The 144,179-nt window shown below is 42.7% G+C and overlaps 1 protein-coding gene across 1 annotated transcript; it reads left to right on the top strand.

Moving 5' to 3' along the window:
• Positions 1 to 83,972: 83,972 nt before the first annotated feature.
• On the top strand, positions 83,973 to 128,892 carry LOC132824533 (low choriolytic enzyme-like). Its single transcript, XM_060839166.1, has 7 exons — positions 83,973 to 84,270; positions 92,556 to 92,708; positions 99,557 to 99,674; positions 102,543 to 102,721; positions 106,618 to 106,699; positions 115,026 to 115,153; positions 128,852 to 128,892. The coding sequence occupies exons 1-7, from the start codon at positions 83,973 to 83,975 to the stop codon at positions 128,890 to 128,892; spliced, it is 999 nt and encodes a 332-aa protein (XP_060695149.1).
• The last annotated feature ends 15,287 nt before the right edge of the window (positions 128,893 to 144,179 follow it).

The raw sequence follows: 144,179 nt of genomic DNA, 5'->3' as shown, positions 1-144,179 counted from the left end.
CATCCAGGAGGATTTTGTAGAACAATATGTAAGTAGTCCAACTTGGGAAGGGGCCATATTGGACCTGCTGTTAGGAAATGAGCCCAGTTAGGTGCTTGATGTTTTAGTAGGGAATTACTTTGGGAATAGTGATCACAATTCCATAAGTTTTAGAATATTCATGGATAAAAACAAGAGTGATCCTAAACAAAAGTGTTAAATTGGGAGAATGCCAATCATACCAAAATTCAGCAGCAGCTGGGGAATGTAGATTGGGAGCAGCTGTTTGAAGGGAAATGCACATCCGATATGAGGAAGGCTTTTAAAGAGAGGTTGATTAGAGTTTGGGAGAGATATGTTCCTGTGAAAATGAGGGATAGAGATGTCAAGATTTGGGAACCATGGATGACAGGTAAAATTGTGAGACTAGCTAAGAGGAAAAAGGATGCGTACATAGGTCTAGCCGACTGAAGACAGATGAAGTTTTGGAAGAATATTAGGAATGTAGGACCAACTTGAAATGAGGAATTAAGAGGGGTAAAAGTGGTCATGAGATATCCTTAGTGAGAGGGGTTAAGGAAAACCCCAAAGTCTTTTATTCATATATAAGGAGCAAGAGGGTAACTGGGAAAGGGTTGGCCTACTGAGGGACAAAGGAGGAAAGATATGAATGGAGTCTGAGAAAATGGGTGAGATTCTTAATAAGTACTTTGCATCGGTATTCACCAAGGAGAGGACATGCAGTTGCTGCGGTTAGAGTTAGGTCTTTGATTACTCTAGGTCAAGTCGGCATAAAGAGGGAGGAAGTGTTGTGTATTCTAAAAGGCAATAAGCTGGACAAATCCCCAGGACCGGATGAGATCTATGTCTGGTTGCTGAGGGGAGCAAGAGAGGAAATAGCTAGGGCTTTAGCAGATATCTTTGCAGCATCCTTGAAAATGGGGGAGGTCCCAAAGGACTGGAGAATTGCTAATGTTGTCCCATTGCTTAAGAAGGATAGTAGGGATAATCCAGGTTTTTACAGATTTACAGACTTGTGAGTCTGACATCAGTGGTAGGGAAGCTACTGGAGAAGATACTAAGGGATAGGATATATACCCGCTTGGAAGAAAATGGGCTTATCAGTAATAGGCAGCATGGTTTTGTGCAGGGAAGGTCATGTCTTACAAACGTAATAGAATTATTTGAAGAGGTAACAAAGTTGATTGATGAGAGAAAATATGTAGATGTCATATACATGGACTTTAGTCAGACGTTTGATAAGGTTCCCCATAGTGGGCTAATGAAGAAGGTGAAGTCGCATGGGGTCCAGGGTGTTCTAGCTAGATAGATAGAGAACTGGATGGGCAACAGGAGACAGAGAATAGTAGTGGAAGGGTGCTTCTCAAAATGGAGACCTGTGACCAATGTTGTCCCACAGGGGTCCATGTTGGACCACTGTTGTTTGTAATATACATAATAATTTGGAGGAAGGTGTAATTTGCTTCAGTAGCAAGTTTGCAGATGACACTAAAATTGGTGGAGTAGCAGATAGTGAAGGGTACTATCAGAAAATACAGCAGAATATAGACAGATTGGAGTATTGGGCAGAGAAATGGCAGATGGAGTTCATTCCGGACAAATGCGAGGTGATGCATTTTGGAAGATGCAATTCCAGAATGAACTATACGGTAAATAGAAAAGTCCTATAGAAAATTGATCTGTGTGTTCAGGCCCATTGTTCCCTGAAGGTAGCAACACAGGTCAGTAGAGTGGTCAAGAAGGCATACACATGCCTTCCTTCATCAGACGTGGTATTGAGTACAGGAGTTGGTAGGTCATGTTACAGTTGTACAAGACTTTGGTTCGGCCACATTTGGAATATTGTGAACAGTTCTGGTTGCCACATTACCAAAAGGATGTGGTTGCTTTGGAGAGGGTACAGAGAAGGTTCACCAGGGTGTTGCCTGGTATGGAGGGTGCTAGCTATGAGGAGAGGTTGAGTAGATTAGGATTAGTTTCATTGGGGGTGGCCTAATTGAGGCCTAAATGAGAGATATAGACAGGGTGGATAGCAATAAATGTTTTCCCAGAGTGGAGGACTCAATTACTAGGGGTCATGAGTTCAAAGTGAGAGGGGAAAAGGTCAGGGGAGATATACATGGAAAGTTCTTCATACAGAGGCTGGTGGTTGCCTGGAATATGTTGCCAGTGGAGGTGGTAGGGACGGGAATGATAGCGCTCATTTAAGACGTATCTAGACAGATACATGAGTGGGCAGAGAACAAAAGCATACAGATCCTTAGAACATAGGTGCCAGATTTAGATAGAGGATATAGATCGGCGCAGGCTTGGAGGGCTGAAGGGCCTGTAGCTGTGCTGTAACGTTTTTGTTCTAAATAAACTTAATGACCAGGCCTCCGCAGCCTTCTGTGGCAATGAATTCCATAGATTCACCAATCTTTGGCTGAAGAGGTTTCTCCTTAGCTATCTTCTAAAAAATCTTCCCTTTACCCTCAGGTCCTAGTCTCTCCGACCAATGGAAACATCTTCCCAACATACATTCTGTTCAAGGCATTCAATATTCTGTAAGCTTCAATTACATGCCTCCTTATCCTTCTGAACTCCATTTAGTATAGACCCAGAGTCGTCAAACGCTCCTCATACATTAAGCTTTCCATTCCTCGAACCAGCCTTGAGAACCTCATCTGAACCCGCACCAGGATCAGTACATCCTTCCTAAGATATAGGGCCCAAAACTGTGCACACACTCCAAATGTGGTCTGATCAAAGCCAAATGTGGTCTGATCAGAGCCTCAAAAATACATCCCTGCTTTTATATTCAAGTACTCTCAAAAATAAATGTCAACATTGCATTTGTCTTCCTAACTACTGACAAAATCTGCAAATTTACTTGGAGAGAATCCTGGACTAGAACTCCCAAGTCTCTTTGCACTTCAGACTTCTGACATTTCTCCCCATTTAGAAAGTAATCCACATTTCTATTCTTCTTATCAAAGCATATGACCTCACACTTTCCCACGTTGTACTCTATCTGCCACTTCTTTGCCCACTCTCCAAATCCTTCTGCCTCCTCCCTGCCTGTATTTTATAGGCTTTATTAATTGGGGCATAGCATACAAAACAAGACAGAATATGCTAAACTTCCTAGAGATACTGGACTGCATAGTTCTAGATGTATTCTAGGAAGGAAGGGAGGACATAGAAAGAATGCAGAAGAGGTTTATGAGAATGATTCTAGGGATGAAAACCTTAAATTTTGAAGACTGACTGGAAAAGTTGGGAATGTTTTCCTTAGAGAGAAGATCTTGATAGAAATTTTCAAAATCATGAGAGATTAGAATAGAGTAGATAAGGAGAAACTGTTCCTGTTGATAAAAGGAACAAGAATTAGAAGGCACAAATTTAACGTGATTTGCAAAAAAGTGGATGTAAAGTGAGAAAAATATTTTTACATTGCTTGGGTAGAGTCTGGAATACAGTGTTTGGAAGTGTGGTGGAGGCAGGTTCAATTGAGGCATTCAAGAGGGCGTATTTAAATCAAAATAATGTGTAATGTTATGGGGAAAGGGTATAAGTATAGCTCTAAGTCATAATGTTCATTTGGAGAGCGAGTGCAGACATGATGGGCTGAATGGTCTCCTTCTGAACCATAATAATCTGTCATTGTTCAATGCAAATTAATATATATTAAAGTAATAGATTGGTGTAACATCCATGCCACCCATGTACCTTCAGTATGTCTTTTCATTCATTTGCTTCCGACTATGTCTCAATGCAGCCTGATCCTGCAGATAGGATGGAAGAAGCTCTATGATTGACTTGGAAGATTAGGACTGTAATTCCTTGGTACACAGACTTCCATAACTACCTGGTCTACATCTCCTCCCACCCAGTATCCTATAAGAACTCCATCCCATTGTCCCAATTCGTCTGCCTCTGCTGCATCTGCTCAGATGAGGAGACATCCACTCGTGAGCATCTCAGATGTCCACCTAGTTCGAACAATGTGCTTCTCCCCCGATCGGAAAAGAGGCAAAACCTGCTGGCACACCACCCCCACCACCTCTATCCAGGGCCCCAAACAGTCCTTCCAGGTAAGAGACAAGTTCACCTGCCTCTTTTCCAACCTAGTTTACTATATCAGGTGAACTCAGGGAGACCAAAAGTAAATGTAGGGAATGGTTCGCTGAGCATCACAGCCGGGCCTGCAGGGGCCGACTAGACCTCCTATTCACCACCCATTTTAATTCACTCCCTTACTGACATCCTTGTCCTCCTCCATTGCCACAATAAATCACAAATTGGAGGTACAATGCTTCATCTTCCACCTGGGCAGCCTACAGTCCGGAGGACTCAACATTGAGTTCTCCAATTCCAAATAAGCTCCCTTCCCATCTCCTGACTCCCTTCCCAGCCCATCCCTCTCCCTTCCACTCCTCCCTACCACCAACCAGATTCATTCCTTCCATGTCGTACTCTCTGCTTGTCTTCACTGATCTCCACTTCAATACCCTACCCATCCCCTTTATCTGCAGCTCCCTCTACACTCACCCCAAGTCCTAAAGCAAGTCGAAACATTGATTTCTTCACCTCCTGATGCTGCCTGGTTTGCTGTGTTCTTCCAGCCTTCTGTCTATTCCTTGGTGCCTTTGCATCTACAGGGCTAAATGTAGAACTCTGACTTCATAGTTAAAGGTTGAAGTGTATACTCATGACTGAGGAACCTAGTGTCTGCTAATACTCTGTTGCTTTACCTTTCAATCTGGTTGTGGGCCAGTTTCTCTTGCAATTAGAAAAAATGGTAGAATTGAGTATGATGGAAGTGGATGCAAGAGCAGTTAGTGATCATTCATGAGCAGGAGAGGTGGTGAGGTGCTTGTAGTGAGTGAATAGGAAGGGCAGAGGCAGGTAGTGTTAGTAGTTTGGGAGGATGAGATGGATGAGAGCCTTTTAATGGACATGATGCATGCATTACTAAGGTTTGTGGTCTATGAGTCTTGGTGAAATGAATGTGCAGTGTCAGAGTTCATGAGTTCTATCCTTGTGAGTCAGAGGTAGCAGAGAGAAGATAGAAAACCTTCACAATCATTAATGACCCGAACAATGGCTAAACAAAATTCATTGTCAGCAGTTGAATTAGTACCAGACAGATATTTGATGATCTAAACTTTCTTTGGAGATTTTGATAATCCAAAGCAAATGTTCAAATAGTTTTCTCTGATTGAGGCTCAGCAAGCTGATCCAGAGTTAAGCAAAGTAGCCCAATGAGCTCACACTGAAGTTGAAGCCAAGGGAGTTCCAGAAATGCTATTGTATTTGAAATGGCACTTGGATGAAGTAATGGAGGCCTTCACACATCAGAAAGGAAGATATTGAGAGTAGAGGTGAAAATTAAAGTTCTAAGTGGTTCTATTGTAATAAAGTAAGATACTTTTGTTCATAATGCTGGAAGATGTGAGGGACATCCATGGGGTTTGTAAGACTAAATCTAAAAAGTGATCTCAAATGGAAAATAACATGCATCTAATTCTAGTGTTGATGTAAACATTGTTGTAAATATAGGAATGATGAACAAGAAAATAGCAGTTCTAAAATATTTTGTCACAAAGGAAGATAAACCGTTTTTCTTCAAATAAAGCAACTAAATCGGATTCTCTTAAGATTCATTTGGCAGTTAGGAAGGCAAATGCAATGTTAGCATTCACTTCAAGAGGGCTAGAATTCAAGAGCAGAGATGTATAAGGCTCTGGTTAGACCACATTTGGAACATTGTGAGCAGTTTTGGGCTCCATATGTAAGGAAGGATGTGCTAGCATTGGAGGGGGTCCAGCAAAAGCTTACAGGAATGATCCTGGAGATGAAGGGCTTGTGATATCAGGAGCTATTGAGGACTTGGGGTCTGTACTTGAAACTTATAGAATACTGAGAGGCTTAGAAAGAATGGGCATGAAGATGTATTCACTAGTAGGAAGGACTAGCACCTGGGGGCACAACCTCAGAGTGAAGGGACGATCCTTTAGGAGTGAAATGAGGAGGAATTTCTTCAGCCAGAGAGTGGTGAATCTGTGGAATGCGTTGCCACAGAAGACTGTGGATGCCAAGTCATTGAATGTATTTAAGGCAGTGATGGATAAGTTATTGTTTAGAAATGAAGATCTGGACCCCCAACGGGGTCCCTTGGTTTCGCGATCGATTAATAAACACTCGCAATCGGTCTGGCAGTTAAGACTTCACTCTTTATTTTTCATACGGCCGGATACAGAGCATCCAGAAACACAGAAGTTGTGCACTTCCTCGAAGGAATTGCACACATGGCTTAAAACAAAGACATTTTTATTCTTTTCTTAAAGAAGGGTACAAGCCGTGATCACATTGTACATTCAAACAATTACTGATCAATATACAATATTGCTTTATTTGACAGTCACTTGGTCCAATGATTATTTCCTGGGAACCAACTTTACTTTCCAATGCTTAGGCCACTCTTATCTCACGAACCAAGCCACTGCACCTGCACTCGACGGTCAGTCAGGATGGCTAGTAATGTCTTATCTAGTTGAATTATTTCTATGCTTCAAAGGGCACATTGTCCGTTAATCTCTATTGAAGCAGACTGTGGTTAGTCACTTATGCAGCTATAGCAAAATTAGCAGTTAGTAACTTTAAAGCATTTTATGCAGCTTTAGCAGAACTGTCAGTTTGCAGCTTAGAAGCAATTTTGTTATGATATTACATTGAGAAGCCATCTTGTTACCACCTAGGGTATTCAGAGCATCTGGTAAGTGGTTGCCTCTGACAAGAACTAGTCACCTCAGCCTGTATTCAGGTTTCAGATCCTCAGAAAGGGATCATAGGTTATGGCATAAAGGCAAGAGAATGGTGTTAAGAAATATATCAGCCATGATCAAAATATGGGGCAGACTTAATGGGCCAAAGACCTAATTCTGCTCCTATATCTTATGATCCACATCTCATGTTTTGTTGTCTGTGTATCATATACCTTATGATGAAGGACATTCTTGAAATCGTGTTTCAATTCTCTTAAGGATGGAGATATGTAAATATCATTTGTGATTTGTGCTCTGAACTTAAAATGAGTTTTATCCCAAGGAAATGTTGCAAGAAGGTGGCTGCAGTTTTAAGCAAAACTATTGGAGTACATTGTTAGTTGGATATACAACATTGCCTTATTTGAACAGTGAGGGAGAGGTCCAGACAATTCACCACTGTCTGGGTTTTCAGGCAATTCTGCCCAGAGACACAGGTTTGATTGGCTTTTCAATTGGCATCATCATTGCAGGTTCAAGATGTCTCAGCATATTAACAGGCTCTTGATTGGTTCTTAGGCAAGTGGCTGCAGCCTTGTGTGTTGACAAAATAGTGGAAACATCAGGCCTGCAAAGAGAAAGCATTCATCTCACATTCTCTTCCTTTTATGTAAAACAAAATCCTGAGTAGCAAAGAATTCACCCCCACCTTTCCTCTGTATTCTGCTCTTCCACAAATCCATTGTTGAAAGAGGAAAGGGAAAGCGACCTTCAAAGACACTGGTGGGGGTGGGTAAATTGTCAATCAGTGAATGAAAAACTGGGAATGTTTGTACTCATGACCTCATCTCATCAGCACACAGTCAGAAAGAATCGAGAGTAATAGAAAGGAATCAAAAGAAAACAATTCACCAATGTCGGTGGTCAGAACTGATGCTGTCAAACTGTATTTAATTTTGTCCACTGATAATAGATTAGATTAGATTCACTACAGTGCGGAAACAGGCTCTTCTGCCCAACATGTCCACGCCGTCCCTCCGAAGAATAATCCACCCAGACCCATTTCTCTGACTAATGCACCTAATACTATGGGCAATTTAGAATGGCCAGTTCACCTGATCTGCACATCCTTGGACTGTGGAAGGAGCACCCGAAGGAAACCCACTCAGACACGGGGAGAACATGCAAACTCCACACAGACAGTCGCCCAATGCCGGTATCGAACTGGGATTCGAACCTGGCCCCAAATGTTTTTGTCTTGTCTGTCTTTATGCAGCAGTCTGTATGTGTAAATGGGAATTTTTAAAATGGGTGAAGTTTAAGTTATACAGTTATAGATTAACAATTCATCCTGTTTATCTTTGGTTAAAAACAGTTTGACTACAGTAGATATTTTCCTGTTATTGGAAAAATATCAGGTATGCAGTTCAGTAGAATAGACACTTTGGTGGTTTCATCAAATGTTCATATTTGTGATGAAATAACACACAAGAAATCTGTCCTTTCCTTTCATCCTTTACCAATTATCTATCCCATTTTAAATATTGTCTATGTTGGATGTCCTGGACAAGCATTAAGATGGGAAGAGAGCACTATCACTCTAGTCTCACTGCTCCACGAGTTGCAACATAAAATAAAAAGACTGTCCAAGTCCTGAAAAAGCCATTCACACGCTTTTCTACATTAGTCTTAGAATACTGCAGGAAGTGTACTGACAACTGAACAATCAGGAACACAACAGGCCGATCCAATCAAAGAACACAACCATGACTAAACAGATTGATCAAGACTTTTCATCCAGTCCTTCAGAGTATCCTATGCACTCTCATCCCACATACTTCTCACGTAGGGGACTTCTGCTGGCTTCCGAAGATACATAAAGCTAACACACCTGGATGTCCTATTGTTTCAGGCAACGGGACCCTGTCTGAAAATCCCTTTTGCTATGTTAAGGGCGTCTTGAAAACCATTGTACAGAGGACCCCCTAGCTTCTGTCATGACATTACAGATTTTTGACAGAAACTACGGACTAGTTGAATCAGGAACATTCCTTGTCAAAGTGGACATTTTGGATTCTACACCAGCATCCCCCACAACGATGGCATCGCTGCAACAGCCTCAGTACTCAATACTAACAACTGCCACTCTCCAGGCACCATCCTACAACTTATCCGCTTCATCCTCGACCATAACATCTTCATCTTTGACAGCTAGTCACATGGAGCAGCCATGGGGACCAAAGTTGCACCTCAATATGTCAACATTTTCATCCACAACTTCAAACAAGACTTCTTTGCTGCAAAGGATGTCCAACCAACACTATACACCAGATACATTGATGACATTTTTTTCATCTCGACTTGTGGTGAGGAGTCTCTGAAACAATTAAACAGTGATATCCACACTTTGCATCACGCCATCAGACTTACTCTTTAGAATCAGTCTCATTCCTGGGCACACGCACCTCTAAGAATTGACACCTCAGTACCTACCACGAGCCTACGGATAACCTCTAGCTTCCACCCTAAGCATATTAAAATAGCCATCCCCTTTGGACAAACCCTACGCATACACAGGATCTGTTCACATGAAGAGGAAAGTGATGGACACCTAGAGGTGCTGAAGGACACCCTCATAAAAACAGGACATGATGCTCAACTCATCGATCACCAGTTTCAAGTGCCACAGCAAGAAACCATAATGAACTCCTTAGGGTACAGACATGGGATACAACTAATGGGGTACCCTTAGTGGGCGGCACGGTGGCACAGTGGTTAGCACTGCTGCCTCACAGCGCCTGTAGATCCGGGTTCAATTCCCAACTCAGGCGACTGACTGTGTGGAGTTTGCACGTTCTCCCCGTGTCTGCGTGGGTTTCCTCCGGGTGCTCCAGTTTCCTCCCACAGTCACAAAGATGTGCGGGTCAGGTGAATTGGTCAAGCTAAATTGCCCGTAGTGTTAGGTAGATGTAGGGGTATGGGTGGGTTGCGCTTCGGCGGGTCGGTGTGGACTTGTTGGGCCGAAGGGCCTGTTTCCACACTGTAAGTCTAATCTAATCTTTGTCATCCAGTATTTCCCGGAAACGGAGAAACTATGTCATATTCTTTGCAGCCTGCAACACATTGTTGATGAGGATGAGCACCTTGCCAAGATTTTCCCTACTCCTCTACTTCTTGCCTTTAAACAACTGCCAAACCTTAAACAGACCATTTTTTCCAGTAAACCATCCAGCCTTCAGGACAAGTGGTGTGGCCCTGAAGGACCACAACACCACACAACCCTGTCATGGCAACCATTACAAGACATGTCAGAGTGTCAACATAGACACCACCCACCACATGCATGGCAGGTAATCATGTGACTCAGCCAATGTTCTCTATCTTATATGTTGCAGGTAAGGATGCCCTGATGCCTGGTGTATTAGTGAAACTAAGCAGACGCTGTGACAATGATGAATGGACACTGCGCAACAATTGCCGGACAGGAATGTTCCCTCCCGGTGGAGGAACATTGTAGTGGTCAAGGACATTCAACCTCAGATCTTAGGATGACCGTCTTCCAAGGTGGACTTCAGGATACGCAACAACGTAGAATTGCTGAGCAGAGGCTGATAGCAATGTTCAATACCCGTGAGGACAGCCTCAACCGGGACCTTCGGTTCTTGTCACACTATAGGTGACCCATTGCACTAAACACTCTCACAAAAACTTACATACAAGCACACGTAGACACACATACAAATACACTCTCAGACATGATCACACTCACACATGCAGACTCTCTCTCATCCTACAGCATGGAGACAGGCCCTTTGACCCAAACAGGTCCGTGCCGAACAAAATGTCCATCCTTGCTAACCCCATTTCCCTGCACTTGGCTCATGTTCTTCTAAACTTTTCCTATTCATATATTTGTCCAAATGCCTTTTAAATGTTGTTAATGTACCTGCCTCAACCACTTCTGCTGTCAGCTCACTCCATGTACGTACCGTCCTCTGTGTAAAAATGTTGCCCCTCAGGTTCACTTTTATTCTTTCTCCTCTAACCTTAAACTGATGCCCTCTAGTCCCTGGGAAAAAGAGTGCATTCACCCTATCCATGCTGCTTGAGATCTTGTACACTTCTATAAGATCCTCCCTTATTCTCCTACACTCTAAAGAAAAAGGTCCTAGCTAGTTCAATCTCTCCCTATAACTCAGACCATTGAGTCCTGGCACCATCCTTGTAAATTTCATCTGCACTTTTTCCAGTTTAATAACATCTTTCTATATCAAAGTGACCAAAATTGAACACAAGTGCTGCCTCAGCAACATCCAGTATAATTGCAACATAACTTCCCAACTTCTATGTTCAATACCCTGACTAATGAAGGCCAGTGTGCCAAAGCCTTCTTCACAGTCCTATCTACCTGTGACTCTACTTTCAGAGAACCATGCACCTGAACTCCAAGGTCCCTCTGTTCCAATACACTCCTCAAGGCTTTACCATTCACCATGAAACTCCTACCTTGATATGACTTTCCAAAATGCAAGACCTCACATTCATCTATATCAAACATTTCTTGGCCCATTTCCTCAGCTGATCAAAGTCCTGTTGCAATTCCTGCTAACCTTCCTTGCTGTCCATGATATTGCCTATTTTAGTGTCATCCGCAAACTTAGTAGTCATGCCTTGTACATTCTCATCCAAATCATTGATACGGATAACAAACAGCAATGAGCCCAGCATTAATTCGAAGCACTCCAGTAGCCACGGGCCTCCAGTCCAACAAGCATCCTTCTACTATTACCCTCTGCTTCCTACTATCAAGCCAATTGCCAACTCCCCCTGGATTCCATGTGATCTAACCTTCCAGAGCAGCCTACCATGTGGAAACTTACCAAAGGCCTTACTGAAATCAATAGAGACTATACTGCCCTGTTCCTGATCTATGTTATAATGTTGAAGGCTAATATAATTTACAGGCAAGCTTTTGAAATAAATTTCAGAAGTGTAGGGTAACGTCTAGCCTTCATTATTTCTCTTTCTTCACGACTGAATTTTATCATGGTCCCCATAATACAGTGGGCAAATGGTGCTGAAATAGCAACCTGCCTGCCAATTTGAAAAAATCATGAACAAACATTTGAGCTTGTTCATAAGGAGACCTGACAGGTAGATGTGGAAAGGTTGCTCCCCCTTATGGAAATCAGAGGGCATAATCTCAGAATAAAGCGTTACCCTTTAAGACAGAGATGAGAAGGTTGTCTTCTCTCAGAGCATAGCGAATCTGGAATGTGTTTGTCACAGTGGGCTATAGATCCTGGGTCATTAAATTTATTCAAGTTTGAAATAGATTGTTAGTCAGTAAGGGAATCAAGGGTTATCGGGAAAAGGCAGGAAAGTGGAGTTGAGGATGATCATATCAGCTATGATCTCATTGAATGACAGGACAGATCCAATGGGCTAAATGGTCTTCTTCTTCTACATCTTATGGTTACAATTGATCCAATATCTGTCCGTTCCACAATTCAGTTGGCTTGGGCTGGCAAGTAAGACTATAAATCTGAAACAGTAAGATGAAAGAGGGTTAAATAATTTGTGCGTCCTCGCATGTATTGCCGGAACTGCTCCCCTTCAAGAAGTTATCTCTCCATTTGTACCTCCCTAACTGGTCTTCAGAACATATTCTCCCCTCCTCAGTTTCCGATTCTCTCTTTGTCTGGAACTTCAGACTTACCATTCTCCTGTGACAGTGTCCCTTCATTCAAGGGATTCCTTTCAGTGGCCAAAACTGGGTTCTGTTGTTGTGGGACTGCAAGAGCAGTTACCAGTCAGATTGGCCAATAGCTCTTGAGAATGGGATTTCCTCTCACTGTGAGGCAGAAACACCATTTTCTGCTTATTTAACATGCTAGTTGTTCATTCCTAGTTGGTCAATTTGCAAAAAAAAAATGGCCCAAAGTACTTCCTTGTTACCATTTCTATAGGTGTTCCTGTTCCCTATACGATGAATGTATCAACCGTACATGGTGTTCAAAAATTTTTTATGAACATTTGTATAACCATGAACTGATCTCATTCATTTGTTTTCCTATCTATTATCTTTGGCTGAGTGTAGGGACTTTTTATGTAAGTTTTCCAAATCTATGTTCAAATTTGAATTTTGAATCTAATTCAGTTTTGTTTCTGGCCTTTGAAGTCCAAATTTATGATGTTTGCTTCATTAACAAAGTTCATGCTTATACAAATAAATATGAAACTTGAGTATTGTTGAAAAAAGATACGCATTGTTGAAGTTTTTCACCTTACACTCATCAGGACAATTATCAAGAACTACCAAAGTTGTGAACCAATCAACAATCCTCATTCATGCAGCATATAAGCAGTTTTCCCCTTAGGTACCTTTTTCAACAAAGTGTCTTCTTCCAGAAATACTCAAACTCTGTACGACCAAACAACCAAAAAAATAAGTATGCATTAAATTCAATTAAAATAGCATTCTTGTCTCATATATTGTACAAGACTCTGTTAAGTTCTAAATATGCTAGTGTATTTAATAATTGATCCCTATAGACATAGCTGACTTTACTTACATGATTTCATTAATTTTTCTATAGATTCTCTTGGAATTTACTTTCTTTAGGATACGAGAATTTGCAGGGTGCATTGCAGACCAGTTAACAATTTATGATGGTTCCAACTATCATGCACAAATCCTTGATGGACCAAATTGTGGTGCAGAGAATCCAGCTGTGATATCATCACGAAATGAATTATTCTTGACATTCACCACCAACCGGAAATTACAAGCACCTGGGTTTGCTGCCAATTATAGATTCAGTAATGTTCTTAAAATAAACAGTCTTACATTCTCTTTTATAGATATATTTGTGTGCTTGCACATGTTTTGTCATAACACTTCTTTATATGCCTTATTTTTTAGTTAGATGTGGGTTTATGCTGAAGACCAGAGTGGGACGATTTGAGGCTAGATCTTTCCCAGACATGGACATACACTGTTTTTGGGTCCTGCTGGTGAAAAGAAAGTATCAGGTTTGAAAGTTATTTACTGAAAATTTGATGATAAAGAACTTTATTTCCTTCTTAAATAAAATAAAAGAAGACATTTCAGCATGGATCAGGTTTCTGTTAGTAAGTTATTAACAAATTGGTTTTCCACTTGCCGATGATACCAGAACAGATTTGGCTATTTTAACCACCTGACTTAATTTAAATTTGACAGTCCAAAACAAAGTTACCAGATCCAGCTTTCAGTTAAGTGAAAGGGTTTTAGGAGGGGTTTGCAGGACAAATGGAATGCAACACCTAAAGTGTCATAGAGACTTCAAGCAGACTGGACTGATCTCTTGCAACTACAAGGGAATGAATGGTTGATGACCTTCTACTCAAAAGAAAGTTGTTCTTTATGGATTGTGTCCCAAACTGCAGTCACATTGCGTGTTTTTCCCTTAGAAAAATGCACAAGGCAGGGTATTTTAAATTGTTTCAACTCTACTAGAGTGGACTACTGGGGCTGAATGCTTTCATGTGTACAAAGCTGGATTTGACCGTTGGTGTGCTACAAAGGTGCCTGTTGAAGAACTATCCCTGCATTGCAAGTAAGGATCCTTTCAAACTCCAAGTACTGCAAACAGATTTTTAAAAAATTCTCTCATGGGACTTAGGCATTACTGGCTCACCAGAATTTATTGCTAATCCCTAGTTGCCCTTGAGTAGTGGTGATGAGCTGTCTCCTTGAACCACTGCATTCCATATGTTGTAGGTAGTCTCACTGCCAACCCCTGCTGTTTTGGAGGGAATTTGAAGATTTTAACCCAGCAACAGTGGAAGAAAAGTATTATATTTCAAGGTTAGGATGGTCAGTGGCTTGGAAGGGAACTTGCCATAGGTGTGTATGATCCTATGTATCTGTTGCCCTTGCCCTTCCAAATAGAAGCGATCATTGGCTTGGAAAGTGATTTCTGTGGATTTTGAGCAAATTTCTACAGTGCATCGTGGTGCTACTGAGTGTTGGTGGTGGAAGGAGTAGATGTTTGTGGATGTAGTGCCAATCAAGTAGGCTGCTTTTCCTAGGTGGTGTCAAGCTTCTTGAGTGTTGTGGGAGCAGCACTTATCCAGGCAAGTGGGGAACGTTCCATTACGCTCCTGATCTGTTCATTATAGATTTTGGACATGCTTTGGGGAGTCAGGAGGTGAGTTATTTGCCACAGTATTCATAGTGTCTGACCTGCTATTGTAGCCGCTGTATTTATATGATGAGTCCTGTTGAGTTTAAAAATAAACAACATAATAGCTCTCACTCATTCTGAATGCTGAAATTCAATCATGGACAAAAGGCATCAGAATTATAGAATCTCAACCAATCGCATACTAAGAATTATGAAATTCACTGTACACCTATCAACTTCAACACAACCAGTAACTTCTACTGCAATGACATCAATGTTCAACTACCTGCTCTTCATGAACAATTCAGAGATTGGTCTATGTATCTTTTTAAAAAAGCTTTAACTCCATTGGACTCACATCCTATCCCTAATCTGTGTGTAAGTGTTGAGTTACTAAGTCTTCTTACATTAACTAATTAATTAACTTACTCTTATTGTTAATTGAAGAAAGCCTAATTAAGTTTTAACAACCTTTCAAAGCCCAAGTTCATTTGAGTCTGGAAGAAAGGTTGTTGCAACTAAAATGGGCACGCTGTTCATTCCTCCTCACCTCGGAGCTTAACAATTTGATGCATTACATCTGGACTTGTGACAAATTGGTTGAATTTGCATCTCAGGACTTGCGGCACAGTTAATGAATTGTTTTAGAGAGCCAATTCAGAGATTGTAACCTGAATGATCTTGTTATAAACTGTAAGAAGTCTGTGATTCTGAGCAAAAGGATGCCTTCCTATTAAGTGCCTTCTAACATACAAACACGATTCAGGAGTAGGCTACTCAGCCCTTAGAGTCTGCTCTGCCATTCAGTAAGATCATGGCTGATCTAATTTTAACCTCAATTCTGCACTCCTGCACATCCCCAATAATCTTTCATCCCCTTGTTAATCAAGAATCTGTCTATTTCTGCCTTAAAAATATTGCATGATCCTGCATAATTATCTTTTGAGAAAAGGAAATTCTAAAGGCTCACAACTCTGAGAGAAAAAAAATTTCCTCATCTCTGTCTTAAATGGATGACCTGTTATTTTTAAACTATGACCTCTGGTTCTAGATTCTCCCACAAGCAGAAGCATCCCTTCCACATCTAGCCAGTCAATGTCTCTTGGTATTTTACATACTTCGATTAAGTTACCTCTGGCTCTTCTAAACTCTAGAAAATACAGGCCTAGGATGTCTATCTTTCATTATAAGGCAATCCACTCATTCCAGGCAGTAATCTAGTAAACCCTCCCTGAACAGCTTCTAATGCACTAACATTCAGTGACCAGTACAGTGGGTTTGGCTAAAACACACATTTCTTCAATGAGAATCGACTATAACGCGATTGAAGAATTTAGACCATTATTTATAGAATGCAAACTGTATTGTACAGTTTGCATTCTACCTGTATTGACTAAAACGCGATCCCAATCCTATTGGTTTAAATGGTGCTGCCATCGCACACAAATGGGACTATCACGTTACATCAGAACAGCCTGTACTGTACACTACACTCGAATGCGATCTCATCAATGCCATGTATAACTGAAGCATAATCTCTCTACTCTTGCATTAAGTTCTCCTTGCAAGAAAACATAATATTCCAATGGCTTTCCTGATTACTTGGTGTACTGCATATTATAAAGTGATTCAAGCACAAAGTCACCCAGACCTTTCTGCGTCTCAGACTTCTGCAATCTTTCACCATTTAGATAATAAGATTCTTTCATCTTTCTGCCAAAATAGCAAATTTCACATTTTCCAGTTATTTGCCCACTCACTTAAAGTCATAGACTCCTACAGCATGGAGACATGCCCTTTGGCCCAAACTGGTTCATGCCGACCAGAATGACAATCCACACTAACCCCATTTCCTACACTTGACCCTATCCTTCTAAACTTTTCCTATCCATGTGTTTGTCCAAATGTCTTTTAAATGCTATTAATGTACCCACCTCAAAAACTTCCACTGGCAGCTCATTCCATATGTGTACAACTCTCTGTATAAAAATGTTGCCCCTCAGGTTCATTTTTATACTTTCCTCTCTAACTTTAAACTGATGCTTTCTGGTCCTCAATTCCCCAACTCTGGGAAAAAGACTGAGTGCATTCCCCCTATCCATGCCCCTCATGATTTAATACACTTCTATAAGATTCCCCCCTTAGTCTCCTACATTCTAAAGAAAATGTCCTAGCTTGTCGAACCTTTCCCTATAACTCAGGCCATTGGGTACTGGCACATCCTTGTAAACTCATCTGCATCCTTTCCAGTTTAATAACATCCTTCCTATAACAAGGTGACCAAAACTGAACACAATACTCCAAGTACTGTTCAACTGCAACATAACTTCCCAACTTCTTTGCTCAGTGCCCTGATTGATTAGATTAGATTAGATTAGATACTTACAGTGTAGAAACAGACCCTTCGGCCCAACAAGTCCACACCAACCCTCCGAAGAGCAACCCACCCAGACCCATTCCACCTTCATTTAACCTTTCACCTAACCCTACGGGCAATTTAGCATGGCCAATTCACCTAACCTGCACATTTTTGGACTGTGGGAGGAAACTGGAGCACCCAGAGGAAACCCACACAGACACAGGGAGACTGTGCAAGCTCCACACAGACAGTTACCCAAGGCGGGAATTGAAACCGGGTCCCTGAGGCAGCAGTAAATGGGGACAGAGTCTGGCTCTCGCTAAATTCCCATCCAATTGCAATGCACCCTGGACAATACATCCTACTAGCTCTGAACTCTAGCTGCACGGAGAGAATGTGCAAACTCCAACATAGTTGCCTCAGGCGGGAATTGAACCCGGGTCTCTGATGCTGTGAGGCAGCAGTGCTAACCACTGTGCCACCATGCTGTGATGAAGGCCAGTGTGCCAAAAGCCTTCTTCACTAGCCTGTCAACCAATAGCTGAACCTTCACCGAATAGTGCTCCTGAATTCCAAGATCCCTCTGCTCCACTACGCTCTTCAAGGCCCTACCATTCACCATGAAACTCCTACCCTGATTGACTTTCCAAAATGCAAGACCTCACTCTTATCTATATTAAACTCCATTTGCCATTTCTTGGCTCACTTCCCCAGCTGATCAAGGTACTGCTGCAATTTCTGATCAGCATCCTCACTGTCCACGATGCTGCCTATTTTAGTGCCATCGGCAACTTGTTATGACACAGCAGTGTCACAAAAAACCACAAAAAACCAGAAAAGCTCACCTTGCGTCATAATTTGTTAAAATATGAATGGTAGAGAACTCCCAAATTCAATGTTTAAAGAAAATAACAACTTTTTTTTACTCTAAGAATGAACACTAAACAACAACTATTCACAACTCTCAGACCCCTTTTCTTCTAACTGCTTATTCCCTGCTTCCAACTCATTAACAATATGCTATTTCAATAAGACACTTATAAAAATTACATCAACTTAATTTCAAAACTACACAACCGCTGTTGTCTTCTGTGACATCACTCTTCTACCTGCTGAATTCTCCAAGTTGTCTTCTTTCTTTTTACTGCGAGTATGTTTCATGTGAAAAGGTACCTTTGATAGAGAGTGTTTCCTAATTTCTTGGATGGATCTCGATGGCAGTTGGTCTCTCTCTCTAATTTTCAAAATGTCCACATTTTTATATCCGCAACGTCAGATCATCTCATTGGTTCAATGTCGACAAAACAATAAATTCAAATGCAATTGGGTTTTAGTATCATGGGGCATAGTTTAACCTGATTGGTTAAATTCAAGTTGTTGTTAAAACAGCAACCAAAACTCAGGTATCCATTTCACAGCCAAATGTTACATATTTTCAATTTTCCAGTACACTCTGGACTGCCAACTAGTCATAAACATAGGTATAATCTCTCAGTTCACAACAGCATTCACTCTTTCTTAAAAGTATAGTACATGCCTTCAACTTCATAACACTTACTAATCATGCCTTGTACATTCTCATCCAAATCACTGATATAGATAAAAAATAGTAATGGGCCTAGCTCTATCTACATCCTTTTGTATGCTTGAGGCCCTGGCATCAACTCCTGTGGCACCCATACGTGCCATTCTGCCACCTGAAAAAGATCTATTTATTTCTCTTCTCTCTTAGTCAACTGATCTTCTATCCATGAGCTTCTAATCCAACCACGTAATTGTAGGGTTACAGAGCTGGGCTGCCAGTGCTGCAACATAGAAAGTAGGACATTCAACAAGTCCATCTCAAATTAAACTCCTATCAAAGAAGATTTAACCTAATCCAGGAAATGCCTGCATGTTGGCAGCTAGTCATTTTGAGCGCTGACATCACTGAGACAGTAACAAGAACAAGTAGATAAATTACATTTAATAGTAAATGCATCGCACTGGACATGTGTTTCTATGTATTTTTATTAAAAATGTGATAGCATTAAATGTGTACTTGCAAATATTCTTCTTTGGGGTATTTAAAATTACTTACATTGTATGAGTTGTTTGTGTATAGTTTTAAGAAGATAGCATCCTTCCAGAGGGGAAGTTCAAATGTAAAGTCATATTTCATTACGAGTGATATGCTCTTCTTGTTGGATGTGAGAGTTTATGTGTTACTGAGGATTATATTTGCAACAAATGCCATTGATTGTGAATTCTATCGGAATGAATGGATCGGTTAGAGGCAATGAGGAATTTACAAGAGTAAGAGGGTGTGACGGAAGATAGTTATAGGAAGGGAGAAAAGTCACAGATACAGTCACAAAGAGGGGTTAACTCTAGGAAAGGTAATAGAGATAGGCAGGTAGTGCAGGAGTCTTCTGTGGCTAACCCCATTTCAAACAAATGGGCTCCTCGGATGCTGCCTGAACTGCTGTGCTTTTCAAGCACCACTCTAATCTAGACTCTGGTTTCCCCATTTCAAACAAGTATGTTGCTTTGAAAAATGTAGTGAATGATGGCTTCTCAGGGGAATGTATCATGAACAGCTAAGTTTCTGGTACCGAGACAGGCTCTAATGTAATGAGGGATACATCAGTTCCAAGCAATTGATTATGTAAGGGGACTCTCCAGTCAGAGGTACAGACAGATGTTTCTATGGCCAGCAGCAAAAAATCAGAATGGTGTTTTGCCTCCCTGGAGCCAGGATCAAGGATGTCTCAGAGAGGGTGCAGAATGTTTTCAAAGGGGAGAGAGACCAACAGGAGGTCATTGCACACATTGAAACCAATGGCATAGGAAGGGAAAAAGATGCAATTCTGAAGGGGGAGTACGGAATGTTAGGCAGGAATTTAAAATGGAGGTCCTTGAAGGTAGTAATATCTGGATTACTCCTGGTGCTACGAGCTAATGAGGGTAGGGATAGGAGGATAGAGCAGATGAATGCGTGGCTGTGGAGCTGGAGTATGGGAGAAGGATTCACATTTTTGGGTTATTGGAATCTCTTCTGGGGTATAAGCGACCAGTACCAGAAGGAAAGTATTGCACCTGACTTGGAAGGAGACTAATATACTGACATGGAGATTTGCTAGTAGTAAGGTGGGGGAAGTGGGAGGGAGATAATGAGGAAAGAGATCAATCTAAGACTGGTACAGTTGAGAAAAGAAGTGAGTCAAACAATCAGGGCAGGCAGGAACAAAGCAGAAAACAAGGTATGACTGATAAATTAAACTGCATTTATTTCAATGCAAGAGGCCTAACAGGGAACACAGATTAACTCAGGGCATGGTCAGGAACATGGAACTGGGATATCATAGAAATTACGGAAATGTGGCTTGGGGTGGACAGGACTGTCAGCTTAATGTTCTAGGATACAAATGCTACAGGAGGACAGAAAGGCTGGGGGGAGGTAAGAGAGAAGGGGGAGTGGTGTTTTTGATCATGTTTGGCATTTCAGTTGTACTGAGGGAGGATATTCCCGGAAATGCATCCAAGGAAGGTATTTGGGTGGAACTGAGAAATAAGAAAGGGATGCTCATCTTATTGGGATTGCATTATAGATCCCCTAATAGTCAGCAGGAAATTGAGAAACAAATTGAGAGATTTCAGCTATCTGTAAGAATAATAGGATGGTTATGGTAGGGGATTTTAACTTTCCAAATTTAGACTGGAACTGCCATAGTGTTAAGGGTTTAGATGTAGAGGAATTTGCTAAATGTGGCCAAGAAAATTTTCTGATTCAGTATGTGAATGTATCTAGAGAAGGTGCAAAACTTGACTACTCTTGGGAAATAAAGCAGGGCAGGTGACTGAGGTGTCAGTGGGGGAGTGGGGCCAGTGACCATAATTGAATTAGTTTTAAAATAGTGATGGAAAAAGATAGATCAAATCTAAAAGTTGAAGTTCAAAATTGGAGGAAGTCTAGTTTTCATGGAATTAGGCAAGAACTTTCAAAGGCTGATGGGGACTGATGTTCGCAGGTAAAGGGACAGCTGGAAAATGGAAAGCCTTTAGAAATGAGATAACGAGAGTCCAGAAATAGTATATTCCTGTAAAGGGTGAAAGGAAAGGCTGGTAGATGTAGGGAATGCTGGATGACGAAAGAAATTGAGGGTTTGGTTAAGAAAAAGAAGGAAACATGTCAGGTATAGACAGGATAGATTGAGTGAGTACTAAGAACAGTATAAAGGCAGTAAGAGTACACTTAAGAAGGAAATCTAGAGGGCAAAAAGGGGACATGAGATAGCTTTGGCAAATAGGGTAAAGAGAATCCAAAGGGTTTTTCCATGTACATCAGGACAAACGGGTAACTAGGGAGAGAACAGGGTCCCTCAAAGATCAGCAAGGTGGCCTTTGTGTGGAGCCACAGGAGATGGGGGAGATACCAAATGAATATTTTGCATAAGTGTTACTTGGAGAAGGACATGGAACATATAGAAAGTCAGAAAATAGATGGTTACATCTTGAAAAATGCCAGTATTACAGAGGAAGAAGTGCTGGATGCCTTGAAACACATAAAGGTGGATAAATCACCAGGACCTGATCAGGTGTACCCTAGAACTCTGTGGGAAGCAAGGGAAGTGATTGCTGGGCCCCTCGCTGACATATATGTATCATTGCTAGTCACAGGTGAGGTGCCAGAAGATTGGAGGTTGGCTAATGTGGTGCCACTATTTAAGAAAGGTGGTAAGAACAAGCCAGATTGGTGAGCCTGCTGTCGGTGGTCAGCAAGTTGTTGGAGGGAATTCTGAGGGACAAGATTTACACGTATTTGGAAAGGCAAGAACTAATTAGGGATTGTCAACATGGCTTTCTGCATGGAAAATCATGTCTCACGAACTTGATTGAGGTGTTTGAAGAAGGAACAAAGAGGATTGATGAGGGCAGAGCAGTAGATGTGATCTATATGGACTTCAGTATGGCATTAGACAAGGTTCTCCATGGGAGACTGGTTAGCAAGGTTAGATCTCATGGAATGTAGGGAGAACTAGCCATTTGGATACAGAACTGGCTCAAAGGTAGAAGACAGAGGGTGATGGTGAAGGGTTGTTTTTCAGACTGGAGGCTTGTGACCAGTGGAGTGCCACAAGGATCGGTGTTGGGTCCATTACTTTTTGTCATTTATATAAATCACTTGGATGTGAACTTAGGAGTTAGAGTTGGTAAGTTTGCAGGTGACATCAAAATTGGAGAAGTAGTGGACAACGAAGAAGGTTACCTCACATTACAACTGGATCTTGATCAGATGATCCAACGGGCTGAGGAGTGGTAGATGGATTTTAATTTAGATAAATGTGAGATACTGCATTTTGAGAAAGCAAATATTAGCAGGACTTATACACTTAATGGTAAGGTCCTAGGGAGTGTTGCTGAACAAAGAGACCTTGGAGTGTAGGTTCATAGCTCCTTGAAAGTAGTGTCGCAGGTAGATAGAATAGTGAAGAAAGCGTTTGGTGTGCTTTCCTTTATTGGTCAGAGTATTGAGTACAGGAGTTGGATGGGTCATATTGCAGCTGTACAGGACATTGGTTAGGCCACTTTTGTAATATTGCGTACAATTCTGGTTTCCTTCCTATCGGAACAATGTTGTGAAACTTGAAAGGGTTCAGAAAAGATTTTCAAGGATGTTGTCAGGTATGGAGAATTTGAGCTATAGGGAGAGGCTGGACAGGCTGAGGATGTTTTCCCTGGACCGTCGGAGGCTGAGGGGTGACCTTATAGAGGTTTATAAAATGATGCAGGGCATAGATAGGGTCAATAAGCAAGGCCCTTCCCTGGGTTGAGGGAATCCAGAACTAGAGGGCATAGGATTAGGGTGAGAGGGGAAAGATATAAATGAGAACTCAGGGGCAACTTTTTCACGCAGAGAGTGGTGAATGGAATGAGCTGACAGTGGTGGAGGCTATTACAATTGCAACATTTAAAAGGCATCTGGATTGGTATATGAATAGGAAGGGTATGGAGGGATATGGGCTGGGTGCTGGCAAATGGGATTAGATTCGGCTGGGATATCTGGTCGGCAAGGATCTGTTTCCATGCTATATATGTCTATGACTCTATGACACTGTGTTACAGTTTGGACCAGATGCACTCTCATTTCAGGATAAAGTATGTTTTGTGTTGGCAATGCAAACAAATGCATAAGAAACATACTGGGAGCTGTTGTGTGAAGTACTAGAAATAAAGGCTATTCAATGCATCAATAACTATGCAGAGTCTCTGCAAGAATAGGTTAACTTGTCCCACTGCTCTACCTGTTCTCTGTAGACCTGCAGTTTTTTTTTCTCCAGCTGTTGAGTCAATAAATCCAGTAGGTCCTAGAAACACATCATGACCAAGAAGTGATCTCTGTGCTTCCACACTTGAAAGCAGCCAGCAGCATTCTGGATATTCCAAAGGCACAGATCCAGAGGCTGACTTGAAGCATGACAGTGGCAGTGATGTAACAGTCGACAAGGTGAAGCAGTAATGATGAGTGATCATCATCTAAAAAGAAATCAAAAATGTCCAACTTTCCCACAGAAAAGGAAAATCAATTCCTGTTCACAACTGTAAAAGATGAGAGTGTTTGCCTAATGTGTTAGCAAATTCAGAACAGGAATTTAGAACAATACCACACAATGATGTACCATAAATTCAAGGATAATTTTTCCATGAACAGTATACCTCAGACAAAGAAAGTTGACAAGCTGAAGTTTGCTTTAAAACTCACCAATCATTTTATTCTGAACCAGCAGCAAATGGTAGGGTCTGCGCTGAAGCCTCATTTCACATTTATAATCATCTGGCAAAACATAAGTCACAAACGGTCTTGTAATTAAAGAAGTAATGACTGTGGCTGTTGACTCTTAATGCAAAGATTTTAAAAGCAAAGAAGAAAAAGTAACGATCAGAGCATGTCACATGGTGCTTCAACTGTGGCAGCCACTTGTAATCTTTTCCAAGATTTTTTTGGTAACTACAACCGATCTTGAAGACTGTGAATATTTCCCATTGCAGTTCAATGAATTCATCGACATGGCACACACAGCCCATGTGATTGTTTTTGTGATGTATAGTTTTTAAGGACATAACTTTTGTCTCTTAAGGAGAGAATGAGGGTAAGGATACATGCAACAAATTCAACATTGATCTTGCCCAGCGCACATTCTGTACAATGTTACCTGTTTGCCTCTAAGTCTTTTTGATCTGTACATCCTGGCTTACGAAGTTCTGTGTGTACTGCTCATGAATAAAACTTTTCACTGTACTTCAGTATATGTGACAATAAATCAAACAATTGAAAGACAGGTGCTTGAAAAAATCATTCCAATCAAGAAACTGATTTCCATCAGAACTGCTAATGCACTAGCCATTCCTGGTACGAATGTAGGCTTTTATCACTGTATAATCCTCCACCAAACATGATCAAATGAATTTATGTGCTTTTTTCATGTTTTAAAATTTGTTGTTAAGACTATAAACTTAATTTTGGCAAGAACCCCTCAGAATCATTTGTTTAAATCCTTACTCTCAGTGTTTCTGTGGTGAGCTAATCCTTCACGTTGATATGAGGTGGTGAAGTCAAAAAAGATCCTACAAAGATTTGATGCCTGAATTGTTACTTTTCTTAAATCAAGGAATGAAGTGAGCTGTCAAATAACGTGTGGTTGATTGACTTCGAATGACATCAAAGCTGAAGAACTGAACTATGAACTGTAAGGAAAGGACTAAGATTTAGCACATATGATCAGCACTGTGGATGCATTCAAATTGAAACTGGATCTGTTGTCCCTCCCATTAAAAATAAAATGCTGCAGCAGTCCGGGAAGTGTGGAGAAAATATCAGAAAGAAATCAATGACAGAGAAAAATGGGTTTCCGGAGAAAATCTGTGCATGCATGAAGAATTTATCAGAGCAATTCAACAGTTGTTTTCAGGAATTAAATGTAATGGACAAATTACGTTTTTTCTCAAATCCATTCCTTCAAGCAGACATTGGTGGTTTGGCTGTCAGATCCCATCAGACGTTTGATTTATAAAACAGTGGAGTTGATGTGGATCTAATGATTATATAGAATGGTATTGAGCTGCAAGTCATGTCAAGGGACAACAATTTTTAGAGGCTCATGAGCTCCAATCATCTTGTATTTTACAAGTTTATTTTAACTCCACATGTGACACAGTGTTCTCCCAAATGAAGATAATGAAGTCCAAATAGCACATTGACCTCACAGATATTCAGTTAATAGATTGTAAATGATTGCTAGTCCCAAACTACAATCTGGACATCAAGGCCATGAGAATAATGTGCACTCATATGTATCACACTGAAATTTGGTGAGTGAAGGACAAAATGAATATACACTCAGTTTTAGATTTATATAGCTCAAAGAGTAAACTACATATTCTATTTTTTTTCAGGGTAGATCCTGAATTGCACTTAAATTCAAAAATAGGTCTCTACAGACATAAATTTGTAAAAATAATGGACAACAAACCCCTGTTAAGTCTACATAAAGATGACAAGGCAGTGCCGTCCATAGTTTCAGGCTGAATTCAGTGGTGGGCTCTAATACTGAGTGCAAATAATTACAAGTTGGAACACTATCTGGGAGGCCAAGTAGTAAACATTGATGCATTGAGTCCTCCCCACTGTCAGGCCCGTAGTTTTGCTGTATTCAGTCCCTGTAGCTGTTTCTTAATATCACGTGGAGTGAATTCAGTTGTCTGGAGATTAACATTTTTAATACAGGGAATTTTAGGAGGAAATTGTGATGAATTATCCACTTTGCACTTCTGGCTAAAGTTGATTGCACACTTCAGCCTTGTCTTTTACACTAATGTGTTGAGCTCTCCACAATTGAGGATGGAGATTTTTGGTGCCTCCTCTTCTGGTTCTTTGTTTAATTGCCCACCAGCATTCATGGTATTTCGTGATAGGCATTGGTATCATGGTAATCACCACCACTTCTCAAGAGCAACTGGGGACGGGCAATTAATGCTAAGTCCGTGAGTGAATAAAAATAAATGCGTCACTAGTCTAGAGACCCAGACTAATTTTACAGGTGTCATGTGTTTAAGTCCTGAGGCAGCTGATGGAACTTCAATTACTTATTTCAAATTGAATTGAAAGTTAGCCACCATAATCGTATCATGAAACTATCATCTCATCCCTCTCTCCCTCCATTACAGACATTTACAACACATGCTGCATCCGAAAGGGTAAAAGCGTTGTGGAGAACCCACACACCCCTCACTCAAACTCTTCTCCCTCTTGCCATCTGGCAGAAGACATTGCAACATTCGGTCTCCCCAAGCCGTCAGCCTCCTGATTGGACTCTTTCACATCTGAAATTCTTTACACGACTTTGAATTGCTGCTAGAACAATGTCTATTATTTATCATTCTTCTATTACACTGTAACTTTCGTGTTGTGCACTTCTTATGCATTTTATGCTTTGTGGTTTGTGCTGTCCATGTAGCATCCTCAGTCCTTGGAGGAACGCTGTCTCGTTTTTACCGTATCAGTTGTATACGGTAGAAATTACAATAAACAGCTACTCTCTCTCTTTCTTGCTCTCTCGCTCTCTCTCTCTCTCTCTCTCACACACACACATTAATTGTGATTAAAATAATACACTTTGGCAAGTCCAAAATGTGACTTCAGACCAATAGCAACTTGTTTGACCTCTGAAATTGGCTAACAAATCAATCAGTTATACCAAATTATTGTTGAAAAATTAAGTTGGGCAGAGCCCAGAATTGACCACGGCATCAGAAATGATATATATATAAATCAATGTCCCAAAATCTAGTCAAACACCAGCCAGGCATAGTCATTCAAGCCAAATCGCACCATAGAGCCACATTGCCTGACATCACCACAGGGGAAAGACTTTATCTATTTATCCTATCCATGCCCTTCATAATTTTATAAACCTCTATAAGGTCACCCCTCAGCCTCCGATGCTCCAGGGAAACAGCTACAGTCTGTTCAGCCTCTCCCTATAGCTCAAATCCTCCAACCCTGGCAACATCCTTGTAAATCTTTTCTGAACCCTTTCAAGTTTCACAACATCTTTCCGATAGGAAGGAGACCAGTCCGGCCCTTTGGTCATTCCTGTCAGGCCCGCATGAGGTCAATCTTAAATTAGAACATAAATGAAAAAGTATGCACGCAATACAACTGTGTTGCTTTTGTTTTGAAAATGATTTTTTAAAATTTACTTATGTACGCACATGCGTGTGTATGCCCGTGCGTGTGTGCATGAACAGCTAAAAGTGATGCTTGCTGGCTAGCTCTCAAAATGTAAGCTGACGCCAAAAAAAAGGAAGGTCTATATGGAATGCTGCGTTTTTAACAAGAAATGGACTGCTATATATTTATTTACAGAAATCAGAGGTAAAAACGTGTGCTTGGTTTGTCGTGCACAGGTCGCTGTGTCCAAGAATTATAATTTGAATCGCCACTACATGACCAAACACGCCGAGAAGTACAACAACTTGTCTGATCAAGAGCGGGCAAGGGAGTCGGATGCTTTGCTAGCTAAGCTGCATAACCAGCAAAGACCTTTTACTAAACTTCACATATCCAGAGATGCAGCTGCACAGACAAGTTATATCATATCCCACAAAATCGCCAGAAACAGTAAACCATTTTCTGATGGAGAGTTTATTAAGGAGTGCTTGTTGGACTCTGCAGAACTAATATGACCAGAGAAGAAGGAGGCATTTGAGAATGTGCCCCTCTCCCGATGCACTGCAATGAGAAAGATTGGGGACATCGTGAGAAATCTGGAGCTTCAGCTGCAGCACAGAACGGTCAACTTTGACTTTTTTTCCTTGGCTTTGGATGAGAGCTGTGACATACATGACCCAGCCCACCTACTCATCTTCGTACCTGAGATAACTAAGGACTTTAAAATCATGGAGGAGCTGGCAGCCATGCAGTCAATGAAAGGAACAACAACTGGTAATAGTTTGTTGATGGAGGTAAATGCATGTTTGGACATGTTGGGACTAAAATGGGAAAAGCTGGCAGGTGTGACAACGGATGGTTATCCAAATCTAACTGGAATAAATATTGGACTCTTAAAGAAAATGCCGGATAAAGTGACAGAAATTGACCCTGAACAAAAATTGGTACTTTGCATTGTATTATACATCAGGAAGTGTCGTGTAAGTCAGTGTTAAAAATTAACCATGTGGTTGACGTTACTTCATCAGGGCAAGAGCTTTGAATCACAGGCAGTTTATTGCACTTTTGGAGGAAAATGAGTTGTCAGGTGGCTCAGCCTGGGCAAAATGTTGAAAAGTGTATGGGACCTGAAAGAAGAGATTCAAGATTTCTGTGAAGAAAGGGAATGGCATTCCAGAGCTTTCAGATGCAGACTGGATTGCAGGCCTTGGTTTTGCTGTTAATGTGACTGCACTTATGAATGAACTAAATGTGAAACTGCAGTGCAAGGGCCTTTTTGTGCATGAAATGTACAACTTGGTGAAGGCTTTTATGAGAAAGTTGCAGCTTCTCTCAAGCCAAATGGAGGACAACATTCTCCCACTTGCCAACACTGAAGGAAGCTGCACCTTCAGCTGATTACTTCCACAGGTACTGATCTATGTTAGAAGCACTGCATGGTGAATTTTCAAGGTGATTCCAAGACTTTAAAACTGTTGAGAATGAAATGCACATGATTTTTTTCCCCATTTACATGCAATGTGGAGAATGCACCTAGTGATGTTCAGCTTGAATTCATTGACCTGCAGTCTGACACACTTCTGGCAGAGTACTTTAGGTCAGTCTTACTGCTTGATTTTTACTCTTCCCTCAAAGAGGAGAACTTTCCACACATGAGGAGGCATGCTCAGAAGATTCTAGTCCTCTTTGGATCAACCTATATATGTGAACAGACATTCTCAGTGATGAAGTTCAACATATCCAACTACAGATCCTCTATCACTGATGATCATCTCTCAGCTGTCCTTCCACCTCAGACATTCAACTCAGATTACAGTGCACTTGTTCAAGCCCAAAACAGACTGGATTTTTTCTCACTAAACAAGTAAAATGAACTGAAAAACATCAAAAGCACTTATTGCTTTTTGTATACAGTTGTTTGTTGTTTGTAATACTGAACAATAATGAAACAACTTTTCATTATTGGTTTGTGAGATTAACATTAAAAATAAAATGAAATACTGAAATTATTGATTTTATTTTTTATTTCTTCTATATTTGACCTACTCCACAATTTCATATCTTTATTGTAACAGAATATCTTTATTCTTTTGATTATAATTTTCAGTGCAAAACTATATAATTGTACTTTTTACAATGGGAGAAAATTAATACTGAGCAGAATTATGTTCAACTTATTGTTGGTTCGGCCCTCCAACACAACTCAGGTTTCTCATGTGGCCTTTTGGAAGAATTAATTGCCCACCCCTGATCTAGATTGTTAGAGATTGAACATGTTTGGAGATGAGCATCAAAACAAACACATATATACTTTAATTGCCTTCAAAATGTAACTTCCTTGTGGGCAAATTTCCATTCCCTGGGACCCCTCTGTGAAGAAGCTGAGTTTCACTCCAGAGTTAATGCTTCCTGTTATTTTCCCTTCTTGCTAATTCTCTCACTGCCTACAGGGAAGCTAGCATTTCATGCAGAAACCTGGTCCAGAAATAGGGAACTTACCTTGATGCTTGCTCAGGAAAGATCATTCTTGTTAGTACCTGTTCTAAGTTGGTGATAACTGTGCTGAGCACTACAACTGATCATGACAGTCACCCCCATACCCAATATAACACTATCTCCTCCCAATCTGACCACACCCCAATCATTTGATTTTCCCCATGACAAACGTTTCAACCACCCAATTAATCACCATACCTCCAGCCACCTATTTACCAACTTGAGCCGATTACCCACTCACTCACCTAGTCATCCAATTTCCCACCTATTGGATGGCGGGTCTTTAATGTAGTGTAATGCCAACAGCATGTGTTCAATTTCTGGCAGTGGTAAACATGAAGGACTTCTTCTCCACCTCTGCCCTACTCACCTGAGAAGTGGTGTGTCCATCAGGGTAAGCCACCACAACTCATCTCTCTATAATAATAGAGCAGTCCTTTGTTCCAGTAAGACTAGGGTGACTTTACCTTCTACATCTAGTCACCACTGACTCACTCATTCATTCATTCACCTACTTATTGAACAAAAGATTTGAAATCTTCAAAAAACCAATTGGAATATGGCAGGTACTGTCACTTAAAGGGAATGAACTATTTTTCTCTGCTTTTTCTTGCATTTATGATCCTCTCCATGCATTAATCTATCAGTGCTTCAGACAGGATCAAAAGATACTGCTGAAAAATTGGATAATGGTCTTGTTGCAGAGAGCTTTGCAGTCACTATCTATACACACAGCATCAACATTGACTGGACCATCTGGGCCAATATGTTTTATAAAAGTCTTTAACATTCAGAGCAGATTTTGAATTGGTTCAAATGCAAATGGTTCAGAAAGAAACTCAAAATTTTAGCACTAACTGCAGCCAAAGCTTATTATGGATAAATAATTCCAAATTACATCATATTTGAAGTTCTTTATGTTCTTGTTTTATAGATAATCTTGAAAATTGAAAAACTTGATATTGAAAACAGTGCAAACTGCACAGAGAATTACTTGGTGATTCGTGATGCTGCTCGTTCTCCTCCTGTTAATGCCGGAATATATTGTGATCAAGTATTGCCTTTCAACTTTACCTCATTTGGACGTTCAATTATTTTAGAATTTCGACATAAGCACACACAATTCGCCTATGGATTTAAAATTTCGTATTCCACTGTTCTGAGTAAGTGTTGAAAACAAAGAAATTAATAGAATCAATGCATCCGCTGTGTTGTTGTAACAGATATCAATCTCTTTATATTTTTTCTAATAATTCTCTCCACTAAATTTTCTCCTCTCTTGAAAGTGTTCCACTTTTATACGGGTGCTGTTTCACAAATATCAGAAGTCTTTTGATACCGAGTAGCTATTCTCAAATATGAGTGTCAACAAATTAACTCAATTCCATGAGAAATTGTCAAGCATCCACCATTTCCAGAAGGGCCACAGAAAGAAGAGCAAACCCTTCCCCATTTGCATTCCTAAACCAGAAACACAGAGACCATAATGCTCCCAGCTGAAATGTATTGGCCATGAACAAAACAACAAAAAAGCTTCTGTTTATATGTCTTCAGTATAATAAAACATTGCAAGGCATTTCACAGGAACATTTCACACAAAATGTTACACCAAGCTACATAAAGGCATACTACAGCAGCAGACATAATTTTAAGGAGCATCTTAAACAAAGAAAGAATGGTGGAAATTTTACAGTTGAAATTCCAGAGCCCAGCATGGCTGCCAGTGATGTAGCAATTGAACTCAAGGATGCTGAAAAGTCCAGAAATGGAGGAGTGTAGGTATATCAAAGGTTTTTAGGTATGAGAACATAAGCAGAGAAGAGCCATGGAGAGATTTCACAACAAATTTAAAATGTATGTGCTCCTTATCTAGAAGCTCATGGAACATATGAAGCTCAAGAAACTGACAATTTATTTTAAAGTAGCATGGAAAATTCGTACACACTTGTTTCAAGCAAATATTTTATGAGGTCAAAGGTATAGCCAACTTATCATAAGTGATTTGAAGGCCAGAAGATCATTCAAAGTTACAGACAGTGAAAGTTCTGTCATGCCAGAGATATGTCTGAACAGCGAAGAGGGTTACCTCAGATTACAAAAGGGTCTGGACCAGATGGGCCAATGGGCTCAGAAGTGGCAGATGGAGTTTAACTCAGATAAATGCGAAGTGCTGCATTTTGGGAATGCAAATTTTAGCAGGACTTATTCACTTAATGGAAGGGCTTTTGCCTGAAACGTTGATTTTACTGCTCCTTGGATGCTGCCTGAACTTCCAGCACCTTTAATCCAGAATTATACACTTAATGGTAAAGTCCTAGGGAGTGTTGCTGAACAAAGAGACCTTGCAGTGCAGGTTCATAGCTCCTTGAAAGTGGAGTCGCAGGTGGATAGGATAGTGAAGAAGGCTTTTGGTATGCTTTCCTTTATTGGTCAGAGTGTTGAGTACAGGAATTGGGAGGTCATGTTGCAGCTGTACAGGACATTGGTTAGGCCACTATTGGAATATTGCTTGCAATTCTGGTCTCCTTCCTATTGGAAAGATGTTGGGAAACTTGAAAGGGTTCAGAAAAAAATTACAAGAATGTTGCCAGGGTTGGAGGATCTGAGCTAAAGGGAGAGGCTGTACAGGCTGGGGCTGTTTTCCCTGGAGCGTCAGAGGCTGAGGGGTGACCTTATAGAGGTTTACAAAATTATGAAGGGCATGGGTAGAGTAAATAGGCAAAGTCTTTTCCCTGGGATTGGGGAGTCCAGAACTAGAGGGCATAGGTTTAGGGTGAGAGGGGAAAGATATAAAAGAGACCTAAGGGGCAACCTTTTTCACGCAGAGGGTGGTACGGGTATGGAATGAGCTGCCAGAGGAAGTGGTGGAGGCTGGTACAATTGCAACATTTTAGACGCATTTGGATAGGTATATGAATAGAAATGGTTTGGAAAGATACAGGCCGGGTGTTGGCAGGTGGGACTAGATTGGGTTGGGATATCTGGTTGGCATGGATAGGTTGGACCGAAAGGTCTGTTTCCATGCTGTACATCTCTATGACTCTATGACTCTAAACAAAAAGTCTTAATGTTCTTTTAAGATAAACAAATGTATGTGTGTCATGCAAACATTGCTGAAAATATATGGTGGACAGTCAGTGCCTGATAGAGAAGATGATTCAGTGCCTGATAGGGAAGATGGGTAAATGCTCCCTTCCTGATGGTGACAAAACCAATAAATGCGTGCAATATTTCTGTTTTAGATTTTGGGCATTCTCTGTTAACCATCTTTTACAATGTTAACTATATTCAGATCTTGAAAATCTTAAAAAATAATTCTCAAGTTTTCTTTCTTCTTTTGTAGATAAAAATCCTCCTTCGGTTTCTGGAAGTTCTCGTGAGGGGAGTTACAACAATAATTTTTCATTTGTGCTGTTCATTTTACTGATATTTTTGGAGAAAATAATTTTTGTTACATAGCCAGAATTGTATTTAGTTTTGCATTCTTATTTGCTTCTATATTGTAGAAAACATATATCCATAGGCTTGGGCAATACTTGAAATTCATGTATTCCTCATGTCTAAAAATACAATAGGTATTCATGCATAGAATTTAGAAGGTACATTGAGATTAAAAATATAACTTAGTTACCTGAAATTTGTAAAAATCTGAACATTCAGTGTTTGTAAGAAAACAATTTATTGTTTGATATTCAATGAGCTAAATGCTAAAATTTGCCAGGAGTTAAATATCACATAATAAATCCACAGGTTATAAAGGATAACATATAAAAGCATTTTATCAAAATCTGTACTCTCTATCCCGTGGCAGGATTGGTTGCTCAGCTATGCTATTAGAAAATAATATAAAATTAGGTGTTGTAGTTTACCACTGCCCAATTGCAACTACATTCCACCTTGGTCACTTCTTCTACGCAATTGCAAGTATGTGCTGAGGTGAGTACGATATTCACCCCAATTTTTCAACCAATTCCATCTTGTCTGCCTGCTTCTTTAGTTCCCCTTGTCAAACCGTGGTGGGTGGATCAGAGAAATAGTTGGAATGGATGCACATAACACAAATGGAGTGTGTGCTAAAAGTATCTATTCACTATGTTGAGGAACTTAGATGTTGGTTGAGACTTCTTATTTGCTCCGGGCAAATCTTCGAAGCCTCTTTAATGCTAACTTCACTTTCTCACTGTTCCGTGTAGGGGCTATTATTGCACTACCTTTGATTTTCTTTTGAAAGGAACCCTTTGGTTGGCTCTCAATTGCTCAAGAAAGACTAAGCTCAAGTGTTCTGTGACCATCTAATCATACGTGATTCAAGAAACTGAGCCAGGGATGAAAATAAATTATATTGGGTTGATTTATGATTGTAAGCCCCATCCTAGTCTTTTAGGAATAAAATTATTAAAAATTTAGGTAGAAAATTACAGTTTCTTCAAGGTGAGCTGACAGAATTCTCAACCTCAATCCTATTCTAACATGCCCATGAGAATGTAGTCAGTTGAGAAGCCTCATCTAATTTAATATTCCATCACCTTCAATGGAGACTAAAGAAATGTAAAATGGGTCTCTGATTAATATTAACCCTGTTCCCACTGGGTGTGCTAAATTAAAATTAGGAATGTTAATATATTACTGTAACAATTATTGTTGTAAATCTTTGTTAGAACCATTGACAATAACTTCCAACAATATATCCAAAAATTATATGTACTGTAACTTTTGGACTTTTGAGATTTGGCGTTTCTAAAACACTTGCCTTTCCTGTAATTGCAGTAATTGAAATCTATATTTCCTGGTTAATTATTTGTTATTATATTATTTTTACATTATCTGTCTCAAAAAGGAAGGAAAAGTCAAAGACCCACATGTTTTCTTTGAGTGTTTTTTGACCCCAAATTCAAAAAGATGTTTGGCTTCAAGGACTTTACTTTTGGAGTCATATCAGAAATACTCAGCTGTAGGAGTGAAAACTTATTTCACATTGCACAGAAACTAATTCAATTGTCTTGACCTAATAGCACTACTGTGCTCACTTGATTCTCTACAGTTAAGCAGTTTGTAATATCTTACTTATCAAATAATTTGAAAATGAAATGTCATATTAAACAAACTTACTTTTCTTATGTTTTAGAAATTTCAAAGCACACTAAAATGTGAGAAAGTATGGAATAGACATGAATAAAATCCTGTTCACAAGCTGTGTACTATTTGCTTTCCAATGAACCTTACCCAAACTATTCAGCTTCATACAGGGAAAGATCTAAGAATGTAAAGCTTTCGAAACTACTTCCATGACTTCTGAAAGAAAACTTAGGAATATGCATCTGCTACATGAACACATGAAGGAGGAATAGACATTCAGGCACTTGAGCCATTCAGTAAGATCCTAGCACATCTGTTCGTGTTTTGATTTCTAAACTCCCATCAAACCCTAATAACTCTTGATTTCTCAGTCTAACAATAATCTATCCACGTCTACCTTGAAAATATTCAATGAACTAGTCTCCACTGTCAACTGAGGCAGAGTGTTTGAAAGTTGCATAACTTCTGGAGGGAAAAGAAATTTTCTTAAGTTTTGTTTTAAAGGGAAACCCCTAATTTTAAAGCAGTGTCCCCTAGTTCTGGACGGACCCATATATCCACCTTGTCAAGACCATTCTTGATCACATCATCCCTCACTCTTCTAAACACCAGTGGAAACAAACTCAGCCTGTCCAATGAATCCTCATATGACAACTCACTCATTCCAGGTATCAATCTAATAAACCTCTTCTGAACCACCTACAATGTTTTTAAGTTAGGACACCAAAACTACACACACAATTTGAGATGTGGTTACACCAATGCCAAGAATGACTAAGCAAAACATCCTTTTATAAACAAAAACAGAAATTGCTGGAAAAAACTCAGCAGGTCCGGCAGCATCTGAGGACAGAAAGCAACTCTGTTTTCTCTCCACAGATGCTTGTTGCCTGTGCTTAGAACAACTCAACCAGTTTATGTCTTAAAAAGTATTCTTGTTGGTGATGCAGACAAATGGACACAGAATTCCATTTGTGGTTTAATTTGATTATGCTAACAAAATATTCATTATTAAAAACACCATTTCCCAAATAGACTGTACTTGCTGTCTATCAAGCTCTATATCTCTGAGAAAAGGTATTACCCACACTGATCTATGTGTTTGAGCTAGGCCTTTGGAATCTCCTTCCTCTCTGACAAAGGGCTGGCTCTCTTCCACGAAGATGGGTCCCACAGGTCGGAGTGGCTCTCCTCCTGAATCTTCTTAGGTTCCCATATGGTCTTCTGCCGCAAGTCTTGCTGTGAGTCTTCTCTAAGAGGGGAACTTCTCGAAGTGTATTTTTATCCCCCTCACTTCAGATCTTCTTGAGTTACCTGTGGCCTTTGACCAATGGGGTCATGAGTGTGATGTAAAGCATCCAATGGGGTCACACCAACACCCTTCACTGTTGCCATGCCAGGGAGGTGTAAAGTGTATGCCATCAGGCTGGAAGTTAAGGTGCCAGGAGGTCTGTCGATACTTCTTCAATGCACAAGGGTTGATAACTGGTTCACCCTGAAACTTTGTGATCGTTTTGACTTTGGTTTCCATGGTTCCTGTAGCTGAAATGGAACAAAGGGACCTCAGACTGCTTGTCCATAGACCTCTGAAGGTGAGACGGCATGTTAGCAGGATGGTGAAAAAGGTATATGGGATCTTTATCTTCTGGTCACCACATTACAGATTGTTCTCTTCTGCACTGTATGATTCAATGATAGCTGCTGTTTAATTTAGCTTGGTCAATTTTCTATCAGGCCTTATTTCTCCAGCTGTGGGTCAATTTAGAATGTCCAATTTTGGGCCAATAGGCACTTGACCATATCCAACCTGCTGAATGTTTGAAGTGTCTAGTGAAAATGGAATCACAGGTTCAGACCACACTCTCATTCAGGCATGTATCAAGTCTCAAGACAGATAATCTAACTCACTGAGTATCTGGGTTCCCCACTGTACATAGAAAACAATATCCTGTACACTATCTTCCTTATGCACATCAATAAGCTTAACAATACTAGATGCAAATAACATAATATGTACATTAAGAATTAGTGACTATTTACATACACTGGCTTGCACTCAAACCTCTTCTGCCATTAGCAGCACACGATAGTGGAACATTTATTCCACACAACAATTTACATAGTTCTTGCACATGTTTATGTTTTTTCATATTCCTGGCCACCAGCACAATCACTTAATCTTGTCAGTCATGGCTTGAGTCACAAAGATCTACAGGCCCTTCAGTCCAACTGATCCATGCTGACTTATGTCCCTTGAAGACCCTGGACATTGTGTCATTGATAAATCACTAGATTTCGATCCTGGATTGGTATCACATACCATCCATCTTTGAGAACAATTTCATCCTTACTTCTAATTTGTCCTCCACTCATATGTGGCTAGGTCATTCCCTCCTGTATTTGCTTTAATTTGAAATTGTTACCTTGAGCCTGTATCAGATCTTTGACTTGGTTTGGCTTACAGTGACAGTGTCTATTTGTTCCAGAGTGGAGGTGGGGGTGGGGGTTGGGCTGCCATTGTTCTCCTTCATGGGTACTCTTCATAGCCAATTCATCAATCCTTATGTTCCCAGTTGGGGAAGTTCAGTGGACCTTCATGATGACGTATTCACAGTCTTGGGCAGTTTTGAGAATAAATCTGAGCAGGAGTATAGATAGTAATGGTTTCCCATCTGCTGACAGGGCCTCACTGGATGATCCTTTGGTTATTTCATCTTTGATTACTGCTGTGATACTCACCTTAATCAAAAATGCAACTCCTGCTCCTCTCCTTCCTGTCTAAAGCACCTGTATCATGGCACATTAAGCTGCCAGTCTTGTCCCTCCTTTAGCCATGTTTCTGTAATGGCTATAATATCCCAGTCCTACGTATCTATCCACACCCTGACTTGATTGGCCTTACTTGTCATAGAGTCATAATATGGAAACCCTTCAGGGAGGAGAAAGTGAGGACTGCAGATGCTGGAGATCAGACCTTAAATACGTGTTGCTGGAAAAGCGCAGCAGGTCAGGCAGCATCAAAGAAACAGGAGAATCGACGTTTCAGGCATTAGTCCTTCTTCAGGAATCTGAAGAAGGGCTTATGCCCGAAACTTCGATTCTCCTGTTCCTTTGATGCTGTCAGACCTGCTCCGCTTTTCCAGCAACATATCTTTAAGAACAGACCCTTCAGTCCAACCTGTCCATGCCAACCAGATATCCCAACCCAATCTAGTCCCACCTGCCAGCACCCGGCCCATATCCCTCCAAATACTTCCTATTCATATACCCATCCAAATGCCTCTTAAATGTTGCAATTGTACCAGCCTCCACCACTTCCTCTGGCAGCTCATTCCATACACGTACCACCCTCTGTGTGAAAACATTTCTCCGTAGGTTTCTTTCATATCTTTCCCGTCTCATCCTAAATGTATACCCTCTAGTTCTGGACTCCCCAACCCAAGGGAACAGACTTTGTCTATTTACCCTATCCATGCCCCTCATAATTTTGTAAACCTCTACAAGGTCACCCCTCAGCCTCCGACGCTCCAGGGAAAACAGCCCCTGCCTATTCAGCCTCTCCCTATAGATCAGATCCTCCAACCCTGGCAACATCCTTGTAAATCTTCCCTGAACCCTTTCAAGTTTCACAACATCTTCCCGATATGAAGGAGACCAGAATTGCGTGCAATATTCCAACAGTGGCCTAACCAATGTCCTGTACAGCCACAACATAACCTCCCAACACCTGTACTCAATAACTCTGACCAATAAAAGAAAGCATACCATACGCCTTCTTCACTATCCTATCTACCTGCAACTCCATTTCAAGGAGCTATGAACCTACACTCCAAGGTCTCTTTGGTCAGCAACACTCCCTAGGACCTTACTATTAAGTGTATAAGTCCTGCTCAGATTTACTTTCCCAAAAGGCAGCACCTCGCATTTATCTGAATTAAACTCCATCTGCCACTTCTCTGCCCATTGGCTCATTTGGTCAAGATCCTGTTGTAATCTGAGGTAACCCTCTTTGCTGTTCACTACACCTCCTATACCTCTTCTGCTCACATCCAAATCAGTTATGTAAATGACAAAAAGTAGAGGACCCAGCGCTGATCCTTGTGGCACTCCACTGGTCACAGGTCTCCAGTCTGAAAAACAACCGTCCACCACCACCCTCTGTCTTCTACCTTTGAGCCAGTTCTGTATCCAAATGGCTAGTTTAGATTAGATTCCTTACAATGTGAAAACAGGTGAGATCTAACATTGCTAATCAGTCTCTCTTGAGGAACCTTGTTGAACACCTTACTGAAGTCCATATAGATCACATCTACCACTCTGCCCTCATCAATCCTCTTTATTACTTCTTCAAAAAACTCAAATTTGTGAGACATGTTTTCCCACGCACAAAGCCATGTTAACTATACCTAATCAGTCCTTGCCTTTCCAAATACATCCTATTCCTCAGGATTCCCTCCAACAACATGCCCACCACCAACATCAGATCCACTGGTATATAGTTCCCTGGCTTGTCCTTACCACCCTTCTTAAACAGTGGTACCACGTTTGCCAACCTCCAGTCTTCCAGCACCTCACCTGTGACTATCAATGATATAAATATCTCAGCAAGAGGCCCAGCAACCATTTCTCTAGCTTCCCACAGAGTTCTAAGGTACACCTGATCAGGTCCTGGGGATTTATCCACCTTTATGTATTTTCAAGACATCCAGCACTTCCTCCTCTGTAGTATGGACATTTTGCAAGGTGTTATCATCTGCCCTCTTGCATTGAAATGGATGCAATTTAATCCAACAGTCATTCCTTGCTCCCTGTCGTGTTCTAGCCTGACCAGATTCTTCAACTTACTATTTCTGATTATTATATCTCCTTCCAGATTCACACTTGCCTTCCTGAGGATCCCAATCCCATGCCAAACCAGTTTAAACCCTCCCTTTTAGCACTAGCAAACCTGCCATCGAGATATTGGTCCTCCTCCGGTTCAGGTGCAACCTGTCCCTCTTGAATAAGTCACTTCTACCCCAGAAATGATCTAAAAATCTGAATCCCGGTCCCATGTACCAGTTCTTTAGCCACAAATTTATCTGCAACATCCTCCTGTTTTACCCTCACTAGCACTTGGCACTGGAAGTAATCCGAAGTAACAAAGTCCTGGTTTTTAACTTTTTTCCCAATTACAATTACTCTGCAGGACCTCATCCTTATTTCTACCTGTGTCATTTGTGCCAACGTGCACAATGATTTCTGGCTGCCCACCCTCCCCCTTGAGAAAGTTCAGCAGCTGCTCTGAGATGTCCTGGACCCTGGCGCCCGGAAGGCAACACACAATTCTGGATTCCTGTTTGTGGCCACAGAATATCCTGCTGGTCCCCCAACTATCAAATCTCCTATTCTTAAGGCCCTGTTTACCTTTACCCTTTCCCACTGTGCCCCAGTCATAGTGGCACTGACCTGGCTACTGCTGCTTTCCCCTGAATGGTCAGCCCGTGACCCCCAACAGTATCCAAAATGGTACACTCATTTTCAAGGGGAAATGACCACAGGGGATTCCTGGACTCTTTGCCTACTCCCTTTGCCTTTCCTGGTGGTCACCCAGCTACTCTCTGCCTGCACCTTAGGTGTGATCACCTCTTATATCTGAAGCATTCAGCATCTTGAATAATCCTGAGTGATTCCAGTTCCAGCCCCAGCTCAGCTCCAGCTATCTAACATGGTCTCTCAGGAGCTGCAGCTGGGTGCTCTTCCCACACGTGTAGTCATCAGGGATGATGGATGTCTCCGTGAGCTCCTATACCCTGCAGGAGGAACATGCGACTGCCCTAACTCCCATCTCAACTGCTGTGAGACTAAAGAGGAAACTTTAAAAGACTTTGCCTGAGCTTACCTATACTTTTTGCTGAGCCATAGTTCTTCGAAGCCTCTTGAGCCAAAATCTTATGACTTACTCTGCTACTAACACATTTTACAATGATACGTCTCTCAACCACCCACTCCCCCCACCTTTTCCCATTTTTCTAGTTAGAGGAGGAGGGAAAAACTACAGTTAAGCAGTCCTTGACACCAGGCCCAAGATGGTCCACTGAAGTGATGCCACTCCCTTGCAGTCGCCTTCTGCTGGATGCTCTTCATGCTGATCACCAGAAATGTTGCCAGATGATCTGCTCTTCAGTGTAGGTGACTGCTTCCAGGCTTTAATGCATGTGCCGAAGTGATGCTATTCCCTCTCGGTCACATGTAGCTTTGATGTCAAGAGCTTCTCACTCTCACCTCACCTCTTTAATCTCAGTTTGAACCAAGGTTGCAATGAGGTCAGGAACTGGGTAGCCCTGGCAGAACCCAAACTGGGAGTCACTGAGCAGGTTATTGCTGAGCAGGTGATGGGTGATAGCACTGTTGATGACACCACCCATCACTTTATTGATGATCGAAAGTAGGCTGATGGAGCAGTAATTGGCAGGGTTGGATTTGTCCTGTTTTTTATGTACAGAACATACCTGGGCAATTTTCGATTTATCAGGTAGATGTCAGTGGAACAGCTTGACTGTTGTCAGGGCCCATTGCCATTGTGGCGTCCAGTGCCTCCAATCATTTCTTGAAATTTTGAGGAATGAATCAAGTTGGCTGACAACTGGTATCTATATTGCTGAGGACCACTGGAAGAGGCCGAGATGGATCAATCATTCAGTACTTCTGGCTGAAGATTGCTGTGAATGAATGAATTAGCCTTAGTGTCACATTCACTCAAATGAGGGCAATGAAAATTTTGCAGTGTCGCTGTTTATGGTGCCATCTAAGGTACAAGACACATAGTACAGTTACTTAAGTATTTGGTAGAAGATTAAAAGAAGAATAAACATAAGTCCAGCATAGGAACAAAAAAAAAGTGCTCAAATTACAGCCCTCTTCACCCAACTCAGTGCCATCATCGAGCTACCAGACCGCACCAGACCAAGTTTCCAAATTGTGCCGGGCTTCGAAACTTAAGGCCTCGCCGGCAATCACAAGGGCCTCGCCTCCCCATTGCAGCCTTCAGACTGGAATGTGCCTCCTCACTACAGCCTCCAGGCTGGAATTCGTGTCCACACTGCAGTCTCCAGGCCAGACTTTAACTCCTCATTGCAGCCTTCAGGCTGGAATTGGTCTCCACATTGCAGCCTCCAGGCCGGAATTCACCTCCTCACTGCAGCCTCCAGGCCGGAATGCATGTCTGCACTACAGTCTCCAGACCAGAATTCGTCTCCTCACTGCAGTCTCCAGGCCGGAATTCTCCTCTTCACTGCAGTCTCCAGGGCGGAATTCTCCTCTTCACTGCAGTCTCCAGGGCAGAATTTGTGTCCACACTGCAGTCTCCAGGCCGGACTTTGCCTCCTCACTGCAGTCTCTACGATGGAATTTTCCTCCTCACTGCAGTCTCCAGGGCGGAATTCGCCTCCTCACTGCAACCTCCAGGCCGGAAGTCTCCTCCTCACTGCAGCCTCCAGGCCGGAAGTCTCCTCCTCACTGCAACTTCCAGGCCAGAATTCGCCTCCTCACTGCAGCCTCCAGGCTGGAATTCGCCTCCCCAAGCCACCTCAGAGAACCATCTCCTGCGCCAACCTAATCTGGGAGTCATCTAGAAAGATCTCCAGCCTGGGAGTCACCTCCTGCATTCCCCTCCAAGTAAGTTTAAAGTTAAAAGTTTGAAAGCAAAGAGAAAAAAAGGAAAAGAACGGGCATAGCAGAGGAGCTCTGGCTGGAGAGAATTACTCTGTCACCATCTCAACCAGAAATGCTTCAGCCTTTTCACTTGCACTGATGCGCTGCCATGTTCCATTATTGGGGATGGGGATACTTGTGGAGTCTCCTCATCTAGTGAGTTGTTTTATTGTCCAACTGGCTGCAGTATCATTCAGAGCTTAAATCTGATCCACTTGTTGTGAGCTTAGCTCTGTCCATCACTTGTTTCTTACACTGTTTAGCATGCAAATAGTCCTGTTTGATAGCTTCATCAGGTTGAGACATTATTTTAGAGATACCTGGTGCTGCTCTTGACATGCCCTCCTGCATTCTCCATTGAACCAGGATTCATCCCCTGTCTAGATGGTAATGGTTGAGTGGGGGATATGGCAGGCCATGAGGTTACAGATTGTGTTTGAATACAGGCCTGCTGCTGCAGCTGCAGTTGTTGATGGAGCACAGCACCTCATGGATGCCCAAAGTTGATTTTCCACATCTGCTTGAAGTCTGTCCCATTCAGCGGAGCGATGATGCCACACAACATGATGGGGGTTATTCTCAATGTGAAGGCAGGACTTTGTCTCCAACAGGACTGTACAGTGGTCACTCTGACTGATACTGTCATGGACAGATGAATCTGCAGCTGGCAGATTGGTAAAGGTGAGGTCAAGTGTATTTTCCCTCTTGTTGGGTCCCTCACCACCTGCCTCAGATCCAGTCTAGCAGCTATGTCCTTTAGGACCTGACCAGCTTGATCAGTAATACTGCTACTGAGCCACTCTTGGTGATGGACATTGAAATTCTCCATCCTGAGTATATTTTATGCCTTTGCCACGCTCAGTGCTTCTTCAAAGTGGCCCCACCTGGGCCACCTCTTATTTAAAATCTCCTCCCACACTGGGTACAGTGCCAATATTCTAATTGTTTCTTTCAACTTATTGCTTTCTCTCTCATGGGTCCTCTGACCCGATATGCAGCTTTGATGCCTCTGTTTTCTGTGCGTATAAATTTTGTACTAGCCTATGCTAAGTTTCCTTTTCTGTGGGTTCCCAATCCTGTACTAACTCTGGCCACCTCTGCTCTATCTATTTCGCACTTTGGTTCATCCCAGACACAGGATTAGATTTTTTAGATTAGATTCCATTCAGTGTGGAAACAATCCCTTCGGCCCAACAAGTCCACACCGACCCTCCGAAGAGCAACCCACCCAGACCCATTCCCCTACACCTAACACTACGGGCAATTTAGCATGGCCAATTCACCTAACCTGCACATCTTTGGATTGTGGGAGGAAACCGGAGCACCCGGAGGAAACCCGCACAGACACAGGGAGAATGTGCAAACTCCACACAGACAGTCGCCCAAGGTGGGAATTGAAACCAGGTCCCTGAGGCAGCAGTAAATGGGGAGAGAGTCTGGCTCTCGCTAAATTCCCGTCCAATTCCAATGCACCCTGGACTATCCTACTAGCTCTGAACTCTAGCTTTTTGTCTTCCTCACTTTACGAGGACTTGATTTATGGCCCACAATCACTTGCGTTATGAAGTCAAAAGTATGTATGTTGACTTTAAAACAGAAAGTATTTTCTGAATTTTGAAATAAACTTAAAGTGCAGCCTCCTCAGCTGTCTGAATGGAAAGGCTGGGAGACGGGCTGTTCCAAAATAGATACATGTAGCAAATGGCTGTTAAATGGATGCCTGAGTTTTGGTTGCTGTTTTGACAACAATTCAAATTTAACCAATTAGTTTTAATTATGCCCAGGATGCTAAAACCCAATTGAGTTAGAATTTTTTGTTTTGATAACATCAGGCCAATAAGACGGGAGCATAAAAAACAGACATTTTGCAAATTGGTCAGAAAGCAACTACCATCGATCAGCTGAGCAACTGCCTTAGAGCTGGAGAGCTCACAGCCCATCTAAAACCTTGCTCTCAAAGAAATTAGAAGACACTCTCTATCAAGGGTACCTTTTCATGTAAAACATATACGCTGTAAAAAGAAAGAAGGCCCAGGGAGATCAGCAGCTGGAAGACTGAAGACAGTGGAGAAGGCAGAAATAGTGTGATTTTGTTAATCAAGTTAATGTAATGTAATGTTTAATACGTGTATTATTGGAGTGGCATTTTTATAAAGTTGAGGTCAGATAAGTAGTTAAGAAAAGGGGCTAGGATTTGTGAATAGTTTTTGTTTAGTGTTCACTATTGGAGTTAGGCAAATAAATTATTATTTTTCTTTACATAGTGGAAATTAGGAGTTCTTTTTCACACCCTCACACCTTTTTGGTGTAAGAGTTCAATTAACAGAAAAGTTTGACCTCTGCATCATAACACTTGTCAGAAACCTCTTCCACTCACTTGAATCCTGACCATCATGAGAGGCAGCTGCCCTCTTAAATTAGGCTCAGGCTGGATCTCAAGGTAAAAACAATGACTGCAGATGCTGGAAACCAGATTCTGGATCAGTGGTGCTGGAAGAGCACAGCAGTTCAGGCAGCATCCAACGAGCAGCGAAATCGACGTTTCGGGCAAAAGCCCTTCATTAGGAATAAAGGCAGAGAGACTGAAGCATGGAGAGATAAGCTTGGGGAAGTTGGAGGTGGGGAGAAATTAGCATAGAGTAGGAAATGACCTGGGAGTTGCAGTGGGAGAGGGACTCCCTGAGATTCTTGTAGAGAGAGGAGGAAAACTTCTTCAAGGCAGGCATCCTTGCAAGAGGATTCGCAGTAGGGTTAAAATCAACAAGGTAAAAACAATGACTGCAGATGTTGGAAACCAAATTCTGGATCAGTGGTGCTGGAAGAGCACAGCAGTTCAGGCAGCATCCAACGAGCAGCGAAATCGACGTTTCGGGCAAAAGCCCTTCATCAGGAATGAAGGCAGAGAGACTGAAGCGTGGAGAGATAAGCTTGGGGAGGTTGGGAGTGGGGAGAGAGTAGCATAGAGTAGGAAATGACCTGGGAGTTGCAGTGGGAGAGCCAGCACCACTGATCCAGAATCTGGTTTCCAGCATCTGCAGTCATTGTTTTTACCTTGTTGATTTTAACCCTACTGCGAATCCTCTTGCAAGGATTCCTGCCTTGAAGAAGTTTTCCTCCTCTCTCTACAAGAATCTCAGGGAGTCCCTCTTCCACTGCAACTCCCAGGTCATTTCCTACTCTATGCTACTCTCTCCCCGCCCCCAACCTCCCCAAGCTTATCTCTCCACGCTTCAGTCTCTCTGCCTTCATTCCTGATGAAGGGCTTTTGCCCGAAACGTCGATTTCGCTGCTCGTTGGATGCTGCCTGAACTGCTGTGCTCTTCCAGCACCACTGATCCAGAATCAGGCTGGATCTCCAAGAGTTCAAGATTGGTGGGGTTCAACATTGCAAGTTATATTTTTTTCTCTACCCCTATGTTCCTGCTACACAGCAGCAGTGCTTATTTTCCCCCCACAACCCCCATGTTTTGTGTGTGTGTAGGTGCAGGACACACTGAAAAACACCAGTTGTGTAAATAATGTTATTAATATTCCACCACCAGGAAGAACACCCATGCTGCCATGGAACCAGCGACAAGCAGAGCCCGAATAGGAACAACTTTGGAAGTTACACAAACACTTCTAATCAAAGGCCACCCAGGGATACCAATACTGTCTGTGCTTTGGACATTTCAACCACTTTATGTATTAGAAACACTTTAAGTTGTTGGTGAGGCACATAAGTTGACACAGAATTTGGTTTGCAGTTCAACTCAATTTTATTAACAAAGTATTTCTTACTAAGAGCACCATTCGAGCATTTCCCAAATTCCCATAATATCTACTCTCTATCATGCACTATTAAGACGTTAGCCACAACAAATCCATATATTTCTGCCAATCTACTTACTTCCAGTTTATATGTACATTAATGTCACCCATTATTGTTGCTGTCCTTTTATCACAGGAACCTAATATTCCTTCTTTTATACTTTGTTCCACATTGTAGTTACTTCCATTCATGGTCTCTTTCCCCTAATATTCATCAATTCCATCCAAACCAATTGCACATCCTGAATTCCTAAACCAAGAGCATTTCTAACTATTGCGCAAATGCCATCCTTAATTAACAGTGCTACTTCTTCACCTTTACTTAGCTTCTAATTCTTCTTGAATATCATGTACCCCTCAGTCTTCAGGACCCAATGCTTGCCATCCTGAAACCGTGTATTTTTAGGGGCTAACACATATTTATTTACTCTAATGTGCACTGTCAATTTGTTTCTACAAATTGAATTTAATGCTACTTTTAGTGTAAATGGGGCAAATTAAATTTTGCCTTTATTACACACCATGTGAAGTTAAAGATGTAAATGCTGAGGGGTGCAACATGACAGCCAATCCCAAAATGAAGAGTTTAGGTTAAAATTAGGACCTTAGAATTACAATCGGTTGCAGTTGATAGATCACCTTGGCATAGACATTACCCTGTTCTGTGGAGTACATTCCATTCATTTGGATTCAAAACTGATCCATACCCTGTGGCTTCTTTTCAGGTAATGCTTTTCTGTGTTATTATAAGCCAATAACGCTTTTCTGTGCTATTTCACTGATAATTCTTAGTATACACTATTGGACAATTCAGATTTTTGTCAGGCAACATGAAATTTGATTTTAAAAGTACTTACATTTGAAAATCTATATTTCTCAAAACATTCTGGCAAAAATCTTTGCTTCCTCACTCTCCAGGAGGGTCCTACCGGAGGATTGGAAGGAGGCGAATGTTGTTCTTCTTTTCAAGAAGGGTAATAGGAAAGTCCCTGGCAATTACAGACCAGTCAGTCTTATGTCTGTGGTCAGCAAGGTGTTGGAAAGAATTCTGAGGGATAGGATTTATGACTATTTGGAAAAGCATAGCGTGATTAAAGGTAGTCAGCATGGCTTTGAGAGGGGCAGGTCATGCCTCACAAATCTTATTGAGTTCTTTGAGGAGGTGACAAGACAGGTCGAGCAGTGGATGTGGTGTATATGGACTTCAGCAAGGCATTTGATAAAGTTCCCCGTGGTAGGCTCATTCACAAAATCAGGAGATATGGGATCCAGAGTGATTTAGCTATCTGGATTCAGAAATGGAAAGTATTCTGCCTGGAGGTCAGTGTCCGGCAGGGCTCTGTCCTTGGGCCTCTGTTCTTTGTAGTTTTTTATAAATGCCTTGGATGAGAAGGTTGAGGGGTGGGTTAATAAATTTGCAGATGACACAAAGGTTGGAGCTACCGTTGATTGTATCTAGGGCTATTGCAGGCTGCAGCGCAACAAAGCCAGGATGCAGAGCTGGGCTGAGAAATGCAGATGGAGTTCAACCTGGATAAATGTGAAGTGATGCATTTTGGAAGGTCAATTTCGAATGCTGTCTATAGGATTAAAGACAGGATTCTTGACAGTGTGGAGGAACAGATGGATTTTGGTGTTCAAGTACATAGATTCCTCAAAGTTGCCATCGAAGTGGATAGGGTTGTTAAGAAAGCATATGGTATTTTGGCTTTCATTAACAGGGAGATCGAGTTTAAGAGCCGCAAGGTTTTGCTACAGCTCTACAAGTTCCTGGTGAGACTACACTTGGAATATTGTGTCCAGTTCTGGTCGCTCTACTATAGGAAAGATACAAAGGCTTTGGAGAGGGTGCAAAGAAGGTTGACCAGAATGCTGCCTGGACTGGAGGGCTTGTCTTATGAAGAGAGGTAGACTTTTCTCTCTGGAGAGAACGAGGAAGAGAGGTGACCTGATCGAGGTATACAGGGTAATGACAGGCATGGATCGAGTCAACAGCCAGAGACTTCTCCCCAGGACAGGATTGACTAGCATGACAGGTCATAGTTTAAAGATATTAGGAGACAGGTATAGAGGGGACATCAGAGGAAGGTTCTTTACACAGAGAGGTGTGAATGCATGGAATGTGTTGCCAGTGGTGGTGGTGGAAGCAGAGTCATTAGGGGCATTTAAGCGACTGCTGGACATGAGCATGGACAGCAGTGAATTGAGGGGTGCATAGGTTAGGTTATTTTACATTAGGATTAATCTTTGGCACAAAAGGCCTGTTCTGTGTTGTACATTTCTATGTTCTATTAAAATTTAATCCTGACTTTACACCTAACTTTTGTGTCATCTATAAACTTAGCAACAATGCCCTCAGTTCCTTTGTCCAGATTGTGAATTTACAATGTGAATAGTCATGGTCCCCACACTGACCACTGTGAAACAGCCCGAGTCATCAGTTGCAATCTTGAAAAAGGCCCTATTATCCCCGAACTTAATTGTTCCTGCACAGACTTGTGAGTTCTGTGTGCAGTATATTTTCTTGTACTCAAATTTTCCCCCTTTCTGGTCAGTCTATTTTTTTAAAATATTCTGTCCAATCTTCTGACCTGTATTCTGTTTTGTATAATTACATGCTTTCCATACCAGTTTTAAACTTTTTATTTATCCACATACAGTGGATACATCCCTTAGGATTTTTCTTACTGTTTGCAATGTATTTGGTATATTTTGAAACATTTCCTAAATGTGTCTATTGACCTGCCCTTTAACCAAATCTGCCACTCCACATTGGCCAACTTTTCTTTCATGCTGTCATAGTAACCATTATTAACATTTTTAAAATGGCCTAACTCTCACTCCTCTCTCCCTCGGACTGCATATAACACTCAAACATATTATGGTTGCTTCTCCCAGGGAGTGTGTTCAATGTGAGATGATTAATATTTCTGATCTCATTGCTCAATACCAGAGCTACTCTAGGTTTTTCTCTGACTGACTCCAAAATATATTTTTCTAAGAAACCACACTAAAAACCTTGTATTAACTACTCATCCAGGCTACCAATGCCCAAACCTCCAGCTTTTCCTAGCTTCTTGTTCTTCTTAAAAGTCCTGTACTCGTTAAGATTTAGGTTTCAACGGTCATATTTCCTACAGCCACGCCTCTATAAAGGCTACAAGATATTACTTCACTATTTCTCTTAGTGTATTGACGTCATCTGTTTTCTTTCAAAACATAATCCTTAATTTTATCACTTTATTCTTTTTGTAACTTCTAATCTTATCTGTTGCCTTACTCTAAGATTTATATTCTCTATCTCTTACTGTCAATGTCGATTTATCATTTCTTGTATTAATACTTCTCTCTTTGGTCTTGGTTTTACTTTTCAATTTATCACATTAGCAAATTTGATCCTTTGCTCCCATTATTTAGTTTAAAATCTGCTGTCTTCTCTAGTTATACAGTTGGCACATACCATGACCATTCTAATGACACAGATCCCATTTTCCCCAGTACTGTTGCTAGTGCCCATTACATCAAAATCTATTGCTCTCACAATTGTTCCTGAGCCATGCATTCATCTCTCTAATCTCATTTGTTTTATACTAATGCACATGGCTCGGATAATCATCCAGAGGTTATGACCTTTGAAGGTTTGCTTCTTAATTTGGGGTCCAACTCATCACTGACTGCACAGAATCTCCTTCTATGTCCTGCCCATAATCGTTAATACCGACATTGATCACATTGACTGAATCCTTCCCCTCTCACCGCAAGTTCTTCTCCAGTTCTGAGTAGATGTCCCGAATCCTGGCACTGGACAACTAGTGGATTAAAGGACGTTTTGGTTATTCTAACTGTAGTATTACTTTCACCTCTATTATTGGAATTTGTTTACCCATTGCCCTAATTAACATATAAGATGCCAAAAAATGCTGGAACTCTTCCATCTATTTAGCTCTCACAGATTGCCTATGATTATAAAACTAAGCAATACTTTTCATTCTTGCCAAATCTTTACATCGATGTAAAACAATTCCATCCACTTGGAATTCCTTAACAACTCCTGCCAGCACTGTTTCGGATGAGTCACACTCTACTTAATACAAAAAAAACTGAGGAACACTCTCCGCTCATCCCATTTATTAACACTTTGGAGAAAAAAGCAATGGGTACAACTTACAGGGGTCTGAATGACATTGGCTAAGGTGAGAAATCTGGGAGGATTGTGTGAGAAGTTGGACGAAGTCTGATACTTAGTGATTTGTTGCATTTTAAAATTCCAGATGTTGAAATGAGTTCCCAGTACTTGGGAACAGTGAATACTTATTAAAGGGGTTATTACTTGTTAACAGACTCATTAACAATAAATCTCACTTTACTAATATACAGCTTCCTAATCTAACACTTGCCATGAGGAAACAAGATGTTGACAATTCTTGACATGGAAGGCAGATCTCCTTTAGGCTACCGTCCTACAGCAAGGCAAAATCTAGAGCAATAGATGCATGAACCCCACATCTATAAGTGCTGGTTCACTGCTAATCTCTCAGAACTGCAAACTACTCTCTCCAATCCAATTAAAGTTGCATTTCGAGCCACATTGGCATTGACATGCTACTGCAAGAACACTTTGTATACAGGGACAGGCATCCAGTTCACAGACTAGACCAGGGTGCATACCAAGACTGGTATTTTCCTCTTTTCGTGTACACTTACTTCATGCCTACCTATATGGTCACAGCATCCTTGCCTTGCCTTACCTATCAAGTGCAATGATGTTTCAGGCAGAGCTTAAAGCCTCACAGTACTGTTGCGTTGACTTGCTGTTTGGTGCATACACAGAGCTGAGCTTGTCATGTATGTCATTACTGATCAGTCCAGGGGTCAATTTATCACGACACAGTGATATGTCAACTTTGCACCCTTGTATTTCCACAGTGCATGTTAGAGTTATTTACAATTATATTACCCTGTATGCAAAATGCATGCAGTGTCCAACTACTGGCCAGAAGCAATCTTGACCATGTTATTTATCAACGCACATTGAATATAGTCGTTCTCAGAAACAGAAGTAATTGTGAATGACCAAAAGTGGTACTTACGGGTGACAATTCACAGACAATCTGAGATCTCATAGGTTGCACAAGGGCATGGAGCTGATTTCCTCCAACCACAAACTTAAGCATTTGCTAACAATACTTTGCAAAGCTACCTTTCTTCAGTGACGTAGATGATAGGAATGGGGGAAATGGTATCAGCAATTATACAGTATTTGCAATCTGCTGCTGTATCAGTGTGACACAGGTTGTGCCACATTAATCAGAATAAGGTCCCTATTTCAAAGAATGCAGGTGTACTCCAAGGTCTTCCTTGCTGGATTTCTCAATGTTTCACAGAATGAAGAGTTTGCTTAATCTTCATTTATGAGTAATGCAGATATTGACTGTTCACATCACTAAGGACCCATTTTGTTTCTTATATTTGCCACATTGGGTTCATTGGAAGTGTGGCCAATGGATGGAACAATGACAGGGCTTATGGCCACTGTTGCTGTGATGCAACGTAAGTGCAGAGAAACCGAGGAAGAAGAAATGTGTTAGCAAGCCCAGGACAAGCAGCAACCTTCAGTTACTGATGAGTAGCCTCCACATGAAGAGGTCTCAGCTAACAGTCCCTTCAGGATGTCTAGGAGCTACTGGAGTTCCTCAATGTTGCCCTCGATTGTTCTCAATGCCATTTCCTTCAGATATTTGAATTTCAGCAATTCCACAGAGTACAGTTGTTCTGGGACAATATCCAGAACATATGCCAACTGCTGGAGTGCACATGAATGGATTGGAGGCAACGCTATCCCAGTGTCTGTCAGACTGACAGCTGCACTAAACCTTTATAAGACTGACTGCTTCCAAAGATTCAACATGTGGAATCTCACAGCCTTTGATCCAGAAATGTAATCTGGGCCAGGTCACACCACTTCATTTCATTTTCTTGTCACAAGATCAGAGCTGCAGACCAGATAGTAACTTTGCTAACAAGTCTGATATCCCCCAGGTGAAACATGTGTAAACTGTATATACATTGCATTAGGTGTGCCATATCATAACTAACTTTACAAACAGAAAAGGATTCCATTCTGTCAATGCACATGTCATGTATAAACAACAGCGCCACATCATCAAAGCCTGTATCAAATATTGTTGAAACTGCCAAGATGTCCATATTCTTAAGAACTTTCACGTTCCTGCTTCATTTCAAGGGCTGATGGTTTATAAGGGTGGGTACTGTGAGACAAGAGCTACTTTCTGTAACCAGGCTGATGGCATTGAGGACAGCTAACCTGTATAGTTGATGTTGCGGGTATGAGCCCTTCATCAGGAATGACGATTCTCCTGCTCCTTGGATGCTGCCTGACCTGCTGTGCTTTTCCAGCACCGCACTCTTCACTTAATCTCCAGCATCTGCAATCCTCACTTTCTACTAGATATATGAATAGGCAGGGAATAGAATGATATGGACAGACGAGATGCAAAAGATTTTTAGTTTAGAAATGAATGATTTGTTGGCACAGTCTTGGCAGACCAAAGAGAATGATATTCCATGATATATTGTCCTTTGATCTTGAGAGGAACAGGTCACTCTGGTTGGAGAAATCGCGCTAGGAGAGGAATTAACTATGGGTGCAGGGAGGAGAATCATACTAGGTTCGGACAGGTCACACTGGTAGGAGAGGTCACTCTGGATGGAGAGTGTATAGAACTTTAGTTAGGTCACACTGGAGTATTGTCACACTACAAGAAAGATATGGAGGAGTTGGAGTGGGTACAGAAATGATTAACCAGGATGTGCGACCTGAGAGGTAATTTTTTTTTAACATGGAGGGTAGTAAGTGCCTGGTATGCATTTCCAAAGGATGTGGTAGAGGCAGGTGGGGAGGATATTATCACTGGACTATTAATTCAGAGACATAGAACATAGAACAATACAGCGCAGAGCTGGCCTTTCAGCCCTCAATGTTGCACCGACCCGTGAACTATTCTAAGTTCGGCCCTTACACTATCCCTTCATCATCCATGCGCTTATCCAAGGATTGTTTAAATCTCCCTAATGTGGCTGAGTTAACTACATTGGCAGGTCGGGCATTCCACACCCTTACCACTCTCTGAGTAAAGAACTTGCCTCTGAAATCTGTCTTAAATCTATCACCCCTCAATTTGTAGTTATGCCCCCGCGTACAAGCTGACATCATCATGCTAGGAAAAAGACCTTCACTGTCTACCCTATCTATTCCTCTGATCATTGTGTACGTCTCTATCAAATCCCCTATTAGCCTTCTTCTTTCCAATGAGAACAGACCCCAGTCTCACAACCTTTCCTCATAAGACTTTCCCTCCAGACCAGGAAACATCCTGGTAAATCTCCTCTGCACCTTTTCCAATGCTTCCACATCCTTCCTGTAATGGGGCGACCAGAACTGTGCACAATATTCCAAGTGTGGCCACACCAGCGTTTCGTATATTTGTAGCATGACATTACGACTCTGGAACTCAAGCCCTCTACCAATAAAACCTAACACACTGTATTGCCTTCTTAACAGCACTATCAACCTGGGTGGCAACTTTCAGGGCTCTATGTACATGGACTCCAAGATCCTTCTGAACATCCACATGATCAAGAACCTTTCCATTGATGCAGTTTTCTGCTTTCCTGTTATTCTTCCCAAAGTACATCACCTCAAATTTAGCTGCATTGAACTCCATTTGCCACCTCTCAGCCCAATTCTGCAGCTTATCTAAGGCCCCCTGCAACCTGCAGCATTCTACCAAACTGTCCACCACTCCACCAACTTTAGTGTCATCTGCAAACTAATTAACCCATTCACCTATGCCTGTGTCTAAGTCATTTATAAAAATGCCAAACAGCAGTGGTCCCAAAACAGATCCTTGTGGCACACCACTAGTAACCAGACTCCAGGCTGAATATTTTCCATCAACCACCACTCATTGTTTTCTTACGGAAAGCCAGGTTTTAATACAAACTGCTAAATCACCCTCAATTCCATGTCTCTGCATTTTCTCCACAGCCTACCATGTGGAACCTTATCAAAGGCTTTACTGAAGCCCATGTATACCACGTCAACTGCCCTACCTTCATCGACATGCTTGGACACCTTCTCAAAAACTCAATGAGGTTTGTGAGACAGGACCTGCCCTTGACGAAACCAGGTTTACTAACTGCAATCAAATTGTTGCTTGCTAGATGATTATAAATCCTATCTCTTATAATCCTTTCCAAAACTTTTCCTCCAACAGATGTAAGGCTCACCGGTATATAATTACCTGGGTCATCTCTACTGCCCTTCTTGAACAAGGACACAGCATTTGCAATCCTCCAGTCCTCTGGTACTAAACCTGTTGACAATGATGACTCAAAAATCAAAGCCAAAGGCTCCAACACCTTCTCCCTAACTTCCCAGAGAATCCTCGGATAAATCCCATCCAGCTCAGGGGACTTGTCCACTTTCACTCCTTCCAGAATTGACAACACCTCTTCCTTACGAACCTCAATGCTTTCTAGTCTAATATCTCGTATCTCATTCTTCTCCTCAACAGTATCCTCCTTTTTCTCATCAAAATCTGATCAGAAATATTCATTTAGCACCTCTCTAATCTCCACAGGGTCCACACTCAACTTCCCACTTCTGTCTTTGACTGGCCCTATTCCTACCCTAATCATCCTTTTATTCCTCACAAACCTATAGAAAGCTTCAGGGTTCTTCTTTATTCTATTTGCTAAAGACTGTTCGTGTCCTCTCTTTGCTCTTCTTAGCTCTCTCTTTAAATCCTTCCTAGTTGATCTGTAACTCTCCATCGCCTCATCTGAACCATCTCATCAGAAGCCTCTTTGTTCCACTTAACAAGAGATGCAATTTCTGTAGCAAACCACGGTTCCCTTCCCTTATCACTTCCTCTCTGCCTGACAGGGACATACCTATCGAGGACATGCAATTTCTGTTCCTTAAACCAGCTCCACATTTCGATTATACCCATCACCTGCATTTTGCTACCCCATTCTATGCAACCTAAGTCTTGCCTAATTACTTTATAAATGCCCTTGCCCCATCTATAACTCTTGCCTTGTAGCATGTACCGATCCCTTTCCATCACTAAACTAAACGTAACTGAATTATGGTCACTCTCTGCAAAGTGCTCACCTACCAGTATATCAAACACCTGGCCTGGTTCATTACAAACTCCACATCCAGTGTGGCCTCCCTCTTGTTGACCTTTCAACATACTGTGTCAGGAAATCCTCCGGCACACATTGGACAAAAACTCATCCATCCGACTTACTAGAGTTATAGCATTTCCAGTCAATGTTGGAGAACTTAAAGTCACCCATAATGACCACCCTGTTCCTTTCACTTCTACCCAGAATTGTTTTGCTGATCCTCTCCTCCATATCCCTGGAACTCTGCAGAGGCCTATAACAATCTCCCAGCAGTGTCACCTCTCCTCTCCTGTTTCTAACATCAGCCCATACTTCCTCAGGAGATAAGCCTGCGTTGAAAGTTCTTCCAGCCATCTTTATACTGTCCTTGACTAACAAGGCTACACCTCCCCTTCCTTTACTGCCTTCCCTGTACTTAGTGAAACCTGCAACATCCATTCCTGACCCTGCTCTCTCCATGTCTCCAAAATGGCCACAACATCGAAGTCCCAGGTACCTATCCATGCTGTAAGCTCACCTACCTTATTTTGGATACTTCTAGCATTGAAGTATATAAACTTCAAATCGGCTTGCTGTCTGCCAGCACATTCCTGTGACCATGAAATCCTGTCCATGCCCTCCCTACTCTCATCCTCCTGTACATGGAACTACGCCTCAGGTTCCCATCCCCCTGCTGAGCTAGTTTAAATCCATCCAAATAGCACCAGCAAATTTCCCCCCCAGGATGTTAGTATCCCTCTGGTTCAAGTGAGGGCTGTCCTGTTTGTAGAGGTCCCACCTTCCCCAGAATGATCCCCAATTATCCATGTACCTGAAACTCTCCCTCCCGCACCATCCTTGAAGCCATGTGTTCAGCTGATATCTCTCTCTATCACATGGCACGGGTAACAAACCAGAGAATACAACTTTGTTTGTTTTAGCTTTCAGCTTCCACCCTAGCTCCCTGAAATCCTTCCTTACATCCCTCTCCCTCTTTCTAACTATGTTGTTGGTATCCACGTGGACCATGACTTGGGGCTGGTCACCCTCTCCCTTCAGGACCCCACAGACACAATTCGAGACACCATCAACTGAGTCTTGTTCGTTCCCAACAAAGCTTCTATCTGATCCTCTAACCATTGAGTCCCCAATGACTGACACTCTCCTCCTTTCCCTCCTTCCCTTCTGTGCAACAGGGACAGGCTCTGTGCCAGACACCTGCACCCCACTGCATGTCCCTGGTAAGTCGTCCCCCCCCAATAGTATCCAAAATGGTATACTTGTTTTCCTACTGACGTAGTATGAGCTGACGTAGTTAGAAACAGGAGAGGAGAGGTCACACTGCTGGGAGATTTTTATAGACCTCTGCAGAGTTCCAGGGGAATATCCACAGGGGATCGCTGCACTGACTGTTTTTCCCTCTTCGAACAGTTACCCAGCCTAGGAATAACTGCTTCCCAAATGATCATCCAGCTCCTGCTCTAGTTCCCTAACACGGCCTTGGAGGAGCAAGAGTTGGGTGCACGTCCTGCAGATATATTTGGATGGGACATTAATGAACGTTCCTCTCCCTGCACTGCCATCCCATTATCAGAATGTTAAAAAAAGAGAAACTTACCTGATGTGTCCCTGCTGTTTAAGGTTAAAGGAGGTGGTTGGGTGGGAGGCCCTACAAAGGTAGGGTTTCGGGTCTAGGGACCCAGGCAATGTTCTGGGGGCCTAGGCTCGAAACTCTCCACTGCAGATGGTGGAATCTGAATTCAATAAAAAATCTGAAACTAAAAGTTCTAATGACCATGAAAGCATTGCTGATTGTCAGGAAAAATCCATCTGGTTTACTAATGCTCTTTAGGGATGGAAACTGCCATCTGGCATTCTCGCAGAGCACTTCAGGGAACATCTCTGAGACACCAGCACCAATCAACTCCACCGCCCCGTGGCCAAACATTTCAACTCCCCCACCCACTCTCCCGAGGACATGCAGGTCCGGGACCTCCTCCATCACCACTCCCTCACCACCCAACGTCTGGAGAAAGAACGCCTCATCTGCTGCCTCGGAACACTTTAAATCCCAGAGAATCACGCTAGGTGGAGAGGTCACTCTGGGAGGGTAGGTCTGGCTGATTGGACAGGTCACCCTGGAAGCGGAGGATGTGTTGAGAGCAGAGGGTAGGTGGAGACACCACTCTGAGGGGAAAGATCATGATTGGTAAAGAGACAAAGTGGGATGTAGAGTTCATGAAGGGTGGAGAGGTCATGCTGAGTGGAGAGTTCATACTAGCAGAAATCACATTGGAATGAGAGGTCACTCTGGGCAAAGAGGTCACGCTGGGGTGAGAGGTTACATTGGAAAGAGAGAGGTCACACAGGGACAGAGGTCAAGTTGGGTGAAAGGTCATGCTGGGTGAAGAGATCATAAGGGGGAGAGGTCATGATGTGCAGAGAGGTCACACCAGGTGAAGAGGTCATCCTGGGCAGAGAGATCAGACACTCTGGGTGGATGGGTCACTCTGTGCGGAGACATCATGGTCTCTCTGGGCAGAGAGATCATGGTCACCCTGTGCGGGGTGGTCATGCCGATTCCAGGCAGCGAAGTTGCTCTGGGCAAGGAGGTCACCTTGGGGCAGGTCACCCTGGGAGGGCAGGTCACCCTAGGGGCAGATCAGGGTGGGAAGGTCACCCTCAGCAGGAGGTCACTCTGGGTGAGAGATCACGCTGGGGGGAGGTCACTCTAGGCAGGGAGGTCACTCTGGGCAGGAGGTCACTCCGGAAAGGAGGTCACCATAGGAGCGGGGGGGGAGGTGGGGAAGTCACCCTGGGATGGCGGGGGTAGTTCACCCCTAGGAGGGAGGTCACCCTAGGTGGGGAGAGGTCACCCTGGGCGGAGAGGACACACTGGACTGGGAGAAGGTCACCCTGGGGGGGAAGTTTACTCTGGGCGGGAGGTCAACCATGGCTGGGAGGAGGTCACCCTGGGTGTGAGGTCACTCTGGACAGGGAGGTCACCCTTGGCAGGAGATCACTCCGGGTGGGAGGTCATTCTGGGCGAGAGGTCACTCTGGCCGGGTGGTCACCCTGGCCGGGGAGGATACCCTGGACGGGAGCTCACTCCAGGTGGGAGCTCACTCCAGGTGAGAGGTCACTCCAGGCGAGAGGTCACTCCAGGTGGGAGGTCACTCTGGATAGGTCAACCTGGGCGGGAGGTCACCCTGGGCGAGTGCTCACTGCAGGCGGGAGGTCACTCTGACTGGGCGCTCACTGTGGGCAGGAGGTCACCTTGGACAGGGAGGTCACCCTGGGGGGATAGGTCACTCTGGGTAGGAGGTCACTGTGGAGGGAGATCACCCTGGGGGTTAGGGCACTCTAGGCGGGTGGTCACCCGGGGCATTTGATTACCCTTGGGGGTGTAGGTTACCCTGGGCAGGGAGGTCACCCTGGTGGGATGGGTCACTCTGGATGGGTGGTCACCCTGGGGTTACGTCACCCTGAGCGAGTAGATCACTCTGGCCGGGTGGTCACCCTGGGGTGAGGTCACTCTGGGCGGAGTGGTCACCCTGGGTGTGCAGGTCATTCTGGGCAGGAGGTCACTGCGGAAGATAAGTCACCCTGGGAGGTAGGTCACTCTGGGCGGGGAGGTAACTCCAGGGGGGGGGGACACTCTGGGCGGGAGGGCACTTTTGGGGGGGGGGGGGGTGTCATTCTGGGGGAGTGTCACTCCAGTCGGGAGGTCAACCTGGGGGGAGGGGCACTCTGGGGGTGAAGATCACTCTGGGCGGGAAGAGTCAGTCTGGGGGTGGGGGGGAAGGTCACTTCAGGCAGGGAGGGTCACTCTGGTGGGGGTAAGGTCACTCCAGGCGGGATAATTCATTCTGGGGGAGTGCAGGTCACTCAAGGCGGGGAGGGTCACTCTGGGCGGGAGGTCACCTTGGGGGGAGGTTCACTCCAGGCAGGAGGTTACTCTGGACGAGGGTCACTCCAGGTGGGAGGTCACCCTGGGGGTGGATCACTCTGGTGGGAAGGTCACGCTAGGTGGGAAGGGTCACTCTGAGGATGAGAAGGTCACTCCGGGCGGGAAGAGTCACTCTGGGTGGGAGGTCACTGTGGGGGGGAGGGTCACTTTGGTCGGTAGGTCACCCAGGGGGGGAGGGTCACTCTGGGGGGAAGGTCACTCCATGCGGGGAGGGTCACTCTGGGGGGGAAGGTCACTCCTGGCAGGGAGGAGTCACTCTGGTGGGGGGAAGGTCAATCCAGGCGGGGAGGGTCACTCTGGGCGGGAGGTCACCTTGGGGGAAGGGTCACTCCGGGCAGGAGGTCACTCTGGAGTAGGGTCACTCTGGGTGGCAGGACACCCTGGGGGAGGGTCACTCTGGGGGGAAGGTCACTGTGGGCAGGGGGGAGGAGAAGATCACTCCGGGCGGGAAGGGTCACACTGGAGGGGGAGAGGTCACTCCGGGAGGAGAGGGTCACTCTGGGTGGGAGGTCACCTTGGGGGGAGGGTCACTCTGGGCGGGAGGTCACCCTGCGTGAGGGTCACTCTGGGGGGAAGGACACTCTAGGCAGGAGGTCACCTTGGGGGAGGGTCATCCTGGGGGAAGGTCACACTGGGCGGGGAGGGTCACTCTGGGCGGCAGGGCACCTGGGGAGGATGGTAACTCTGAGCAGGATGTCACCCTGGGGGAGGGTCACCCTGGGGGAAGGTCACTCTGGGCGGGAGGTCACCCTGGGGGGAAGACCACTCTGAGCGACAGGTCACCCTGTGGGGGCAGGTCACTCCGGGCGGGAGGTAATCATGGGGGAGGGTCACCCTGGGGTAAGTCACTCTGGGCATGAGGTCACCCTGAGGGAGGGTTACCTGGGGGAAGGTAACTCTGGGCGAGAGGTCACCCTGGGGGAGGGTCACCTTGGGGGAAGGTCACGCCAGGCGGAAGGTCACCCTGGAGGAGGGTCACGCTTGGGAATGCTCACTCCGGGCGGGAGGTCACCCTGGGGGGAAGGTCACCTGGGGGAGGATCAGTCCAGGCAGGGGGTCACCCCGGGGGAGGGTCACCCTGGGGGAAGGTCAATCCGAGTGAGAGGTCACCCTGGAGGAGGGACACCCTGGGGGATGGCCACACCGGGCGGTAGGTCACCCTGGGGGAGGGTCACCCTGGGGTATGGTCACCCTGGGAGAGGGTCACTCCGGGCGGGAGGTCACCCTGGGAGAGGGTCACCCTGGGGGATAGTCACTTCGGACGGGAAGTCACATTGGGGGAGGGTCACCCAGGGGGAAGGTCACCGTAGGGATCACCCTGGGGACAGTCACCCTGGGGGAAGGTCACCCTGGCAAAGGGTCACCCTGGGGGAAGGTCACCCTGGGGGAGGGTCACCCTGGGGAAGGGTCACCCTGGGACAGTCACCCTGGGGGATGGTCACCCTGAGGGTGGGTCACCCTGGGGGAGGGTCACCCTGGGGGGGGTCACCCTGGGGACGGTCAGCCTGGGGAAGGGTCACTCCTGGCGAGTGGTCACCCTGGGGGAGGGTCACCCTGGGGGAGGGTCACTCCAGGCGAGAGGTCACCTTGGGGGAGGGGCACCCTGGGAGAAGGTCACTTTGAACGAAGAGGGTCACTTTGGGGGAGGGTCACTCCAGGTGAGGGGCATTCTGTGGGACGGTCACCCTGGGGAGTGTCACCCTGGGGGAAGGTCACCATGGGGGAGGGTCACTCTGTGGGAGGGTCACTCCGGGAGGGAGGGTCACCCTGGGGGAAGGACACTCTGTGGGAGGGTCACTCCGGGGGAGGGGCACTCTGCGGGACGGTCACCCTGGGGAGGGTCACCCTGGGGGAAGGTCACCCTGGGGGAAGGTCACCCTGGGGGAGGGTCACTCTGTGGGAGGGTCACTCTGGGCGGGAGGGTCACTCCAGGAGAGGGGCACTCTGCGGGACGGTCACCCTGGGGGAGGGTCACTCTGTGGGAGGGTCACTCCGGGCGGGAGGGTCACTCCGGGTGGGAGGGTCATTCCGGGAGAGGGGCACTCTGCGGGACGGTCACCCTGGGGGAGGGTCACTCTGTGGGAGGGTCACTCCAGGCGGGAGTGTCACTCCGGGGGTGGGGCACTGTGCGGGACGGTCACCCTGGGGGAGGGTCACCTTGGGGGAGGGCCACTCCTGGCGGGAGGGTCACTCCGGGGGAGGGTCACTCTGGGCGGGAGGTCACCCTGCGTGAGGGTCACCCTGGGGGGAAGGACACTCTAGGCAGGAGGTCACCTTGGGGGAGGGTCACCCTGGGGGAAGGTCACTCTGGGCGGGAGGTCACCCTGGGGGGAAGATCACTCTGGGCGACAGGTCACCCTGTGGGGGCAGGTCACTCCGGGCGGGAGGTAACCCTGGGGGAGGGTCACCCTGGGGTAAGTCACTCCGGGCATGAGGTCACCCTGAGGGAGGGTTACCCTGGGGGAAGGTAACTCTGGGTGATAGGTCACCCTGGGGGGGGTCACCTTGGGGGAAGGTCACGCCAGGCGGGAGGTCACCCTGGGGGAGGGTCACCCTTGGGGATGCTCACTCCGGGCGGGAGGTCACCCTGGGGGGAAGGTCACCTGGGGGAGGATCAGTCCAGGCAGGAGGTCACCCCGGGGGAGGGTCACCCTGGGGGAAGGTCAATCTGAGTGGGAGGTCACCCTGGAGGAGGGTCACCCTGGGGCATGGTCACCCTGGGAGAGTGTCACTCCGGGCGGGAGGTCACCCTGGGGGAGGGTCACTCCGGACGGGAAGTCACATTGGGGGAGGGTCACCCAGGGGGAAGGTCACCGTAGGGGAGGATCACCCTGGGGACAGTCACCCTGGGGGAGGGTCACCCTGGCAAAGGGTCACCCTGGGGGAAGGTCACCCTGGAGGAGGGTCACCCTGGGACAGTCACCCTGGGGGATGATCACTCTGTGTGAGAGGTCACCCTGAGGGTGGGTCACCCTGGGGCAGGGTCACCCTGGACAAAGTTCACCCTGGGGGGGGGTCACCCTGGGGGAGGGTCACCCTGGACAAAGTTCACCCTGGGGGGGGTCACCCTGGGGACAGTCAGCCTGGGGAAGGGTCACTCCTGGGGGAGGGTCACCCTGGGGGAGGGTCACCCTGGGGGAGGGTCACTCCAGGCGGGAGGTCACCTTGAGGGAGGGGCACCCTGGGAGAAGGTCACTTTGAACGAAGAGGGTCACTTTGGGGGAGGGTCACTCCGGGTGAGGGGCATTCTGTGGGACGGTCACCCTGGGGGAAGGTCACCATGGGGGAGGGTCACTCTGTGGGAGGGTCACTCCGGGTGAGGGGCATTCTGTGGGACGGTCACCCTGGGGAGAGTCACCTTGGGGGAAGGTCACCATGGGGGAGGGTCACTCTGTGGGAGGGTCACTCCGGGAGGGAGGGTCACCCTGGGGGAGGGTCACCCTGGGGGAAGGTCACCCTGGGGGAGGGTCACTCTGTGGGAGGGTCACGCCGGGCGGGAGGGTCACTCCGGGGGAGGGTCACCCTGGGGGAGGGTCACTCCGGGGGAGGGTCACTCCGGGGGAGGGTCACTCCGGGAGCGGGTCACCCTGGGGGACGGTCACCCTGTGGGAGGGTCACTCCGGGGGAGGGTCACCCTGGGGGAGGGTCACTCCGGGGGAGGGTCACCCTGGGGGAGGGTCACTCCGGGGGAGGGTCACCCTGGGGGAGGGTCACCCTGGGGGAGGGTCACTCCGGGGGAGGGTCACCCTGGGGGAGGGTCACCCTGGGGGAAGGTCACCCTGGGGGAGGGTCACGCCGGGCGGGAGGGTCACTCCGGGGGAGGGTCACCCTGGGGGAGGGTCACCCTGGGGGAGGGTCACTCTGTGGGAGGGTCACGCCGGGCGGGAGGGTCACTCCGGGGGAGGGTCACCCTGGGGGAGGGTCACTCCGGGGGAGGGTCACTCCGGGCGGGAGGACGGTTGATCGCGCGCAGCGAATGGATTTGAAAAACGAACGCGAGTATATGACGTCATCAGAATCCGATCGAGGTAATGATCCGCCAGAGACAGAGATCCCAGAGAGATCACATAGAGAGTTCACAGAGAGTGTGATCAGAGACAGAGATCCCAGAGAGTGTGATCAGAGAGAGTGTGATCAGAGAGAGAGAGAGATCAGAGAGAGAGTGACCACAGAGAGAGAGAGAGATCAGAGAGAGAGTGACCACAGAGAGAGAGAGAGAGAGATTAGAGAGAGTGTGATCAGAGAGAGAGAGAGATCAGAGAGAGAGTGACCACAGAGAGAGAGAGAGAGAGATTAGAGAGAGAGCAGAGAGAGAGATCAGAGAGAGTGTGATCAGAGAGAGAGAGAGATCAGAGAGAGAGTGATCACAGAGAGAGAGAGATCAGAGAGAGTGTGATCAGAGAGAGAGAGAGATCAGAGAGAGAGTGATCACAGAGAGAGAGAGATCAGAGAGAGTGTGATCAGAGAGAGAGAGATCAGAGAGAGAGTGATCACAGGGAGAGATCAGAGAGAGAGAGAGCAGAGAGAGAGAGCGGACAGAGAAATCAGAGAGAGAGAGTGATCAGAGAGAGTATGATCATTGAGAGAGAGATCAGAGAGAGAGAGTGATCAGAGAGAGTATGATCATTGAGAGAGAGATCAGAGAGATAGTGATCAGAGAGAGAGAGATCAGAGAGTGAGTGATTGGAGAGAGAGTCATCAGAGAGAGAGAGAGATCTCAGAGAGAGCGATCAGAGAGAGAGTGATCAGAGAGAGAGAGTGTGATCAGACAGAGATCAGAGAGAGAGATCTCAGAGAGTGAGAGATCAGAGAGAGATCTCAGAGAGTGAGAGATCATAGAGTGATCAGAGAGAGAGTGTGCTCAGAGAGAGATCAGAGAGAGTGGTCAGAGAGAGAGTGTGATCAGAGAGAGATCAGAGAGAGAGATCTCAGACAGAGAGAGAGATCACAGGGAGAGAGAGTGTGATCGGAGAGAGAGTGATCAGAGAGAGAGAGGTCAGAGAGAGCAGAGAGAGAGAGAGCGATCAGAGAGAGAGAGAGATCAAAGAGAGAGAGAGATCAGAGAGAGGGAGATCAGAGAGGGAGATCAGAGAGAGAGATCAGAGAGAGAGAGAGATCAGAGAGAGAGAGATCAGAGAGAGAGTGATCATTGAGAGAGAGAGATCAGAGAGAGAGAGATCATTGAGAGAGAGATCAGAGAGAGAGATCAGAGAAAGAGATCAGAGAGAGAGTGATCAGAGAGAGAGTGATCATTGAGAGAGAGATTTAGATTTAGATTACTTACAGTGTGGAAACAGGCCCTTCGGCCCAACAAATCCACACCGACCCGCCGAAGCGTAACCCACCCATACCCCTACATTTACCCCTTACCTAACACTACGGGCAATTCACCTGACCTGCACATCTTTGGACTGTGGGAGGAAACCGGAGCACCAGGAGGAAACCCACGCAGACACGGGGAGAACGTGCAAACTCCACACAGTCAGTCGCCTGAGGCGGGAACTGAACCCGGGTCTCTGGCGCTGTGAGGCGGCAGTGCTAATCACAGAGAGTGATTAGAGAGAGAGAGAGATCAGAGAGATAGTGATCAGAGAGTGAGTGATCGGAGAGAGAGTCATCAGAGAGAGAGAGATCTCAGAGAGAGAGCGATCAGAGAGAGAGAGTGATCAGAGAGAGAGAGAGAGATCAGAGAGAGAGAGTGATCAGAGAGAGATCTCAGAGAGAGAGAGATCAGAGAGAGTGATCAGAGAGAGAGAGAGATCAGAGAGAGAGTGATCAGAGAGAGAGTGTGATCAGAGAAAGAGATCAGAGAGAGAAAGTGAGAGATCAGACAGAGAGAGATCATAGAGAGAGAGTGATCAGAGAGAGATCAGAGAGAGAGGGTGATCATAGAAAGAGAGAACAGAGAGAGATCAGAGAGAGAGAGATCAGAGAGATAGAGATCAGACAGAGAGATTAGAGAGAGAGTGATCAGAGAGAGAGAGATCAGAGACAGAGTGATCAGAGAGAGAATGATCATTGAGAGAGAGATCAGAGAGAGAGAAATCAGAGACAGAGAGAGATCAGAGAGAGTGATCAGAGAGAGAGAGAGATCAGAGAGAGAGAGAGTGATCAGAGAGAGAGTGATCAGAGAGATAGTGATCAGAGAGTGAGTGATTAGAGAGAGAGATCAGAGAGAGAGTGATCAGGGAAAAAGAGAGAGATCAGAGAGAGAGAAATCAGAGAGAGAGTGATCAGAGAGAGAGAGAGATCAGAGAGAGTGATCAGAGAGTGAGTGATCAGAGAGAGTGATCAGAGAGAGAGAGAACAGAGAGAGAGAGATCAGAGAGTGATCAGAGAGAGAGATCAGAGAGAGAGAGAGAGATCAGAGCGAGAGTGAGATCAGAGAGAGAGATCAGAGAGAGAGAGTGTGTTCAGAGAGAGAGAGATCAGAGAGAGAGATCAGAGAGAGGGTGATCAGAGAGATAGAGAGATCAGAGAGAAAGAGATCAGAGAGAGAGATCAGAGACAGAGTGATCAGAGCGAGAGAGATCAGAGAGAGAGATCAGAGTGTGAGAGTGATCAGAGAGAGAGAGATCAGAGCGAGAGAGATCAGAGAGAGAGTGATCAGAGAGAGAGAGATCAGAAAGAGAGATCAGAGAGAAAGAGATCAGAGAGAGAGAGATCTTGTAAGAAGGCCTATGGTGTATTAGCGTTCATTAGCAGAGGGATTGAATTCAAGAGTCGTGAAGTGATGTTGCAGCTGTACAGGACTTTGGTTAGGCCACGTTTGGAGTACTGTGTGCAGTTCTGGTCGCCTCACTTTAGGAAAGATGTGGAAGCTTTGGAGAGGGTGCAGAGAAGGTTTACCAGGATGTTGCCTGGAATGGAGAATAGGTCGTACGAGGATAGGTTGAGAGTTTCGGCCTTTTCTCGTTGGAACGGCGAAGGATGAGGGGTGACTTGATAGAGGTTTATAAGATGATCAGAGGAATAGATAGAGGAGACAGTCAGAAACTTTTTCCCTGGGTACAACAAAGTGTTACAAGGGGACATAAATTTAAGGTGAAGGGTGCAAGATATAGGGGAGATGTCAGGGGTGGGTTCTTTACCCAGAGAGTGGTGGGGGCATGGAATGTGCTACCTGTGGAAGTGGTAGAGTCTGAATCATTGGCGACCTTTAAGCGGCAATTGGATAGGTACATGGATGGGTGCTTAATCTAGGATAGATGTTCGGCACAACATCGTGGGCCGAAGGGCCTGTTCTGTGCTGTATTGTTCTATGTTATATGTTCTAGATCAGAGAGAGACAGATCGGATAGAGAGAGTGATCAGAACGAGATAGATCAGAGAGAGAGAGATCAAAGAGAGAGATCAGAGTGTGAGAGTGATCAGAGAGAGAGAGATCAGAGAGAGAGATCAGAGAGAGATAGATCAGAGTGAGAGAGAGATCAGAGAGAGAGTTCAGAGGGAGAGATCAGAGAGTGAGTGATCAGAGAGAGAGTGATCAGAGAGAGAGTGATCAGAGAGAGTTCAGAGAGATAGAGAGATATCGGAGAGAGAGAGTGTGATCAGAGAGAGAGAGATCAGAGAGAGAGAGATCAGAGAGAGAGAGTGATCAGAGAGCAAGAGTGATCAGAGAGAGAGATCAGAGAGAGAGTGATCAGAGAGAGAGAGATCAGAGAGAGAGATCAGAAAGAGAGAGAGATCAGAGAGAGTGATCAGAGAGAGAGTGATCAGAGCGAGAGAGATCAGAGAGGGAGCGAGAGTGTTCAGATAGAGAGAGATCAGATAGGGAGAGTGAGTGTTCAGATAGAGAGAGATCAGAGAGAGAGAGATCAGAGAGAGAGTGATCAGAGAGAGAGATCAGAGAGAGATAGATCAGAGAGAGATCAGATAGGGAGAGAGTGTGGACAGAGAGAGAGATCAGATAGGGAGAGATCAGATAGGGAGAGAGATGATCAGGTAGAGAGAGATCAGATAGGGAGAGAGAGAGTGAGTGATCAGAGAGAGAGAGATCAGATAGGGATAGAGAGAGAGATCAAATAGGCAGTGAGAGAGTGATCAGGTATAGAGAGATCAGATAGGGAGAGAGAATGATCAGAGAGAGAGAGAGATCAGATATGGAGAGAGAGAGTGATCAGATAGAGACAGATCAGATAGAGAGAGTGTAATTAGATAGAGATAGATCAGATAGGGAGAGAGAGAGAGTGATCAGGTAGAGAGAGATCAGTTAGGGAGAGAGAGAGTGATCAGGTAGAGAGAGATCAGTTAGGGAGAGAGAGTGATCAGGTAGAGAGAGTGATCAGATAGGGAGAGAGAGTGATCAGGTAGAGAGAGAGATCAGATAGGAAGAGAGAGTGAGATCAGAGAGAGAGATCAGATAGACAGAGAGAGAGATCAGATAGGGAGAGATCAGATTGGGAGAGAGAGTGATCAGAGAGAGAGAGAGATCGGATAGGGAGAGAGAGTGATGAGAGAGAGAGATCAGATAGGGAGAGAGAGTGATCAGAGAGAGAGATCAGATAGGGAGAGAGAGTGATGAGAGAGAGAGATCAGATAGGGAGAGAGAGAGTGATCAGAGAGAGATCAGATTGGGAGAGAGAGTGATCAGGTAGAGAGAGTGATCAGAGAGAGATCAGATTGGGAGAGAGAGTGATCAGGTAGAGAGAGAGATCAGATTGGGAGAGAGAGTGATCAGGTAGAGAGAGTGATCAGATAGGGAGAGTGAGTGTTCAGATAGAGAGAGATCAGATTGGGAGAGAGAGAGTGTGATCAGAGAGAGAGATCAGATAGAGAGAGATCAGATAGGGAGAGAGAGAGATCAGATAGGGAGAGAGAGTGATCAGAGAGAGCGAGATCAGAGAGATCAGAGAGAGAGAAATCAGATAGGGAGAGAGAGTGATCAGATAGAGCCGATAGCGATCAAAGAAATCAGCAAGGTAGTTACCAGAGATGGTGATCAGATACAGAGAGCAAATAGTGATCAAATAGAGAAAGAAGGTGGAACATTGCTGTAGGACACAGGAAACATCTAAACAGAAAGGCAGGTGATTGGGTATTATTGATGACAGTTATCTTCTGTATCACTGTTAAAAATTTCATGTTAAACTGTAGGCCCGCTAACATGCAGCAATTCTTTTTAGTATTTGCAAATTGTGACTGAATCGAAGATGTGAGAATTGTGCTGTAAGTTCACACATCCCACATTGAAAAATCCTAGATCTACTCTTCCGAATAACCCTCAAAGAGCTCTATAATAGACTTGAGTAACATAATTTCCTGTGTGTTAGGGAAACTGAGGATCCATTGTCTTAATTTACTTGCTGCAAATTCCTGGTCACCAAGGATTACAACAGTCAGAAACTAAACCAGTCTGTTCACAATTTTTGTCTCCTTTTTACCCTGAGCTAAACTTCCAGTCACAGATCTACACCATCCCTAAGATTATCCAGTTTACATCCAGTTTTTGGAGCTGAAATCCTTATACCATGTCTTGTTACCTCCAGAAGTGACCAACATAATGCATGGATCTCTTGCATTGTACTTTCCACAAACTTGAAATCATCCAAACGCTACATTTCAGTGACACTAAGTCCACTTGATTTAAAAATAATTTAAAACAAACTGATATTCTTTACTGTTTGCAGCTGTCCCTTTACTGCTGGTGTGGACTGAAGATACTCCCAAAATCGCTGGATATTGATGAGCCTTGCTTCTCTTGTTTAAAGAAAGCATAGAGTATTTGAAGAATTTGTTAGTGCTTTTCTGTTTTTAAAGTATAGATAAACTGATAAATAATTGTTTTTAACCTTTAGAGCCTGGAGAGTTATGAGCTACTAACAGTAAATAACCTGCTTAATCATTGTTTTTGGATGTGAGTAACATATAGTCGTCATTTCTTATCTCCTCCTTTGAGGATCTTGTAGCTTTGATGGTGGAGAATTTAGTGCTGACAATGCCAATGAATATCAAGGGAGATGGTTAGACTCTCTCAAATTGGACATGATCATTGCTTGGCCCTTGTGTGATGTGAATACTATCTGTCATCTATTAGCAAGAGCCTGGATATTGTCTAGGTCTTACTGTATTGAAACATACCGTTTCAGTATGTGAGTGCTCATAAATGGTGCTGAACATGATGCAATCATCGGCAACCATTCACATTTCAGATCTCATAATGGAGGGAACTTCATTATTGATGATTAAGCCTTGGACCTTATCGAAAGGGATTCCTAGAGTGGTGTCCTGGGTAAAGTGATTCAACTGCAACCACCACCACCTTCCAATGTGTTAGATTTGATTCCAAGCAGAGGAACTGTTTCATCATGATTCCAGTTGACTCCTGTTTTCCAAAGAGTTTTTCATTGGTCAAATGCTGCCTTGATGTCAAGGGTAGTCACTGTCAGCTTACCTCCACAGTGGAGTTCAGCTCCTTTGTCCATATTTCAATTAAGACTGTAATAAGGTTGGGAGCTGATTCACTCTGGTGGAACCTAACTGATGTCGGTGACCAGGTTATTGCTGTGCAAGTAACCTTTGGTGACACTTGACAAAAACCTCTTTAAAAATTCTAGAGATTGAGAGTAGATTAAAAAGGCAGGATTGGGTTGGATTTGACCTGTTTTTTATAGATGGGGCAATTTTCTATGTCACTGAATACTCACCAGTGTTGTAAATGTCGCTTGAATGGGTGGACAGTTAGTTTTGGAGCATGTCTTCAGTGCGATTGCCAATATATTGTCAGCTTTCACAGCCTTTGCATCAATGTGGATTTCACCAACTTCATCATTTCCCCTCCCCCCACCTTAACCAAACTTCCAACTCGGCCCTGCCCTCATGACCTGTCCTACCTGTCCATTTTCCTTCTCACCTATTTGCTCCCCCCTCCTTTCTGCCATATCACTAATACCCCCCATCCTCCATCTATTTATTGCACTCTAAGCTACCTTGCCCCAGCCCCACCCCTTCCTATTGATCTCTCCCCCCTGTTGGCTCACAGCATCTTTCCTGATTCTCCTGCTCCTCAGATGTTGCTGGAGCTGCTGTGCTTTTCCAGCACTGCACTCTCGACTCTAATCTCCAGCATCTGCAGTCCTCACTTTTGCTTATGCTTTGCAATATCCAGAGCCTTTAGCCATGACTTGGAATGTGTCAAATTGGCTAAAGACTAGCATTTGTGATGCTGGAAATTTCAGAAAGAGACTGATCTGGATCATCTACTCAACATTTTTGATTGAAGACGGGTGTAAATAATTCAGCCTTGTAATGATGTCCTCTGCTGTCACATTATTGAGGTTGGGAATGTTTGAGCAGCCCCCTTGAAATGTTGTTTAATTGCCCACAATCATTCACAACTGGATGTGACAGTTTTATCTGATCCATTGGTTGTGGAATCATTTCGCCCTAATTATTACATGCTACTTCTGCTGTTTGGCACACAAATAGTCCTGAATTGTAATCTCACCAGGCTGACACCTTATTTTTAGGTATGCCTAGTGTTGTTCCCGGTATGCCTCCTGCACTCTTAATTTGACCAGTTCTAGCCAACTCACTTGACAAGAACAGTTGAGATGGGGCCACATAATGTGTTTATAGATTGTGTTTGAATACAATTTTTCTGCTGCTGATGGCTCACAGTGATTCATGGATACTCCGTCGTTAACTGTTGGAAATCTATCCCAGTTAGCAAGGTGGTGGATTCCCACTGTCAAGATTAAACGTCATCTCTGCAAGGACTGTATGGTGATCATCCCCAAGAATTCTATCATGGGCAGTTCCATCTGTCAGGTTTATTGGTGAGGAGGAGCTGGTCTATGAGGTTTGTCTCTCCTGGTGGTTGCCTCACCAGCTGATGCAGAGCCAGTCGAGCAGCTATGTCCTTTAGGTCTTGAACAACGTGGTCAAAGATGGTGCTACCAAATCATTCTTCTTGTACACTCTGAGCCGTTGCCACCATCAGTGCTGCTTTTAGTTGGAGTTCATCATGCAGGAGTATTGATACATCATTGACCTAGTTATTCTCAAGGAAACATATCTTATGACAGTGTCTCTTACTTGGAGTTGTTGAATAAGTACTCAATTAGATACTTAACTATTATTTTCTTTATTCATAAGAGCATAAGAACCAGGAGTAGGAGTACGCAATTCAGCTTCTCAAGCCTGACATGAGATAAGAACTCATGGCTGATCTCATCGCGACCTCAACTCCACTTTCTTGCCAGCTCTGCATAGTCTTTCAACCCATTGGGTGCAGACACTGCTGGCAAGGCTGGCATTTGTTGCCCAAACTTAATTAGAGTTGAACTGAATGCCTTGCTAGGCCTTAGCAGAGGTTGGTTAAGAGTCAATCACATGACTTTGGGCTGGAGTCACATGTAGCCCACACTCAACCAGGATGCCCATTTCATGATTTCCTTCTCTAATGGACCCAGATGGGTTTTTACAGGAGTGAAAATCATTGGTCCACGGTACCAATTCTGTACTATTAAGGATTGTGAAATTGGCTGTTCAACTAGCAACATCAATGCCACTGCTGACCTCCACTGCAAAGGCTACAGCGTTCAACTATCCACTCTTTATGAACAATTCAGAGACTGATCTATCTCTTCTTTTAACTTTTATCCTTTTAGGCTTGGTTCATATTTCTGATCTGTGTGTGTGTTTCATTACTAATTTTTCTCACGTTTATTAATTAATAAATTAATTGTTAACCGAAAAGCCTGATTAAACTGGCTCATTTAAAACCCAATTCATTTGGGTCTGGGTGAAAGGCATGCAAAGTGAAAGATCTTTCCTAATAACCTTGTTGCAACCAACAGAGGGCATTTTAAAAAAATCATTTGTGGGATGTGGGCTTGGCTGGTCAGGCCAGCATTTATTTTCATCCCAGGCAATTAATAGTTAACCGCATTGCTGTGGGTCTGGAGTCACATGTAGGCCAGACCAGGTAAAAACAGCAGATTGTCTTCCTCTAAAGGACATTAGTAAACCAGATGTGTTTGTCTCCCTGACAATGGTTTCATGGTCATCATTACATTTCATTCCAGATTTTTATAGATTTCAAATGCCCTGGTGAGATTTGAACCCAGGTCAGTATCTGGATCTCTGGATTAATAGTCCAGCAATAGCCACTTGGCTATCACCGCCTCATGGATGAATAAAGAAAGGGAGCCAATGTATCTGTCTTCACCTGGCAGCTGAGCAATTTGGGGGTGTCTGGAAGTATAATGAATTGGGAAACTTTGCCTTGGGTTTGAACATAACAACTGAGAAACTTAAGATCTGCAGCCGTGCTAGACAGGAGGAGTGGTGTACTTGTCAGTATGGGTTAACTGCTTTGTAGCAGATTGCTAACTTCTTTGAAGTCAATTCATCTGTCTTACATTTCATTCAACTAAGCTGAATCCTGAGATACATGCTAGATTTATCCTGAGGCACACCACAGATTTCCTGGAGATAGTGAGGACTACAGATGCAGGAGAGTCAGAGTTGATAAAGTGTAGTGCTGGAAAAAGCACAGCAGGTCAAGCAGCAACTGAGGAGCAAGAGAGTTGATGTTTCGCACCTAACCTTTATAGCCTGCTGTGCTTTTTCCAGTGCCACAGTTTATTGACACCATTGATTTCCCCACTGCACACTCCTTAGAGAGAAAAAAACTATCTGCTATGTTTCTCATGGGAATCCATCATTTCAAGACACAAAACTGTGATATGGTTAGGGCTAGGGCTAGGGTTACCCCTGTGACTCCTGGAAAAGAAACATTGGATCCACATGAAACATCTTAACTTCTTCAGGGGGAATGGCTATCTTATTGGCTCCATTTTGTAGCTATAGATCTGGGGGAGGGGGAAGGGATGGAGTAGAGCATGCCATAGACCTTGGAGAAACTTACTGCTTTGCCTAGTAAGCATGTATGTACCACATGCCAGACTGATGTAAGTGAGCTTCTTTGGAGAAGGTCTGGTACCTTATCAAAAGCCGTCTGAAAATTCTAGTATACTATATCCACTGGTTCTCCTTTATCTACACTATAAGTAACATCCTCAAATAGATTTGTTGAACATTCATGACCCATATTGACTCTGCTCATCTATTTTATTGTTTTCTTAGTTAATCTCAGTTTCTCAGTTAATTATTTATTGTTCATTCTGACATTTTCCTCTTTACTGATGTCAAACCAGCAGCTTTGTAGTTCTCCATTTTATCTTTCCCTCCTTTTGAGTAGTGGGGTTATATTTGCTATTCTTTGGAATCTATAGGAATTTTGAAAGACAATCACCATTGCATTCCCATCTCAAAAGGCATCTCCTTCATTAATAAGGGATGTAATCCACATGGTCCAGAGGATCAATCAACATTCAGTACAGTTAATCTTTGATTACTATCTCATTATTAATTCTAATTTATTTCAGTCTCTCATTTTCACTCGTCATTTTGTTTCCTACCATTTTTGGAAGATTCTCTGCTTTTTCACTGTGAAGACAGATGTACAATAATTGCTTTGTTTTTCCACCCCATTTCCATATTACCCATAATAAATTCTTTATCTCTGCTTGTAATGGACTCTCATTTGTCCTTAATAACTATTTTCCTTTTCACATAGCTAAACGAGTTTATATGAAATGCTTTTATGTACTAGCCAGTGGGCCATCATATTTGCTTTTCCCTTTCTTTATCAGTGTCTTGGTCATCCTTTGCTGAATTTTAAATTGCTCCCAATCCTTGATCTTACCTTTATTTCTTGCAGCTTTATAAGCTACTTCCTTGGTGTTATTATACTTTTCACTTCATTTGTTAGCCACAGTTCATCCACCTTTCCTGGTGAGTTTTTGTATTTTACTGCAATACTATTGCAAACACCTCGTGCTTGAAGGCATTGCTGTCCAACCACAATAGCCTCATGTTTCTGCTCATTTTTAGCAGCGCCTCATTATTGTGACCTTTTTATTCTGCTAACAATCGTTTGAAAGACTTTGATGACAATGCTGTGACTGACACTGTTATTCAAGGAGAAAACTCTACTTGTGAAAAATATCAGCATTTTCCCATATCACAGCACCTGCTGACAAATTGACCAATTGACACTTGTGGCAGTTGCTTGTAAGCCATCACTTGCAATTAGTCTGAAGTTCAGCTTTATACAAAGTTGATCCTCTAGCATGTTCCAGGGACAAACAAGGACTTTCTGATCTTTCTCACCCAGGCCCTCTTTTGCAAAGGTACCTTTATTTTTAATCACTTGTCTATTCGCTAAATCTAAATGGCATAATTCCATCCATTGTTTAAAAAGCCTAAATGCAGAATAGGATAGCTGGGACTTTTCAGTAATTTTGGAGATTTGGCATTAGTCTTCTTGATAATTCCTATCTTTAACCAATGTTTCGGACTTATAAGTAATTTTGTAATCTTTCTGTGAGGAGTTAGTTTCAATTCTTTTGAGAGTTTTATGTGCATATGGCAACTGTGTGCATCTATTTTTCAACAGTGCCAGTTCAATCCGTTCTGGCTGAGGTTGACTTGAGATTTAACTGCTTGCTCTGCCATTGACAGTGGAAAGCAATAGCAATCCATCACTAGTGAAACTGTAAGGAAAGGTGGCTCAGGGTGACATATCAGAAGACAGTGAGCCAGGAACTTGCCTTTAGGCATTTTTGAGTGTAGTACAAATGGAATGCAAGATGTCATAGAGTCATAGAGATGTACAGCTTGGAAACAGACCCTTCAGTCCAACCCGTTCATGCCGACCAGATATTTCAACCCCATCTAGTCCCACCTGCCAGCACCCGGCCCATATCCCTACAAACCCTTCCTATTCATATACCCATCCAAATGCCTCTTAAATGTTGCAATTGTAGCTTTAGATTATATTTTCTTGAGTGGAACTTCCAATTGCCTTATTTGATTGACAGTTTTCTGAGGGTGTAAAGGGAATTTTTTTCGACTGTTGAATACTTTACTGTATTTCTACTTCATGAGCAATTCAAAATGTTTGCCAGTTTATACCTTGGCTCGTTGGTTCTATCCTTTGTGGATGCTGGAGGAGTGCTTCAAATCCTCAACAGATGTCAGGACATTAAATCTATGTGAAAATGAAACCTATCTGATCCTTACGCTATTAACTGGTTTTCCATACTACATAATACATAATTTGACATTAAATATAAAAACAACCCAGAAAAAAACATGTCACTCAGTAGAATTCACCAAAACAAATTTGCCTTGGAATGATATGTTATGCAAAATACATTTACTTGTGTTTGTACAAATCATATTGACACATATTACAATATATTTTCTTCTAGATTTATGTAAAGGTGAAAAATATGCATATACCTTAAATTTCTTTGTTTTTCTGTATTTTTGATCAATAACAGTATAATTTAAGATAAGGATACAATATCATATTACAAATATAATGTGAACATTAATAAGCCATTGCAATGTTTCTTATCCTGGAGTATGATAATTATCATAACTATGTTCAGATTAGCTAATGCATAACATGTCTGTTTGTTATAAGAGACATGCGATTCTTTATTTAAAACAATTCGCCAATCCAAGGCTTTCACACAAGGCAGCTGGTCAGATAACAGTGTAACACCAAAGGATGGATTTCACTTTTGAAGCAGAATTAATCTTATCCTTGGTCAGCATAGCATGGAGCAATCCATTCATGGTAAGGGAGTAATAAATTCTCTGAATTCTTTATTTATTTGTATGATTATGTTTGTAATACAAATTTATTTTGATGCAGGTGAATAATGCAACAACAAAGGCATTACAAGGTTTGTTTCTTTTGCAGAATATTGTTCCCAGATAGTTTTGGGATTGAAGGTAAAATTTACTTAATACAATGCCTGTTTATATAGTATACAAAATAGGATTCTACTGCTCAAATTCACAATACCATGACCACATTACATTTTTTGTAAAAGCAAACTATTCATATTTTAGAATTTCATATCAATTCCTTGTATGTGGACCTTGTTCACTATAATTCGTAAACTGTGTCATCCCATTATTTGTCATGCAGAAAATGAAGTTAGAAAATTGCTATAATTTGTAATTGCGTATGAACAGTTGTCTTCTATTCAAAATGGGTGCAAACTATTCAGAATCTAAAGCAACTATAATATTCACAACCAAATTAAATTTTAATTGTGTGTATAATTCAGCAAGTAACATTCACTAAATGTAAATATAATGAGAATAATCACTAATGACTACACTAGCCTTCTCAAAAAAAAATTGGAAATTACCACATCCATTATGTTAAACTTTCTGGTTGCAAAGAATATTGCAGATGCATGAGGAGAGATCATAAATGCAGAAGTTAAGCCATTTGGCAGATTGAGTCTATTCCACCATTCAATCAAGGCCGATATGTTTCCCAGCCTCATTCTCCTGCCTTCTCCCAGTAACTTGCCAGTAACTAATTAAGTACATATCAGAAACTCACTGATTTGGCATCCACAGGCTTCTGTGGCAATAAGTTCCACAGATTCACCACATTCTGGCTGAAGAAATTCCTCCTGAACTCAGTTCTAAAGTGGCAACCCTTCATTCTGAGGCTGTGCCTTCAGGCTCTACTCTCTCCTCCTAGTGGAAACGTCTTCTCAATGTCCCCTCTGTCCAGCCCTCTCAGTATTCTGTAAGTTTCAATCAAATCTCCTCTCATCCTTCTAAATTCCAACAAGTACAAATCCATAGTCCTCATGTGACAAGCCCTTCATCCCCAGGATCATTTTTGTGAATCTCCTCTGGACTCCCTCTAAGGCCAGCATATCTTTCCTTAGATACAGGGCCCAAAACTACTCACAGCATTCCAAATACTGACTAGAATCTTATACACCATGGCAGTGCATCCCTGTACTTGTACACTTGCCCTCTTGAAATGAACTCTAATATTACATTAGTTTTCCTACTGCCAACTGAACCTGCACATAAAGCTTAAAAGAACTCCAGAACTTTCAAATGTCTTTGTGCTTCAGATTTCTGAAGCCTTTCCCCATTTAGAAAATGGTCTACATCTCTATTCTGCTGATTAAAATACATTCCAGTTGCCACTTCTTTGCTCAATCTCCTAGCCTGTCCAAGTTTTGCTACAAATTCCCCACTTCTTCAACACGACTTGCACTTCACTTATTTTTGTGTCATCTTGAAAACTTAGAATATTAAAGACCAGATTGTTGATGTACAGTTTGAATAGTTGTGGTCCAAACACTGACCCCTGCAGAATTCCACTTGTCACTGGCTGCCATCCTTTACCCATACTCTCTGCTTTCTGCCAGTCAGCCAATCCTCTATCTATGCCAGAACCTTGTCCCTAAAACCGTGGGCATATGTTATTTAGCAGCCTCATGTGTGATACCTTGTCAAAGTCCTTCTGGAAATCCAAACAGATTACGTCCATTGGCTCTCCTTTGTCTCACTTGCTTGTTACCTCCTCCAAGAATTCTAACAGATTTGTCAGGCACGACCTCCTCATGATGAAGCTGTATTGACTCAGCCCAATTTTACCAAGTTCTCTGCAATCTCATTCTTAATAATAGACTCTAAAATCTTAGCAATGACTAAGTTCAGACTAACTGGCCTATAATTTTCTGTCTTCTGCCTCCATTCCTTCTTAAATAGGGGTGTTATATTAGCTACTTTTCAGTCCTCCCTGACTCCAATGATCCCTGAAAAATGACTACTAAGACCCCACAATCTCCTCAGCTATCATCTTCAGAATCCGCGGGTGTAGTCCATCTAGCCTGGGTGATTTGTCTACCTTCAGACCTTTCAGCTTCCCAGCACCTTCTTCTTAGTGATGGTGATTACACTCACTTCTGCCTCCTGCCTCTCTTGAAGTTCTGGTATGCTGCTGGTGTCTTCCACTGTGCAGGGGCCATGGAGAGCTACATCCAGCAGAACAGTCAGAATCTACCAAATTACTTTCACCACATCACTCAATACATGATGCTGTCATTTGCTGGTTTTGCAAGAGGAGCTGAGGGACCTTGACCTCCCCCTTGGAACCCATCCCTTGAGCATTGAGGGAGGGGCCCCTCGGCAACAACAAGGATTTATAGATGGACAGTGAGGACACACAGGATAAATGCTGCTGTGTCTAACTACGGGCAGGATATTATTCTCAGTTGATTTGAATGGAAGGTAAAAGGCAAGAGGAGCTGAGGGACCTTTTCCATTCTCAAACCCCACATTTGGAAAATTGTTTTCAGTATATAGGTGCTGTTAAACTTTTACTTTGAGTTTTCAACCTTCTACCTTCCCTTTTAATATAATTCTCCCCATAACCTTTGATGACCTTCTTACTTAGTCTTACTGCCCCTGTCCTTCTTCCCCTCCCTCTTGGTCCCATGCCCTTTGAGATCCAAATGCCCAGGCTCAATCTTGCACTCTGCTGTCATTCAGTTCCAGTGCTTTTTCTACCTTCCTTGCTCAGCAACCTAACAATTATATTCTCTATCCTTAATATCCAGCAGACACCCTTGGTTCCCCGTCTTGACCCTATGACTGTTACCTCAGCATCACAGCTATCTTTCTTCATTCCACAGAATCACCAAGCCCTGACCATCACGCCCTTTAAGTTCAGTTCCCTACCTTTCCTTTTTACCCAGTCCTCCTTTTCTGTTAATCCTGCTTTTAGGTATAGCTCCTTCACTAATTGGTAACCCTTTTACGAGTGTCCTGATTGCCTGACTTGGTATGGTTTGCTGAAACCAGTCAATGTCCCTTCTTAACATGAACAAACTGGTGGATTAATGAGCTTTCATTCCTAACGTTGTAAATTTTAGTAACAGAGTATGCATGAGTGAGATTTCCCTTGAACTGTGCAACATGGAGAGGCTTCAGCCCGAACACTGTAAGCCTCTGCACAGAGAAACAGCATATTTTTTCTCAGAAAACGAAGTTAGTGAAGAAATTTTACTCTTGAGAGGTTGGATAAATAATGAACCCAAACAGGTACACATCTCTGATATAAGTTGAATTTTTGCAGAGGTGTGTTTCTCCTTATTGGTCATGTTGTGTAGGTGCCAGGGTGGACAAAGTTAAAAGTCACACAACACCAGGTTAAGGTCCAAAGGGGTTTTTGGAAGTACTAACTTTCGGAGCGCTGCTCCTTCGTCAGGTAGCTAGTGGCGAGAAAGTGTATAAGATATGAGATAGGGAAAGAGTTAAGTTTTGAGGTTTTGTGAAACAAAAGGTTCAGATAGCATGACTCAGATCAGATAAGAACTTGCAGTAAACAGTGGGGTCCTGCAGGCAAGGTTAGTGGGTTAACAAGGTGGAAAAGCATTCATTATGTGAAGCCATTTAACAAGGTGAAGAAGAATTCAATCTGTAAAATCATTTAACAAGGTGAAAAGTATTCATTATGTGAAGCTAGTTAACAAGGTGAAGAACATTCACTGTGTAACAGCAGATGGCTTAAGCTTTTCTATTGATACTCGCTGATTGTGACGGTCACCCAGTCAATATATACGTCGCCTTATCTGGATGCTCCCACCTGCAAGTGACTATATAATTCAATGGTAGGCTGCTGTTGGAGAGAAGACTGAGAACTCATGTCTCTGCACATGGGCAATCGTTCTCTCTCCTTCCAGGTCCCAGAATAAAGATGAAGGAGGTAAAACTATACAGTGTCTCTAAGGTTTTGCTTTGACTGAGATGAGAATGGGACGACAATATTGGTGTAGTCAACATGATCCAAATGGTTGGTTACAATCGGATGGTGTCAACATCGCCCTGAACATCCATGTCTCAAGACAGACAGGCCCACAAGGTAAGAGTTTAAACCTTGGTCCCTCTCGATATTCCTGGGTGTTGTGGTTCTGTTCAGCGAGCTGGAAGGTTTTGTTGCAAACGTTTCGTCCCCTGGCTAGGTGACATCATCAGTGCTTTGGAGCCTCCTGCGAAGCGCTTCTTTGATGTTTCTTCCGGTATTTATAGTGGTCTGTCCTTGCCGCTTCCGGGTGTCAGTTTCAGCTGTCCGCTGTAGTGGTTAGTATATTGGGTCCAGGTCGATGTGTTTGTTGATGGAGTTTGTGGATGAATGCCATGCCTCTAGGAATTCCCTGGCTGTTCTCTGTCTGGCTTGCCCTATGATAGTAGTGTTGTCCCAGTTGAATTCATGTTGCTTGTTGTCTGCATGTGTGGCTACTAGGGATAGCTGGTCGTGTCGTTTCGTGGCCAGTTGATGTTCATGTATGCGGATTGTTAGCTGTCTTCCTGTTTGTCCTATATAGTGTTTTGTGCAGTCCTTGTATGGTATTTTGTACACTACATTAGTTTTGCTCATGTTGGGTATCGGGTCCTTCGTTCTAGTGAGTTGTTGTCTGAGCGTGGCTGTTGGTTTGTGTGCCATTATGAGTCCTAAAGGTCGCAGTAGTCTGGCTGTCAGTTCTGAAATGCTCCTGATGTATGGTAGTGTGGCTAGTCCTTTTGGTTGTGGCATGTCCTCGTTCCGTGGTCTTTATCTTAGGCATCTGTTGATGAAGTTGGGCGGGTATCCGTTTTTGGCGAATACCTTGTATAGGTGTTCCTCTTCTTTTTATTTCACCGAATTCACCGAACGGAGAATTCACCACAAGGGTACACAGGAAAACAACACACACAGACCAAGTCCTAAACTATGAAAGTAACCACCCCAACACACACAAACGAAGCTGCATCAGGACACTATTCAAAAGGGCCACAACACACTGCAGTACACCAGAACTGTGAAAAAAAAGGAAGAGGAACACCTATACAAGGTATTCGCCAAGAACGGATACCCGCCCAACTTCATCAACAGATGCCTAAGAGACAGACCACGGAACGAGGACATGCCACAACCAAAAGGACTAGCCACACTACCATACATCAGGAGCGTTTCAGAACTGACAGCCAGACTACTGCGACCCTTAGGACTCATAACGGCACACAAACCAACAGCCACGCTCAGACAACTCACTAGAAGGAAGGACCCGATACCCAACATGAGCAAAACTAATGTAGTGTACAAAATACCATGCAAGGACTGCACAAAACACTATATAGGACAAACAGGAAGACAGCTAACAATCTGCATACATGAACATCACCTGGCCACGAAACGACACGACCAGCTATTCCTAGTAGCCACACACGCAGACAACAAGCAACATGAATTCGACTGGGACAACACTACTATCATAGGGCAAGCCAGACAGAGAACAGCCAGGGAATTCCTAGAGGCATGGCATTCATCCACAAACTCCATCAACAAACACATCGACCTGGACCCAATATAGCAATCACTACAGCGGACAGCTGAAACTGACACCCGGAAGCGGCAAGGACAGACCACTATAAATACCGGAAGAAACATCAAAGAAGCGCTTCGCAGGAGGCTCCAAAGCACTGATGATGTCACCTAGCCAGGGGACGAAACGTTTGCAACAAAAACTTCCAGCTCGGCGAACAGAACCACAACAACAAGCACCCGAGCTACAAATCTTCGCACAAACTTTGAATATTCCTGGGTGCTGGAAACGGTTCCCTCACTCAATCACTTTTTTATGGACTCCTTGAACGGTAGTTCAGTTGAGAGACATAGTTTTGCAAGCACGCTGACAGGTTCAAGTTCTCTGTGCTGGATTGGGTGGGGTGGGGGGGAAGTTTAAGTCTCCTGGGTTAAATTGAGATTTGGGTCCTCCACGCTGTAACGGGGTTCGACTCTTCTGGGTGGGTTCAATTAAGGTTCAAGTACTCTGCACGGTATTGGGGTTCATGTCCCCTGAGTGGGTTAAATTGAGGTTTGAGTCCTCCGTGCAGTATTAAAGTTCATGCGTTTCAGTGGGATTCCAGTTCTCTGTGTTTAAGCGGGATTCGGGTTCCCTGTGTTTCATTGAAATTGAAGTTCTCTGTGTTTAAGTGAGATTTGAATCATCTGTGTTTGATTAGGGTTTGAGCCCATTTGAGGAGTAAAGTGAGAAAAGGGTTAAAGTCCCCAAGTGGCGAAGTTTGAGGCTCTGTGACTCTTTGTTCTGGGGGAAGAAAGTGGCTTGGACTGGTGCCATATGTTCTAGAGCAAGGGCTTTCTCTTTTTATAAGAATGGAAAAACAAATAGATAAGAACGAGAAATGCTGAAATTAAGGTTCTACTAATACTTGGGTTTAAAAAGGAAAGTTTCAATGTAAACGGTGCCATGCTGAGAGTGTTTGATGTTCAAAAATATTGTCTTGTTAAAATACTGGTTTGGAAAATCCTTTTTAAGTAACTGTTTTGCCTTGTTTGAATTAGGATCTCAATTCAATGTGTTTTGTGAGCTGTGTAACGGGCAGATTTTGTTTTTACATTGAAATTATACAGCATTGTGTCCTTTTTAAAATAATCAAACCTTAAAACAAATTGATTGAGTGCCTTGAGCCCTGATTTGTTTGAAATTCTACAATGCCTGTATAAAAAAAAGTTAGGTCAGTGATCATGCTTTAGCCAGCGGAGAGTATTGTATTATAATATCTTTGCTGCTGTGATTTTAATGCAGAGCGTTCACAAAGAGTGCATTTTTAGTTTGGTGTTTTGTTAAGATTTTCTAGAGAATATTAGAACTTGAGGCTGAGCTGTTTGAATTCTTTCAGTTATTGTTAATACTTCAGTGGCCCCCTTCATATTGCAAATTCAAAGAATGTTGATCTCTACCAAAATTACCACTGTATTTGGGAAGGTTCATTTGGAGGACATATTTTAAAATATTCTGCATTTATTTCCCATGAATATTTGGGATTTAAATCTGAACTGAAACTACCCCTTCAATCACTGAAGGACAGGAAACATTTTGTTTTCTTGCTGTTCCAGACTTTTGAAATACTTTTCCTGACCAAGTCTCAAGTTGTTAAAAGAAAATAATTTTTGAATAACCTGAATGGGGTCCCCCGAGGGATTGAATTTAGGACCATTGATTGTTTATAATCGACTGAATTGTTTAGGCAGTACAATTTAGTAGTTTATGGATTGTATATAACTCAATAATGTCATAAATAGTGAACAGAGTAATAGGTTTCAAGATGACTAAGAATGTTGAAATCAGCAGACACAATTGAGTGTAGTTAATTTTGTGACTGCCTTCATACTGATAACCACCTTGGCAAGGAAGGAATGAGAGGGGAAGTGAAGAGATACTTCCAGCGGCTAACATCGTCTCTAGGGTTTCTCCATTCCCAGGTAAAGCACACCTTTTGACCACTGACCACCCCTCCACAACCTGGTCCAAAGGATTCAATCCGCTCCCCAGTCATGAGCACGACAAGTGAAGAAGCTAACAACAGTGAAGAGGAGGTTGGAACGCTTTTTTTCAGTGGCCTTCCTACGGACATTGAACCAAGTGAGCTTTACCTTGTCTTTCGATCATTTAAGGGGTATGAAGGCTCTGTGATCAAGCTAGCATCACAACAGCTAGTTGGCTGTGTTACATTTAACAGCAGAGCGGGAGCAGACGCAACAATGAAAAATGCTGCGTTCACCCAGCCTGTAGCTGCTGCACTGCACAGTCAGATGTGCTGGTATCCTCCATCTGAAGTATCTCTGCAAGGATGTAAGTCTCGTCAGCTTTGTTAAGTATTTCACTACACTTATCCAAGAATTGAGATTTCTTTGAGGAGTGGTGCAAGGACAGACTGAATTTTTATTCAGATTGGACTTTAGTGAATGAGTTTCCACTTGACTTGGAGGGGATTAGATGGTCACTAAGGACTGCAGATTTAAGAACTTTGCTGGTGAATTTTTTGTTCCACATGGGAGGATTCTTCAAATTCTGTTTACAGTAGTGGACTAGTAATCTTTGTTGTTATAAAGATTGTATGCTATGTATCAATAGCTTGCTTAAATACTGGTTGTCAGAGTCTTATGCAAAATGGTAATGTCTGCTATGTGGTTATCATGAAAGGATAAAAAGAGGGAATGAGAAAGTATATAAGATATGAGATAGGGAAAGAGTTAAGTTTTGAGTTTTTGTGAAACAAAAGGTTCAGATAGCATGACTCGGATCAGGTAAGAACTTGCAGTAAACAATGGGGTCCTGCAGGCAAGGTTAGTGGGTTAACAAGGTGAAAAGTATTCATTATGTGAAGCCAGTTAACAAGGCGAAGAACATTCACTGTGTAACAGCAGATGGCTTAAGCTTTACTATTGACACTCGCTGATTGTGACGGTCACCCTGTCAATATATATGTCGCCTTATCTGGATGCTCCCACCTGCAAGAGAGAAGTCCGAGAACTCATGTCTCTATGCACATGGGCGATCGTTCTCTCTTCCTCCAGGGCCCAGAATAAAGATGAAGGAGGTGAAACTATACGGTGTCTCTGAGCATTTTGCTTTGACTGATACAGGGATAGGAAAATGGGACGACAGTGGGGCAGGATCATCGAACACATACTAAAAGATCAAAGTGTTATACAACTGAACAAACCTAGATTGGTGTTAAGTCTTTAATCACTTAGAACGGGGTGCAGGGTTTAATTGATTAATGTGTAAATCGCAGAACTTAATTCCAGTCATAGACATAGAGTCATAGAGATGTACAACACAGAAACAGACCCTTCAGCCCAACTTGTCCATGCCGACCAGCTATCCCAACCCAATATAGTTCCACCTGCCAGCACCCAGCCCACATTTGTCCAAACCCTTCTTATTCATATAACCATCCAGATGCCTTTTAAATGTTACAATTGTACCAGCCTTCACCACTTCCTCTGGCAGCTCATTCCATACACCTACCATCCTCTGTGTGAAAAAGTTGCCCCTTAGGTCTCTTTCCCCTCTCATCCTAAAGCTATGCCCTCTAGTTCTGGACTCCCCCATCCCAGGAAAAATACTTTGTCTACTGACCCTATCCATGCCCCTCATGATTTTATAAACCTCTATTAGGTCATCCCTCAGCCTCCAACGCTCCAGGGAAAACAGGCCTAGTCTACTCAACCTCTCCCTATAGCTCAAATCCTCCAACCCTGGCAATATCCTTGTAAATATTTACTGAACCTTTTCAAGTTTCACATCTTTCCAATAGGAAGGAGACCAGAAATGCATGAAATATTCCAACAGTGGCCTAACCAATGTCCTGTATAGCCGCAACATGACCTCCCAACTCTTGTACTCAATACTCTGACCAATAAAGGAAAGCATACCAAACGCCTTCTTCACTGTCCTATCTACCTGTGCTATGAACCTGCACTCCTAGGTCTCTTTGTTCAGCAACACTCCCTAGGATCTTATCATTAAGTGTATAAGTCCTGCTAAGATTTGCTTTCCCAAAATGTAGCACCTCACATTTATCTGAATTAACTTAAGGTTTCATTTTTTAAAAAATGAGATCTCAGCTCAGCCAATGCATTAAAGGTGTGATGGTAGAGTCTGTCTGTGTCCCAACCTTGAGTCAGACCGGTTCTGTTTTGAAAGTAGGAATTGATAAAATGTCACATGGACTGACTGCTTACAGATTCTGTGCTTTTTGAACAAAATAGAAGGTATTTGAAAATACAATTCTGCAAATGCAGATTCACCCCATAGATTGAGTGTAAGCCTGGGACAGGGTGTGTGTGTGTGTGTGTGTGTGTGTGTGTGTGTGTGTGTGTGTGTGTGTGTGTGTGTGTGTGTGTGTGTGTGTGTGTGTGTACTAATGTATGAGTGTGTGAAGTATGAAGTGTGTGTATAGTGTAGTGGGGTCACCTGTAGTGTGCCATGAACCCAAGACCCCCAGTTGAGGCCGTCCTCATGGCTTTCAGCCTCTGCTCAGCGACTCTGCATTGTTGCAGATCCTTAACTCTGCCTTGGAGGATGGTCAGCTGAAGATCCAAGGCTGAATGTCCTTGACTGCTGAGGTGTTTCCCGACTGGAAGGGAACATCACTGTCTGGCGATTGTTGCACAGTATCCATTCATTTGTTGTTGTAGTATCTGCTTGATCTCGCCAACGTACCATGCATCGGGGCATCTTTGCCTGCAGCGTATGAGATAGACAATGTTGGCCGAGTCGCATGTATACCTACCGTACACATGGTGGGTGGGGTCCCCCTGTGTAATGGTAATATCCATGCCGACACTCTGACACATCTCGCAGTGGTTGCCAGGACAGGGTTGTATGGTGTTGGGTTTGATGTTGTCCTATGGCTGGGCAGTTTGCTGCAAACAATGGCAATTGTTTAAAGGCGAGAAGTGGAGGTATAGGGAAGAGCTTGGAGAGGTGCATGTCCTCATCGATAATGTCTTGCAGGCTGCGAAGAACATGGCGAAGAGTAGTTTCCCTGCTCCCAGGAAATAGTGGGCAACAAAGGGTGCCCTATCGGTCATATCCCATGTCTGTCTCCTGAGGAGACCATTACAGTTTCTCGCTGTGGCAAGTACAGGCAACTACCAGCCAATCCAAACAAAGAGCACATCTGTGAACTAAGCAGATCGATCAAGACTTTTGATCCCATCCTTCAGAATATCCTACACACTGTCATCCAACATACTTCTACTGCCTTCCAAAGATACTCAAAGCCAACAAATCTGGACATCCCACCATATCAGGATATGGGATTCTGTGTGAGAACCTCTCTCGCTATGTCAATGGCATCTTGAAACCCATTGTACAGAGGGCCCCCAGCTTCTGTCGCGACACTACAGATTTTTTAACGGAAACTAGGCACCTATGGACCAGTTGAACCAGGAACATTCCTTGACACCATGGACGTTTCGGCGCTCTACACAAGCATCGCTGCAACAGCCTCAGTACACAATACCAACTACTGCCACTCTCCAGGCACCATCGTACAACTCATCCGCTTCCTAGTTGACCATAATGTCTTCACCTTTGACAACCAGTTCTTCATCCAGACACACGAAACAGGCATGGGGACCAAATTTGCACCCCAATATGCCAACATTTCACGCACAAGTTCAAACAAGACTTCTTTGCTGAACAGGAACTCCAACCAACACTATTCACGAGATATATTAATGATATTTTCTTCCTCTGGACCCATGGAGAGGAGACTCTGAAACAACTACACAGTCGTATCAACAAGTTTCATCCCATCATCAGTCTTACCATGGACTACTCTTTCAAATCAGTCTCATTCTTTGACACAAGCATCACCATCAAGGACAGGCACCTCGTACCTTACTGTAACGCAAGCCCACAGATAACCTCACATTGCTGCACTTCTCTAACTTCCACCCTAAACATATTAAAACAGCCATCCCCTACAGACAAGCTCTACGCATACACAGGATCTGCTCAGATAAGGAGGAATGGAATGGACACCTGAATGTGCTGAAGGACGCCCTTAGAAGAACAGGAGACAATGCTCAACTCATCGATTGCCAGTTCCAACATGCCACAGCAAGGAACTGTAATGACCTCCTCAGGAGATAGACACTGAATATGACTGATAGGGCACCCTTTATTGTCCAGTATTTCCTGGGAGTGGAGGAATTACGCCATTTTTTTGCAGCCTGTAAGACATTATCGATGAGGATCTGCCCAATTCCCTCACTTCTTGCCTTTAAACAACCACCAAATATTAAATAGACCATTGTTTACAGCAAACTGTCCAGCCTTGAGGTCAACATCAATCATGACAGCGTACAACCCTGTCCTGGCAACCACTGCAAGACATGTCAGAGTGTCAACATGGATACTATCAATACATGTAGGGACATCACCCACCGTGCGCATGGCAAGTACTCATGTGCGACGACCAATGTTGTCTATCTCATACGCTGCAGGCAAGGATGTCCTGAGGCATGGTATATTGGTGAGACACTGCAGGCAAGGATGTCCTGAGGCATGGTATATTGGTAAGATGCTGCAGGCAAGGATGTCTTGAGGCATGGTATATTGGTGAGACGCTGCAGGCAAGGATGTACTGAAGCATGGTATATTGGTGAGACGCTACAGGCAAGGATGTCCTGAAGCATGGTATGTTGGTGAGACGCTGAAGGCAGGGATGCCCTGAGGCATGGTATATGGTGAGACCAAACAGACGCAATGACAACAGGTGAATGGGCACTATGCAACAATCTCCAGACAGGGATGTTTTCTCCCAGTCAGAGAACACTTCAGCGGTGTTGGGGAAACATGAAACTTATAATTCTTAATCAATACTGATTTTCAGGTTTTTTCAGAACAAGATTCAGAGAGAACAGTGACGTGGATATATTTTCCAGGATTACAGAAATTAACCAATGGATTGGTAAGCATTAAAGGGGTACTTTGTCTTAAATTATGTGTGTAACTGACATGTAGCAACAAAAAAGAAATAAAATGTATAACAATAAGAAGTGTAAAATATTCTCCAAATTGGAAATGTTTATTAAAAAGTGAACTCTTTGGTTGGATCCTTACTTTGTGCAGAATAAGCAGAATTTAGTAAATACAATGATGGTAGAGCAAAATAAACCTCTCCACCAATCGATTAGGAGAGAAGATGAATTGACTGTGCTTGAAAGTTATGAAAAAGAAGGTGTATATGTTGGCCTAGATCTTCTTGTCACCAGTCCGAGGCACTTGCTATTGACCATAACTTAAACTCCATTTCACTTTTTTACACTACAACTTTAGGAATTTCCTGTCGTGATTGCAGGATGGAGCAATCAGTGAAGGAAGTTACTAGTGAGATGCGGAAATGCTGAGCCAAAGTCCTTGTGATCTTAGCGCATAGAAGCAATGCATCCTTATATGCAGCAGCCTTACAGGAGTTGCAGTAATTGTTTTTTTGGTTCTTAAGCTATTTTTCAACTATTTTTGATCTTTCATAAACTACTTCAAAGAAAACGGCCCTTTGGTCCATTAAGACTGCACCAATCAAAAACAACCACCGAAACATTCTACTTCCAGGTCTATAGTTGTTGTGTGCCTTGGCACCACGTGTACACCTAATTGCTGAGTAATTGTTATGAGGGTTTCTGTCTCTACCATCATTAAAGGCAGCAAGTGTCAGATTTCCACCACCTCTGAGTGATAAAACATTTTCTCACGTCTCCTTTAAATCTTCTACCCCTTACCTTAAATCTATGCCTGCATCAAAGTCTGTGGAAACTTTAAGTTAATGAGGAAAAGTTCTGCAATGAATTTTAAAAGTACTTAAAATTAATTAAATGGTAAATTACAACTTTATAATATTGTAATTGTAGCCAAGTAAGTAAAATAACTGTTTTTAAAACACTTCTAATATTTTTATACTATTACTTGAAACAGCTGGTGAGTATAGCAACTTTGAAGTCAAGTTGTTTATTTGAGGTGGGTGAAGGTTGGTGAGTGAGATGTTAATTGTTTAGCATGTTTCCTTGCAAGTACATTTTGAGGCTTTTCCGATATAGCTTCTGTGGTTAATTATTGACAAATATTTCTAATTTTTCTGCCCTTGCCTTCTTTCCTCAAGACTTTACTTTCAGGGATATATTTCTGTACTAGCTGTGCAGAGCCTTATCCAAGTAGCCATTGTTTGTGCACGTCTTGAAAGTTAATGTTGACAGGTAGAACTTCCCTATGTTTGCTAAAATTTGAAATAGCGTGGTATAAAGACACATTCAGAAATATATAGTTTTGCATCCATAATTGCTTCGAGTCAAAATCCATCTTTCATTTTCTGACCCTGAACATTTCTGAAACTGTGGAATTTTTGACCAAGTTAAAATTTAAACACAATGTACCTGATTTTGGCCATAATCGAAACTATCTCCTAGAGTCATAGAAGAGTACAGCATGGAAACAAACCCTTCAGTCCAACTCGTCCATGCCGACCAGATATCCTAACCTAATCTCATCCTATTTGCCACCGCGTGGCCTATCTCCCTCTAAACCGTTCCTATTCATATAGCCAGATGTCTTTGAAATGCTGTAATTGTACCAACCTCCACCACTTCCTCTGGCAGCTCATTCTATACAAACACCACCCTCTGTGTGAAAAAGTTGCCCCTTTTATATCTTTCCCCTCTCATCCTTAACCTATGCCCTCTCGGTCTGGACTCCCCTACTCCAGGGAAAAGACCATGCCCCTATCCATGCCTCTCATGTTTTTATAAACCTCTATAGGGTCATCCCTCAGCCTCCAACAGAAACACAGCCCCAACCTATTCAGCCTCTCCCCATAGCTCAATCCTCCACCCCTGGCAACATCCTTGTCGATCTTTTTGGAACCCTTTCAAGTTTCACAACATGCTTCCAATAGGAAGGAGATCAGAATTTCATGCAATATTCCAAAAGTGGTCTAACCAATGTCCTGTATACCCACAATATGACCTCCCAACTCCTGTACTCAATGCTCTAACCAATAAGGAAAAGCATACTAAACACCGACTCTACTTTCAAGGATCTGTGAACCTACACACCAAGGTCTCTTTGTTCAGCAACACTCCTCTGCAATAAAATTGACAAAAAAAAAGTTGGGTGGCCCCTGTCCAGGTCTTCACACATGCCCCTCCAAACTTCCCACCACCCACCAACAACCAACGCATCCGAAATCTGATGCTTCTCATTTTCAGTGGGGTTGCATGGTTCTAGGAGGCAGTTGGCCATTCACGTGATTAATCTCCACTGAGATCCTCTGCTGTCAGGAAGAGCGAGGAGCTTAGACCATGAAAGAGCAAGTCTGTTGTCAGTGCATTTATTTTAGGTAGGTAGAGTACTTTGTAGAACCCAGCTACACCTGCATATGATCTCAGGGCAGCTTGGGAGTGTAGTTAGGGGTACTTTGATGGTGAGGGAGGGGAGATTGTTCTGGTGCCCTTTTGGACTGTTAACTGTGGAGAAGATTATGTGTGACACGTGCAAGTGCCCATGAAACTGTCAAACTTCCCAAGATTTGTAACAAGCATCAATCAGTTATGAACTGTCAAGAATGTCAACAGGAGACAAGGTCTATCAACAAGTGTAGACCTGTCAAGAACTGTCAAAATACAGCTTTATGTATGAGAGTGGTATTCTCAACAGCGAGTAGTCTGTGGATACTCAATGAGCAAATAAATAAAAAATACTGCTCTGCTATCACAGAAGACTAACATTTTACCAATAATAGATATTAAGATCACTGGCTGAGGGTTGCCCTTTTTTTCTCCTTCTCTTTTTAAGAAAAGGTGTTGCATTAACTATTTGTCTATCCTCTGGGACTTAGAAGACAACTAGCAGTCATCCATTATCTCTGTAGCTATATTTTTAATATCCTAGGATGCAATCTGTCAGGTTGAGAGGAATTGTTGGTATTAGTTTCCTAAGCATTATTTCTCCAGTCATAGTTATTGTGTTTGTTTTTTCCCCTTTTATGCCTTGATTATTTGGGATTTTTGGAATGCTGTTAGTGTCTTCTACTGTAAAGACTGTGCAAAATATTTGTACATCCCTCCTAAATGTGTCATAACAATTTGCCATTGAACATTTATGTGGAACAAATCCCAGTAATAGCACAGTACTGGAGTTGCTAATGTATTATGGAGAAACCTTAGGCTGGGAGAAATGTCACTATTGGAACCACCTAAGAATTACCTCTTGAAACTTGTGAACAAATGCAAGTTGCTTTTCTTCTGTATATTTTCAGTTTCAAAGGAGATTTTGAAATATTTTCCTTCAATAAATTTAATGCTATTGAATCTCAATTCTGCATTTAAAAAAAAGACCAGAATGTTATTATTTGACCTTTGCCAAACTTCCATGAGATGGGATGTGTTATGGTGCTTCGAGACATTCACCAAAATGTGATTATCTTTGCTTTAGATGGTGGATAAACTTAAATATATCATGTAATCTCAAGAACATCCTATAGCTGCTTTAACATCTAGTTGAATCTATATATTGTGTATTTATATTTTACATTTTTAACAGTTGGAACTTCTTTCTCGCCTTAGGGGAAGACAATAAGAAAGATATTATATTTGGAGATATTGCAGCTGGAAGTTCCAAAAATGCCAAGAAATGTTTATTTGGTCCCAGGTCATGCCTGTGGCCTCGTTCAAGAGATGGGATTGTTTATATACCATATACAATTGACCAACGTTACAGTAAGCTAAACTACATTTTTTAATATTTGCTCCAGATTATATATAAATATGTAATAATTATGAAGATATGATACCCAGTGAAATATCCAGTTAAGGAGGTGATAACCTAGTCATATTTCGCTAGACTGTTAATCCAGAGATCCGGGGAATGTTTTTAGGACCCAGGCTCAAGTCCCACCTGGATTTTGGAAATGGAAATCAGGGCAGGACTTTTACACTTAATGGTAAAGTCCTGGGGAAAGTTGCCAAACAAAGAGACCTTGAAGTGCAGGTTCAGAGTTACTTGAAAGTGGAGTCACAGGTGTACAGGATAGTGAAGAAGGTGTTTGGTATGCTTGCACTTATTGGTCAATGCATTAAGTACAGGAGTTGGGAGGTCATGTTGCACTTGTAGAGGATATTGGTTAGTTCACTTTTGGAATACTGCGTTCAATTCTAGTCCCCTGCTGTAGGAAAGATGTTGTGAAACTTGAAAGGGTTCACAAAAGATTTACATCGATGTTGCCAGGGTTGGAGGGTTTGGTCTATAGGGAGAGGCTGAACAGGCTGGGGCTGTTTTCTCTCGATCATTTGAGGCTGAGGGTGGTATTTAGAAGTTTATATAATCATGAGGGACACAGATAGGGTGAATGGTCAAGGTGTTTTCCCTAGTGTAGGGGAGTCCAGAACAAGAGGGTATATGTTTAGGGCGAGAGGGAAAAAATTTAAAAGGGACTTAAGGGGCAACCTGTTCACACAGAGGGTAGTGTGTGTTTGAAATGAGCTGCCAGAGGAAGTGGCAAAGGCTGGTACATTTACAACATTTAAAAGCATCTGGATGGGTATATGATTAGAAAGGATTTACAGGGATATGGGCCAAATGCTGGCAAGTGGGACTAGGTGAATTTAGGATATCTGGTCAGCATGAGTGTGCTGTACATCTCTGACTATATGTTTGGTCACTTAACACAGTTTTAAAAACAAGCTGCTCAGTCATGTTCTAATGTGCTGACAGGATTATAAGCAACATAATAGAACTATGAAACCAAGAACTTTGTTTTTCCAGTTTAGACCTAGAATCAAAGAACTTTACAGTTGCCTGTACCAGTTCCAAAAGAGCTAACTAGCTAGTGTTTTTCTCCAGCCCTATCTTTGAGGCCCTCTAAATGTAACACTTTCAAATAGATATATCGTTCAAATAGCTCTTCTTCAAAACCTCTGGTGGAATTTCCCTCCACCACTCTCCCAGGCAGTGCATTCCAAATCCTAAGAACTCTCTGAGTAAAGTTTCTCCTTATCTCATTCCTAGCTTCCTTGTTGCTAATCTTGAAATTGTGATCCTTTGTTACTGCCATACCAGCTAGTAGATACAGAATATCCCTCTGTACCCTGTCAAAATTGTTCATAATTTTAAACGATGCAATAAGGTAATCTCGTCATTTTCTCTCATATAAGGAGAATAAGCACAATTTCTCTAATCTATCCTATTATTTGAAATCTCTCATTCCTTGTATCATTCTAGCAAATCTTGTTTGCACTTTCTCCAGGGCTTTAGCACCCTTCCTTAAATAAGGTGCCCAGAACTGAACATAATACTTCAAATGTGGTCTGACCAGTGATTTGTAGAGATGCAGCATCACTTCCTTAGAACATAAAACATACAACACTAAAGCACAGTACAGGCCCTTCGGCCCTCGATGTTGTGCTGACCTTTTATCCTATTCGAAGATCAGACTAACCTTCATATCCTTCATTTTAATATCATCCAAGTGTCGCTCAAGTGGCCCTAATCTATCTGACTCTACCACTGATGGCAGTGCATTCCACACACCCACCACTCTCTGCGTACAGAACCTACCTCTGACGTCTCCCCTAAACCTTCCTGCAATCACCTTAAAATTATGCCCCCTTGTGATAGCCATTTCAGCCCAGGGAAAAAGTCTCTGGCTATCCACTCTATCTATGTCAGTCATCATGTTGTAGACTTCATAGAGTCATAGAGATGTACAGCATGGAAATAGACCCTTCGGTTCAATCTGTCCATGCCGACCAGATATCCCAACCCAATTTAGTCCCACCTGCCAGCACCCAGCCCATATCCCTCCAAACCCTTCCTATTCATATCCCCATCCAGATGCCTTTTAAATATTGTAATTGTACCAGCCTCCACCACTTGCTCTGTCAGTTCATTCCATACACGCACCACTCTCTGCTTGAAAAAGCTACCCTCTAGATCTCTTTTATATCTTTGCCCTCTCACCCTAAACCTATGCCCTCTAGTTCTGGACTCCCTCACCCCAAGGAAAAGGCCGTCTATTTACCCTATCCATGCCCTTCATGATTTTGTAAACCTCTAGCTCAAATCCTCCAACCCGGGCACCATCTTTGTAAATCTTTTCTGAACCTTTTCAAGTTTCACAACATCTTTCCAATAGGAAGAAGACCAAAATTGCACGCAATATTCCAAAAGCGTCCTAACCACTGTCCTGTACAGCCACAACATGACCTTCCAACTCCTGTACTCAATACTCTGACCGATAAAGGAAAGCATACCAAACACCTTCTTTACTATCCTATCTACCCATGACTCTATTTTCAAGGAGCTATGAATCTGCACTCCAAGGTTTTTTTGTTCAGCAACACTTCCTAGGACCTTACCATTAAGTGTATAAGTCCTGCAAAGATTTGCTTTCCCAAAATGCAGCATCTCATATTTATCTGAATTAAACTCCATCTGCCACTTCTCAGCCCATTGGCCCATCAGATCAAGATCCTGTTGTAATCTGAGGTAACCTTCTTCGCTGTCCTCTACACCTCTATCAAGTCACCTCTCATCCTTCTTCGCTTCATTGAGAAAAACCCTAACTCCCTCAACCTTTCTTCATCAGAAATGCCCTCTAGTCCAGGCAGCATCCTGGTAAATCTCCTCTGCACCCTCTCGAGCTTCCAATCCTTCCTATAATGAGACACCGAGAACTGACTACAGTATTCCAGCTGTGGTCTAACCTGAGCTTTATAGAGCTGTAGCCTAATCTCGAAACTTTTAAACACCCTATCAACTTGTGTGAAAACTTTAAGGAATATATATACATGGACCCCAAGATCGCTCTGTTTCTCTACACTGCCAAGAATCCTGCCCTTAACTGTGTAATCAGCGTTCAAATTCGACATACCAAAATGAATCACTGCACACTTTTCCAGGTTGAACTCCATCTCCCATTTGTCAGCCCAGTTCTACGTTCTGTCAATGTCCTGTTGCAACCTACAACAGTCCTCCACACTATCCACAACTCCACCAACCTTGGTGTCATCAGCAAACTTACTAACCTACCCTTCCACTTCCTCATCCAAGTAATTTATAAAAATCACAAAGAGCAGAGGTCCCTGCGGAACACCACTGGTCACCGAGCTTCAGGCTTCATATTTTCCATCAACTGCCACTCTGTTTCTCCAGCCAAGTTCTGGATCCAGACAGCCAAATTCCCCTATATCCCATGCCTCCTTTACTTTTTGAATGAGCCTATCTGGGGAACCTTATCAGGCATCTTGCTAAAATCCATGTGACACCATATCCACTGCTCTGCCTTCATCAATGTGATTTGTCACATCCTCAAAGAATTGAATAAGGTTCGCGAGGCACAACTTGCCCTTCACAAAGCCATGCTGACTATCTCTAGTCAAGCTATGCTTTTCCAAATAATCATAAATCCTATCTGTCAGAATCCTCTCCAATAATTTGCCCACCGTAGATGTAAGATTGTAATTCCCAAGGTGGTCTCCATTCCCTTTCTTGAACAAGGGAATAATATTTGCCAGGCTCCAATCATCTGGTACTACTCCAGTGGACAGGGAGAATGGAAAGATCATTGCCAAAGGTGCAGCAATATCTTCCCTTGTTTCCCAATGGATATTTCCCATCTGGCTCTGGGGACTTATCTATTCTCATGTTTTTCAATATATTCAGCACATCCTCCTTCTTAACGTTTGAGTGTATCAACCTGTTTCACGCTGTCCTCATAAATGACAAGATCCCTCACACTAGTGAATATTGAAGCAAAGTATTCATTAAGGATCTCCCCCACCTCCTTTGACACCAGGCGCAACTTCCCTCCATTATCTCTGATCGGCCCTATCCTCACTCTGGCTATCCTCTTGTTCCTCATGTAAGTGTAGAACGCCTTGGGGTTTTCCTTAACTCTGCTCGTCAAGTCTTTTTCATGCCTCCTCTAGCTCTTCTAAGTCTATTCCTAAGTTCCGTCCTGGCTACTTTGTAACCCTCTAGAGCTCTGTCTGATCCTTGTTTACTCAACCTTAAGTAAGCTCTCTTCTTCCTCTTGACTACATGTTCAACATCTCTTCTGGAAGGTTCCTTCACCCTACCGTTCTGCTTCCCCCCACCCCGACCTGCCTGCCCAGCCTTGAGTCAGTTAGACAAACCTATTCAGCACTTGCAGCAAGTGCTCTCTAAACAACCTCCACATTCCTGCCATGCATTTTCCTGAGAATATTGATCCCAATTTATGCTCCACACTTCCTGCCTAATACCATTGTAATTTTCCCTCCCCCAATTAAAAAGTGTCCCTACCATCTGCGCCTATCCCTCTCCATGACTATAGTAAAGGTCAGGGATTGTGATCCCTATCAGTGAAATGCTCTCCCACTGAAAGACTTGACATCTGACTTGGTTTGTTGTCAAGCACCAAATCCAATATGGCCTCCCCTCTTGTCCGCCTATCTTCATCTTGAGTCAGGAATGCTTCCTTAGGACACCTGACAAAGTCTGCACAATCCAACCTATTTTCCCAAAGGAGTTTCTAATCCATATTAGGGAAGTTGAAGTCACCCATGACAACAACCCTGTTACTTCTTCACCTTTGCAAAATGTGTCTCCCAATCTGCTCCTCCATGTCTTTGTTGCTATTGAAGTGTTGATAGAAAACTCCCGATAAAGGGACTACTCCTTTCCTGTTTCTGACTTCTGCCCATAATGACTCAGTAGACAAACCCTCACTCAACAAACTCCCTTTCCCCAGCTGTTATACTATTCCTGATTAGCAATGCCACTCCCCAACCTCTTTTACCTCCCCTACCATTCTCTTTGAAACATCTAAATCCCGGAACATCCAACAAACATTCTTGCCGGTGAGATCCTAGTCTCTGTAATGGTCACAACATCGTAGTTCCAAGTACTGATCCATGTTCTGAGTTCATCACCCTTTTTCCTGATACTTCTTGCGTTAGAATAGACACACTTCAAGCCATTGTACTGACTGCCATTTTGACCTATCAACTGTCTATCCTTCCTCACAGATTCTCTGCATGCTGTATCTGCCTGTTCACCAGCTACCCCATCCTCTGATCCATAGCTGCGGTTCCCATCTCCCTGCCAAACTAGTTTAAACCCTCCCAAAGAGCTTTCGCAAACCTCTCTCCCAGGATATTGTTACCCCTCCAGTTCAGGTGCAATCCATCCTCCATGTACAGGTCCCATCTTCCCCAGAAGGTATCCCAGTGATGCACATACCTGAAACCCACTCTCCTAAACCAGCTCTACAGCCACATGTTCAGCTGCACTCGCTCTCTGTTCCTGGACTCACTAACCTGTGGCACCGGTAACTATCCTGAGGTTATACTCTGCTCGTCCTGCCTTTTAGCTTCCATCCTAACTCCTGATATTCACTTTTAAGGTCCTCATCCCTTTTCCTAGTGATGTCATTGGTACCAAAGTGTACCACGACTTCACCATCCCCCTTGTTCCTTGTTTTTATACTCTGTGCCTTTACTTGTAAACCCATGGATCCTATAAGCATTTTTAACAACTGTTTCAACTTGCCTGGCCACTTTCAGAGAATTATGCATTTGAGCCCCAAGGTTGCTATGCTGCTGAACTCTCCCAGAGTTGTACCATTGTTTCTCCCTGCTTCATCTACCAAAATGCATGAATAGAATATAGACATACAATAATAGAATTTATTCTATTTTACCTTTTGATCTCAAAATAAATATTCCACACTGTTTTTCTTCTTTGGAAAGCTTATAGGTGTTACTGTGTTCAGTTCTTCCCAACTGCGGTGCATGTCTTGCCAATGCCACAGATGTGAAAATACAACCCTGAAACTCTATTTTCCCAGCTTTTGAAGTCCCTTGAGTTCAAAACTACTTCCAGAAGGATGGCTCAGTGGTTAGAACTGCTGCCTCACTGCACCAGCGCTCTGTGTTTGATTCCAGCCTCAGGTGACTGTGTGAAGTTTGCACATGCTCCCCATGTCTACATGGGTTTCCTCCAGGTCCTCTAGTTTCCTCACACAGTCCAAAGATGTGCAGGTTAAGTGGATTGGCCATATTAAATTGTCCAAAATGCCCAGGTTAGGTGGATTAGTCATGAGAAATGCAGGGTTACAGGCTGTAGGGGTATGGGTTTGGGTGGGGCTGTTTGGATGGTCAGTGCAGACTCGATGGGCCAAACGGCCTGCTTCTGCACTGTAGGGATTGTATGATTCTATAAATATTAACAGTCTTTATCAACAATGTAGGCTATTCTGGCAAATACATGGAATTTGGTGTCTGTGGCTAAACTGACCATTATGACATAATATGCTTTATGAAAAATGTTACTGATGTCTGCTGCTTACTGCAGATGTACTGACAGTGCAGAGAAAGAAATGCCCCATTCCTTCCGTCCCCCCAACACACACAGAATGAGCAATAAAAGCGGAATGTCACTCAACATTTTTATTCTGGTTTCTTTTGTAAGATTATTGTATTATTGCATTATATTGCTTTATGACCAGTAAGTAATAGCAGTGCAAATTAATGTCATAAACGAATTAGTAAATTACATGTTCCTTATTATGTTTTCATAACTACAGGTAAATATCATCAAGGTATAATACAGAACTCTATGAAAGAGTTTGATTATCTAACATGCATTAAGTTTGTCTATAGACGATTTGAAAGAAATTACATTAAAATCATTTCAAAAAATGGGTGAGTTGGAGAATATACCTCACGAGTTTGTGTTGTCATGTATCCATTATACTTAATTTTTTTCTAAGAATATAGAGTTGGATATTCAGACCAAGAAATTTGGGTCTGAAACAATTATCTGGTAGTATAGAACTTGAGTTTTGTCAAATGTTTTGGCTTGCATCTATAACAACAATTCAGTAGAATACCAATAAAAAGAATATCAGTATATCTAACATATGAGAGTAGAGTGCTGATTGGTTGGCAAGTGGACTCTAATTAGGAGAGATGTTGCCATGGAGAATGTATCAGTTAATGATGATTGGTACTTAACTGCCAGGCTTTGTTTAAAGTATGCAAGCTGACTCTAATTGCTTAGAGCATTGCCCTGAGATATGAACCAGCAAACTACTGTCACCTGTTTCGTTGAGTTGAAAGAGGTGCAGTGTGCATCTTAAACTTAAAAAGGAAATTATAAAACCAAAAGACACAGCTGGCAATGGTAAACTGAAAATAAACTACTAAAATGTAAGAGACAGGCATTTGTGGAAATTTAAATCTCAACAATTACATATCCCATTAAGATAGAAAGTCTTTCCAAATAAGATGCACCACCTGTGGTTAACTGCTACATAAGTAAAGGATGGTTGAAAACAGAAACAAAGGATCAGTCATCCAGAACAAGTAAAGAAGCCAGCAAAGAGTGACAAATAAAAAAGAAAGAAAGAAATTAAATACAAGAGCAGTCTGGCAGTAAATATAAAAACAGACAAAAAGACCAAGTATTTAACAGCAAAAGAATAGTTAAAGTAAAAATATTAGAGGATGAGTCTTGGAAATTAATAATGGAAACAAGAATGGGAGCAATTTTTAACAGATATTTTGTCTCTCACTTCATGGATGAAAGTATCTCAAGCATGAGAAAAAAATGTCAAGAAGAGTGGAAAATCAAGAAAGAAAAGCAAAAAGGAAACTTATAGCACCCATAATCACCTAAAGAATAAGTATTTGGTAACTATTAAAAGTAAGGATTAAAGCCTGTAATTTTGCTCCCACATGGGTGCACAGAGTGGAATAAATTCCAGGTTTCTCACACTCACGGAAGATACAAAAACCAATAACAATGGGCTATTTAATCTTGGTGGGATGGGTGCATAGAAACCAATTCTCCTCTATTCACCTCCTTGCCCCCCATAACACTACAAGATAATCTTATGTATTTATAACCACATTCCCAAAGGCACTTACAGCTCCTGTAGCAACTTAGTGCAGATTTATGCCAATCCTTTGTCCTTACATCCTCAATGCTACCTTTTTTTTATTTATTTGTGAGACATGGGCATCACTGGGGCCAGCATTTATTTCCCAACCCTAGCTGTCCTGGAGAAAGGTGAGCTGCCCTCTTGAACCTCTGCAGTCCATGTAGGTAGACACACAGCGGGGAGTATCAGGATTTTGACCAGCTGAAGGAATGGTGATATATTTCCACGTAAAGATGATGAGTGGCTTGGAGGGGAATTTGAGGTGGTGGTGTATCCAGTTATCCAGTCATAGGCAGACATTAGGAGATGAATTTCTCTGAAATGAGAAAAAGTTACTTTATTATTTACCAATTACATGCTTCATCATATACGAAAAACAATAATTGTTAACAGTCCATTCAATACAGTTAAATCCCTTCAAGTACTTAATCTGTTATAGAACATGTATGTATAATCATAGCCCCATGTCAAAAGCAGCTCATTCCTTGGAGCTGTCGATTAAACTGTGAATTCAGAGCAACGTTCTCTCAATTGTGAGAACAATAGGCTATGGGTGCAGTAAAGCAGTACAAGCTTAGCCTTCAGGTTTGTCAGTGGCCTTCTGGAAATCCAAGTAGATCATGTCCAATTTGTCTAACTTGCTGATTACCTCCTCAAAGAATTTGAACCGATTTGTCAGGCATGACCTCCCTTTGATGAAGCCGTGCTGACTCATTCCTATATTACCATGCACTTCTCTGCAATCTCCTCCTTAATAGTGGACTGTAAATTCTCACCAATGACTGAGGTCAGGCTAGCCAGCCTATACTTTGCCACTTTGTTTTCATGACCTCAAAGTTTACCTTATTTAGTTTTAAAAAATAGTCTCAGATCCACTTCTCTCTCTCAAACCGAAAGTAAAATTCAATCAGGTCTTCAAGACATTTGTAACTATTTTCAGCCCCTTCTACAACTTGACTGCACCTCACCTTTAATTGTTGCAGTCTGGCTTTAAGTAATGGAGACTAGCCTTAAGTGTTGCTATCCTTAGACAGACGTGAGACATTTACTGAGGGATTCAGGTACTAAACAGCTTGTTCAATGTTGAGTTACATGCCTTAATTATAACTATTATAACTTAATTTCAAGGACTATCTGGTTTAGACTCCAAAAATTTAATGTGAACTTGCCAGCCATTTTTTTAAAATAGTAAGTGGAAGAATTTTAAATTGAGAATCAAAACATGAAATGTAACCATGCATTTTATTGCTGAAACTGATCCTGATACTTTTTGAATATCCTACATTGTATAATTTCATGTAGAGGCTCATGAGATGACATCCAGGAGCAAGGGCCCACTTTCTTACTTTCCTAGGTATACTGAGGAAATTTTAAATGCCACTATTGTTCCCCAGGCATATTGTAACTAACTCAGCATAAAAAAGAAATTGTGTCTGGGGCCCAGAATGTATTGTTTGCTACCACACCATTTCACAGGTTTATTCATTGACCTATTGGTATATCCTACATAAATTAATTACATTCCACGTTAATATTGGCAATTCTAGTATAAAAGATACCAATTAATATTAAATCTGATTTCTAGGATAGAAATATTAATTTAAAAGTTTAATTTGTTCCTTTTTAGCTGCTGGGCAAATGTGGGATATAATAAACGCAAGCAGTTTGTTTCATTGGATAGAAATGGTTGTATTCGGCCTGGCATTATACAACATGAGTTACTCCACACAATTGGTTTTAATCATGAACAAAATAGAAGTGACCGTGACGACTATGTAACCATCGTTTATAAAAATATTGTTAAAGGTAAGCTTACTTAAGGTATTTCTGTCTCTAACTGATGTTAAAGAAGGCAATAACTGGAGGTTAAGAAAAAACACTTGTGGACAATAAATGCTAAACATACTAAATTAACATTTACCTTGGTTTTCACAGAAGCTGTTTTGTAGGGTTTGAAAGGTTGATAGAGAAAATAGTAGAATAATTATTTAGGACTGTATGAAAGTCAAAATGCACATAGTCCTTTTATAGGCTTTCAGTTTGGCCCAAAAATGCTCCCTGAATGAAACCAAGCCACATTTTCTCGTTGTTGCGATTTGTGGAGTGGGCACCACCATGTAATCATGTCAATCTCATGACTAGCAATTAATGATGGACACAGCAGTTACTGATAATATGGAAGTATTTTCTGGTATATACTGTTGAACTCCACTTAACCTGTCCAGGTGTGGAAAGGTCATGTTCACCAGCATAAAAGTTATATGGACTTCATTGAACTACTGCTGTTTGCTGTACCAAAATGTCTGGAGGGATTAGCAGATGTAGCATAAAGGGTTAACTATTGAGCATTTACAGGTAGCTAATGAGGGTGTCATTGTCTCATATTTATGTAGAGACTCTGAGAAGGGCGGCAACTTAAACCACTGAAAGCTTAGGGTGTATATTGTCAATAGGATGTAAATAAAGAACTATATTTTTAAAATCCTTATAATCGAGGCAAACGTCTTCCATAGTGAAATATCCTGTAACAATGTTCTATAAAACATCACAAGATAATATGAGAAATGGAGTTCACTTTTTAAAATGTGTTGATGGGTGCAAAATTTGCTGGCTTGACCAGCATCTGTGCCCATTCAGATAACAGTTACCAGGATCCATAGGCCCCACAGGACTGTTGAGAAGAAAGTTTCAGGATTTTCACCAGCAACAGTGAAGGGATGGAGATAAGGTTTAAGTCTGGATGAGGTGTGGCTCAGAGGAAAACCTACATTTAGTGGTGTTTCCATAGTACAGGTACAAGATACTTTATCCGAACATCCAAAAACCGAAAAGCTCCAAAATCCGAAGGTCGTTTTGTGAACTTTATCTCTCATCAACAACGTTGTTTGGTGAGCAAACAGTTAACTCAAGTCGACCCCCACTCGATGTGTGTCACTCTGATGCGACGTGGCGGGCGTGGCCAAGCACCAACAGGCCTGAGGTTTCTCTGTGAACACCCCTAAGTCGACACCCACTCGATGTGTGTCACTCACCTGCGGCATGTGGGGGGGCTTGGCCAATCATGTTCTTAGTTAGAAGTCTGTTTCTCCAGTAAGATTTTTAAAAATTTCACCATTAAACTGTCACATTCTGAAAACCGAAAAATTTTGAGTTCCGAAAAACAGCTGGTCCCGAGCATTTCGGATAAAGGATCTTGTACCTGTAGTGTGCCTTTGTTATATTACTCATAGTTTTGAAAGGTAATGTCAAAAGAGCCGATAGTGCATCTCATGGATGATATACATTCATGCCTTAGTGCATTGCTGGTGAAGGGAATGAATGTTGGATGTGATGGTCGCTCAAGTGGGCTGCTTTGTTCTTCATCAAATATCTGAAGTATTTTGAAGCTTCACTCATCCAGGCCAGTGGAGAGAAACCCATTACACTGCTGATTTGTGCCTTGTAGATGCTGAACACACATCAGGTAAACAGGAGGTGGATTACTCACTGCTGAATTCCTAGCCTCTGATTTGATTTGATCTGATTTATTTATTGTCACATGTATTTTGTTACAAAATAAAGTGAAAAGTTATGTATAGTGTCACCACTCTCTGGTGCCATCTTAAAACATAGAAAGGTAAACCAAAACATAGAATATAAAGGTAAAAGAATAAAGAAATAAAGAAGAAGTGTTCAACTTTACAGTCTTTCTTGTTAAGTGCATTGCCATGGGCCATGGTTCTGGTGGCTGGGCACAAGTCCCTTTGCTGCGCCACTGGAATGAAATCACCACTCTTCACGCCATCTCACCTCCACCAATGCAGATGCCACTGATGCCACCGGGCACTGCAATGGACCAATTCGACTCCAGTGCCACCATGAACCTGCTTCAGGCCCACATCTCCGAGGCAGCTGTTGCCAATTCTGCAGGGTCTCGGACTGGGCCCAAACTCAGCTCTACTGCTACCTCCATGAATCTACCCTGGACACAGACACCATCGAGAACCCAAGCTCTGATCTTTTACCCTGATGCACCTGAATACTATGATTTGCCTGTAAAGCATGTAAGACAACATTTTTCACTGTACCTTGGTACATGTGACAGTAATAAATCAAATCAAATCAAACTCACCTCCACTGCAGCAGCCGTGAATCAACGCTAGGACTGCCTTGTCGATGCGGAAGCTGCCAGGAAACCAAACTCTCTCTGACACTGCTGTCACAGCTCCACACCAGACCCACTTGACCATCGCCCATGAGTCCGCACTTGGGCTCACTCACCAACCGCCCACGAGTCCGCACAGGGCTCACTCACTGACCACCACAATTCCACACTGGGCTTACTTAGCACCGCTGATGCTGTCACCGTGACCAAGCTCCTCAACAAGATGCTAGTAAAATGAAACAGAAAAAAAAGACGAGGAACAAGAGGAAAAAAAATAGAAAAGAAAAGAAATGTGGATATAGCAGATGAGCCCTGGGCTCAGAAACCCTGCTCTGGACCTGCTCTTGGAGCCACTGCATGTATTTGCCTGGTTCAGTTCAGTTTCTGGTCAATGGTAATCCCCAGAATGTTGATAATGGGGTGTTTCATTGATTGTAATACTTTTGAACATCAAGGTATGGTGGCTTGCTGCTCTTTTATTAGAGATAGTCATTGCTTAGCACTTGTATGGCACAAATGTCAGTTGCCATTTATCAAATCTGGACACAGTTCACATCTCTATGCAAAAAACACAGATATCTTCAGTGATTGAGGAGTTGCAAATGGTGCTGAACATTATGCAATCATCAGCAAACATTCCAATTTCTGACCTTATGATGGAAGGAAAATAATTAATGAAGCAGTCAAAGACTGCCTAGGGCAGTACGCTGAGGAGCTAGTAGTCCAAGATTGGGCAGGACACCAAGCAATGGAAAAGATAACTGTCCTCAACAGAGAACAATCTGGGATTCCTTCTCATATCTATGACTCCTGTTGAAATTATCAGAGGTGTACTTTGGTTAAAGCAAGAAGCAACTTCATCCCACCAAGTGATCCCTGATCAACAAGAGACCTCTCGAGGTCATTGTGATGGATTTTTTCGATCCTTGACTCCGGTGATTGAGCAAGTTCTCAAGCTCACACATGTCTTCACTAAGTTCAGGTAGGTCATTTCCAGCCCCTGATCAAAAGGCATCAACTATAGCCAGCATGTTAGTACATGATTTGTTTGTATGTTTCAGTAGTCCATGTTAAAATCACAGTTATCGAGGATGCAGCTTTAACAGCAAGATCCTTGAGGAGCTTTGCAAGTTCTGTGATATTGCTAAGAGCCACGCCACCCCTTGCCATCCAGAGGGTAATGGACAGCGTGAACAATAAACCCATTTACCACATGAACGTTGTATACCTTGCCTGCTGAGACTAAACAAAAACCTTTTGCAGTTGGTTTATGTTGATGATGGAATGCCGCACTTGTCCACAGGTATTCTCCGCACTGTTTCTTCTTTGGATGAGATGTAGCCCTTCATCTGGACTATCTCCTTTGGCTTAAATGTTATCCACTACTGGAGAAACCTAAAATTACGCTCTGTCATTAAAGTAAACGAAAATCCTCTGTGATAACTTGCCTGAAGATAAATAGAGTAAATAAGGTTATGTAATTAATTTAATAAAATGAATATTAAATAGGCCAAAGTAAGAAATTATTTCAGTTATTTGTGAATGTATTATTTTGCAGGAGCAGAATACAATTTTGTTAAAATGGATACCAATAACTTGGGGACAAAGTACGATTATTCTTCAGTCATGCATTATGGGAGGTAAGTGTGAGATTTGCATTTTTCATTACAGCAATGAAGCTATGTAATGTGAGAAGATTGCACTTTGGACACAAAATTAAAACTATTTTCTTAATTAGCAACACCGCTAGTATGTTTAGGTTTTATACTTCATCTTTTTTTAATAAACAGGTTAATCTCTTTATTCACTTTCCTTCTCAAATACCTGCTATGTGCTATTTGTCAATCAATGTAAGATCCGATTGTCTGAAGAAAATAACAGGAGAAGGAGGAGCAACTTACAAGAACCCCAAAAGGTTCCTCTTAGGAAACTCCAGAGATATCCAATCCCTGAGCTCCCTCCCTGCCTGTGTGGTCAAAGCCTGCAGGGGTTCAAGCTGAGGAGTATGAGCCTGCATCTGGGCAGGACCCTCTTAGCAAGCCTGGATGTACTAGGCCCAAATACCCGTGTGATCACCAGCCAAGCCTTCTAGAACTACTGGGTCAGCTACAGGGCAACCTTCCTCCATCCCAGCTACAGGCATTGAGACTGGACTTACATATAGTGGGAGGGGAAAAGAAGGATAAAACCTACTGAGGGTGGATAAGTGACATGGGTGATACTTTGTTGCAAATAATCTTACACTTTTGTAAGTATATATTCACTTACTCTCTTAAAATATCTGTTCTGGCGTCTTTGTCATTGTCAGACCCAATGAAGTCATATGCATTTGAAATATGAGCAATCTTTTCGACATCCAAAATGAAATAAGTCGTAATGTCCAAGCATTTGTCAGCTTTCACAAACAACCAACTCCTTGACTATAAATATCATCAAACATTAGGGATCCTTCAATTACTGTAATGTGGACAACACTGAGACTACAAGCATTTCGCAGGGATAGTAGTATGGTTTGCCCATCTTGTAAGTGAGAACATAAAATCAATGATAATTCCACACATCTCTGCAGGCAACATTTCACTCTGTCTTTCAGCCATCCAAGACTGAGAGGCATATATTCAGCACATCACATCTCCAGTTTACTTCACAACTGAGTGACCTAGTGAGAAAAGTTGCTGCATTTCTCAGGTTAAACACTGTCCTACATAATGCTAAAGCTCTTCAGGACAATTTAATATTTTATGTTGACTCTAAAATATTGAAGGCTAACCAATGATGGAATGATGAAAGGAGGTGCCTTAGGATTTTACCATCCTGCTGCCTTCCATGAGGGACTGCACTGCTCAATACTCGGATTCCATATACCGGTTGAACTCTTAATAGTTTTACAACCCCTTTCACCCTTAACATGTTTAAAGGACTGCTCGTATTTTGAATGGGTGCAACTTCATCATCCTTATAGTTACCGAACCTCAGCATCATGCCATTGTCCTATCTCAGTGCTTTCTTTGAAATGGTGACGAAGACCAGTAAAGTGCAGATACCTTAAGGTGAGATCAACTCAAGATGCAATAAGATAGATAAAAAAAAACATTTACACATCAACAGAAAAGTTCATGGAGTGCATATATAAGCAAATCTATCTGTACTGCTGACTGACCAAGGGCTGCTTGCCATATAACAACGGAAAATAAAAAAGGAAAGAAATCCAAACCCAACTCAATTCTAGGCTCTTATGCTCAATGGTACATAGTTCTACAATGGTTTATTGGATGTTCTTCCTTGTCAATGTCCTGATCCTTATTCCCATCCTTAGAGAATTGCTGTCAATCCCCCATTTTGCCTGCACTCAAACATTCCCTGCTTAGTTGGCTCAAGCTGTGAAAACACAACATGCCACAATGACATGGAACACTCTTTCTGGGCTATTCTGTAAAGCCCCACCAGATTGGTCCAGGCCTCAAAAGATACCTATGATCTGATTCACTTTGGCCCTGGTAGAAGTATGATCAGTGTTATAGCTCTATTCTGTGTCAGTCTGAGAGTTCTGCAAAGTTGTCATCAGTTACCCATGGAGGGATCATCCTTGTCTCCTGTTAGCTATGTCAATATGGAAAGATGCATGAACCTCTGAGCTCTTTAGTGTGAATGTTTCATGCCAGATCTCAGGATATCTGGCATTGCTGGTCACAGATGGACTGGGAGTCTCTTCTGTTGACAAACTCTGTAGATTGGTGATAGCATGCTGTCAAAGCAATGTGGATATAATTGTATCCTGCCAACAATGCTGGAGAATCAAAGGCTGTTTGACCCTCCTCATGACAGACAGAATATATAAACTGGTGTAATCAGGAGAAAATGGCACCAGTGACAGTGGTGGGCTAAGGATTGGGAGATGCACACTGATACTCAGTTGCTCTTTGGAACAAGTCTTTGGCTTAGGAACGCAGGACAGATGTAATCTTTATGGACTGTGGGATGAGTTGGCCATCCACTCCTTCCAAACACATGCTAACTCTAGGAGGTTACATAGTTCCGAGCTGATAGCCCTGAACATTTTTAGTTTGTGTCTGTAGATAATAACCATGTGGCTCATAGATTCAGGGTCTGGTCATTTTCATTTTTAATAAGCTCAAAATATAAATTTTATTATAAACGAAACCCATTCTTTAAACACTTTACAAAACTGGTTGACAACTTGGCTATAACCTGAAATTAACCAAATCCCTTTAATGCCAAACAGACTCCTTCATGAGCCAAATAAGACATTAAACCTTTGAAGAGATTATGAGCAAACTAGTATAGGGGTCTGAGCAACATGGGCGAGGATGAGATTTGTGGCAGAAATAGATGAGAAAGCGTCTGTCAACATCAGAAGATCTCAGTCCATCTTTTAGATATTTTTATTCAAACTGTTCGGACATGACACACTGCTGGAACAGATGAGCCTTCTGGCCGAGAGTTAGAGACAATACCACTGCACCACAAGAGCCCCAACTACTCTGTCTTTTATGCTTTTGACGAGTGATGAGATGAAGAGGATTATTGATTGTCATCATTTTGTTAATGACCAATTCACCTCATTAACATTCAACTTCTAATCTTATCAGACATGTTAAACAAGCGAGGTGTCCATGATATATGGACACTAGTCGCACACACATCTCATCCATGTATACCAACCACACCCACACCTTTTCATGGATATTTTCATCTGGCTTCTCTGAGCCACTTTTGACCATCCTAGCCTCTCTCAGATACATTACAGGCAGCTCACAAAGCAGAGGACTGCATTACAGGATGCTTCGATAATTAGCATAGGAAGGCTGCAGCGGAGCTACTTTGTTTGCGAGGACAGGCACCCAACTTACAGATTGAACCAGGCTTGCTTGCTCTCTTATCGCTGTCTCATTTAGCCGCTGTCTGCGTTCTCACATCATCCATTGCCCTGCCTTGCCTTGCCAATTAGTGCAGTCAAGCAACCAGGCAGCTTGCATTGCTGGTCAACAGTCAAGAGGGTGGTATCTCGGTATACACCAATGTATACACCAATCTTGGTATACATCAATCTCACACCTATAACCACATGTCATCAGTTAATGCAACAAACAGACTGTATATGCAGCACGCAAGCACTGTATGTGAAAAATTTAGGCAAGTAGCCCTCAACAAAGTGCATGGAAGCACCCATCAGTCAGCAGCCCATTCCAGTCCAGATGATGGGCCACATTCAGGGGTCCAGTTGAGGTCTTCTCGGTCAGGGGATTCATGCCTTTGCAGTCCGGGGTGTGGATTATAGTCAGTCTTGTGGCAGCTTTGCAGCCAGTCCACAATACAGGACTAATGCCGAAGGAAAGATGTACAGGCATCTGTCAGGGGTCTGGGTATTTTTCATCTGGTGTTGTCTAGTTAGGTCATTGTGGAGGGTAAGCACCCTCTCCATCTATGGAAAGTGAGGAAAAAGAGTGGGGGGGGGGGGCATGGTGGTGAGGAAAGGGCCTGCTGCCACGGTGGGACAATTGGGAACATATCCTATGGGACTGGGGGAAGGTGATGACATTTGTGAAGGTGGGAATGGGGTTATCCATAGATACAAAAAAGGGATATGGTAAAGCATGGTCAGGAGCACCCTGGTTTCAAGGCAGTGACTATCTACAGCCATTCCTGGCATTGCCCTGTCATAAGTCAGGAGCTGAGGAGAAAGGTGGGCAGTTGTAGCCTCATGGATTGAGCAGCAAGGTGTGAACCTTTTGGGATTTACTGGATGGGCTACCAGGAAAGTGATTTGGATATTTGGAGATCACAGTTCCATAAAGCTGCAGTCTGCTCACTGTTGCCTTCTATCGTGCCGGAAATCAAAAGTGCAGAGTTAGAAAAAAGTGTTTGCAGCCACGCTCGGGTGATGTAAATATCTTGTCCAGTGAGGCAAAGGACTGCAAGACACGCTGATGAGAGCAGGGTTAAAAGGAAATAACACACGACCTGGCATTGTACATCACATAGACCTACAGATCCTTAATCCCTGGCTCTTCTCATATCACTGACCAGCTCATTGACAGTAATATCTTTGAGGAGAGGTAAGAGTGACTGACCTCAACACCAAAATCTCATTTGACCAACTGAGGGATCAAGGTGCCCCAGCAAAACCAGAAACAGTAGGAAACAATGGCAAGCTCTCTGATGGTTGGAGGCTTTGTGGCACATAGGAAGATGATTGTGGTTGTTGGGGTCAGTCATCTTAGCTCTAGGACATCTCTGCAGGAGTTCCTCAGGGTAGTATCCTCACCCTAAACATCTTCAGCTGCTTTATCAATGGCCTCCCCTCCATCATAAGGTCAGAAGTGAGAATGTTTGCCATTGATTGCACAATGTTCAGCACCATTTGCGATTCCTCAGATACTGAAGCAGTCCGTGTTCAAATGAAACAAGATCTGGAAATATCCAGACTTGGGCAGACACATGGCAAGTAACATTCACATCATACAAATGCCAGTGAATGACTACTTCCAGTAAGAGACAATCTAACCACTGTCCCTTGACATTTAGTGGCTGTACCACCAATGAATCACCCACTATCGACATCCTGGAGGTTACTATTGACCAGAAACTCAACTGGACTCACACATAAATACAATGGCTACAAGAGCAGATCAGAGGCTAGGTATAACTTACCCCCTGACTGCCCAAAGCCTTTCCATCAACTACAAGGTACAAGTCAGGAGTGTGATGGAATACTCCCCAGTTGCTTCCTTGAGTGCAGCTCCAACAACACTCAAGAAGTTTGATACCATTCAGGACAATGCAGCTGCTTATTTGACACCATATCCACAAACAAACTCTCCCTCTGCCACTGACACTCAGTAACAGCAGTGTGTACTATCTACAAGGTGCACTGCAGAAATTCACCAAAGATCCTTAGACAGCACCTTTCAAAAGCATGGCCACTTCCATCTAGAAGGACAAGGGCAGCAGATATATGGGAACCACCACTTGCAAATTCCCCTCCAAACCATTCCCTATCCTGACTTGGAAATATATCGACGTTCCTTCAGTATTATTCGATTAAAATCCTGGAATTTCCTCCCTAAGGGCATTTGTTGAAAATATCTTGAACGAGCCCCTAATGCTGTTCTTTAATACTTTCAGGGATCAGCTGTTCTTTCTATACTCCTGATGAGTTAAAGGAGTGGCCACTGGGTCCATATTTCTTTGGCGCTGCCATTACTTTTCAGAGATCATAGAGGTGTACACATCTCCAGCATGCACTGGCTTGTGTGTTGGACATGACAATCCAAAGGCTCGCAGTCTGTCTCCAAGTGTTCAATTGCATAGGCGCTGCTGCATTCATGATGTGGATGGACTTGGTGAAAACTCCACGAGGTGTTAACACTCCTCACACTGACACTTCAGCGGTCAGTCCATTTTACAAATTGAATTACAGGTATATATAAGATTAATTTTGACCCATTCATATATCAAATGGCAGCTGTATACATCATGATAGGAAATGGTGTAACTTGATATGATTGAATCTCTCCAGCTTTATAAAAGATGTGGACCAGTAAGCTGTGTTCTAAGAAAGCTCCTCTTTACGTGCATCTGCAGACTCATTCAATATTTTATGTTAGTCAAATGAGACTAAAATATTGTAGGATAAAACAGTTATGAAAAAGTATACTAAAAAGCTTCAAAATATCAATGAAGGATAAGCATGGCTGAGATGGCATTGGAGATTTTGTAGATATAATACTATGTTGGGCCTCATGTGAAGGTGAACAGGCAGACCAGCATATTGTTGTATGTGATGGGTGACTCCAGTGGCCACTCAGCAAGTGAATGAAATCAGGGAAGCACAGAAAGCTAATTTGTAATGTGCTCAGATCAAAAGGTGCCTAAACAGCTCACCAAGATGTCCTCAAGACAATGGTGAAGCTGAAAGATGAGTGCCTACACAGAAAACATTGCTGAAGTGAACCATGCCATCCAATTTGTACTTCTCAGCCAACGTTCAACTGAACAGCAAAATGGTTCAACATCATATAAGTTGCTGGACAGAGAGATGAAATAGTCATGGACTTGTTACTAAACTGAAAGAGTCTCCTGCATCATGGAAGCATGGTGGCTCAGCGGTAAGCCATGCTGCCTCACAGCGCCAGGGACCCACGTTCAATTCCAGCCTCAGGTGACTGTCTGTTTGCATGTTCTTGTTGTGACTGCATAGGTTTCCTCTGAGTTTTCTGATTTCTCCCACAGTCCAAAGATGTGCAGGTTAGGTGAATTGGCCATGCTAAATTGTCCATAGTGTTCAGGGATGTGTAGGTTAGATGCATTAGTCAGGGGTAAAGGTAGAGTAATAGGGTAGGGGAATGGGTCTGGGTGGGATACTCTTTGGAGGGTCAGTGTGGACTTGTTGGGCCAAATGGCCTGTTGCCACACTGCAGGGATTCTATAATTCTAACTGGCCAGAGATGTTGCACTCATTTACCAAACCAGGTAATGATCTAGGGAGTGAACCTGAGCCACCTACCAATTCCCTTTCTGTCCAGCAAAGTTGGAGACATTACTTGCAGGACTCAAATACCCAATCTACTTGAGAGGAGGAATTATTCTGACAGGTTCGTGAAACATCAAAAAAAAGGACAAAAAGAACAGCAATAAAGAGACAATATTAAGAAGTGCAAATATCAGAGTTTAAAGTTGTGGTTGGGTGGTTCTTCACAATGTAGAAATGAGAATCAGAGACTAGCTGAGGTGGGCAATGGAATAGACTGGTACAATTCTAACTTTAATATGCTAATTCAACACTATATATATATATATATATCATCACAGCCAAATGATGCTACATCACATGATTGAGGCTCTCATATAGCTTCATGTAAAACGTAGCCAAAGGTATGAGCCAACAAGATCCTGTTTTGCATCCCTCTGCAGACTCAGTATATAATCTGTTTTAGGCGAGCAATGCCAAGAATATTATACTAATAACTTGAGCAGTATACTATGAGTCTGAAATTCATAAACTGTGACTTCCTACAGCTGACTGTAAATGACCTCATTTTAAGCCCCTCAATTTTAGTTTACTTCTTTCAATTCAAACCTTCATTTAAAAGTCAACTTCTGTCATGGCCAACAGCTGAACTGTGGCAATGTTTACAGCCAAATGAAAAGAAACTGAGTGAAAGGGGTTCAATGACATATTGAATATCAGATTCGAACTTTTATGTTACTAAATTTCATAGTTGAATAAGTCATTGGAGTTCTTTAATTTGTAAGTAATCGTTGTTGGCAATCACTCATTAATCACACACATCCTTGGCCTTGAAATCACTGGAATTCTTTTCTCCAGTTCCTTTTCTGTACTTCCTCTTGGCAATGGTTGTTTACAAAGAATTGTGTCCTATCATACAAAGTTTCCTGCAAGTCGGTTTCTTCTAAATAAGAGTCTCCCGCATCTTGACATCGATTCTGCATTTCTTGAGGAAATCCTTTAGGGAGATTTTGAAACACTTCTTTTGACCTCCTCTCATTTGAGTGTCTTACTTGAGCTGGGTGAAGAAGATTTGATTTAGCAGTTGAAACTCAGGTATCCTAAGCATGTAGCCGGCCCAGCAGTGTGGATTTTGGATGATCATGGCTTCGATGCTGGTGCTATAGGCTGCTTCAACACTGCTGGTGTTAGTATGTCTTATCCTCTTAGCTGAGGCAGAGAATCCATCTCAAACAGCATTGATTGTACTTCTCAAGAACCTTGAGGTGGCATTAATATGTAGTTCACATAGAAGAGTTGAAAGAATGGCTGCCTTGTACAGAAATTGATTTGTGTGGTGCTTTGTTTTTGCTTTTTGCAGGCAATAAGTTAAATGCCCCCTTGTTCCTAAAGTAAATATAGAATTTGGTAGTCCAATGTAAAATCTGAAAGTTGTATTCTGGGCAGAAGTTTAAAGATTTATTTTCTCATTGCAGATATGCTTTTTCTAAAGATCGAAAAAGTGTTACCATTATTCCGAAACCAAATTCAAGGATATATATTGGACAACGTTATGGAATGTCTCACCTCGATGCTTTGAAGGTTAACAAGCTGTATAATTGCAGTAAGTGCACTGTATGAACTCATTTATATGAAACTTCATCAATATGCTAAACACAGACAGAATGTTTCTGTCCATTCATAAAACAGAATAATTTAATCCCTGTACATGACAAATTTAGCAGTTGAGACATGTAGGAGTTCATGGGAATTAACAGTATATTGACTGCATTGTTAACGTTAAGGACTTACGTTGTAGTATTTTGAGCACATATCAAGAGGAACTTCTTGGAGTACATTATCTCTTCCAGAAATGAAATTTAAATGTACTTATAAATTAAACAGTTCAGTTTTGGAGTGCCCCTTTGAGGAGTGGCCACTTGTTAATTTAGTTTAATTTCTATTAATGGTTTCAAAAGAGTATCAGAGACCCTTCTGAGAACTTGGATGTTGGGTAATGATGAGGTAGGAATATGCAATATTGCATTCAGTAAATAAATCTATTATAAAGTAAAAAGAATGCCATTGGTTTCCTACTTCACCATTTGACGTCAGAATGAATTAATGTGATCACAGAGAATGGTTATCCAAAGTTAAAGTTAGAAATTAAGAAAAATACTTAATTTTTCAAACAGAAGTTTGTAATCTGAGATACCTTTGAAAAGATTGGTTGAAAGTGAACGTAAATTGTCAGGGTGTGATTTAATCTGAACTTCAAGAACAGTGCAAAAATTAAATGGGTAAGTAGACGAGGGTCGTAAAGAGTTTTTAGATATTGCATTGACCCTGCAGAAAACTTTGGATTAGCCTGGCAAGATCTGATATCGTGGTGTACTCTGCCAAGTCCTTATGGAAAGAAGATGACTTTTGCTGCACCACCCCATCCACCAGGACTTCCAGGTCCCTGTTTGCAAAGCGGAATTACAATTTTCGTTTATCAGACTGTCTGGACAACTGACAGGAACTATGCAGGCTACTTCTGGCATGAAAGCAATTAAGATCATAACCATAACACCATAACAAATAGGAACAGGAGTAGGCCATTTGACCCTTGAGCCTGCTCCGCCATTCAGTAGGATCATGGCTGCTTAAACATTCCTCACAACCACTTTCCTGCATTTTCCCCATAATCCTTGATTCCCCACTGATCAAGAATCTATCCCAGCCTTAAAAGTACACAAGGACTCTGCCTGCACAGCTCTCTGTGGAAAGCTACTTATTGGGTATCCCAAAACAATTAATACCTGACAATGGACCATAGTAATCTGGAATGCTGTTTCAGGACATATGTACCAGGTGGGGAGTGACCCATATCACATTGTCACACCAGCATCCATACTAAAACAGTCTAACAGAATGTATAATACGCACTGATCACTAAGCACTAAGAAACAAGGCAAGATTGCTTCATCTGATTGCTGCATTTTTGTGCAACATGGATGGTGAAATGATAACCATCCCTTGCACAAAGTATACTGAGAAGGCAATTGTGGAAAACATTACCTATCAACCAAATGCCTAACCATTCTGGGACAGAACATCTTTCTTCAAGAAAGAGGAAGATGAAAGAGATACACAATGAGAGAAGCAAGTACAGAACTATCAAGATTGTTTCTGGGCAGCGAATATCAGTTAAAAATTCAAACACATAGATGTTTCCAAAGTATGTAACCAGCCCAGATCATGTAAAGTCATTGTTGGTCCTGGTGCTACATTACAAAGGAACAGCAACCAGTTCATCACCTACACATCACCTTCCTCATTAGAGGCATTTGGATTATGATGGTTGTGCGGTGATGTTGAGTTTGAGCAACTAGAGGCAAAACAAACAAGTGACACAGAGAATAGTGCACACCTCTCCAGATGGGAAACTGATCACTTCTAAAGCAATATAGTGATGTTTGAAATGTTACTCTTATGAACTCTTTTCTTATTTGTACATTTAATTATTAAATTAATGAGTTGCGAGAAGATTTGTAGCTCAGGTTGAGGTTCTGGATGTAGGTTTGCTCACTGAGCTGGAAGGTTTGCTTTCAGACGTTTTGTCACCATACTACGTAACGTCATCAATGAGCTTCCAGATGAAACGCTGGTGGCATGACTCGCTTTCTATTTATATGTGTAGGTTGTAGTGGTTCTGTTCGCCGAGCTGGAAGTTTTTGTTGCAAACGTTTCGTCCCCTGGCTAGGAGACATCATCAGTGCTGTGGAGCCTCCTGCGAAGCGCTTCTTTGATGTTTCTTCCGGCATTTATAGTGGTCTGTCCTTGCCGCTTCCGGGTGTCAGTTTCAGCTGTCCGCTGTAGTGATTGGTATATTGGGTCCAGGTCGATGTGTCTGTTGATGGAATTTGTGGATGAATGCCATGCCTCTAGGAATTCCCTGGCTGTTCTCTGTCTGGCTTGCCCTATGATAGTAGTGTTTTCCCAGTCGAATTCATGTTGCTTGTTGTCTGAGTGTGTGGCTACTAGGGATAGCTGGTCGTGTCGTTTCGTGGCTAGTTGGTGTTCATGTATGCGGATTGTTAGCTGTCTTCCTGTTTGTCCTATATAGTGTTTTGTGCAGTCCTTGCATGGTATTTTATAAACTACATTAGTTTTGCTCATGTTGGGTTTTGGCTCCTTTGTTCTAGTAAGTTGTTGTCTGAGCGTGGCAGTTGGTTTGTGTGCCGTTATGAGTCCTAGGGGTCGCAGTTGTCTGGCTGTCAGTTCTGAAACGCTCCTGATGTATGGTAGTGTGGTTAGTCCTTTTGGTTGTGGCATGTCCTCGTTCCGTGGTCTATCTCTTAGGCATCTGTTGATAAAGTTGCGCGGGTATCCGTTTTTGGCGAATACCTTGTAAAGGTGTTCCTCTTCCTCTTTTCGCAGTTCTGGTGTACTGCAGTGTGTTGTAGCTCTTTTGAATAGTGTCCTGATGCAGCTTCGTTTGTGTGTGTTGGGGTGGTTACTTTCATAGTTTAGGACTTGGTCTGTGTGTGTTGTTTTCCTGTGTACCCTTGTGGTGAATTCTCCGTTCGGTGTTCTCTGTACTATCACGTCTAGGAATGGGAGTTGGCTGTCCTTTTCTACTTCTCTCGTGAATCGAATGCCTGTGAGTGTGGCGTTGATGATCCGGTGTGTTTTTTCTATTTCCGTGTTTTTGATGAAGGTTTGATATGTGTAGTTTTCCTTGGGTTGATGATTTCATTTCCTGTTGTGGCAATATTTCCTGTGGTTATGTCGTTTCCCATTCTACTTCTTGGGGTGGTAAATGGGATTCAAGTCAATGTGTCTGTTGATAGAGTTCTGATTGGAATGCCATGCCTCTAGGAATTCTCATGTGTGTCTCTGTTTGGCTTGTCCTAGGATGGATATCTTGTCCCAGTTAAAGTGGTGTCCTTCCTCATCTGTATGTAAGGATACTAGTGAGAGTGGGTCATGTTTTTCTGAAGAAGGGCTCATGCCCGAAATGTCGACTCTCCTGCTCCTTGGATGCTGCCTGACCTACTGCGCTTTTCCAGCAACACATTTTCAGCTCTGATCTCCAGCATGTGCAGTCCTCACTTTCTTCTACATGTTTTTCTGTGGCTAGTTGATGTTCATGTATCCTGGTGGCTAGTTTTCTGCCTGTTTGTCCAGTTACAGTTGTTACAGTTCTTGCAAGGTATTTTGTAAATGACATTAGTTTGCAGGTTGTCTGTATAGGATCTTTCAAGTTCATTAGCTGCTGTTTTAATGTGTTGGTGGGTTTGTGGACGATCATGATGCCAGAGGTCTGAGTAGTCTGGCAGTCATTTTCAAGATGTCTTTGATGTAGGGGAGAGTGGCTAGGGTTTCGGACGTGATTTGTCTGCTTGTTGGGGTTTGTTGCTGAGAAATCGGTGGACTATGTTCATTGGGTACCCGCACTTTTTGAATACACGGTATAGGTGAATTTCCTCTGTTCTTCGTTGTTCCTCTGTGCTGCAGTGTATGATGGCTTATTGGAATAATGTTCTATTTCAGTTTAGAAGGATTCCACTTCGACTGGGACAACACATCCATCTTAGGGCAAGCCAAGCAGGGACACACACGTTAATTCCTGGAGGTATAACATTCCATCAGAACTCTATCAACAGACACATTGACTTGGAACCCATTTACCGCCCCCTGAGAAAATGAACAGGAAATGACATCACCACTGGAAATGATGTCACCAAGGAAACCTACACACATAAATAGAAAGTGGACCATGCCACCAGTGCTTCATCCGGAGGTTCACTGATGGTGTCACCTAGTATGGTGACAAAACATCTGAAACAAACCTTCCAACTTAGCGAGCAAAGCTACCTCCAGAATTATTGAATTGACAACACATGCATGTGTGCATCCATGTAAAGATAAAGTTTCATAATCTCACAAGGTCATAAGGCTGCTCTCACATTAGAAAGAGTTAACTGGTGGTGGTTTAACCTGAGGAGCAGCACACTTCAGGAGGTGGTAGAGATTGAGAAGGAGAATCCTTCATGGTAATCTTGAGCTTGTGACGTTTCTATCACTTGACATTGCAAACCTGTCATCCACTCAACTGTACTCAACCAACTATATTTGGGATAGAATCAGAGAAGAATCAGCATTATAGAATCCCTACACTGTGAAGGCAAGCCATTCAGTCCATTAAATCCACACCAAGCCGCTGAAGAGCATCTCACCCAGACCCATCCCTGCAACTCTGCAGTTGCCATGGTCAATCCAACTAAAGAAGAAGGGCTCATGCCCGAAACGTCGATTCTCCTGTTCCTTGGATGCTGCCTGACCTGCTGCGCTTTTCCAGCAACACATTTTCAGGTTAAATCCAACTAACCTGAACATCTTTGTGACTGTAGGAGGAAACCAGAGCATCCAGAGGAAACCCATGCAAACACAGGGAGAATGAATTTTAGCTCTGGAAAATGGCGTGTTGCAGTTAATATCCACATATATTTAAGAGACAAACCCATGATATCATCACTGTATCATAATGTGATCTGAAGATAAAACCGTCTGAGACAGCATCCTACTCTGGGATCACTTGGAGCATTACTTGTTAGTAGAAGCTTCCTGCTCAATTGTAATCAAATAGCTTAATGTTACCCTGGACACTGGGTTTGTGAAAACAATAGTTTTATGTAATAGTTGCTGTTATAGATGTCTGTTAGCTTCTCCAATGCTATGATAGCCACAGGAGATTATTGCTCAATCATATAAAATATCTGCTTGAGGCAAACTCACGTCAAGACCAGTGGCAGAGAGAACAGAAAGCAGCATAAGACAGTAAGATAAAGCAACAGTTGTGAGATAATAAAACATCATAACAGGGTGAGACAGAGCAGCAGCAGGGACATTTGTAATCAGACTGAGGTTGACAGAAGACAGCAGAGAAAACAATACAAGAGGGGGAGAGAGGGCAGCAGAAGAGAAAGAGCTACACAATAAAATGGGAGGAGAGTGAGCAACAGTGGAGGTACCATAAAAATGAATGAGGGGAAGAGTGAGCTTTCAGGGAGATCAGAAAGCAATGCGAAGGGAGAGGAGAGAATGAAGTATCAGGGAAACGAGTAAATAGTGTGAGGGAGGAAAAAAAGAAGCAGTGGAGAGGCAATAAAACCCGATGACAGCAGGAGAGGACGCAGCAATGCAAAAACTGTAAAAAAAAATAGAAGGGAAGGAGTGAGTAGCAGTGGGCACATCATAAAAGAGCAAGAGGAATGAGAGAGCGGAGGAAAAATAATATAACAGAGAGTGGCGGAAAGACAATCAAAGTGTGTGAACATTGATGAGGACATAAAACAGAATGAGGGGTGAGCGCAGCAATGATGGACAAACTATTAAACAGTCCAAGGGGAGGAGCGAGAACACTGATGGAGAACCAGTGAAACAGCAGAAGAGTAGATGAGAGCAGTGTCAGAGGGGTCATGAAACAACGTGAAGTGAGATGAGAGTGCACAGTGGAGAGACCTTAGCACAGTGCAAAGGGAGGTGAGGGCAATGGGGAAAGACCATTCAGCATTGTGGTGTGCTGAGAGGGAGCAGCAGTATAGACACCAGCTAGACTCTGTGGCTCCTGAGCAGATCTGAGGAAAATGAACATGTGATAACACAGGGCAATGGCTAAATCTCATTTGGGGAATCTTCATGATACACAAACACAATAGTTTCACTGGTGGTGATATGGTTTGCTAGCAGTAGTAAAGCTTATTAGAGGTCGTAGGATTTATTAATCATAAGTTAATTATCCCAGAATAAAGATTGCAGAGCAGATATCCTGTTGTGGCTGCAGAATGTTAATTCCGTTTGATGCCAGTGCAATTCACGGCAACTACATTTACGCTAACTCTTTGCAGCTTGGGGAACATGAACTGAAAATAAATGAGCTGAAATCCAAGTTAAAATGAAATAAGAAGTACCGGTATACTTTGTACCAGAAGGTAGTTACATTGTGATAGGGGACTCTCTAGTCCGAGGTACAGACAGACGTTTCTGTGGCCAGCAGCAAAAAAATCAGAATGGTGTGTTGCTTCCCTGGTGCCAGGATCAAGGATGTCTCAGAGAGGGTGCAGAATGTTCTCACGGGGGGAGAGGGGCCAGCAAGAGGTCATTGTCCACATTGGAACCAACGATATAGGAAGGGAAAAGGTTGAGATTCTGAAGGGAGATTACAGAGAGTTAGGCAGGAATTTAAAAAGGAGGTCCTCGAGAGTAGCAATATCTGGATTACTCCCAGTGCTGCAAGCTAGTGAGGGCAAGAATAGGAGGATAGAGCAGATGAATGCATGGCTGAGGAGTTGGTGTATGGGAGAAGAATTCACATTTCTGGATCATTGGAATCTCTTTTGGTGTAGAAGTGACCTGTACAAGACGGACAGATTGCACCTAAATTAGAAGGAGACTAATACCCTGGCACGGAGATTTGTGAGAGCTGCTCAGGAGGATTTAAACTAGTAAGATGGGGTGGGGGGGGTCGGTGGTGCTGTTTGGGACCCAGGGAGATAGTGAGGAAAGAGATCGATCTGAGACTGGTACAGTTGAGAACAGAAGCAAGTTAAACAGTCAGGGCAGGCAGGGACAAAGCAGAGAACAAGGGAGCTCTGATAAACTAAACTGCATTTATTTCTATGCAAGAGGCCTAACAGGGAAGGCAGATGACCTCAGGGCATGATTAGGAAAACGGGACTGGGATATCATTGCAATTACAGAAACATGGCTCAGGGATGGGCAGGACTGGCAGCTTAATGTTCCAGCATTCAAATGCTACAGGAAGGATAGAAAGGGAGGCAAGATAGGAGGGGGGGGGGGGGGGGGGGTGGCATTTTTGACAAGGGATAGCATTACAGCTGTGCTGAGGGAGGATATTCCCGGAAATATATCCCGGGAAGTTATTTGGATGGAATTGAGAAATAAGAAAGGGATGATCACCTTATTGGGATTGTATTATAGATCCCCTATTGGTCAGAGGAAATTGAGAAACAAATTTGTAAGGAAATCTCAGCTATCTGTAAGAATAATAGGGTGGTTATGGTAGGGGATTTTAACTTTCCCAACTTAGATTGGGACTGCCATAGTGTTAAGGATTTAGATGGAGAGGAATTTGTTAAGTGTGTACAAGAAACTTTTTTTTGATTCAATACGTGGATGTACTGCTAGGGAAGGTGCAAAACTTAACCTAATCTTGAGAAATAAGGCAGGGCAGGTGACTGAGGTGTCAGTGAGGGAACACTTTGGGGCCAGCGACCATAATTCTATTAGTTTTAAAATAGTGATGGAAGAGGATAGACCAAATCTAAAAGTTGGAGTTCTAAATTGGAGAAAGGCCAATTTTGACGGTATTAGGCAAGAACTATCAAAATTCTGGATTAGTGGAGCTGGAAGAGCACAGCAGTTCAGGCAGCATCCGAGGAGCAGTAAAACTTTCAAAAGCTGGTTGGGGGCACATGTTCGCAGGTAAAGGGATGGCTGGGAAATGGGAAGCCTTCAGAAATGAGATAACATGAGTCCAGAGTCAGTATATTCCTGTTAGGATGAAAGGAAAGGCTGGTAGATGTAGGGAATGCTGGGTGATAAAAGAAATTGAGGGTTTGGTTCAGAAAAAGAAGGAAGTGTATGTCAGGTGTAGACAGGAGAGATCGGGGGGAATCATTAGAATATAAAGGAAGGAGGAGTATACTTAAGAGGGAAATCAGGAGGGCAAAAAGGGACATGAGATAGCTTTGGCAAATAGAGGTAAGAAGAATCCAAAGGATCTTTGCAAATACATTAAGGACAAAAGGGTAACGAGGGAGAAAATAGGGCTCCTCAAAGATCAGCAAGGTGGCCTTTATGTGGAGAAGCAGGAGATGGGGGAGATACTGTACGAGTATTTTGCATCAGTATTTACTGTGGAAAAGGACATGGAAAATATAGAATGTAAGGGAATAGATAGTAATATCTTGAAAAATGTCCATATTACAAAGGAGGAAGTGCTGGATGTCTTGAAACACACAAAAGTGTTTAAATACCCAGGACCTGATCAGAACTCTATGGGAAGCTAAGGACATGATTGCTGGGCCTCTTGCTGAGATATTTGTATCATTAATAATCACAGGTGAGGTGCTGGAAGACTGGAGGTTGGCAAATGTGGTGCCACTGTTTAAGAAAGGTGGTAAGGACAAGCCAGGAAACTATAGACCAGTGAGCCTGATGTCGGTGGTGGGCAAGTTGTTGGAGGGAATCCTGAGGGACAGGATGTACATATCTTTGGATGAAGAAGTAACAAAGAGGATTGATGAGGGCAGAGCAGTAGATATGATCTATATGGACTTCAGTAAGGCATTTGACAAGGTTCCCCATGGCAGACTGGTTAGCAAGGTTAAATCTCATGGAATACAGGGAGAATGAGCCATTTTATACAAAACTGGTTCAAAGTTAAAAGACAGAGGGTTGGTTTTCAGACTGGAGGCCTGTGACCAGTGGAGTGCCACAAGGATCAGTGCTGGGTCCACTCTTTTTCATAATTTATATACGTGATTTGGATGTGAGCATAAGAGGTATAATTAGTAAGTTTGCAGATGACACCAAAATTGGAGGTATACTGGACAGCGAAGACAGTTGCCTCAGATTACAACAGGATCTTGATCAGATGGGCCAGTGGGCTGAGAAGTGGCAGTTGGATTTTAATTTAGATAAATGTAAAGTGCTGCATTTTGAGAAAGCAAATCTTAGCAGGACTTATACACTTAATGGTAAGGTCCTAGGGAGTGTTGCTGAACAAAGAGACCTTGGAGTGCAGGTTCATAGCTCCTTGAAAGTGGAGTCGCAGGTAGATAGGATAGTGAAGAAGGCATTTGGTATGCTTTCCTTTATTGGTCAGAGTATTTAGTACAGGAGTTGGGAGGTCATGTTGCAACTGCACAGGACATTGGTTAGGCCACTGTTGGAATATTGTGTGCAATTCCAGTCTCCTTCCTATCGGAAAGATGTTGTGAAAATTGAAAGGGTTCAGAAAAGGTTTATAAGGATGTGGCCAGGGTTGGAGGATTTGAGCTATAGGGAGAGGCTGTACAGGCTGGGGCTGTTTTCCCTGAAGGGTCAGAGGCTGAGGGGTGACCCTATAGAGATTTATAAAATTATGAGGGGCATGGATAGGGTAAATAGGCAAAGTCTTTTCCCAGGGATGGGGGAGTCCAGAACTAGTGGGCGTAGGTTTAGGATGAGAGGGGAAAGATATAAAAGAGACCTAAGGCGCAACGTTTTCACACAGAGGGTGGTACGTGTATGGAATGAGCTGCCAGAGGATGTGATGAAGGCTAGTACAATTGCAACATTTAAAAGGCTTCTGAATGGGTATATGAATAGGAATGGTTTGGAAGGATATGGATGCTGGCAGGTGGGACTTGATTGGGTTGGGATATCTGGTTTGCATAGATGGGTCGGACCAAAGGGTCCGTTTCCGTGCTGTACATCTCTATGACTATGACTCTATGACAATCCGTAGGACAAAATCTTCTGATTTGGTTTGTGGTCAGGGGCACGAAGTGGTTCTGCAAGTGTAACAGGCAATGAGACCGAGAATACAAAATTCAATTGTCCTTTCAGTTATCCAATAGGTAGGAGTGATGGCTATGAGGTGGAAAGGCAAACTGACCATGGAATTGTGGTGCAGAGAGCACCCAGTGGGGGAACCAAAAAAAAATTGTGATATTGGGGACAGTCAGGATATATGACACAGTTCCCTGAAGCAGAAAACTTGAATGCAGAAAGCTGTATTGATTACCTAGTGTCAGGGTTCTGGGTATTTACTCTGAACTGGAGAGAATGTGCTGTGGGAGGGGGAAGATCCTGTCATCATTGTCCACTTGGGTACCAACAACATAAGTAAGATGAGGAAAGAATTGCTGTTGAGGAATTGTGAGTGGCCAGAGGATAAACTAAAAATCAGAACTTCAAATGTAGTAATGGAAAGCTGTTGTGAAACTTGAAAGGGTTCAGAAAAGATTTACAAAGATGTGGCCAGGGTTGGAGGATTTGAGCTATAAGGAGAGGCTGAACAGACTGGGGCTGTTTTCCCTGGAGCGTCAGAGGCTGAGGGGTGACTTTATAGAGATTTACAAAATTAAGAGGGGCATGGATAGGGTAAATAGGCGAAGTCTTTTCCCTGGGGTCGGGGAGTCCAGAACTAGAGGGCATAGGTTTAGGGTGAGAGGGGAAAGATATAAAAGAGACCTAAGGGGCAACTTTTTCACATAGAGGGTGGTACGGATATGGAATGAGCTGCCAGAGGAAGTGGTGGAGGCTGGTACAATTGCAACATTTAAGAGGTATTTGGATAGGTATATGAATAGGAAGGGTTTGGAAGGATATGGGCCTGGTGCGGGCAGGTGGGACTAGAGTGGGTTGGGATATCTGGTCGGCATGGAAGGGTTGTACCGAAGGGTCTGTTTCCGTGCTGTACTATGACTCTATGACTCTAATCTGTGGATTATTAGGTGATCCATAAGAACATTAACAAAGGCTAAAGAAGATCAAGGAGGTAGATGCGTGACTTAAAGCCTCGTGTGGGAGAAATGTATTTTGAATTATGCACAACTGGAATCAGTGTTGCAGAAAGTCAGTGCTGTCCTACTGTGAATGGCCTTTACCTAAACCATGCTGCGGCAAGTGTTCTGGCAAGCATATGATTAAGATAATAGAGAATACTTTAAACTAAATAACGTGAAGAAGTCTTCATCTGAGGTGAGGTATGGTAAATAAATGGGAAACAATAGGTAAAGAGCAGAGTCATAAGTTTGGTAATGATAACCAGAGTGTGGGAGAAAAGGAAAGTACAAACTTAATGGTGCACCTATAGGTAAAACCAGACTTTGTAAAAATGGCAAAAAGATGGAGTTAAAGGTTGTGTGTGTGAATACATGCATTATCATTGATTAAGAATCTTAAGTACATGGCCAGTTGCTTAAGCCCTTCCACGACCAGTAGGAATGGCAGGAGACAATTTTCAGTTTCAAACGGGGAAATGAGTTTAATTTTATTTAAGTTTCTGTTGAACTTTTGGATTTGTTTACAGTGCCCCTTGGAGGAATAATTCTTGAGATAATTAATTTATTTGTTTAATTAAGACCATCAGATATAGGAGCAGAATTAGGCTATTTGGCTTAGTCATGGCTCAGTGGTTCGCACTGCTGCCTCACAGCACTAGGAACTCAGGTTTGATTCCACCCTCGGGCAATTGTCTATTTGGAGTTTGCACATTTTCCATGTGTCTGCATGGGTTTTCTCTGGGTGCTCTGGTTACCATCCACAGTCCATAGATGTGCACATGAGATGGATTGGCAATGCTAAATTGCCCATAGTGTCCAGAACGTATAGGATCAGTATGTTAGCCATGGAAATGCAGAGTTAAAGGGTGGGATGGTCTTCAGAGGGTCAGTATGGACTCAATGGACCAAATGTTCTGCTTCCACACTGTAGAGATTCTATGTTTCGACTTATTATTCTGATTCCTTAAAAATGTGTGATTCAGAATCTGTCTATCTCAGCTGTGAAATGCATATTGTAATACAGAACTATACCTTGCATGTTTGCAAATTATTATTTCAAACTATAACTTTTAAACTTTCAGAAATATGCGGAGGACTATACAGACATGAACCAGGAAAATTCACCTCTCCAAATTTCCCAAACTTATATCCGAACAATGCTCGCTGCACATGGATATTTAAAACATCTCATGATAGAAAACGTGTAAGTAAGACCACAACAACATTGTCAGGTTTGCTATCCAATATTATTAGGACTCCTGCAGCTATGTCCAAGGGGAATATAACTAGAGTTCTTTGATGCCTGAAATTTTTGTGACTTTTCTTCCCGTCGTTAGGGTGGACGTTCAGAACTAGAAAAAAAACATTTTTATACTTTTCCAGCTGTTTGTTACAAATCTGTGAACAATTTTACAATGAGCAGCATTATGAACAGATTTGCTGTCACCATTCCCTCTCAGGCTAAGGATATACAAAGTCTCATGCCATACATAAAAGCTACTTGCTAGTACACTGAAAAGAAACTCTCTTTAAAAACTCTAGGTTTTTGCGTGATAATGTTATGAGGAGATGTGAGCCAAATCTTATGTTTTAAAAATTAGGTGGACCTACATAAATTTATTGTAAACTTTTAAACAAATTGGTCTTTGCTGAGGAAAAGGCACCAGGTACAACAGCAACATGTTGACTTTATTCAGAGCTCCCTGCAGGTGCATTCATCTGGAAAACTTTCAGAGAGAGGTCACGTGTCACATTTTTGAATTCTGTTCAAAGCAGAATTTGACCTGCCTGAAGAGCACCAGTCCATTGCTTCCTGTCTCTTCCTTTGGAATTCCTCTCCACAAAATGTTGAGCTGAAAACCCACCAAAAGTCTTCTTCACAACTCATGGAGTATTCCTGAAAAGTCAGTGTGTCTGTCTGTGTACATTTATTTGCTGTCAATAATCTTTGCATCTTTGTTTGGAAGCGAACAACTTTATTTATTTGGCTGATTTGTTCTTAGCCTTGAACTTGGCATTGTCTGACTGCTGCGTAGTTGGCCACATCATCAAACTGTTTGAACACCTTTAGAAAGACTATTCATTATTTGTGCAGTTTAATGCCAGACTGATTTGGAGTTTCTTACAGGCTGAAGGTTAAGCTTGGATACACATTTCTTGGCTTTGCCTTCTCCTTGACCAAAGAAATACTATTTATTATACATTAATATTTAATAATGCTATGCACGGTAATCATTGATATATCCGGCTCTAACTTGTAGTTACATTAAGTAAGGAGTAATCCATCCTTTCCTGTCTTCATGTCCATGTTGTAGTCTGATCTGATGTGTTCCAGGCGATCTAAAGTTTTACCTCTACCCACTCTGTTCTTTATGTTACATGTTGTCTAGACCCATGACTTCATTACAAGGGTGCTCTGGGGTCTGATGCCCTTGCATGACAATTAGAAATGGGGCATTAAGTTTTCTTTAAAGAGAACAGCACGTCAGATTTCTTGTGAATAGACTGTACTGAACAAAATGTTTACTTTTGAAACCAGTGTATTCTGCAGCAGAATGGGCTACATTGTAAGACAAATGTAAGATAAAAGCCAAAAGGACTGCAGATGCTGTCAATCAGAAACAAAAACAGAAGTTGCTGGAAAGGCTCAGCAGGTCTGGCAGCATCTGTGAAGAGAAGTCAGAGTTAACGTTTCGGGTCCAGTGACCCTTCCTCAGAACTGGAGCTGAAACCTTAACTCTGGTTTTTCTTCACAGATGCTGCCAGACCTGCTGAACTGAAGGCTGATGTCCAGTAAAAACTTACAGCTAAAAAACTGATAGTGGCTCAGACAGTAATTAGTCAATTAACTAAATAACCAGACCCAAATTCACTGCTAAGTATGCTGGAGAGGTGTTCATCAAAAAAGGAGGGGTAGTCGACACATGCTGCAAAGATCACTTCAAAAATCACCTCAACAAAGACTCTGTCCTCAACTCCAAGCCACGGCATGCAATCAGCATCACTTTAGCACAACTCCACTGGTTACAAAATAGAAAAGGCCATTCAACAGATGCCTAAAGAACAAAGGCATCAGAAATAGATGGAATCCCTACTGAAGGGAAAGCACTTCAGTCTGAAGGGAAAGCACTTTATTAGCATGATAACATTATCATTTCGCTTATCTCAACAGAGGGGAGTAGTAAGCAAGGAAGTCTCTTAATCATCACCATCCTCAAGAAAGGTGACAGATATCACATATTCCAGCCTCTAAAAAACTTGCATGGTATATTTCCAATTCACTCAGTACAGTTGTAATCCATCCACAGCTGCACTGGCAATTGCCGTTGTATGGTATAAACACAGAAGCTGCTAGAGACCTCATTCTCACCAGTCTGCCAGCTGCAGGTGCCTCTGTCCTTAACACTATCAGTAAGAGTGACTACTGCACAGTCTTCATGGATGTGAAGTTCCACCTTCATATTGAGAAAAACGTTAATTGTAATATATGGCGCTACCACTGCATGAAATGGGACAAACTTTGAACAGATCTAGCAACTCAAGATTGGTCATCTGTGAGGTGCTGTGGGGGCCATCAACAACCTTAGCATTGTACTCCAATACAATCTATAATCTCATAGCCTGGCATATCCCTCTCTCAATTATTACCATCAAGCCAGGGGATCAACCCTGGCTCACTCAAGAGTTCAGGAGGACAAGCCAGGAGTAGCACCAGGCATACCTGAAAATGTGTGCCAACAGCACTATTTGCATACTAAGCAGCAAGTGATAGACAGAGCTAAGTGATCCCACAACTACCAATCGGATCTAAGGTCGGTAGTCCTGCCACATCCAGTCTTGAATAGTGGTGCACAATTAAATGCCTCACTGAGGAGGAGGCTCCGCAAATATCCCCATCCTCAATAATGAAAGAGCCCCGCACAGCAGTGCAAAAGATAAGGCTGAAGCAATTGCAGCAATCTTGAGCCAGAAGTGGTGAATGGTTGATCCATCTAGGCCTCCTCCAGTGGTCCCCAGCAATACAGATACAGTCTTCAGCCAATTCGATTCACTCCAAGTGATATCAAGAAACAGTTGGAGACATTGGATACAGCAAAGGTCATAAACTCTGGCAACGTTCCAGCAATAGTACTGAAGACTAGGGCTCCACAACTAGCTGCTTCCTGAGCCAAGCTATTCCAGTACAATTACAACACTGGCACCTTTCTAACAATGTGGAAAATTGCCTAGATATGTCCTGTACATGAAAAGGAGGACAAATCCAACCCTGCCAATTGCTTCCCCATCACTATACTCTTGGTCATCAGTAAAGTGATGAAAGGTGTTATCGACAGTGCTATCAAGCAGCATCTGCTCAACGATAACCTGCTCTGCGATGCCCAGTCTGGATTCTGCCAGGGCCACTCAGCCACAACCTCATTCTCGCCTTGATTCAAACATGGACAAAAGAATTGAATTCCAGAGGTGAGAGTGATAGCCCTTGACATCAAGGCCACATTTGACCAAGTGTGGCAATAAGGAGTCTTATCAAAACTATCCCAGTGGTGGCTCTCCACTGCTGCCTCACAGCTCAAGGGACCTGGGTTCAATTCCCACCTCAGGTGACTATCTATGTGAAGTTTGCACATTCTCCCCATGTCTGTGTGGGTTGTCTCCGGATGCTCCCGTTTCCTTCCACTGTCCACAAATGTGCAGGTCAGGTGAATTGACCACACTAAATTGCCCATCGTATTAGGTGCGTGAGTCAGGGTATATATAGGGTAGGGGAATGGGTCTGGGTGGGTTACTTTTCAGAGGGTCGGTGTGGACTTGTTGGGCCAAATGGCCTATTTCCATACTGTAGAGAATCTAAAACTAAATCTAAACAGTAGAATTACTGGGTATTGGGGGGCAAACTCAGCATTAGTTGGAGTCATACCTGATCATGGTTGTTGAAGGTTAGTCATCTCCACTCCAGGCACCTCTGCAGGAGTTCATCAGGGTATTGTCCTTGGCCCAACCATCTTCAGCTGCTTTCAATCAATGAGCTTCCATATATATAAGGTCAGAAGTGGAGATGTTCACTGATGATTGCACAATGTTCATGACTCTTCAGATACTGAAATAGCCCATGTTCAAATGCAACAAGACAATATCCAGGCAAGTAACATTCGCACCACACAAATACCAGGTAATGACCATCTCCAGTCAGATAAAAACAAGGACTGCAGATGCTGGAAACCAGAGTCTAGATTAGAGTGGTGCTGGAAAAGCACAGCAGGTCAGGCAGCATCCGAGGAGCAGGACGTTTCGGGTAAAAGCCCTTCATCAGGAATAGAGGCAGGGTGCCTGCAGAGTGGAGAGATAAATGAGAGGGGGGTGGGGAGAAAGTAGCATAGAGTACAGTAGGTGAATGGGGGTGGGGATGGAAATGATAGGTCAGAGAGGAGGGTGGGGGAAGTTAGCAGAGAGGAGGATGGAGTGGATAGGTGGAAAGGAAGATAGGCAGGTAGGACAGGTCATGGTGGTGCTGAGCTGGAAGCTTGAAGCTGGAGTGAGGTGGGGGAAGGGGAAATGAGAAAACTGGTGAAATCCACATTGATGCCCTGGGGTTGAAGTGTTCCGAGGCGGAAGATGAGGCGTTCTTCCTCCATGCTCATGTGGTGAGGGAGCGGCAGTGTAGGAGGCCCAGGGCCTGCATGTGGGAGGGGGATTTGAAATGTTGGCACACAGGGCGATGCGGTTGATTGGTGCGGGTTTCCCGGAGATGTTCCATAAAGCGCTCTGCTAGGAGGTGTCCAGTCTCCCCAATGTAGAGGAGACTGCATCGAGAGCAACGGATACAATAAATGATATTGTTGGATGAGCAGGTAAAACTTTGATGGATGTGGAAGGCTCCTGCAAGGTTTGTGAAGGTTTGTAGCTCGGGTTGAGGTTTGGGGTGTAGGTTTGCTTGCTGAGCTGTAGGTTTGATATTCAGGCATTTCATTACCTGGCTAAGTAACATCATCAGTGGTGACCTCCAAGTGAAGTGAAGCTGTTGTCTCCTGCTTTCTATTTATGTGTTTGTGCTGGATGGGGTTCCTGGGGTTTGTGGTGATGTCATTTCCTGTTTGTTTTCTGAGGGGTTGATAGATGGTATCTAGATCCATGTGCTTGTTTATGGCGTTGTGGTTGGAGTGCCAGGTCTCTAGGAAGCTTCAGCTAATGCTCTGGATATCTGGATTCAAAATCTCCCACAGCAGAATTAAGAATCTATTAATGACCATGAAACCATTGTTGATTGTCAGAAAACCCATCCGTTTAATAATGCCCTTCAGGGAAGGAAATCTCACCTCACCTCATCTGACCTACATATGTCTCTCGATCCACAGCAATGGCACAAGCAGCCCTGCCAACTCTGGAAAGTCTTCCAAGTTTTTTTTGTTTTTATTCATTCGTAGTTTGTGGGCATTGCTGGCTGGCGAACATTTATTGCCCATCCCTAGTTGTCCTTGTGATGGTGATGGTAAGCTGCCTTCTTAAAGTGCAATAGTCCTCATGCTGTATGTTGACCCACAATGCCCTTAGGGAGGGAATTGCAGGATTTTGATCCAGGGACAGAAAAGGAACCACGATCTATTTCCAAATCAGGATGGTGAGTGGCTTGGAGAGGAACTTGCAGGTGGTGGTGTTTCCATGTGTCTACTACCATTGCCCTTCTAGATTGGGGCCTTGGATGGAGGTGAGGGAGGTGTGCATGCAGGTTTTGCAATTCCTGTGGTGCCAGGGCAGGGTGCCAGGATGGGAGGGTGGGCTGTTGGGGGGGCGTGGACCTGACCAGGTAGTCACAGAGGGAACAGTCTTTGCGGAAAGCGGAAAGGGGTGGGGAAGGAAATATACCCCTGGTGGTGGGGTCCGTTTGGAGGTGGTGGAAATGTCGTCAGATGATAGGGTTTATGCAAAGGTTAGTAGGGTGGAAGGTGAGCACCAGGGGGGTTCTGTCCTTGTTACGGTTGGAGGGGTCTCATCGTAAGGGGCAACCTCATCAATGCCTCTTGATATTCAGTGGTGTTACCATCATTGAAATCCCCCATTATCAACATCCTTGTGGTTACCATTGATCAGAAACTCAACTGGACTTGTCACATAAACACAATGCCCACAAGAGCAGGTCAGAGGCTTGGAATATACGGCGAGTAACTCACTTCCTGACTCCCCAGAACCTTTCCACATCTACAAGGCATAAGTTAGGAGCATGTCAGAGTACTCCCCATTTGCTTGGATGGGCAAAGTTCCAATAACATTCAAAAAATGCTTGGTTGGCACCACATCCACAAGCATCCAATCCTTCTACCTGCTCAGTAGCGTAGTGTGTACTATCCACAAGATGCACTGCAGAAATTCACCAAAATCCTAAGATAGCACCTTCTAAACCCACAATCAATTCCATCAAGAAGGGCAATGGTAGTAGATACGTGGAAACACCACCACCTGCAAGTTCCCCTCCAAGCCACTCACCATCCTGATTTGGAAATAGATCGTGGTTCCTTCTCTGTCGCTGGATCAAGATCCTGCAATTCCCTCCCTAAGGGCTTTGTGGGTCAACATACAGCATGAGGACTATAGCACTTTAAGAAGGCTTACCATCACCATCACAAGGACAACTAGGGATGGGCAATAAATGTTCGCCAGCCAGCAATGCCCACATACTACAAGTGAATAAAAACAAAAAAAACTTAGAAGGAAGACTTTCCAGAGTTGGCAGGGCTGTTTTTGCCATTGCTGTGGATCGAGAGACATATGTAGGTCAGACAAGGTGAGGTGAGATTTCCTTCCCTGAAGGGCATTATTGAACCGGATGGGCTTTCTGACAATCAACAATGGTTTCATGGTCATTAATAGATCCTTAACTCTGCTGTGACGGAATTTGAATCCAGATATCCAGAGCATTAGCTGAAGCTTCTGGATTAATAGCTTAGCAACAATACCACTCAGCCTTCACCTCCCCATTAAATATAATTGCACAGAAATAGTCACTGCTCACTGGTGAGATTCTGAACTTGCCATTTAAACCTTAAGGTGAAAATCAGAAATGTTATCTGACTTTTTTTCTCATTTTCATCTTTTTTTTTGCCATCTTCCACATTGCTCACCAGTACTGGAAATTTCGCCATATCATTGCAAATGGGAAATAGATGAGATTTTGATTAAGGCTTGCTGGGAAAATTGTACAGGGCTTTTTCTTGACATTGAGAATCTGACTTTCTCATTGTGGCTTTGTTTTGTCACCTTGCTCGCCATTACTCTCATCATGCCAGGGAGTGGAAAATTCCACCTTATATTTCATTTTGCATGTTCATGCCATATAGCTTGTCCAAGTTTACTTGAAACCTTCTTGCACCCTCCTCACAACCTATGTTCCTACTTAGTATTTTTGTAATTACCAAATTTGGAAATTATTGAATTGTTCACCACATCCAGATAGTTTATACAGACTGTGAACAGATTTGGCCCTCGTATCATTTCTTGTGATACCCCGCTAGTAGCAGCCTTTCATTTATTCCTAATATTTCCTTTCTGTCTGTTAACAATTTGTAAACTATGCTAGTATATTACCCAAACTCATTCAGTCTAATTTTATTTACTCCCCTTGTCTGTGGGACTTTACTAAATGCTTTCTGAAAATCCAAATACACCTCATACATGGATTAACTCTTTATCTATACTCCAGATAGCATTCCCACAAAAACTCCAAAACGTTTTGTCAAATTTCTCATAAATTCAGATTAGATGTGCTTAATTTCACCATTATTTTCTAAATGTCTAGTCATCACATCATTAATAGTAGATTTTTATATTTTTCCTCCCAGTCATATCAAACTAACAGGTCTATAATTCTCCATTTTCACTGTTCTTCCTGTTTGAAAATAGTGGGGCTTCATTTGCTAATTTCCAGTCTTAAAGAACCTATCCAAAATCTATGGAATTCTGAAAGATAATAACATCCATTTGTTTTATAATCATCATCTTCAAATCTCTGGGATGTGGCTCATCTGGTCGAGGGATTTATTTGTCTTTTACAAATACTGATTCCTTCTAATCATTCAGTATCACAAGTCTCTTAATTAAGTATTTCTGGGGGATTTGATGTATCTTTCTCTGTAAAGACAATTAGAAAATAGAATTGGATTTTCTCTTAACATATGTTTAACCATTGTTTTAGATTTCTATTTTGTAACTCTCATCATTCTTTGTCGTCAACATCCTACCATACTTTGTTCCAACGTCCTTCAGCTCTGTTCTGTTTAGCCTGTTTATATTTCTTATAGATTCCTTCCTGTTCATTAGTTAATAGCTTTTGCCACCTTCCCATTTAGCATTTTCAACAGGAATCAGGTGGAGCACATTTCACCAGACTGCTCAGTCCTGTCCCAGAATTGGTGCCCATGACCCTCGAAAAGGAATCCATAACCCACATTAGTCTCCCCTTAAATGTTCATTTCTGCTCAGTAGCTCAGTGGTTAGCATTGCTGTAGCCTCCGGCAACTGTCTGTGTGGAGTTTGCACATTCTCCCTGTGTCTGCATGGGTTTTCTCCGGGTGCTCCAGTTTCCTCCCACAATCCAAAGATGCGTGGGTCAGGTGAATTGGCCAAGCTAAATTGCCCATAGTGTTCAGGGATGTGTAGGGTAGGTCCAATAATTAAGGTTAAATGTAGAGTAATGGATTTGGGTGGGATACTCTTCGGAGGGTTGGTATGGACCTGTTGGGCTGAAGGGCCTATTTCCACACTGTAAGGATTCTCAAGTTCTTGCTTTTAAATTTAAAGCTTAACTGCGGATACTCTTCCATCTTGATCTCCTTCCCTCCTCCTTGTTGTTCCTACCCATTTGCTTTGTCAAAACATATTCCATGACAAATGGATTAACCCAATTTGTTTTCCACTTTCCTTTTTTGCCACAGAGAGATGGCCTTTGCCCAGCAGGAGGTAGGCAACACCAACTTGGATTCTTTTTTATTGACTGCAGAGGGATGCTGTATATCTTTGATTAAGTAAAGTCTCTGGTTGCAACTATATTTCCATTCTGCTCTTCCTCCTCACGATCAGGCTTCATGGACACAGTATCTTGGTGTGCATTGCAATCCTTTTTCTTGTCTTCACAAATAGCAAGAACATCATATCTATTAGAAAGGATCAGTGATTACAAGAGTTACTTTCAGTTTCTCCTTAATCCCTGGTACCCTGTATCTCTGCTAAACAGTTCCTTGTCAGTAACACAAGCCTTTTGTAACTAGCATTTTATTCAGAGTTATGATTGTATTCTGGATTTGACTATCCAAAAAAAATTTGCCCTCCCTTATGGCCTGGAGTCTTAACTATTCGATGAATTTGAGCCGATGAGAGTTGGGATGGGGACATTTTGTACAGATGTGTTTGCTCTGGGCAGCTCACCATTCACAAACCCACTCATCCTGCACTTCAGAAATGCAATCAGCTCTGCCATATTCTCAACCAGCCTTATTATTTTTATCAGTTAAGGTCTTTATTGAAAGATCATTTGTAATTATATAAAGCACGTATGTAATTATGATATAAATTTAAGGTATGACATACCTTCTAGTTTTAGAGCATTAACGGTAGCCTACATATTCTCTTTCACTGGCTGTAGCCCTGTTACATTGATTTTCAGGCCAATCTCTGCTGACATAAAAGCACACTTAACTCTTTTTCAACCTCATGATGTGATCATGGATCCCTGTTTGGAATTCATCCAACACATTAAAAACTGTATTCTTCTATTATGGTTGCAGTCAACTCATTGATAAAACGGAACCCCTTGCAAAATCTTAGCCCTTGCAGATTGGAAGATTTTTGGAAACTAATTTACACAGTGGCACTGCTATTTGTAAAAGTATAATGTCATGCATATTTATCATGAGATACCATTGACTCTCTCCATCTATACCGAGCTACGCATAAGAATCAGACAAACCCAACATCATTATTATCTTGAATGCAACAAACTCTATATACAAATCCTAAAATGTTTGTGAATACAACTGTGTGGTTGACTTATCATTACATTGCAATTTTGGTAAATTTTTTGACTGTGCATGAGAAGACAGATTTTGGGTATGGTTTAGTGGATGAAAGAATCCAGTAAAACTTTCTAACCTATAAAATCTTATGCTTGAGCTTGCATATAATATTGCTTTCACGAAGAAGTGTTGAAAAATACTTAAGTAGTTGGTAGCTACACATTTTTTCTGCTTATTCCAAATTTAAACCTTTCAGTTTTCACTAGTAACCTAAGATTAAAACATTGCTTCAACTTATTTTGAATAGCACACATTTAAAAAAAAATGCTTTCTTCTGTTCAAAACTTGCCTAATTCTGAATCTGAATCTCCTTGTTTTCACCTTTTCATGCCAAAGTAGCTCGAAAGAACATTTCAATTCTTACACTGAAAGAATGGACTTGTTCTCAAAAGATCAACTGAATTGTTCTACCAAAGATTCCTAGACTTACAACATATCCTTGAGAACAGCCATTTTATCCCATTTTCAAATGTACCATTGACCCAGTCACTGTAACTCTGCCACACTTGCAGAAGCCAAGTCAGCCAAATTAGAACAAATTCACCAAAGCCAGTGAAATCAGTTGAAGAACCAGATGTAACTAGGAACTACACTAGCCTAATCAACTGTATATAGCTGCGTGTTTTCAGAAACAATGAAAATCTGCACAATCTAGCTGAAAGTCTTCACCATCTAGGCTGATAGCTTTCCACGAGTTGGCTCATTTTGCTCATTGTGGTCTCTATCACCATGGACTATAAATAGTTTTACACTTTGATCATAACCGCAGCCAAAATCTGTTCAAAGTTTGGAGAACTTGTCAAAAGGGAAAGACTCCAAGATTCCCATATTGTTTAATGACATCATGTACTGGACATTCCCATAACTTATTATGGCGCATAACAAAGAAATGATTGTGTTACCATATACCTGCTAGGAATGAAAGCTTTGCCTTTGGTAGACACTGTTAAAAAAGCTCAAAGCACTGCAATCCTATCAACCTTGCATACTGTAATATTGAGGATACACATTTCAAATATAGGGTAGATCAAACCAACTGCTGCATCAAACCAACTGGTGGTGTTGAATTTTATGGATATTGTTGAAGCTGCACTCACCTGAGCAAGTGAAGAGAACTGCACCAGTGCAAAAGCTAAAACTGCTGAACAAATTCAATTTCAAATCAGATTCTACCCTCAACCAATGAAATCTTAAAATTGTCTCCCAATCAGTTATCCTTTAGAAAAGCTCACTTCTTTTTCACATTGCAAATTGTTTGGTCATTTATCATTGTAAATAACTGACTTACACCATTCGGGATAATCTGCCTGATTTGATCGTTATCTTCTTTACAGGTTTTCATACAGTTTACAAAATTTCAAGTAGAAGAGTTTATAAACTGCTACAGTGACCGAGTAATCATTCATGACGGTGACGATGCACTTGCTCCAGTCCTGGAAGGGCCAACTTGTGGTGGAGAGAATCCAGCAGTGATATCAACTAGAAAATCATTATTTGTTCAGTTTTACAGTGCCCAGTCATGGCGAGCATATGGCTTCAGTGCAAAATATGAATTTGGTAATATTGTCTTCAAATTATAAATTATATATTTAGTTGAATAGCCATTTAATATTAAACAGTATGCTTAGCGGTAAATCTCTTCCTTTTGTTTTATAGTTAGGTGTGGTTATACATTGAAAGGTGCGAAGGGAGCTATTGATTTTAGAACTTGGGACATCACTTTTCCTTTGGCAAAATGTTTTTGGGTCATTCTAGTACGAAGATCATTTAAGGTATACAAAACAATTTTACTTTCTTTTAAATTTAGAGTAGAAACTTCTGATTAGTCATTCATAAAAACGCAAAAGTAAAATTAAATTAGATTAGATTAGACTTACAGTGTGGAAACAGGCCCTTTGGCCCAACAAGTCCACACTGACCCGCAACCCACCCATACCCCTAACCTAACACTACGGGCAATTTAGCATGGCCAATTCACCTGACCCGCACATCTTTGGACTGTGGGAGGAAACCGAAGCACCCGGAGGAAACCCACGCAGACACGGGGAGAATGTGCAAACTCCACACAGTCAGTCGCCTGAGTCAGGAATTGAACCCGGGTCTCAGACGCTGTGAGGCAGCAGTGCTAACCACTGTGCCATCGTGCCGCCCAGAGTAACGGAAACTGAAAATGTGTTGCTGGAAAAGTGCAGCAGGTCAGGGGGCAGCATCCAAGGAACAGGAGAATCGACGTTTCGGGCATGAGCCAATTTCCTGAAGAAGGGTTCATGCCCGAAACGTCATTTCTCCTGTTCCTTGGATGCTGCCTGACCTGCTGCGCTTTTCCAGCAACACATTTTCAGCTCTGATCTCCAGCATCTGCAGTCCTCACTTTCTCCTATTGTAACGGAAAGGTTATTTCATGTGAACTCAAAATCTTATGAGAAATTATATAACATCATTTTCCCAACTGTCAGAAGTAGATAGAGGAGCAGATATGTAGGCTTATCGTAGAAAGGTGTGAAAAAAACAGGGTTATACTTTTAGGGGACTTCAATTTTGATAACATTAACTGGGATCATCTTAGTATGAGAAGATTAGATGGGGTGGAAATTTTAAAGTGCACCAAGAGAGCTCTTTGTTCCAGTATGTAGATCATCCAACTAGAGATGGGGCAGTGCTAGACCTAATTGTAGGGAATGAATCTGGTAAAGTGGTTGAAGTGTAAGTGGGTGAGCATTTTGGAGATTGTGATCATAAGTCTATAAATAGAAAGCAGGAGACAACAGCTTCGCTTCACTTGGAGGTCGCCACTGATGATGATACGTAGCCAGGTAATGAAATGTCTGGATAGCAAACCTACACCCCATAAGTCTATATGTTCCAGAGAAGTTAAGTGTCTAAATTGGGGGAAGGCCAATTTCAATACCATTAGATAGACATGGACTGGGAGCAAGTATTTGCAGGCCAAATCAGAAATTGCTGGAAAAACTCAGTAGCGTTGGCAGCATCTGTGGAGAGAAAGCAGAGTTAACTGTTCAGGTCCAGTGACCCTTATTAACAATTGATAGTAGCTAGGAAAAGCATATATAATATATATTCTAGAGAAGGTTGGGGTGAAGGGGATCGAGTAAACAATGGGTTGAAATGGAGCCCAGATGGTGAGAATAATCATTAGAGACAAAAGGAATAGGTAAAGGTTAGGCTGGGAGAATGATACTGCTAATGGGCATCATTTGTGGCTTACCTGGGTAGTTTGTGGTAGCAGCCCATGACAAGGCTGGTGTGGGGTAAGGGTATTGGAGAAGACCCGAAAATTATTGAACTCGATATTGAATCCAGAAGGTTGTAGAGTTTCCAAATAGAAAATTAGATATTCTACTTTCAACTGGGGTGAGCTTTCCTGGAGCATTGCAGCAAGCCCGAGAAAGAGGTATTGGCCAGGGTACACAGTGGTGTCCTAGGTAACCGGGAGCTCAGAGTCTTTTTTGCAGACAGAAGATTTCTGCAAAGTGGTCGCCCAGCCTGTGCTTCATCTTCCCAATGCAGAGAATTCCACAATGTGAGCAGTGAATCCAGTAGACTAGATTGAGTGAGTGCAAGTAAATCATTGCTTCACCTGGAAAATGTGTTTGGGCTTTGTATATTGAGGAGGAAGTAAATGGTGTTACACCTTCTGAGGTTGCAGGGGAATGTGCCGTGAAGCTCTAAGGATGTGTTCGGAATGGAGGAAAAATGGACTAGGGTGTGCTGGAGGAAGGCTGATGAGGGAGAGATGGTAGCGTCTAACTGGAGGGGGTGGAAATGGCAGCTAATGATCCTTTGGATGTGGAAGTTGTCAGGATTGTAAGTGAGCACAAGGGGGATCTTATGATTGTTGTGGAAGGGAAGAGAAGGGTGAGAGCAGAAGTGTGGAAGATGAGTCGGACATGGCTGAAGACCCTATCAACCATGATGGTGCGGAATCCTTGGTTGAGGAAGAAAGTGGACATATTGGAGGCCTCCTTGTCAAAGTTGGCATCATTGGAACAGATGCGACAGAAAATCTGGGAGAACAGAATTGAGTTGTTATGGGAAGCAAGGTATGAGAATATGTAGTCGAGGTAACTGTGGGAGTCAGTGGGTTCGTGGTGGATATAGGTGGCTAGCCTGTCTCCAAATATGAAATTCCTTCTCTTGTGCAGAATTGGAAAATTAATCAATTTTGTGGCAATTTGGACGACAGTTTCATGGTCCCCTGACCAAGACTATCGCAACTTAATGCCTGGCTGTGGCCAAAACCCTTGACAGGTATGGAAGGCTGCCCTTGACTTATTGCACCAGAGACCCTAATCAAAGGCTGCTTTGGTGGACTTCATTGATAACTACACCCCTTTGAATTGGATACTGCCTGCTTGCTGCAAGTGCAGTGTGTTTGCAATGTAGGCTGCGGGCAGGTGGGCCAGGTACAAAATTGATGTGGCACATTGCCATGCAGCAAGATATGCACCTCCTAGACTGAGGACCGCTAAACAACCAGACATGCAATCTGTTTCTGTTACCATGTTAATTAGCACACCAAAGTAAGGCGTGGATGCTGTGAGCATACAGGTAGATGGTAAGTTAATGAATGGCTATAGAGCAAGTGAACAGCTCCGAGATAAAACTTGGTCCAGTCTGTGAGCTGGGGGCCTGTCTCTGTGCGTAAAGTGTCCTGCTGCAACCTTTCAGTGTGATTGCGCCCTGAAGTCTGTGCTTATCAAACACGCTGCCAGTGCATAGCAGAAATGCCAGATCTGTTTGGGTGGTAATTGAAAGTTCTTCTCTTGTGAAAGGGTAAATGTGGAGAAGAGGTTTGCAACTTGCAGCCTTCCCAGCCCTTCTGAATTACCCAGCTTCCCCTCGATTCAGAATGCCTTTTTCCCTTGAGCAACTTGCAGTACCCGCAGAGACATAATTTGGAAATGCTGGTGTTGCTCAGGGATGTAAAAAGTTAAAAGTGACACAACACCAGGTTATAGTCCAACAGGTTTAATTGGAAGCACACTAGCTTTTGGAGCGCTGCTCCTCCATCAGGTGGTTGTGGAGGATACAATTGTAAGGCACAGAATTTATAGCAAAAGTTTACAGTGTGATGTAACTGAAATAATACATTCAAAAATACCTTGATTTTGTTGAGTCTTTCATCTGTTCGAACACCATAATAGTTTCACTTCTTTCATGTGTAAATCACAAAACTATTTTTTAAAACTTAAATTCTCAGGTTAACTGTAAATTGGTGTTAGCCAGACAATATGTTGAAGGCGTTAGCCCCATGTGTTCTCTGTCTGTGCCATAATATTTAGAGTGATTCTCATCTAAAAAGTGAGATAACAGTTTTACATGAATTCATGCAGTTTTTGAGCAAAGTACAATGTAACTCTGCAAGTACAAATTTACCCCACAAACATATATGTATATGTGTGCATGTGGGTCTTTGTGTGTGTGTCTGGGATGGGGGGTTGTGAGTATGAGAGAGGGTTGTTGTGGTTCTGTTCACCAAGCTGGGAATTTATGTTGCAGACGTTTCGTCCCCTGTTTAGGTGACATCTTCAGTGCTTGGGAGCCTCATGTGAAGCGCTTACAGCATGAGAACTAACATGAATTTTCTGGGCTAAATGACCTGTTTTTATGCTGTAAAGCTATGTGATGCTATGGACTACTCTTAGTGAAGTCCAGTTAAAGAACACCACAACAAATATGTCTCCTGAACTCATTGGCTGTCCTTTTCTGCTATTCCTTTCAAATATCCACCAACACAGCTCTGCATCCATAATACATGAAATTCACAAAATCGATCTACACTTACACAAGGCATTCAGAAAGAATTTAAGAATTAAAGCTTCACCTATACATTGAACTTGTCAGCTCAGTAATAATTACCTTTGTATCACAAGAAGACATTAACTTGCTAAAGTTTTCTAGGTTCTTAACTTCTCATCTGTTGATTTTTTTCTACTTAACATGTTTCAGGTAAGCTATCATTGAAAAACTTTAAACCCAGTATTTGTTTTGCAATCTGACTTTAATAATTTTAATAATTGTTCATTCTAAATTCTAAGTTTTCATTAAAAATAATGATTAGCATATTTCTATGTGTTTATTATTGAACAGGTTGTTTTAGAAATTTCTAAGTTGTACATAAATATAACTGAAAGTTGTTCAAAAGCTTACTTGGCCATCCACGATGCTGCTCCAAGTCCACCAGTTCTCCAGGCAAAATACTGTGGAAGAGTAAGACTGCCAGTTACTTTAACATCCACTGGCCGGACTGTCATTATAGAATTTACTCATTCATTGTTAACCAGTGGATGGGGATTTTCAGCTGACTACAGATCTATTGTAAGTAAGTAGTAAAGAGACATGCACATTACACAGATCTTTATTCTCACAGCAACCTTAAGAAACCTCAAACAAAATTTTTGAGATCAGAACTTTGAATTGAACCGAATTGAACTGAATTGAATTTATTGTCATGTGTTTTGCGAGCAATACAGGCAGATTACATAGTTAAGTAACATAGATAAGTAAATAATAGGTAAACAGTGGCAAAAACAAAAACACAGGTACAGGTGAATGTTAAGAGTTTGTAAGTCCATTCAGTATTCGAACAACAGTAGGTAGAAACTGTTGCAAAACCAGCTGGTGCATGTGTTCTGGCTTCTGTACCTTCTCCCTGATGGTAGAGGTTGTAGAAAAATATTGCCAGGGTGGGATGGATCTTTAAGAATGCTGGCGGCCTTTCCTTAACAGCAGGCCTGGTAGGTGGAGTCTATAGATGGGAGGTCGGTCTTTATGATTGTCCGGGCCGAGTTCACTACTTTCTGTAACCATCTCTGATCTTGACTGGTACAGTTGCCATACCAGGTAGTGACACATCAGACAGAATGCTCTCGATGGTGCACCGATAAAAGTTGACAAGGGTATTTGCCATCATGCCAAATTTCCTCAGCTGTCTGAGGAAGAAGAGACATTGTTGGGCCTTTGTAACCAGTGCGTCCACATGAAGAGTCCAAGAAAGCTTGTT

This window comes from Hemiscyllium ocellatum, chromosome 18 (assembly GCF_020745735.1).
Source record: "Hemiscyllium ocellatum isolate sHemOce1 chromosome 18, sHemOce1.pat.X.cur, whole genome shotgun sequence".
NCBI classification, from domain to species: Eukaryota; Metazoa; Chordata; class Chondrichthyes; order Orectolobiformes; family Hemiscylliidae; genus Hemiscyllium; species Hemiscyllium ocellatum.
The sequence above is the reverse complement of the archived record's forward strand: the minus strand, read 5'-3'. Positions and strand labels throughout refer to the sequence as shown.

Bases quoted from the DNA above. Each gene is read 5' to 3' on its own strand.
- LOC132824533 (XM_060839166.1), top strand. From the start codon at position 83,973: ATGAGCACGACAAGTGAAGAAGCTAACAACAGTGAAGAGGAGGTTGGA. The intron at 84,271-92,555 runs GTAAGTCTCGTC...TTCTCGCCTTAG, and splicing joins TGAAGTATCTCTGCAAGGAT to GGGAAGACAATAAGAAAGAT. The intron at 106,700-115,025 runs GTAAGTGTGAGA...TTCTCATTGCAG, and splicing joins TCAGTCATGCATTATGGGAG to ATATGCTTTTTCTAAAGATC.